The sequence below is a fragment of the Nannobrachium achirus genome (genome assembly GCF_963921795.1).
Source record: "Nannobrachium achirus genome assembly, chromosome: 15".
In the NCBI taxonomy this organism is placed as follows: Eukaryota; Metazoa; Chordata; class Actinopteri; order Myctophiformes; family Myctophidae; genus Nannobrachium; species Nannobrachium achirus.
The window spans coordinates 11,568,689-11,712,867 of NC_137822.1; the positions used below are offsets into that span (position 1 = coordinate 11,568,689).

At 42.3% G+C, this 144,179-nt stretch overlaps 1 protein-coding gene across 2 annotated transcripts; it reads left to right on the top strand.

The window, feature by feature from the left end:
* Positions 1-4,602: 4,602 nt before the first annotated feature.
* On the top strand, positions 4,603-120,384 carry sfswap (splicing factor SWAP). Of its 2 annotated transcripts, XM_080743833.1 has the most exons (19): positions 4,603-4,973; positions 7,317-7,480; positions 12,860-12,985; positions 17,554-17,642; positions 24,195-24,417; positions 25,336-25,436; positions 26,652-26,808; positions 34,818-35,121; positions 35,355-35,510; positions 36,503-36,596; positions 53,665-53,743; positions 54,338-54,444; positions 54,737-54,866; positions 62,522-62,694; positions 98,575-98,861; positions 104,611-104,739; positions 109,139-109,267; positions 111,014-111,086; positions 119,528-120,384. In XM_080743833.1, exons 1-19 carry the CDS (start codon positions 4,771-4,773, stop codon positions 119,591-119,593), a joined length of 2,790 nt encoding a protein of 929 aa, XP_080599959.1. In that variant the 5' UTR covers positions 4,603-4,770; the 3' UTR covers positions 119,594-120,384. The 2 variants fall into 2 exon arrangements, with proteins under 2 accessions (XP_080599959.1, XP_080599960.1); XM_080743834.1 differs by having other exon boundaries at positions 4,830-7,480; positions 12,862-12,985.
* The last annotated feature ends 23,795 nt before the right edge of the window (positions 120,385-144,179 follow it).

Consider the following 144,179-nt stretch of genomic DNA (forward strand, 5'->3'; position numbering starts at 1 on the left):
AATTGTACTTAAGTACAGTACTTCAGTAAATGTACTTCGTTACTTTACACCACTGTTCACAGTTCACACCATGACTACAGCGTGGTTCTGAAAATAATTAAAAGTGATTGTGCAGCTGATGAATTATCATCCATGTAGCTTTCAATGGCAAAATACAGACAATGATTAAGTACCGTGGCAATGATTAACTAAAGCAACCCATGCATAACGTCAGCCAGCGGCGGCCCCTCTCCTTGCATCCACCACACTCATGCAAACACACCATGAACTTGAACGGCTAAAAATATGTTTTGTGGTAAAGCAGACTCTCAACTTCAGGTTTTGATGGAGGATTGATTTTTTTTTTTTTTTTGAGCGGTGCTAACCGCTCCTATAGACCGCTTTTTTTACCAAAACTATGATGTCACAAATGATGATGACATGAGTTCGCTAGACCAATGAAACACTTCGATTCTGTTGATCTGTCCATGATGTCATAGTCACAGAGGCACCCGATTGGTTAACCCTGATTTAGAACGCGTTTAGGCCGCGTAAAATACGTCATAACGCGTTTAGGCCGCGTAAAATACGTCATAAAAGATTATTGAGCGGTGCTAACCTTGAATTTCAAAATTGTATTAGATGAATATCACTTATAAGCGATAAAATAACCACACTTTTAGACAGACTGTGGAAAATCTTACAGGTTATAAATGATAGGCAGCTAATACAAGTTTAAAATACAAATGAACAGACTTTGAAAAACTAAAATATTCATCTTCTCGCCTCTCTGGAGGCCTCTCTGGAGGTAAATAAGGTCACTTATCATTACACTACGACACTCTTACAAGTTACAATCTGTAGCTTGGTCAACTAACTGATGAGAAATGACGATAAAGACTTATATAGTCTGAGCAGACCTCTAGACTGACATCATACACAACAAAAACAATATTGCCATGCATGCCTATCAACACTGATTCGCGCAGAATTAGTTTGCACCGCTCACTTCGCACGGGTGCGATTTTTTGTATTGTAAATCACACCGGTGTGATGTCATCTCAGTGGGATTTACAATACAAACCCCAAAATCAATCCTCCAGTTCTGGGCAACACAGAAGGGAGGAAAGTTCGGCCTTAGGGAGATACCGGTAGAATGATAATTTCGTGCTAATCTAAAAGTACCACATTTTGCACAGATGTAGCCTAGAACAAGCTCTGATGATTTAGCCTGAGCCCGAGTCGGCGACCTTCAGGGTCGCCACTCGCCACAGTGGCCAAATCAAGTTGGGCTCCCATCGACTTTCTACACTGTACTAGGAGGAAAAAAATCAGCTTTAAGTAGCATGTGAGGGGTCTAACTAGGGGTTTGTCATGATTCTGAATCCATTGCAAGCATTTGTTTTTCACAAAACACTTTCCTTGGGCAGAAAATGGCCCCATAAAACTATGGTTTAGTGATGATAACTGAAGAGTCATCACTTTTCACAGTTTTGTGGGTGTTTTGTAGAGCCATTTTTAGCCCAAGGAATGTTTTTGGTGCAAAACAAATGCTGGCAATGGATTCAGAATCATGACAAACCCCTTAGTTAGACCCCTCAGATTGTATTGTACTTTTTACCCCATTACAATTATTTGACAGATTTAGTTACTTTGCTGATTTGGAATATTAAGACAAAACATACATTAACCAAATAAGCCCTATTCAGCGATTTTCAATAGATTGGTTTACATTTTGATACCTGAAATGGGACTATGCATAACAAGTACCTTGACTTTGAGTACAATTTGATGCCAATACTTTAGTACTTTTATGCAATTAAAATGTTGATTACAGAACCTTTACTTTCTTTACTTTACTATTGGTACTTCTTCCACACTTATTTGCTTCTTCCTTATTTTCTGCTGTCATCCTCATGCATCCGTCTATGTGACAGGTGTGCTTTAAGTGTTTTTGTCACATCCCTTGTGATCTCTCTCTATCATATTAACCTATTCTTACTTTCTCTCTCTACTCTCCTTTCGTCTACTTCCAGTCTATTTATAGGGTTGATACATCTTTCCCTGGTCTTTCCTCTGAGCCATGTCTGCCGGCTGTAGTCTTCTCAGACCTCCTGTCAACTAAATGATATGTTATGCAGCTCACTGTGACTTCTGCTTTCTATGACAGCATAGAATGTTAAGTTTAATGAGGGACCTATTCTCAGTCTTGACGGGGGATTTCCCATCCTGGTATAATAATAATAAACTAATACCAGTAAGACTCCCTAATCGGGCAAAAGTTTGTTTTTCCAAAATCTTCCTGATCCATGTTGATGACATGAGTGTAGACATGCTGTGTAGTGATTTTCGTGATTTTAGGGCAAAATCTGTAGGAGCAGTGTCCAAAAATGTGTTTTTAAAAATCGGCCTGAAGGTGGCGCTATATGGGACAGATTCATGTTGATGGGATGAGTGTAGACATACTGTGTAGCGATTTGCGTGATTTTAGGGCAAAGACTGTAGGAGCAGTGTCCAAAAATGTGTTTTAAAAATCGGCCTGAAGGTGGCGCTAGAAGAGGGCCATGTGAGAAATGAGGGGTGGGGTCTCCGCGTTGCCTTGGCGGACGAATAGGTACCGGCCCCGGCTCTCCCGGACGCTCCTAGCCCGAGTTACGGCATTTTATGTGAGCTGCAGTGGAGGGGGTCCTCCACTGGGGGCGCCACCACTTTTGCATCCGTTCTGGAGCACCAGGAGTGGGTGGTCCCCAGGAATTCCCCGTGAGCAGCCCCGTTGGGGTGGTCATTTGGTCATTTTTGCACATTTGGTCATTTTTTACACCTGGGGGTCCCCCAGGGACCTGGGGGTCCCTGAAGCTCCGGGGGTCCTTGGAGGTTGTAGTTTGGCAGGTAAGGAGTGTGTGTGCAAAATTTGGCATGGATGGGGGCAACGGTTGTGGAGATATGAGCAGGGCAAAAGTGTGACGTGTGACGGACGGAGAGACAGACAGACAGCCGGTGGAGGTTTTGGTAGTAAATGCGACCTACGGTCGCAATAAATACTTTTTGGTACTTTGAGAGACACATCTGTATTTCTATAGTACCTTTTTTCCCTCAATGTACTTTAAAATGTGTGATACATCCACCAATTCACTCATGTACTCACACACCGATGGTGGAGGCTGCAACCTGCTTATTGGGAGCATTTAGGGGTACAGTGAATTGCTCAAGGACAATTTGAAACAAAGCCAAGAGGAGGTGGGATTGAACTGGGCACCTTCAGGCTCATATATGGCCAGTCTGCAGTACCGTATGAATCCTCACCTGTAAAACACTTGATTTTGTTGTTTAAAAAAAAGAAAAAAGAAAAATGCTGAAATAGTCAGCAACTAAACTCCTTATTGAAAACAAAACAATCATAATATTTTCTGTCTTCCTTCCAGGTCTCGCTTCTAATAACAAAGCAACAAATATTATACCATATTAGTCCAGTAAAAATAAGGCTGAGGTTGGACAAAATTTTATTATTTAGTTTTTCAACTGATTCTGACAGGAAATTAGGTCTACTAGCCAGGATAAAAAAAATCTACCATAATCTGCTCACTGCAAATACCCACAGTGGCCAAATCAAGTTGGGCTCCCATCGACTTTCTATACAGGAGGAAAATACCCAGAAAACAAATCTGTTTTAAGTAGGATGTGAGGGGTCTAACTAGGGGTTTGTCATGATGCTGAATCCATTGCAAGCATTTGTTTTGCACAAAAAACATTCATTGGCCCCAGAAAACGCCCACAAAACTGATGAAAAGTGATGACTCATCACTTTTCATCACTAAACCATCATTTTCTGGGGCCATTTTTAGCCCAAGAATGTTTTTTGTGCAAAACAAATGCTTGCAATGGATTCAGCATCATGACAAACCCCTAATTAGACCCCTCACATCCTACTTAAAGCAGATTTTTTCTGGGTATTTTCCTCCTGTATAGAAAGTCGATGGGAGCCCAACTTGATTTGGCCACTGTGGGTATTTGCAGTGAGCAGATTATGGTAGATTTTTTATCCTGGCTAGTAGACCTAATTTCCTGTCAGAATCAGTTGAAAAACTAAATAATAAAATGTTGTCCAACCTGAGTGTATTTTTTCCCTAGATTTACTAGACTATATGGGCTTTTGGACAATCTAGGCCAAGGGTAGGCTACTATTAGAGATTATTTGACAAAATAATTTCAAAATATGGAGATCACTCTTGTCTGTCCCCAAACACAAGATTTGTGAAAAAAAAAAAAAAAAAAAAAAAAAAGATCAAAAGTGAGCTGCGTGTGCGTGGTTCTTTTCCACTTGTTTTCGGATACCTGATCGCTTGCTTCTCTTGCCAAATCTGGCAACGCATCAGCCGTGTAGTCTCACTCCTGCGGGGTTCAGAACAGCACATTCGACAAAATCTCAAAACACCTCTGTGGACAAAACTTCGCCTTCTGTACCATCAAATAAAAAAGAAGCCGACGCATTTATAGTGATTAAATACAACGTATTTTTTATGGGAGAAAACAACCCTGAAAACAACTCATAATGATCATAAATGATATCGCGTAACTGCGTATTCGAATCGACAGCACACTTACTTGCTTTTCCAACATGGCTGCCAGTGTTGGCTAGGAATTTTGCTTTGCCAAGGAATATTACGGATTTCTGAGCCTTTTTTGGATGTCTAACGTGCTGTATTCTCCAGAGGAAATATCTCCCCTTTCTGTCGGCGTGCTAATTCGTCAAGTGAGTTTATTTTGTTCCCCCCACACGCCAAACAAGTCGGGATGCATCGCCGCGGAGCGGGAAAGAGCAGGGACCACAACAACAAACCGGCCAAGAAGGACGTGAGCGACAGTGATAAATATGCCGACCTCTTGGTGTTCGGCTACGCCTGCAAGGTGTTCAGAGACAACGAAAAGGCCCTTTTCCACGAACAGGGCAAACATCTCATCCCATGGATGGGGGACAAGAACATCATGATTGATAGGTCGGTTGAACAAACTTAAAAGGAATCGTTATCTTAACCCCAAGTTCAGTTGTTGCCTTTTTTTTTTTAAAGTGATCCAAAAGAAAATTCCACGCCACGAGTTATACTTTCGCAGAAGGAGAAACAAACAATAAAGGCCTAATTTTGCTGGCCGACGGCGAATATCTTTTCCATGTTATAGCCAACACTAACATGTCCTTGGATGTCGTCATGAACATGAATGACAAACACATTCCGTAGCTAATAGAACTCAGACCAGCATGCTAAGATGCACATTCCTGATAACTCCAGACATTTTGGCTATGGTGGTGGCGGTGCAATACAGTGTTTCTCAAACTTTCACATTTCAAGGTCTCCCTGACGGGTTCATTTGGTTCCATTTCCACACCGTCAGAGTTACAGACTTGTATGGGTCAATTTAGGCCCCCTAAAGCAGGGGTCTTCAACGTTTTCAGGCCAAGGACCCCTTAGTTGAGAGAGAGATGAAGCAGGGACCCCCACAACCTTTCCATAGATTCCATATAGTTTCATCATTTGACAGTCACAGCACAATCATCAGTCTATTTTGGATTCACGTCAATTTGTGTTTTCAGATATTTACTTATTCACTTGAACTGTCAATACTTAATAAACTAAGAAAATAGCCGATCTACAAGCTCTGCGAGGCGTTGTGAGCTTGTAGATCTGCTATTTTTGGCTACAGTTCTCAGAACATGGACGCTTGGGTTCAGGTGGTTAATGTAAAAAAGGTTTCTATCACTCAAAGATTTGGAGGACCCCCTGTAGTAACTCTGAGGACCCCCTAGGGGTCCCGGACCCCCTGTTGAAGACCCCTGCCCTAAAGGAACCCACAGAGTCCCTGGAATCAACTTTGAGAAACACTGGTGTAATATGATCTGACTGCCCATGCAGTGCCACCCGACCCAAGTGTCAGTTCAACTTCAGACTAGAAATGGGCATATATTAATTAGTTTCTTCTTCTGTTCCTTAATGTGCTGTCAATGTTTTAGCCTTGAAAAGGGGACTTGCATCTTGGCATGGCGTCTTGGAAGAATTTCCTCTGGAATCTTTCAGCCCTTAACATTACAGAAGCATTGTTAATACAAAAGCAACTCCAATAAAGACCAGAGCAAATTCTCTCTATAACCTTAAAGCCTCTCTATGTAACTTTTTTTCTTAAATGAATAAAATGTAATTTTGTCCAATCTGTATCTGGTAGAGTATATTTTGTCTCCCTGCTTTAGTCTTCTGAGAAACTTTAGATGGTGTCAACGGTTAGACGTACCTAGACACAATGACAGGAGGATCTGACCCCAAAATATGTACCTGGTGGTCAAAGAATTAAATGTATCCCCAGATTAAGCATGTCGGCTCTATTAGCTCAATGGTAAAGATATGAATTCAGCACTTGCGCAGGAAACCGGGTTCAAATCCGGGTACAGGGTAGAAGAAGAAAGTTACATAGTGCTGCTTTTAAGTCTTGATGCAGATAAGGTGGCTTAGTGTGAGAGCTGTATTGAAAGCATCTGCTGTCAGCTCCCTCTAGGTATCGGTGTAGTGCCCTGTTGCCACATGAGCAATAGAAAATAGCTGACTAGCTACTTGTTGGAAAAGCTCAATTTCTAATTCCACTCTACTGGAGGGATTGGCTCCTTCAAAGCCAATTTGCTGAGCCACCTGCATCTGCATTGACCTGACTCCTGTTTTGTTTGTGCAGCTTATGTATCTGTGTCTCTTATCACATAACCCAGTTCTTTCCCCAGCAAAGGTAGGCTAAGGGGTCCTGACAGACCCCGAATGCCAAACCCAGCACCCCCAATTCTTTCTCTCCATGAAGAAAGTGGGACGGAAAAGGTGGCGTAGAGGAACGAACGCAGGAAAATGTCGTCCGTTTGGGTTCTTACGGATAGGTATTTATGTGCTCGGGTTTGTGTGAATGTAACTCTTTTTGCAGATGTAGAAGTAATGATGGGTGTTTTTGGGGGGCAATTGAACCCTGTAAGGTAAGAGGCGAGTTGCTTTCTTTTTTTGCCTTTTTGTCGATTTTAGGGTTCTCAATTTGTTAGGAACTCGTGAGAAAAAGAATGAAACAGCACCAGTAATCAATCTAGGCAACATTGTATTTTTTTATTAGGCCTGTTCAGGTAATTGTTATGCTGCCAGTGTCTTTTTACTTTATGTCTAACTTTCCCGCATGGCAGAAACATGCCACAGTGGTAGAACGTTTTGCTGATGTTTAAAAACTCTTGGTTTTAGGTTTCTCCCTCAATGTGGTAAGTAGGTCCTTGTTGTGTTGAACGCTCTGTCAGCTTCCAGTGTCTAATCCTGCTGTTCATCCAACAGATACGATGGCCGTGGTCACTTACATGACCTCTCAGATTATGACAGTGGGTCATGGAACACATCATACCAGCTGTCAGAAGAGGAGGACAGGATCGAGGCACTTTGTGATGAGGAGAGATACCTGGCCATGCACGCTGACCTTTTGGATGAAGAGGCCAGACAAGGTTGGCGGGCTGTTTAATCAGACACACTGAGTAGATCCTTAGTTAATTTGTGTGCTGCACAGAGCAAAAATGATTTATGTTATTTGATAAATATTTTACATATTTTGTCCAGGGGAGAACCTTCAGAAGCTGTTGTAGGTTTGTCCCATGAGATTTGGGGAAACTGAAATTGTGGTTTGGCTCAAAAGAATGATCACATTACCTGAAAAAACTAAAAAGCTAAATTTAAGGTCTTTTAACTCATACCCTGCCAAAAAATATGTTTCTATGATAAAAACGTCTTTAAAACGTATTTTTCACTATGGACCTCCCTGCCAGACGTCTTCTGAACGTCTTTTTTTTTTTAAATAATAAAAAAAAAAAATTTGAAAAAAAAATTTTTTGGACCTCCAACAGTGTACTAGGCATGATCGCGATCGCGAAATTGCATGTTTAACCCCCATACCAACCCCATCTTTCAAACATGGCAGCCATGTTTGTTTACATTTGAAGAAAACATAAGGGCTCCTTTCTCCTGAATGCCTGAACGGATTTCCAAGCGGATTTTTTTGTTTGAAAGCTGTGAAAAGCATGCACATGCATAGTGCATGATCTGTGCATGAATGTGTGCACCAGCGTGCACACTATTTTCTTAACCCTTTGTTGGCGAACCGGCAATATAAGAGGTCATCCCACTTTAAATATGGCACCGACTGAGTTAAGGAAAGGCATGCTGTGCATGTCATTGGAATTAGCAAAACCCTATTTGTGTAACTCACAAAACAAAACGTCTGCCTCTGTTAACATAACATAACATAACATAACATGTCCATGCTTAGCAATTTCATTTTTGAGGCAGCTAGTTGACTGAATTTGCAAAAGTTATGCTAAATTGCTATAGTTACTTTGATCGCATCCTGGGAATTCTATTGGCATTCAAATCAGACAGTCTTGGTTGCAGTGTAAAAAAAAGGTAATAATGATGGAGAGTACTACTGGGTAATGTAATGTACTCACTTAGCATTTTTTCCAACCCCCAATGCCTTGCCTTTGTTGTCTTCAAACCCGATGGGAAGCAGACGCAAAATCACAAAGAAGGCATATACACTCTCTAAAAGCCTTAAGCTGCTTGTTTTTGGCAGAGCCGAGGACATCCAAAGGTTTAGAAAAGTTAAACTCCAAACTTTTGGATTTGCTCTTTTTGCCAACCTCCACTGTTAGTTTGGGGAGGGCGTATTGTGTAGACAACCACAGTGTCTCCGATAGACTTGACATATGACAGTGTGGAATCCCCACAGTGATGGGTCGTTGTTGGGGAAATTAAATGTGCATCGTAGTAACTTCTTTTTGAACCTATCCACCTCTCACTGCGCAACATTTTGTTTGTGTGTCTGTTATGTGTAGTACACTCCGCATGCACACTGGATGCAAAAGCATGCTTTTTTCTATCTCTATTTGATATATGCGCAGTGCACTGTTTGCATTTTTCATTAAACTGCAGAAATATACTGGTTATTTTCTCTCTACACAGTCAAAGCCTTAGTGTTCATTTAACTCTGTTATTAAGAGTGTACATATGGACCGATGTTCCTTTGGTTCCATTTGTACACCCTTCACAGTTAAATGAACACCAAGGATTTTGCTGTGTAACGGCTGCTCAACATCCGTATAATAGGCATATTTCTAGTTAGGGGTCATACAGTACATGAAAAAAGTAAACCCAGCTTGTTTATTCAGGCATGGTCTTCTGAATTGGAATAATTTGTTTTGCCAAGTAGCTATTTGCTCATACAAGGGATTTGACTTGGTGTGGTTTGTGCATTTAAAAGACAGACCACAACAAATGATATAAAAAAAGTTTACTCTAAGTTGTCTGACTATAAAGATACAGGATAGAAAATGAAAAACAAACAAATTAAAAAACTCAAAGTGCACTCTTCAGAGCGCAGATCTCTGCCAGGAGGTGGGAGTAGCCAACATGTTGCCTACACAGGACTGTGTCAGTGGTTGGGTGCTGCCGTCAGGACATGAGGAAGCTGCAGGGAGTCTTGGACAAACAGTTTATAAGACAGAAGTGAAAAATCAATTTGGGGATGAATCGGATGATTAGATGTTGCGTTACATTAAAGTATGTCGTTTTAACGAGGTAGGGTCCGGCCGCAGTTTTGTAAATCTAAATACTGGCAAATGAGATGGAGTATGAAGAGCTTGTCGTTGTCACATGATGCACGAGAGTATTTGGGCCTAATCTGGTGAACAAAATCATGTTTCTGCTACAACAAACAGTGATTTGTATTTTGTAGCATGGAAGTAAAGTTGCTCTGCATTGTTTAGACTTTAGAAGCGCCACATTGGGTCTGTGTTGTTTAGATTCCCCTTAACGTGTGATTACAATTTGGGGCAGATCAAATCAGCTCACGATTGGTTTATTTTGTAAAACGGACCCGGCACAAACTTTGGAAGTCAGTCATAGCCAATTGGAATGTAATCAGAAAAATTTGAGATCCATAATGTGTACTGTCTTGCCGGTTTTGGACAAAATCAGAATTTTCATCTTCCTGTATTTTATACATGGCATTATTTGCCTTGTTTATATTGCACATAAGGTAATATAGCAGTGGTGCAGGAATATCCGTGCATCTCCATGGGAGATGTCTTAAATATAGATACAAATCAAAATATTGTGAAATCAATGTAACACAACTGAAATCTGTCCACCACACTACAGAACATGCTCCACCAGCACATTCTCACGCATTCTGAGAATGTAATTGTTATTCATATCAGACATGGTTACAGTGAGAAATCTGAGAATTCTGACTTAAGTTAGAGCAAAAAAATGATGATGATGGAGAGTACTCACACATAGCATGTTTTCTCAACCAACACTGCCTTTATTACTCTCAAACCCGATGGGGGGCAGCCGCAAATCACAAAGAAGCCATATACGCCCTCTAAAAAGCCTTGAGCTGCTTTTTCTTTGGCAGAGTGGAACGCTTCCAAGAGTTGAGAAAAGTTCAACTTTATTTTTTATTTTTACAGTTTTTGTTGTTCTCTCCACTTTAGTGGCAATGCCAATTCCCCCCAGTGTGTATATAGTCCCTGTCACTGCCAACACCACCCACTGTTGGTCCGGGGAGGGTGTAGAAATGTGCATTGTGCATAACTACCCTTTTAACCTATCCACTATCTGCACCCGCAAAACTTTTTGTGTGTGTGTAGTTAGTAGTATATACACTAAAAAATCGAACCTCTGTTCGAAGTGGAGCTGTGTGTGTGTGTGTGTGTGTGTGTGTGTGTGTGTGTGTGTGTGTGTGTGTGTGTGTGTATTGCAGTTGATGCTCAGGGCAGGCTAGACTCAACAGCACCTCTCTGGTCACCCAGGATCATGTGTACCGATTTTTGTGACATTTGAAGAAAATATGTAGGAAAAGGAGCAAAAAGTGTGTTTTGGAGAAAATTCAAGATGGCGGAAAATCTATCCTGGCGCAAATGGGCGTGGCCTATATGGGGAGATGCGTCTTGACCCAAGGAATCCAGGGAAAAAAGAATTTAAATTTTCCGATCTACGGCTCAAGAGTTACGGGGCAAAACGCAAAGTGAGCCGTTATAGCGCCACCATGAGGCCGAGTGATGTAATTATTTTTCGATTAATTCTTAAAATCATTATGAATCTCCTCTCCGAGGTTTGAAACTGTAGCTCCTATGCTTTGCGAGAGAAAAATACTTGAATGTGATGTCTTGCATTGTCCCATTATAAGTCAATGGGGACAATTCAGCGTCGTTTTTTGCCGATTATGTCGCCATTGTAAGGCGGAAAGAAAGTTACTAGCACACCATTCCCGGCCGAGCCGCACGTTTTGATGTATATATTGCGGGGGTGGCGTAAATGGTGCGGGACTAGTAGCGTGCCGAAGTTTAGGCTACATACAGACACGGACGGACGGACGGACGGACGGACGGACGGACGGACGGAGACCCACACACACGGCCACGTATAGGGAGCTTGTGTTCCACACAGCTCCAAAAAGACTGTTAATCATATTATGTTGGTGTTGGTATGCAAACTGGATGTCGAGGGTTCAGAGTTGGACGTTTTTTAGAACATGGAACTGCACTGTAGAAATACACTGGTTATTTCCTCTCTTTCACGTACCAAGTTGATGCTGAGGGAATGATCAGAACAGATTCCCACCCTATCGGTATGCAATGGGGATGCCGCTGAGTCAGTAGAAGCAGGCAACTCGCCTTGCCAATCACTCAGCTTCTGCCTGCTCGGGTGCGCCTCACAGGGCTTAAACCCACTTCTGGCAGCACGACTGCCAATGTCAATGTTTCAACGTAACTTACAAATGTAAATATGGCTCTGTGAATTCCTGGATGACTGTCAGAGTCCCGGCTGGAAGGACAGAACTTGTTTTGTGATGTCGTTTTCAATTATTCCATCATCATCATGCATGCGTTTAATCAACTACGCACATTGATGTTGAACATGCAGACGTGTGAAGTTGGAACTCGCACTCATTTTGGTCACATTCTGGATGCAGAAGGATGCAGTGATGTTCAGCCAAAGCAGACAGCGGCAACCTGCAACTGACAGGAGACATCGATAAAGAAATGGGAAAAATGTATGAAAGTACTCATTTGGTAGCCGACCTGGCAAGTCTATAGTAGAGTAGACAGACACATTTAATTTGCCCATACTTCTTTTTTCATGCCTAGGCCATCGGGCAATCCTTTATTGCGGGACGTATAAAGTGGCCGAGTGGGAAATGGAAAGTCTCCAGTTTGGTGCCGAATGCCGCTAGGTCACTGCCCACTGCTCTTAATAGTTAGTTTGGGTCAATTGCAGTGAACTAAAAAGCAATCCCGTATTGGGCCTCTAAGTACAATTGATGAGTGAGAGGGTGTCTTGTGATTTGTATTGTGTGTATCAGTATCACACACACGCACGCTACATTCAGCCCCAACCTGGTTTGCCCTTGAATTTGGTGGCTTGACCCCATTCACTCAGGCTATTACCCATCTGTCCATTGGAGGGGACAGCAGAGAAACATTAGAAATATTAATGGAGCTTGGCCGAATTTTGCCCTTGCTTGATAGTTTGTCATGAATTTCAATTGAAAGGGGGTTGTCAGAAGAAAAGCAGCCGTTATGTGTCTGTTGTCCTCATATTTAGTGTCTGTCCAACTTATAGAATAGATCCAGAGTTATATGCAAAGAATGTATTGTATGATCTCTAATTCTAATGAATCTGAATTAACATTGATGACTGATACAGTAGATGAGAAGGTTTTCAGGGGCTAGCTGTATTATTTGAATGATGCTGAACTAAATGTGTGTTAAACAAAATGATGACTGATGTTGAGGTTAATCATTTTTCTTTCCGTTTCACATCAGAGGAGGAGTACAAGCGCCTCAGTGAAGCTCTAGCTGATGAAGGCACCTATAACGCAGTGGCCTTCAAATACAGCGCTGAATATTATGACCCAACCCAGCCCACTGAGGATGAGGACAGGGAGCATGGTAAGAGAACGCACTCACTCACTCACTCACTTCACTCACTCACTCACTTCACTCACTCACTCACTCACTCACTCACTCACTCACTCACTCACTCACTCACTCACTCACTCACTTCACTCACTCACTTCACTCACTCAAACTGCAGAGTCGGTACCTGAAGAAGGCCGTATCAGATCAAAACGTTCTTTTGACTTGTTTGGGAGTATTCAAAGAGTGTGATGATGTGGGAATATAAATCATTTTAAAAGTGCAGATTGTGACACCCTTGCTGACTGTTACAGCTCACAAGGCCAGGTCTTAATAACAAATTGAAAAGAGAAGGCAAAGGCCGCAACATTAATAAAGCGTACAATCAAGATTCGCCACCAAATAATTTATTACAAACAAAATAAAACACAATATAAACTATAACCAGAGGGTTGGATTACAAAAGAAATGCCCTCCATGTCTGTCTGGGGCATGTGATGTGATGGGAGAGGTGGGTAGGGAAGGGACATAATAAAGGACTTTCTCCATGCAGGGACAGGTCAGCTCAACTCGATTATAGTAAGCGGTCTGAGGGGGTTCCGGGTGCAGATTCAAAGTATAATCAAGTGAAAAGTTATAATCCGCACTCATAATGTCAGGTATAGGAGTCATCAGTGTTAACACTGATGACAGCCTAGCCGAAACGCGTCTGTTTGTATGCCTGCTGCTGCTGCTATTTTCATAAAAAAAATACTCCTATACCTGACATTATGAGTGTGGATTATAACTTTTCACATAATAAAGGACTGTCATTACCATCATTATGGTGCGTCCACTGTGACAGGCTGTATGGAGAGATTGGAGACAAATCTTTTGACCTGACCAATCACCAATGCCAGATTTCTGGGTCAGATTTGGGAGATTCTTAGCCCACCCATTATTACTGATGTGAGTGATATTTTGTAAAAAAAAGTGCAGCATTTTCTTTTTTTTTCTTCTTTTTTATAATGTGTAGAATAATGGAGTATCATGACATGACTAACTTCTTATGGGGACATGTTACCAGTTCTTATTACTGAATAATTGGAAATTACAATGTTCACACAAATACAGTATATTAGGATAAATTATGACTTTGGCTTTGTTTTGTTTATAGCTATTAAAACATTTGGAGTTGGAACACAGTGGCTGCCTAACTGCTCAGCATCTTTATGTCAAATAATTGCCGATAGGACTATACTTTGCATAGTGCACACATCTAAAATAGGTCTGGCTGTCAAGAAGTGTACCTGGTAGATCCTGCACATAACTGAAATTGCCTGTGTTCTGTGTAATCTGCAAAATGTGATTTTTAATTCCTTGTGTCAGTGTGTTTTTATTACCAGTGATATGTCAGGTTTTCACTGCCCCTCATTTGCTTCGCAAATACTCCGCAAGAGAACGTTTCTACCATGTTACAAGCAGTTGGACGTTGCTATGCGTTGACCTCTAACCACCATTGAACTCTGAATTTGGTTCATAGATAGACACTACTGAGTTCCTGTTTGTACACACAGTCAGATACACATGCATACTCATTTGACTTTGTGTAGAATTTTGGAATAACCTTGTTAACTGGCTGGGGACTGCCAAACTGGCATCAATATTCAATTAAGGAGGGCGGGTATGTTTAATGATGAGCCAGTGTAATGCTGGTGGCTGTTAAATAAGGAACTAAAAGCATAATTGGTATAAATATTGGCTTACCAGCCGAAAGAATACACCACCAAGCCAAGGCTTACTGCTCCAGCTGGCGCTGCTAGAAAGCAGGGAACAATTCAAAATTCATATTAGAGAAAGTTATATATCACTAGCCTACTTTCCCAATTCTTGGTAGGATAATAGTCTTATGCAACAGAGTGTGCCATAAAGGGGCATGAGCACTAAAACCACTTTGTTTTTAGATTTGAATAGATATAGATTTGTTGCTAGTGATAGGGAACAATAATACAAGACAATGTCCTTATAGTTTTATGCATCGGTAGTTTGCTGCTATTTTGGGAGCTAAATATGTGGTTTTCCTGTTCCTTGGTTGAAAAGGAATATTTGGCACAGCTCCTTTGCGCTGGGTACATTTGCTCCGTCGTGATGTTGGCAGTTTTTGTTGCCCACTGGGCTTGGCCGGATCACGCATGTCGGAACGATGCAAGTCGGTTACGCAATACCCGTTGTACGTGTCTGTGTACAATTTTAATATACGTAGGATTCGCATAAAATAGGGACACCAGCGTTAGTATATCCCTACCGGTGATGACAATAAATGACCATGATGGAGGATATTAACTCATACTACTCAATCAAACTACTAACAAACTTTCACATTTTTGGCTGGGAATGAGTTAAAAGCAGAGGCATGAATTCCCATCCCCCCAGCAAATCTAACCCTGGACATGTAAGTTGCACTGGAAAGACAAGCAGCCCTGGTCTTGTCTCCTGGAGGGAGTCTTGTCTGTTTCAGTTCAGATATTATATGGTTCATCAGATTTTATGATCTAAACACCATGTTAGGACAGCATCATGCTGTCATGAATTATTTATTGACACTTGTCCTTGTTCTTTTGGGACTTTGAGGGGTCTGTAGAGCTTTCAGACCTCTGCTATCTTGCCATAAGTGAAGCATATTTATGGAATAGTTACTGTATACTCCTTCTCGATGATAACATGGGCGTAACGCTTGGATCACTGGTTGTATGTAAATCATGGTACTGTATTGTCTTGCCCGGTATCTCCATCTCTTGCTCTGTAGGGTTTTCATTGCTCATTATGGTCCTATAATTTATCACAGACATCGGGGTGCTGACATAGCCACAGGACCAGGCCCATATATCAGAGCAGTCACTGCAACTGCCAAAACTGCATGTTTGTCCATGTCCCATGTCACTACTTCTCTCAGACTAGCCAAGCCGTCCTTTGCTCAGCCCGCCAGCTTCTCGACTAGCCAGCATGTGCACACATTGTCAGCTGGAGCTTTAAATTATAGATGAGGACACTCGGTCTCATTGGTGGCAATGCTTTGTTACAGCCAGCGCTCAGGTAGCTATGAGTAGGTGTCTCTAGGATAGGTCCAATGCTGGTTGCACACTGCACTGTGTTTTTTCGTTGGGTTTTGGAAATCCTAGATCCGGAGGCCAGAGAGAGAGGAAAGAAAGAGAGAGCAACAGTTGTGAAAATCTAAAAGAAAAAAAAAAATCAACCCTGGTCCGAAAATAAATACAAAACGGCAGTGTGCAAACGTGATTGACATAAGGTGAGGTTCATTTTTGTATTTACGTGCTCCGAAACTTGCTCCGATATTCGGCCCGAAAAAACGCAGCAGTGTGCAAAGACCTTAACAGTGAGAAGACTTCAATTCATTTTAAGAGAAGTTCAGTATGTTTTCTCACCTGACTGAGCTTCAGTATGGTTCAGCTGTAAAGAATAAAATGGTAAATAAAAATGCCACTAGATAGATACTGTAAATTTTTTTGTGATTGCAAGATTTTAGTCTTTCTAGCTGTACACTAGAGTTTAGTGTATACACGTACACACTGTGAGAAATGGACAGACCACAAATAAACCACATCACAGAACCAAGACCAGACAAAATCTAAGAAAATAGCGAAATGTCCTTTGAGGGAAAATTCATAGGAACACTGTCAGTCAGTCCAAATATCAAGAGACCAACAGTACAATATAGCAAGATAATAACAAAACAACAACACAGTACACACAAGTACAGGTAAGACTAAAGGGCAGGTACGGTACGATCATCCTCTTAAGACCGGTATGATATATTTAGCAGCAGTGTCATAATGTGCAAGAATCATGAGGCATATACAGTATGCCTTATGATCATCAAAATCATTATCCTTTTTTAAAAACGTCTCTAATTGAGCAAGTAACGGTTTAATCTCTCCGGATTCTTACAGTTGTTCTGTTTTTGTACTTATTTGTTCTTTAGTTTCCAGGGCTCTGCCGGGAAAACAAAACAATATGTCAATAGGTTCCTCCTCCTGGTCTAGATGGAAAGCCTAGATGAAACGGGTCGTTTTCTTTTCCTCACTAGGAGCCTTATTCGATTGATGGATCTACAGAATGACCTGGCCACATGTCAGGCACCAGATTAAAGTAGCGTAATGAAACTGCATCCATTAAGCTTAATGAGGGCGCAACGGAAATGGCAGCTTTGCTCCATAGCTGGCATATTGTATGTGCGATAAATGGGTGTGCCTCCTGAATCTGTTTGCAGACCTCCACCACAGCGATACCCTGAAATAAATGTTAGCCTCGTCCCGGTTGACCTTTCACACATACAGATGTTGGATGAAGGAAAATAAACTGTACGTTTTGTACTGCACATATACAGTATATTATGTTATGTGAACAACTAGGCTATGTTACTGACTGACTCCTCTTGGAAAAAAAACTAAAAGTGAAACTTTTTGAACGCTGCTGGCTGTTTGGCCGGAACAGCTGGTGATCACAGGGAGTTTGTTTGTTTGCCATGTTATGAACAACTGCAGGGTGAATTTCACACTTTTGTTCTCTTCCATTCTTTCCCTCCGCTATCACCAAATGCACAGCAGAAGAAGAGGGAGCAGAGCAGGGGGACGGTGCTGAGGAACCCTATGTAGCACCGCCAGGACTGGCCATTCCTCCTGACGTTGAACTGGTGAGTGTTCTCATCCTATTGGTGTCTGGCTTTTTATTTATCTGCATTTTCCCCACTTATGCTGCTGTGGAGGCCCAACTGGTCTGCAGCTTGCAAGACTCACAATTAAAGTGTGCAACAAACATGAAGCAGTTGCCTGGCGTTGCCAGCCTCTATCACACACTTCGTTTTGGGAAGAGAGTCTGGGATTTCAGGAAGAGCTTTCATTTCTGGGGTTTGCCCCAAACCACGTGCCCCAAGCTTACAGACACCACGTGCCCCAAGCATACAACCCTGATTGGCAAACCCTTGAAGCTGTTTAAGGAAATAGAATCTCAATGGATCGGTGCCAGACCGTACTACAACACCACTACCGTGGTTTATTAACCAGGCAAATGAAGCAGAGCTTCAATGGGTGCTTCCAACACACTTGGACAATCCCATAGAATTTGTTTATATACGAATTATGAACAAGAAATACTTTACTATCCCATACCAGGTAATACCACGGCTGTGAGATGTTTATACATTGCCTATAATATCCACATAGTTGAAATATATAAAAGAATACAATTGGGACTACAGAATCAGGAATGTATACTTGTGTTCCATACATCCATACAACTGTTTGTATTGTTTGTGTAATGTGTAGCTTTATCATTTAAAAACACTGTGAAGGGGGTGATATACAGTACAATAGGATAATATAAATGGCATGTAAATGGCTTTGGTGGGTAGTGAAATGTTAAACATCTGCAGTATTTATAGGTATCTAGTGGTGTTACTACCGATGCTGTTTCACCATTCATGTATGAACTGACAGCTTGTAGATTTGCTCTAAATGAAAAAGCACAACGTGTGCTAGCATAGAGATTGCCCCTCTCTAGTAGAATCATCCTATTTTTTTTTTATTGAAAGCAGTTTAGCTGTCTAATCCAGTTTGATACATCTAGGAGGGTTATTCTTTTCTCTCCCAAAGGAATCTGGTTATATTTGCACAACACTTAGTTACATTTTGTGGTAAATCTATATACGAATGCCCTCTGTGTAATGCAAAAGTGACAAGATTGGAAAATGTGAATGTAATTGCTCCTGCAATATGTTTCTTTACTACAAAAAATTGAAACGGCACCAGAAATTAGACTATCAATTATTCATCAGCAGCAGATGGCATATGCAAAGTAACAAGTATGTGATAAATATACGTCTTCTGTACGTTTTTTTCCTATTGCCCTGCAATTCTGCTTCCTAGATTTAAAAGTAATTTGAAAATGCATCAAACCTGTCACAGGTTATTATTAAGGCTATTGCAGTTTTTCAGCGAGCAGTTAGTTTGTGTGCAGTGGAGCCACAGGCCTTGTATCAAACAATCGTCCCTCTAGACTGTCTAGAGATGATAGCCCCTGTCTGACCGTGTCCTTCACTTTCATATGCCTACTGCATGCATGAGAAGAAGCCATACTCATATATTTTTTGCAGGTTATTAAATATTTAAGATGGAATGGAGATGGGATGTCTTTATGTTATTTAATATGAAATACCTTCATAAATAATATGCATGCTACTCACCTCTTGTTGTATAATGTCAGAATAATAATATTATCATTTAGTCTTGTAGTATTTTCGTTCACCCAGCCTAAATTAACATGGGTGCAATTAGCCAAATCTAGTTAGCTTGGATTGATGCCCCACACTGCTGCAAACTCTCTTATGCAGGTGAATGAAAGAGGTGTAATAAATCACACACAAAGTATGACAATTATGCACGTATAATGTGATTTAGCGGATGCTATAGGGTCTCATTGGCAAATACCTCGACTATTGTCGACAATTTGATAATAATTTGGCGATGACTATCGGTGCTTTCAGAATACATTTCTACTCTGTTTTGCATATTTATTTTACAGCAGCAACAATCATCCCCACAATAGTCACAATGTCAGTATCAGCTCTGTATTTTGTCAAATAGTCTGGTTGCCCTGCAGGGGCAACCACACTAATTAGACTAGTTTGAATTTATTCCATCCATCCATCCATCCATCCATCCATCGTTTTGGTGGCGCACTTGGGCCATATGTCAAATGATGATAAATGATGAATACATTTTCTCCATTGACTTTAAATTAAAAATTCAACTTTTCCCAAATATGGAGATGGCTGACATCATAGATGTCTGACATCATAGACCACATGAGACTGACACAGTATGTCCATATATGGGCTTTCCAAGATATGGGCTTAACTTCTTGCCTGCTGGTCGACTTTCAGAACGACTAGGAGACTCTCTGCCGAGCGACTTTTAAGTCGATCGGCAATTTTTAAGCAATTTATTGGATATTTTTTGATGAATAAATGGTATTGCCTACCTTTTTGGACCCAATTAAATCTAGTAAACATGATTTCAATCGCGATTTTGCATGTTCCACCCCCCATACAACCCCATCTTTCAAACATGGCAGCCATTTTTGTTTACATCTGAAGAAAACATTATGGCTGATAAATCATGAATGCCTGAACGGATTTCCAATCTTTTTTTTTTGTTTGAAAGCTGTGAACAGCCTGCACAAACATGGTGCATGATCTGTGCATGGGCGTGCATGATCTGTGCACTATAAATTACATGGGAGTCTATGGAGGCTTCTGGCACTAGTGCCACTCGAGGGGCATTTTAAATTGGCAGTAAGTGAGTTAAAGGGGAAGAGGAAATAAAGAGACCAAAGAATCTACATGTACACTTTTCTACAGTGCATCTTTTACTCGTATTTGCCCCCATAATAGATGTGTGAACTGGAAAGACGATTTACAAACTCTGCGCGCGCGATTACAACATGCTGTAAATATTTATTTTCAATCCAAAGTAAAAGAGAATTTGTTGGAAGTAATTCAAATGTTTTTATAATCAGACTCGTCTATTTGTAAATCCCCCCCAGCCCCATTGTTTTTCATCATAATTGCTAGCAATCCCAAAACAATTATTGTCATCAGTTTGGATAGTTGTAATATTGCTTCGGGAGGTGGGGGGGAGATGGAGAGTGTGTGTGTGTGTGTGTGTGTGTGTGTGTGTGTGTGTGTGTGTGTGTGTGTGTGTGTGTGTGTGTGTGTGTGTGTGTGTGTGTGTGTGTGTGTGTGTGTGTGTGTGTGTGTGTGTGTGTGTGTGTGTGTGTGTGTGTGTGTGTGTGTGTGTGTGTGTGTGTGTGTGTGTGAGAGAAAGCTGCTTTCAGGCACTCTACGAATGTGCTTGTTTTTTACAAGCACATTCTCTATGGACTCTATTTACTCTATGGAATGCACTCGTTTCTGATGAATGGATTGATAAGATGCAGACCTCCTTTTAGTTGTAATAGTGGATACAGTTCCTGTTGTGAGTTTTGTCCCCATATGATATGGTGCATTTGTGATATCGAATGTGACACACCAGGGGGTAAGAAAAAAAAAGAAGAAAAAAAAGCCTGCATACTTTTTCCTCTTCCAACATAAATGATTGATTAGACAATGTAAAACAGTTGTTAAAGCAAATATGGAGTCTGTGTTTGCCCTAGGCGTCCTATGTAATAGGGGCTCAGCTCAGCTTGAAACACACGTCCAAATGAAATCAACCATCTCCACCATAGAATAGAGAGGGACAGAATACCCCTTTTGCCGAGAGGTATGAGGGAGAGCACACAGCAGTTAACACACCCCAATTAACAATCACTCTGACAAAACACTCAGTTAGACCGACTCTTAGAAATCCAATACACACGATGACACTCTTTCAAATCAAACGTCAACATTTTTAGCAAGTATTGGTCTCTTGCCCCTGCATTCATAACCAGTTCAGAAGCAGCTTCTGTAAAGGATATTATCTATTATTCATCATGGGTTTTTCATCTTGGTGAGAAATGTGCATTATTTTGAGTGTTGCTCCTCCTTCTCAAGGTATTTAATGTAAGGCACACAGCGGGAGAAATAATGAATAATGGATTGGATCATTTCTGGTTCTGCTGATTTCCATCCCATGTGTGTGTTTTTTTTTAAGTGATTTCAACATTGTGAACATTAGTGCCCCACATGGGAGTGCTTTTCACACACAATTATTTTTCAAGCTTGGCGAAGAAGACAGGACACTCTGTATAATTCTGAGCTGTAAATTGTATGTATTATGTGAATATAAACATGCTGCAAGGGTAAAATGGTGTCTTATAAACCCATGAGGGTTGGGCACTTAAAATAATAAATAACCAATACAAAATAAATACTGTATATACTTACGGCCTTATTGTGAGATGGCTGCTGTTCTTAGACATATCTAGCTCTTGTACGAAGAAGTTTTTCCTGAGCATCCCTTTCACACTGACAATCAACAGCAACCTGGCCTAGTTGTGTGCTAATTATATTATATATATTTTTTTTCCTCCAGTGTTGTGCCTTGAGCCTTTTCGTTGAACCGTTGCAAAGCGTCAGTGCAAAGCTATTGTAAATCCCTCCCTGTTTGTCAGTCTGTGTATGCAGTGTGTATGTCACTCTGTCTGCTAATGTTTTCACCAGGGGTGCTGTAAAAGCCACAACAATGTGTAGCTGAACACAGACAGCCTTGGCTCAACTATGCACATCTGTAGGTTGCATAACTGTACAGAGACAATGTTCTGCAGACCCACTAGGTCCACTAGGAATACATATTTTATCATATGAAGCGAAGGTCAGAATACAGCTACATTTTATGAATATTAAAATGAGCTTTAACCTTTAATCTTCTTCAGTCTCTACAGTCTCAGGGCTGCATTTGATTGTCTTAAGTACCAGCTCTTATGCCTTAACTTAAAGGCCTGTCCATACTGTCTTCGACCACACACTTTTCGTCTGAGAGTTCCGACGTGCAGCTTTCCAAACTCTAATTCGGCGTAATGCTTTTCAGAAGATGTGAGTGAAGTCATTTTGTAGTTGTACCGGATCTTTATGACGAAAGGTTTGGTGGTCGGAGCCTCGGAGTTAGTATGGACAGGCCTTTAAGTTAAGGCATAAGAGCTGGTACTAATAGAGCCCTCAATCTTTAATCATTGTATATATCAGAGTGCATACATGTATCCTCCCTCCTTTAAAACGTTTGCATTCTTGATAAAACCCAGTGGCTCAGTAAAATCAGGAGTATTAATTCAATTTGAATTAGTCCAGGCAGCTAAAAAAAAAATGCTTTGCACAACTGTAAGTCCAGCCCTACGCCAAGCTTACGCAACTGACAACATAGTCCTGTTGGCAGTGCTACAGCAACCATCTAAAGTTTGAAACTTTACATGGCTTTACAATTCATACCAAATCAATACTGAAATGAAGGTCTAAGGTAGCGGATTTTGCTGGGGAACCCCTCTCAAGGAAGGACCCTTGAGGGGGGTTCCCCAGCAAAATTGGTTTATAGCATCAAAACTGGTGTAACCCTTTTTATACCTACATACAGTACATCTGTTTTGAAACCCTAGGACAAAATGTTTTCAGATGAGGGTCCGTGGACAAATACATATTTATCTGGAGTTCCTTGACCTTGACTTGAAGAAATTTGAGAACAACTGGTCTTGAACAGCTCTGACAGCTGGTTACCCACAGTCTTTACATACTGTTTGATATGTCACTGAACACCTACAACAGCATTGAAGCATTTTACAGCCTTCATGAATTAAATTAATGCAATTTCAAATGAAACATATCCCACTGTGCTCTCATTTTGTACATTCATTAGAATGTATAAGACACTCTTGATGAAGGTCTGGTGGGACCGAAACGTCTGTCGATTTATATAAAAGCAGAGGCTGCTGAGCAAGAGCAGTGTGCAGGATCTATTGTTCATGAAATATCTTTTTCATGTTTACTGCTGTACATTCATTAGAGCCATCGCCACGATTATATTTCCGCAGGAATACTTAATATCCACTGGTGGCCTAATCAGTCTTGTGTATATTATTGAGAAACATGTTATTTCTCCAGCTAGCTATGGTGATCCAAGTGTTTGTTGAAACGGTATGACTCGAGTTCATCCCCTGTCAGTAAGATCGAGCTGCGCAAATGTCCTATTCTCTCACCACCTTCTGAACATTGTATAAAAACTATTAAGGCAGTCCTGGTTTATGTTACTCTACCGGTAACACTCCTGAGGTGGCACTCTCTGTGTCTCCTGGATACATTGTCAGGACAGCGCTTGGCTTCAGTATTTTGTTAACTCATTTACTGCCCAAGCCTGAGTTTCCAGAGTTATTCTCATCAATGTCTTTGCATGCCAGGCCTGAGTTTCCCAAGCTATTAATCAATTAGATTTGATTAAAAACACAATGGACACTCATGTGCCCATGTTAAAATGTAAGAAAATCGCGGCATATAGCGCATATTTACAGTAGGACTCGACTCACTTCTGCACATTGGCTATAATTTACCACTGAACGTGTAAAAATGGACCTGGGATGGTGGCTGTTTTGCTACCCTGTCCTATTCCCGTTGGATATTATTATAACCCTATTTCTCTCAAATGAGGTATATAACAGAAAGAATCAGAGTATGAATTATTATTTTTAAACTATTCTCTGCTTTTTATTCTTGTCTCTTCTTCAGCCTGCAACCACAAAGACCCATGCGATCATTGAGAGGACAGCCAATTTCGTGTCTCAGCAGGGGGCGCAGTTTGAAATAGTGTTAAAAGCCAAGCAGTCTGGCAACTCCCAGTTTGACTTCCTAAGCTTTGACCATTACCTAAATCCTTACTACAAGCACATCTTGAAGTCCATGAAGGAAGGTCGATACAACCCTGTCCCTGACAAGAAAGAGCAGTCACAGGGTGAGTATTAAAAAAACGGTCACTGAATCGACATTTGATTGTAAATGTTTTGGCCCATGTCTTTTACATTTCTATTTGTCTGTTTTAACTTTCTTTTCTAACTCACAAACAATAACATAAGATGTGTATAAAAGCCCCTCTAGCCTCTGGAGTCACATACTGCAACACTGAACTAGAACATGGCCTATGGGTGGCACTAGAAGAAAGGCCATAGGGTCACCAAAGTCAATCCTATCGGCCTAATAAATGATGAGATGGTATATTGTGTGAAGAGTTTATACTTTGGTCTGAGGGTGAAGGAAAGATCACTGGGTCACTCAAATAGTTTGGTTCCTCTTCCAGGGTGCATGAATGCCCTCAATGAGTTTCATTTGATGTTTGTGATGTCATGCAAGTGCAAAATTTGGCCTGAATGTGGTACTGTATGAAATGCCATGGTCACACCTAAAATCAGTAATCGGCGGACCATGAAGGTGCTCAACAAATCTATGGCAATCCAGCAAGTACTGTAATTATCAAGATAACTTGTTTGGAAGCAAAGTGGTGAATGACAGACAGAGCAACCAACCAAAAGACATAGGCATTCCACCTCTAGTGGGGCTAAAATGTGTCTTTCTTAATGTTGGTGTTTTATAATCACGGTTTGCTTGGCAAGCCGTGCCCGTGATTAGACCATTTAGAACCATTTATGAGTGAGGGTTCATCCCAATGTTCCAAAGGCTTAGGTTGAATAACAATCAATGTATGAATGTGTGACTACAGTATATCATGCACTTAAAACATACATATCAGAGACTAGTAAATGAACTGTACTACAGAACATAACAATTGACTAAACTATGTTGTGGGTCATTAACTTGACTCCTGATTATTAAAGGCTCCTTTATTTCTTTCCTCCTTTGCTGTCTCTCCCGGTAGAATCACAGTCTGATGATTCAGATGACGACGGTGACGGCAACTACCTTCATCCCAGCCTGTTTGCTCAGAAAAAGTGTTCCCGTCTGGAGGAGCTGATGAAGGTAAAGCAGCAGGATATGAACATCTCTCCGAGGACATTTAATGTTATTACTTTCAGTAAGCCTGCTCTTCTACTGAGCACAGCCTGAAAATCCCTGACTTATATCTTGCCGACTGTGGTGAGAGCATTGTTATGAAATGGAGGCAGTGCAGTCTCCATCCCATTACTACAGTCTATTATTACTACATTCCATTTCTGCTCCCACCTGCCCTGTCAGAAAAGCCATTTATCTTTGCCAGAGCAGGAAGAAAGGAGTCCTGGAGTCTTTGTAGAGAAATGTAATGCACTCATCTAAAGGCAGAGCCGTATAACAATTATCCGCCATCTATGGAGACTATTCAGGCCAACCACACTAATTTTCTATTAAGAATTCATATTGCGTCTTTTATTGGGTTTAAGTACTCTCTAAATGTATCTATGGATCTCTCTTCCATAGCGTTTAAAGTAATTGCTAGCAAATCTGTGTCTGCATTTACGTACATACAGTACGTACAGTGATGATGCGGTCTGATTTGACGTGTTTCTAATATTTTTCTTTAATTGATTAAACTACCCTGCTAATTATAGTTAAATCACTTTTGATACCGAGTGAGCTGGTACGACTAAAACATACCAGCTATGTAAAATTCTTTGTAATAAGCCGATATATTATACGACTGTAAAAGCCAGTTCTTTTATTTGATAGGATAGTAGACTGACAGGAAATGGGGAGAGAGATGGGGAATGACATGTGGCAAAGTCGTCCGGATCAGGAATCGAACCAGTGACGCCAGCAGGCATCATAGCCTAGTATGTGGTATGCGCCTTGACCACTAGGCCAGCGGGCGCCCAGCCAGTTCTTTTTTACCTACAACTTGCCCATAGCACTTTAAAGACATACAATTTCAACTTGTTTCATGCAATTCAATTTAGTTTTTGAGAATTCTATTTGCACAAAACGCTTATGTCAAAAGTCTACTTTGAACTGAACAGAGCTGCCTTGGATCCTTTCTAAGTTCCCCACCTCATCTTTGCACATTGTTTGGTTACAATGGAATGGAACTAGATTTTTTGTCCTAATATCTATATACCCTCTCCTGTCTACAGTTTATTGTATTATTCACGGACCCACGCAGTGTTTCTTCTATTTGTATTCTATTTGTACATTTATGTTGAATAATGAAGGAAGAACATTCATCTGTAAGTTCCAACCAACCACTATTTGTGTTTGTTGTAGCCTCTTCAAGTCATGGACCCAGACCATCCACTGGCTGCGCTTGTACGTAAAGCCCAACAGGAAAGGAATGGTTCTCCTTCTCCTACCATAGTGCCCACACCGGTGGAAGTGGCAGAGCCAATTGTATCCAGTGAGCCAGTACAATACACGGCTGACGGTGAGTACAGTTTTTCATTTTCAAGCAGTCAGAGCAGCTGGGTAGTCTCTCAATACCTTAGGGATATATTATTTATATGATGGCATTGAAGTGGCCTTATTCATCTGCGTTTAGTTCTGGTCCGTTTCATTTTGTTCCTTCGTATTCCCTTTCAGAGGAGGAGATTGGCTTAACTGGTGGTGGTTGCTACCAACCAAAGAACACATTAGTTGTAGAAATAAAAGGTGACATCTTGTGTTCACCAACTGGCCTTAGGTTGGGCCCTTTTTTTTAGGTTGGGCCCTTTTTTAATAACCAGCGTTGGTTCATTGTTTAGTCCTATTTGATGTTGATCAGTAATTCAGTATATGCATCTGTTCCCATCTGGTCCCAAACAACATATCTCAAAACTGTACTGTATTCACATGGACCCTGTGGCCTTTCTTTAGTGTTAAAAAACTCCTAGTCGGTACAAAACCGTCTGGAGATGACGGATGAGTAGAAAAGTCTTTTTGTTTACTGGGAGCAGATTCAGGTAAATATCAGGAAGAAAGTCATGTTTTGACTGACGCTGAGGAAGGCCACAGGCCGAAACCGGTCCATCTTACCATCTTCTACACTGGTGAGACTGCTGTTGTGCTTTAAAGAAATAAAAATAGGAAACAAGAAACTACTGCAGAGAGTGCGGATATTCCCTTTCTTTCTTTAGTGTTTCCATTTGGCTAAAATGTCCTATTTTACACAAGATATCTCAAAATGTAGTGGCTGGATTGCCATGAAACTTTTTTTCAACCTCAAAACTAGTTTGTTCTTATTGGCGAAGTATTCAGTGGCTTGACCACTGAACACCTTTGAGATTTGTGAGGCTTTAGTTTGTCTCACACATCGGCACACACAGTAATTGACTATTGAAAACTAGATATTGGACAGGGAGTCACACCGCTATTAGACTTCATCATGTGAAATTATGATGATTTATACAATTTAATGTTAAAGTCTTTGTTGTTGTTTACAATGTGTTGATTCTAATGTGATTATACAAGACACACACACACACACACACACACACACACACACACACACACACACACACACACACTTGTCTTTATTTTTAAATGTAGAAAGAATGGTAATGTCGGTCAGTTCAAAGTTCAAACCACTTACGTCTGGTTTGGTGTAGCTAGCACCAGACATTAGTCTTGTTGTCCAATGTTTCCAATTTTGGGGGGCTATCAATGCATCCATCAATTCCAATCCATCCATCTTCGTTCACTTATCCGGAATTGCAGTTTCAGCAGCAAATCTCAGACTTTCCTTTCCTTGGCCACATTTGGCAGCTCAATCTGGGGGATCCCAAGGCGTTCCCAGGCCAGCATGGAGATATAATCCCCCCTCCCAAACTCCTTAGTCTGTCCCGTCGTCTCTTCTCAGTGGGGCGTGCCTTGAAATCCTACTAGATGCCTGAACCAAATCAACAAACTCCTATCTATGCCAAGGAGCAGCGGCTCTACCCTGAGTCTCTCTGTATCAAGTGACCATATGTTCCTATACCTCGCATCTTGCAAGAAAGAACCACTGACACTGAATCGAAATGCAATTTCTGGTTCAGGTTCAATCAATGACATTGATACCAATTACAATGTGAAGTTTTGGAGGATGAATGTGTTTGCTTTGCTGTGATATGGAGGGCTTGGCATCTGGATGTCCTTTATTGATATTTTGAACACTTTGGAGCATATTTCTTAAAGGTCAACGCTGTCCTGTCTCTGTTGTTTGTCTCCTCTCTAAAATGAGAAAATGAACATCGGTGAGAGCCTGAGCTGAGTTGGCTGTTTTGTCTTAATTGGCAACATCTGAAGAAGTCTTGCTTTTTACTTTGTTAGATTAGAGGGGATGCTACTATATGCTGTTAAAATGGCCAGTGCTTGTCATTGTCAACAGCAGGCACAGACATGGATTTTAGTGCAGTAGATTATACCAACAATGTAATCTCTTTGCTCCTTAAGATCAGACTTTGATTGTTTTTTGTGGCAAAAGTTCCCTGTAAAACCCTGACTTATTTGCATCAAAGACTCCCTTGGCAGACGGCTCAGTGGGATTACACAATCTAAAAGTGTGGCTTCTTTTGACTAGGAATTGCCAAGCATCAAGATGTTTTCAATGTGACACTTAATGTAGTTCCTATTAGCTTTACAGCTCTTTATCAAGAAGACTTTCCCAAAGTCATCTAAACAGGCTTTATCCCATTCCCTTACATGGTATTAATCTGTCTGCTCATAGTTGTCAGATGCTGCGACTACCCAATTAGAGTACTTTCTTAATAACGGATGCATTTGTAAGGAGTTGTAAGGAGATGGATGTTGTTTGACAAAGGTTCATGGCTGGCGCTTACTCCAGTGTTGCACTCAAAGTCGCCCTTTACTAAATAGTAAATTGGATAGTTTTATATGAATTTTCTCTCTTCACTTCCATCATAATTGATGTTGTTCTCAAGGTTGTTAGAACTGGCTCTGGTGATAACTGAATTACTAGTACTGTATTGCAGTATTTCAAGACTTACGATGAGGTGTGGTTCACTATAAATGGTAATACCATTTTCTTTTTTGTTTGTGGCTTTCTATTAGTCTTGCTCTCGTTGCAAATTTAACTTGGCCCAATGCTACCAAATAATATAAATCAACAGTGGTTGTTTAATGTTTTATGACCACGTAGTAACACTGGACAACAGTATGACACACTGCAAAGCTGATTTACTGCTCCAGAGTGCTGGCCACTGTGGCCAGTCTTTTGACTTACCCAATATGATAGATTTATTTTAATGAACTACATGGAGAGAGGAAGAAAAATATGAAAGATTTCGACAATTCAAGAGAACATATTGCATACTCATTTCTCATTACTCATTGTTCTGTCTGTACAGGGCTCACATTTCACACTATGCCATGAACATAAATTGATACTGTACATGCGTCAAGACAACGTTTTGGTGTGGTTCTATGTACACTACAGTGTATATTTCAAGGAAACGGGACCATCAAGATCAGGAGTGACATTTTTAATTGATTCATTGATTAATCGATTACAAAAAGAAATTGTGAAAATAGCTCAAGTTGTGAAAAAATAGTGCAAATAGCTGATCTACATGCTCACCACGTGTTGCAACACGTGTTGCAGATCAGCTATTTGCACTATTTTTTCACAACACTTGAATGACAAAGTATAAAATAACACTTAAGTGGTTAATCGATTCATTGATATAAAAAATTATTCTCGATTGTTAGATTAACCAAAAAAGTAATCGATAGAATAATTTCTATAATTGATAGTTGCAGCCCTAATCAAGATACAGTATACATTATATGCTGTAAGATTTAGTACTGTACCGTGCAGTTCCACTTGAGATACTATAAACATTGGATTGTGTCCAGTTGCAAAACTGGAGATGAATATCTATTGGCGAGTTGTGGCCGAAGATTTCATTTTGACATTGAACCAAACCTCATGGAAGATCCATCCAATTTAGACGAAGAAATTGCACATCATGTTTCTGACCAAACGCAATGTGCAATGACATTGCAACTTTATTTCATCTCTCTATTCACTAAATCTTGGTTATTATATCAAGATGCACACTTTGGCAGCCTAACAACAGTTGATCCTCCAATGCATTTATTTCTTAAAAATCAAAGCAGGATGATTTGATACACTTGAGTCTTCAAATGCTATTGCCTGAGGGACCCTCTCAAAAGAAGAGCTTCTTCCAGGAATTTGAAATATAGTTTTTATCCTCTGCTATAACTGTATTCTTCAAGGATACCTTGCATGGGGTCTTTTGAGGACCTTAAGTTGGCTACCCTGCCTTCATGTCCTGTAAAAGATTCAATCACTAAATGGCTTTCTTTACCGTAATTGAATTATTCAGTAAAATAATTGCCTCCATGGTGTCTTTTTTCCCCCCCAGACTTGAGTAAAAAGAATTGTCTCAGTTGAATTCAAGAGTATATGGCTTGCAAGTTCCTATATATGATATTTATGAGTCAAATCCACTCCCACTCGGTTTCTCAATGCTCTTCTGCTAAAGCAATGTGTCCATTTGTCTGATCGACCTCTGTTGAAACAATTGTTCAAATGAACCCACCGCCATTCAACCCCTGTTGACCTGTGAGTGCTTATGTCTCCATTGCTGTGATTCATTTAATCCAGAGACATTTATGGAGGCTGTCCTCTGACCTCTGCTGGGCTTGTCAAAGGCAAAGTGTTGCTACCATTAAAATCTCCTGGTCGAGAGTAGAGAGTCATGTATGCGAAAAGTCTAGCCTGATTTCAGACTCAGCTCACGCTTTAGTCTGAAACTGCCCTATTCTGAACGATTTCTGAGGGATGGACTTTTGTGCGGGCGTGCACGCACGCTGCCGCGCGCGAGTGATAGCGACGCACGGTCGCGGCGTGCGTGTGTGTTTGTGTGTGTCTCTCTGTCTGTGCCAGTGACTGCTTCCACACAGAAGTGTGACCAGAAACATGTAATCAACATTAACAGCTTGGTGAAATCAGCGCGTGTGTGTGTGCCTGCCTGTCTGGTGGTGTGTGAACTTCGTTTGAATCGTTTCAATGGCTGCGTGGATTGGATATTCGTTAGACCCACCCCCAGTCCCCCACCCCCTGCGCTCATTGGAGCAGCCGCGATTTTTGGTTGGGAACGGCCGATTCATGTACTCAGCTCCAGACCAGAGAAACAGTCCACTCTGAGAGTGGGCGGGGTCTATGGTCTGGAAGCAGACTACGAAAAGTCAGCTGTTAATTTACCCTTTCGTCCCCCACATGGGAAAAGCATCATCTTTTAAACTTCCTCCCAGTGCCACAATGTACGTTTTGTGAACAGAAGAACATTGATGGGGTTGGAAGTAGTTATATTACCTGCTCTTAGTTTAATTAGTTCTGTGAGTTTACTGGCCTCACCTGGCATTAACGGATACTATAGGGACAGAGGGCCATAAGGCATATCATCCCTAGAGCTGATACAGTTGTAGCTGACCAATCAGTGCCAGTTAAAGTTCCACCACGTACTAATGACGATTAGACCTATTTCCTCCTGCAGGGGAACATCAGCTGTTGTTGCCCACAGAGGAGCGCAGTGGGGGGTTTGTGAAAACAAGACAAATGCGATAAAAGCTTTATCACCCAGTAACTGACGTTGGGCAACACGTCAAGACTCAAATGTATGTAGATAGTGCTGATTGATTACCATCTGCAGTGGTGGATAAAAAAGTGATAGTCTCTCAAGACAGACTTTTTTTTTTTTGCTCAAATGCTTCCGACTAACAGTCTGTACGTGTGAAGTGTTGAAAATGGTAGATGTCCTGCCCCCCCCCCCCTACTTTTTTTCGCCTGTGCAGTCGCGTAAATAACTACTGCTGGAAACCAATTTAGTCTACGCCTAAATCTAACTAGCTGCTTAGCAGAATTGGACATTTAAAAAAATATATATGTTTGGAGATATTTTAAAATATACTTTCATGAACTCTAATGACAAACAGATCAGGGCTTACTTTCACAACTTTTACAGACTCTGCCGCATTTGAAGATTGTTGACAGGTTGTTTGGCTTGAGAGACAAGAGTGATGTTTTTTTAGCTGATATGGTTCTTTCTGGCATTTGAGAAACACAGCTTTCTGTGAAACGCATTTATCGTTTTTTTTGGCTGAGCCGCGCAATGTGCTTTTTGATGTAAGAAGGAAAAGGTTGAGGTTAAACGGGATTCAGCTTTCACTGCAACAGCTCATGCTTAATCCCCCTCCAAGAACTCTCCAGTCAACTGCGGCACCACACTAACACACAACAACCTCCCCGTGTTTACTTTATTTCGTTTCTCTCTGCCCTGCTATTCTCATTTTCTCCACTCTCTTCTATTTTTTGGGGGGGTTATCATCTAGGTTTCATCTCCACTATGGGCACGCAGTTGCGGAGGTTTTGCCAAAATGCAGTAATGCAGTAAAGTCATTGAAGGGAGCTACAGTGTTTTTGTGTGCACTTTTATTTTTCTTTGAACCGTGGAAAAGATTAACATCTGTCACTGAGCCCTAATCTCTGGCTCGGCAGCACAGAGGAGCTGAACGGGGAACAAATGAATCAAGTTTGGAAATGAGGGTCTTTCTGCAAATTCCCACTTCAGTGGCTAGAGGAGATAGGAAGTGTCATTACAGTCAACCGTATGTGCTAATATCCCACAGACACACTGACCTCAGTCTTTACCACTTAAGCCCTGTATACTTCATTGACCGGAGTCCCCCAGGGGTCTGTGCTAGGAGGCCTTCTCATTTTTTTCCTCTAGTCTACACCAAATCTCTTTGCAGGAAATAGCCAATCTACCACCTCCATCTTGTAGGGACCTTAACACAATTAGTGCCTCTTAATCTGAAGGTTGCTTGGTGCCTCGGTGCCACGCCGTTTCCTCCATAGGCCGCCGCTATTATTTTGAAGGGCTGGAAGGGGGTTGTTTTTGTTTTTTTGGATTATCACTTGACGGCAACGATTACGTCATCTAGTCACATGACAGTGTGGGTCCAGAAGGGAAACATGGCTGCGCGCATCCCGTGTCTAGAGTGTGCAGAGTGGAGCCCCCTTTTTGTATACAAATGTCTTTTATGAGTTATTGAAGTTTCTTTATGGGCCTCTCAATGGATTTACTATGGAGGAGCTTCACTTCGCGTGCACGCCCGACGTGCGTTGTAAACAAATCGCGGACATTGCCGATGCGGGCGGGACCGGAGCGACGTACAGTAAGTGATAATATCTTTACTGTATATACAGTAAGATTCACAGTCCTCACCGTCAACGGCGCCATGGTATTAACCCTTTCAATGACGGTGAGGACTGTCAACGGCAGCAGAACAGTTAAGGTTCATTTGGCTAATATGTGTAAAGTTAGCCTGATACTTCAGTCCGCACATCACCACCCCCTGCTGGTGGGTGGTGTGTAGTGTGGACTGAACCCGGAGATATTTTATTTTATTTCAAGCGCGCCCAAAGAGCGGGCGCATTGAATGGGCCAATCAGGGTTGTATGCTTGGGGCACGTGGTTTGGCTGTTCCGGTCCCAGCCCCCTCCAAACAGAGCTCTTCTGCCCACGTCAGAGCAGTGTAGGCCCACGTGAGACTCACTCGTGGACTCTGATTGGTGTCCTCTGCCCACGTGAGAGTCTAGTGGACTCTGATTGGTCCGTGAAAACTGTCATGGCGGAGTCAGACTCGACTCGTATTATTTTAATAAACTCTACAATAGTGCCGTTTCATCACGTTTTAATACCATTTTGCACTAACGTAAACATGCAGTCATATAATATGTTATGAGAAATAACATATTTTTGCAATGTCACGCCACGTCGCCGTCACGTGTGTGTGTGTGTGTATGTGTGTGAGTGTGTGACGTCAATAGGCTTTAGCCCGCCCCCGCTGAAATAGAATGTCTGCTCGAAATCTCTGACTCTCTCCCCCCACGTAGTGTGGTGTGTTGAGTCGGACGCTTGCAGTCAGGCAAGTGTAAAGTGGCCATATAGAACATTGCAATTGCTGTAGAATACAAGTCATATAGACATAAGAAGAACACTTTCCGAGGAGTATTTGTAATGTAGTAATGTAGACTCGCATTTATTTTTTCTTACTTTGCTTTGAAAATGCCATTTATTTATTGATTCACACCGCATTAGTGTCCAGTAGTGTGTTCTATTTAAACATGAATACAAGTTGTTGTAAGTGTTCTTGCATGGTCAAGATAAGAACACTTACTTTCGGTTCATTGTTCAGTCCTATTTGATGTTGATCAATACATCCATCATGCAAAATATTAAATAATATATAAATGTAAACATACCACCCACTGTCATTGGTGGTTCGCAGACATCTAAATACTTTGATATAATATATATATTCTACCTTATTTCTAAATTACAATATGTTGTTGTAGAATGACAAACTGTCCTGAGAAAGTAAAATCAACAATTTTCATGACATTTCATTGAATACATCTGTCTCCAGATATCCGGGCGACGGCGACTGTGTCTGCGCCGGCGATGTACTACGGCTACTACATGCTTCCCGATGGGTCGTACTGCTTAGCGCCGCCTCCCCCAGGGATCGACGCCAACTCCTACTACAACTCCATACCCGCCGGAGTGATGCCGCCTCCTGCTTCGTCTGTAGCCATGCCTCCTGCTGGCACCACCCCTCCACCTCATCCAGACCCTGTTGCTATGGCAGCAGCAGCAGCAGCAACATCTTCCTCCATCTCCTCCTCACAGGTCACTGTCTCGGCCTCCCCTGCAATCGTACCAGAAACCAGGTACTAACTAATGGACGTCCTCATTCATTAATATGTGTTCTTTTTATGTATTTATTTATTTTGTCTGGAAAGCCCTTTGTTTCTCAAGTACAATCAACCTCTGTGAATACATTTTTATTTCACAATCTTCTCTGTGTGGGAATATAGCCCGCCTTTTCCATTTGAAAGACGCTTCTCAGCATTAAGCATTGATCTGTCTCCTCAGTAATTCTCATAACTTTATTTCCAAACAGTTCCAGGCCCCCGGGTCCTGTTGCTGCCGTGCCAACAGCGGCAGCCATCATACCCCCACCGCCAGACATTCAGCCGGTCATAGATAAGCTGGCTGAATATGTGGCCAGAAATGGTGTCAAGTTTGAAACCAGCGTCCGTGCCAAGAATGACCCACGGTACGTAGTGTGAACATCAACAGTCAGTCGGTTCAGATCTCCTCCTTATTGAGGAGGCAGTGGTGGACAGTAACTAAGAGGCATTAAGTACTGTACTTTTTTTGAGCATTTGCTTTACTTGCAAGCTCATCACTTTCACTCAGAACTATTTTGTTTGAGCTCTACTACATTTCTAGGAAGGGACTCTTGGGATCCAAATTAAAAATATATTATGAATTTAATCATCACTTACCGTACCTTTAAATAGGGCATAAGTGATTCTTATGCCCTATTTAAAGGTACGGTAAGTGATTTCCTTTCATGTAGTTGACAGGCTGGGGCCTTCCTCCAATCATGATGATAAGGCCCGCCCCCTTTCAGCCATGATTGGAGGAAGGCTTGTCTCCTCCACCAAAACTGAAACTGTTTTTTGGAGCTGTGTGGAACACAAGCTCCCTATACGTGGCCGTGTGTGTAGGTATGTATGTTTGTATGTGGGTCTGTCTGTATGTAGCCTCAAGCCTGTGGTGTAGTACCTTTTATGACCACACATGTTAAGGGAGGGGCGCTGTTTTCAACTGCAATACACACACACACACACACACACACACACACACACACACACACACAGCTCCACTTCGAACAGAGGTTCGATTTTTTCTCCTCACACAGGTTAAGGCTGAAATCCAAATATGGACCAAACTCTCTATAGTAACTAGTATCAAAACATAAGCCCATTTAGTTATTATTTAAATGAAATCACTTCTCCGACCTTTTAAAATTTGTGAAAATAGCCAATCTACAAGCTCACAATGCTTCACAGTGCGGCACGGTGTTGGCTTAAAGATCTGCTATTTTTAACTCGTTCAACAATGTGTTCAAATTGTTGTGAAATGTTCAAAATGGCAATACAGCAATATATTGATATCAAAAAGAAAATGTACCTTTGTATTTTTGGATGCTTGAGTTTATACTGGCTAAACCTTCCTGTATACCTTTGTTCTTCACTGTAGGTTTGACTTCCTGCAGTCCTGGCACCAGTACAACACCTATTATGAGTTTAAGAAAAACTACTTCATGCAGAAAGAAGGAATACGCTTACCAGAGGTACTGTGTGTGTGTGTGTGTGTGTGTGTGTGTGTGTGTGTGTGTGTGTGTGTGTGTGTGTGTGTGTGTGTGTGTGTGTGTGTGTGTGTGTGTGTGTGTGTGTGTGTGTGTGTGTGTGTGTGTGTGTGCACAGTAACATTTTCATTGTCAATTCATCCATCTTGTAACTCCAAATATGTACATTATGTAAGGGTCCACTTGGTTACATGAGTAGACTCTGAGTTAAACGAACACTCAGGATTTTAGAGCGTAGAGAAACCCACTCCTTCCTTATCCAAAGCCCTTTCCTGTCCATTGGGTAGTTGGATGGCTCAGGCTAAGACCTTTTACAGATGAGAAGAAAAATATAACTGAAAATGCATCACAGGATTAGAGTTGACACAATGGTGGCACTGGTGAATTCTTGACTCTGTCCGTGTGTCCATTAATCCTTCTGTTCCCCGCATCTGTCTGTTCCTTGTAGCTCCAGTTTTTCTGATGCTATATAAATAGTATTTTTTTGCAAAGTTATCTGGTTATACAAGGTTCTACCATGTTCCTGTGTTGTTAATATACTCAGAGGAATTGATATGGGCCTTGTATTAAAAATCCAATATTGGAATGTCCGTATTGACAAGGCAGATAGAGATGTGCATACTGTACATGCACTGATTCATTCGATCATTATATTAAATATAAGGTTCATGTTGTGGCAAGCAGGAGGGTGGTCTCTGGTGTGCGTGCAAATATGGAAATATTCATAAGTTAATGATTACATTTATTCTGATTGATTGATTACTATTCATGACACACACAGGCTATAATTATATATATATAATTAAGCTGACAGCAGAACAAAATATAAAGTTATAGTTAAAGTTATAAAATATAAAGACACCAGCTATTTCCATAGCTGGCGCTGCTAATGCCTCTTGAGGGTGTTTTGAACATATCTTTGCGTTTCAATTATAGGTGTCTATCACCTGTTTAACTAGATTTTTATGTAATTAGGCAAGGTTGGTATCTATAATTGATTTAACTTGAGAACTAACCTTTTTAAATTGGAAACTTGATCTCTATTATAGCAGTGCCAAAGTGTGGAATATGAGGACAAATAGGCACTTTGGTTAATTGGACATTAATAATTAGAGACTTGGCTTGAATTAAAGTTATATTTGTGTGCTGTACAATATACTGTTTGCCAGCACCAGTGATATCCTGTTTAGACTGAATGCAATCTGTCTTGAGAGATTAGACCGGACTCAATAATTATGTATATATTTATGTATGTGTCTGTCTGCAAATTAATGTAAATGTTCCCAAATCCTTGGACTCAGCTTGAACCTACACTATTCCCTGTATACATTTTTAATTGTGAATGCTGCAGCTAACTACCGTAGTTAAGTAACTGATTCATCCGTGTAAATGGTAAATGTGAATGGTGCCTTTATATAGCTATATATATATATATATATATATATATATATATATATATATATATATATATATATATATATATATATATATATATATATATATATATATATGTGTGTGTCTGTCACCTACTGTATAAGTGCAAAAAATTGTTGGTTTAACTAAGAGATTATCTGAAAAGAATGTGGTTTTACATGCGTAGATTATCAACTACAATCATGCAACTGTCACGTAGACTCACTGTGATGCTTCTGTTTTGTGATATCATGAACCGTGTTTAGTCCACTTTTGTGGTTACATGTAAAGTACATGAACACTTACATAAAGACAAACCATATACTACACTTCACCCATACTGTAAAGGATTCTCTGTCTTTGACACATTGGTCGGGTATGCTAGCTAGCAAACCAAACTCAAAAGGATTTTTGTACCTGTTTTATGCGGAGCCCTCTTCCCCCGCTCTGGTCCTCTTCTGACATCTTTGTCTACCAATATCATGCATGTTCAGTGTTCCAATCATTTTGAAGACTTTTGGAAGACACAAAACTGTCAATTGCTCATCATCTTCTCTAGACGTCTCGTATCTATTAGTGGCGTTGTTCCAAACTGACTGGTTGCTAGATGATGCTTGGCAACGTCCCAGGTAATCATTTATTTATAATGATTCCAATAGTTGTTGCAGGTCTACTACCTAATCTATTGAGGCACAGTAATGGTATGGGAGAAACTACTTTACGTGACACTAGGTAATGATATGCAGCAACACCTTTGAATTGAAGCAAGGCAAGTGCCTTCTCGTCAGACAGGGTGTGTCCACTTCGTCGCTGGAGAACCTTCGTCTATAAGAGAACCTTTTGTTTTCCTTCTTATCAGCAACATTCTAGGTGGCTGAATTTTAATACCTCTTAATGTACCCACCCTCGCTGTCCCCCATCATCGACCCCACTTGCTCCGTATTTTCTATACAGCTCATTTCCATTTTGCCACTGCTAAAGTTCAGGTGGGGATGAGTGTCAAGTGTCATCTTTTTACTCTGAAAGACCTTTCTTTAAGGACTTTACACATTGAAGATTTTACTTTGTCCCCTCACGTTGAAAGTAGCCGAACACAGACCCCAAAAGGCTGAAATGTAGAACGGCGAGAGAGAGAATGAGGGAAAATAAGGTAATACGGTTGGGAGAGTTAAATTAGGATAAATGCACCTTTCTAAGCATGAAACCGAGCAATACTGGCCTATTAGCCACGTCTATCTGTATTCTAGACCAGGGGATTGATTTCTCTATCAGGGGACTGTGTGTATCTCCTTCTACCAGCCAGCCAGTGTTCATCACCTGTCCTCTCTCTTGCTCTCTATAGTCTAATCAGAACAATTTGCTAATCCAATCAAGGTTTATCAAACCCTTAATGAGGCTTCCAGCCTTGTGCACTGTTGCCCTCCAGTTCCCCTTGGTTAAGATCAGTGTGATCTGTGTTGCTGCTGGTGTTTCACAGCAGCCGGTGAATAGTGAATTATCCAGTATTTTTTTAAATAGTATAATGAATGAATTAGGGATGGGACGATAAGCGATATTATCGTTTATCGTGATAAAAAACACTCGATAATCGTATTGTGGAGATTTAATTTATCGTGATATCGTCCTCCGTCATGCACTGGCATCAATTCACCTTTTATTTGCCGAGCTGCATATCTGGTACCACTTAAACCCTCTATAATGGGTAAAAGGTATATACATCTTTTTTTCACTCTCTAACAAGCCTTTGCCAAAAAATAGCCGATCTACAAGCTCACAACACGACGGGTTGTGAGCTTGTAGATCAGCAAATGTTCTGCAAATGCCCCAGGATAATGGATTTTGATTATCGCGTTAAGATCGTAAATCGCAATTTCTTTTGTCACAATAATTGTGATATGAAATTTTCATATCGTCCCATCCCTAGAATGAATACATAAATACTGTATGCTAGTCTGCGAACCTCACAGCAGCTAATCTCTCAGCTCATTAACTCAAAGCTAAAAATGTGGTTATAGAGACCTTTCCCAAAAGGAAAGTATAATGTTCATTGCTACAGTATGACTTTCCAACACAACAGCCTGTGGATCCATCATGCAAAGACTTTGTTCAGACTACAGGCAAATATGATTCTCGTTCTCACTGCCGTCAGAAGTGTGCTTGAGCCCTACGAAGCACCCCCGAGCGAGAATCCTCAGCAGCAGCAGTCGCATATGTCGTGAAATCGTAGTGATCCCTGCTTCAGACCCCCATTCAATTCCACCACAGATATTTCATTCGCAAATACACTGTGATAGACCTCATATGGCACGCACAAACGTGCATGCTTATGGACTTATCTTCTTTGAAGCACGGCGTGTTTTCTTACCAAGGCGCCTTCAGAATGTGATCTGGTCATATTTAACACAAATTGGCCAGAGATATTATAGGCAATTCACCTGGGGTACAGTATCTCTGATGGGTTCTTTGAAATGGCAATATTAGGCAGTTTGAAATGCAGTGTGGGTTCAGGGAGAGGACAGAGGACAATTGTGGGATTGACTGTTGTTTTGGGATAATACCCAACTCCACCTTGGTGTGAGGCTGTGAGCATCATTAACATTATAGCTAATGTCCTGTAATATCTTGAGAACGCACTTAGGAAATGTAATACTGGTACTGAAACCAAAGGCATCTTTTTTTTTTTTTTTTTTTTGCCCTTTAGAATTCCGCTGTAATTTTTCCTAACTTCTATATTTAATTATTCTCATCCCAATTTGTGGATGTGAGTAAGACTCATTTGGGATTGGGACACATGTCAAAAACCTCTTTTTATGAGACGTGTCCATGCACAATTTTACCGGTTAGGTAGTTTGAGTGCTGTTAACCTGCTGCAGATTTTAGTTGTTTGTTCTGTGTTTGCAAGTATGATACAAATTCACAGGGGGAGGAAAACATGGCCCTCCTATTTCAGGCAGATAGTTTGCCCCATTCGAAGAAACCAAAACACTTCAATATTTCCAGCTGTTTCTGTGTACTTTGTGTACAAGGGCTTCATGTAACTGTCAGCAAAAGAGATAGATAACATTTCCACTGTTAGGCTGTGTGTCCAATGGAGGCCTGTTGACAAAGTGCCAACTCCTATTTAGCGCCAGTTGTGGACTTAACGTCAAGTTGAGACATTAGCTTTAGCATCAGGCTCCATAATGTTTAGACACAAAGGCTGTTGATGCTTTTCTCTGGTCCTGCCTCTGCTTCTCTCCTATTGGTTGGCTGGGCTCTGAAGTGACATCGATTAGTTCTGCATTCATAAGTTGAAATTGAATTTGAAAGCGTTTCAACTTCAGAGCAGGAAGAGGCCAGGATCCCCTAGTTTGTGTTATGAGCAGTGAAAGTGCTACATCATAGGAAACTAGAAAGATGCAGTTGGAAATTGTGGTTGCCTTGACGCGAGTCACACTTTCAAATATCTCTGTATCTGTCAGTCCCTGTCCCTATTTGAGCGGTGCTAACCATTCCGTCCTTGTCCCTTTTATGCCCATGTATGGACTATGGAGATCCCTGATGTCATCAATATTAACTCATTCTGTGCCAATGACTGCTTATGACGTTTTTTTTCCAATAGCCCTGTGTGCCAATGACGGCTTATGACGGTTTTTGTGTTTTTTACATAGAAAAAAAAAAAAAACATTTTTTCTTTTTTTTTTAAAAAGATGTAAAAATGACCTGAGATCAGAGAGATGCTTTTCTCTGTTTGTGTGTTCGCTCCCTCGTTTAGCTGATTGAGAAAATGTGTGAAAATGTGTGTCCATTCTAGTGGATGGACACTTTTTTTGATTCAAACAGCTCTATCTCTGGAACCATTTGTCCGATTGACAAAATTCTTTTTGCCACTGAATCACAACAACTGTGTCTGTTTCTGTGGGAAAAAAAAAAAAAAAAAAACATTTTTTTTCATTGCATAGTAAAGAAAAACATACAAAACCGTGGCACAGCTACCTTGGAGGCATTTTGGCCTGTGGCACAGAATGAGTTAAGCCCATATCTTGGAATGCCCATGTATGTACATAGTGTGTCAGTCTCATGATGTCAGACATCTATGAGATCAGTCGTCTCCATATTTGGTTAACATTTTAATTAAAGTCAATGGAGAAAATTAATTAATGAATGAATGTATATAAATTAAACTATGTAACCTGGCTATCTCTTAGCAAAATGCAAGGAATCGATTGCCGATTTGACATAATATGGTCCAAGTGTGTGCAACCAAAACTGTGGGAGGAGTAGCGCGGCAAAAAAAGTTTATCTAGAGGGGGAAAGAAAGCTGGAAAGATAGATGGATGGAATAAAGTCGGACAAGTACTACATATAGTGTGGTTGCCCTGCAGGGGCAACCACACTAATGAAGGACAAAACGGCACCCGTGCTGTTTTTAGAGGATCATGTGGACACTGACCTGAGAGCAGTTTGTCATCTGATGACTGAGTCAAATCCATTAGCTTGTCAGTGTGCAGAGGAGTGTGGCCCATTACACTACAGCCCTTCCTAAACCAACAGGGCGCTTAGCTTTTCCATCAAGAAGACACTGCCGTCTGTGATTTGCGTTACTTCTAATAGGATGCATATACTTCAGCTCTGCAGTCCGTACCATTATTTAGACGTTTATAGTTAATGAAGAAAGCCAGATGAGGGCTTTAAAAATCTGTCAAAGGAAACGGCAGCAGGCGGGTTTGGGCTGGCTGTGGACCAGTGTGCGTTCTTTTAATTATTATTTTTTTGTTGAGAGTCTCAAGGCAGAAAGCCAAGAAAATCCTTGTTCCACCACTGTATGAAAAGGCCATCAGGGAAAGGACGTCTGCATTATGATGCGAACGCTGATGATTGAAGACAAAATCTGTCCAGAAACTAATTTCACTTATCTTGCATTGTTCAGCTCAATCAATGTTTATAAGCATTAACAACTCTCAGAAGACTGGAAACTAAAGGAGCCAAGATTCCAATCTGTCATAATGAAACATGAACCTAAAGATGGTTCACTTGGCGTCGGTTGGAAACAGACTGTAAAGTTTCACATTCATAATACTTGCAGTGATCATGAATACTATATAAACCTATATGAAATCACTCTTCTATAGATATCGCTGTCAGCGGAGCATACATTATATCCATGAGATGTCATCCTGGTGGCTCAATCAGGCAGTTGGATTGATTTGTCCCAGTCTCCTTGCTTTGGGTCTTAGGGTCCTTACACACCGGGGGCACTTTATTCATATTTTCCACACACAGAACGTGAATATTGCGCAGCAATAAAGCAGCGTAATTGTTATTCGGATTGAGGCCGATATTTTACCATGAATAATTGCATACCTGTATGAGTCATTGAGTCAACCATGTGAATTATAATTTGATGCAAAATATTTGCCAGTATATTTTCATATTGTTTATTTGTCACGCTCCTGGTGTGTAACTCTGGATCACCAGTGTTGTGTGCTTCCCCTCTCCCTCTGCATGCTCTTTCTTGTCTCACCCTCCTTTGTATCTAGCGAAGCAGAATATGCCTGCAAATTATCTTGGATAAAGAAAAGAAAATCTTTAGCTCGATAAGCATTGGAAACATATGTACAGTATATCAATGGTATGATAATTATGAGAGCTGTTCAAGTTGTTTACATTCAGGCGATGCAATTTGTGTATTATTTTTCGTTGCTATGGATGTAGTGATGTACTGTACAGTACGTGTTTTCATGTGGGTTTCAGTGGTTTCTTAAGTCACAGCTGCATCACAGGACGTTTGTCTTTTCTTGCCACTTGATGTTGATTCTCTGCAGTGTAATATCACTGGCACACGTCTTCTGCCATAAATCACAGATATTGTTTCATTTTGTGTCCTTGTAATCTTGTGTGTGTTCTTGAGATGGTATGAACGTCGTCTGATATGTGGTGGTGGTGAAACAAAACGTATTTGTATTAAAACATAATGAATGGCCCATCACATTACTTTTAGGATGTTAGGGTGTCAGTCCTTTTAATGTGTTCAGTAAGAAATAAATAGCTTTGTGTTGTCTTGTTAATATAAACTAAAATAGACTATGAATAAATTATTATTCTCTCCTGCCATAACCAACATTTGGTACAAAACGCCAATCTCTAATGTCTTTTTGTAACTTGGAAAATTAAACCTCCAATTTGAAGAGCTGTTATTTATTTATTTTTAAATCCTTTGCCCGACGGCATGGTTGCCAGATTCTCCTCACAGTCCAAATTACATTTAGTGCAGCTGTACTTTTCTTTTCTTTCAGTTCTTCTTTTGTTTCTTTTGCACAGAATGAGGCTGAACACATCGCATGACTTGGGTTGCATGTTCCTTTATACATGACCACAAACAGAATCGTGCACATATTACTAGTAGGGATGGGACGATATGAAAATGTCATATCACGATTATTGTGACAAAAGAAATCGCGATTTACGATATTATCACGATAATAAAAATCATTATCCTGGGGCGGAACATTTGCCAAAAAATAGCAGATCTACAAGCTCACAACGTGACGCGGTTGTGAGCTTGTAGATCTGCTTTGTGAAAGACATTTGATAGAGAGTGGAAAAAAGACTATCAAGTATGTATATTATAAGTACCTTTTACCAGAGGGTTTAAATTGTACCGGATATGCAGCTCAGCAAATAAAAGTTGAATTGATCCCAGTGCATGACGGAGGACGATATCACAATAAGTTAAATATCCACGATACGATTATCGTGAGTGTTTTTTATCATGATAAACGATAATATTAGCGTATCGTCCCATCCCTAATTTCTAGATACTCCACATGTTAGAGCTCCCCCCCACACACACACACAGATACCCTTGTGTTAACATTTTATTTTATATTACAAATATGTGTAAACAAAAAATGCAATATATTAGGTGCACGACCATGGGCATGATTCCAGTTCCAGCCCCTAAACCTACCCTCTAACTACATAAATCCTAACACCAACCGTAATCCTTTCCTAATTGTAAACCGTACTCTAAAAATCCATTCAATCATAAAAACAGCAATTTCACTTGTAAGGACCAGGAAAATTGTCCTCACAGTCACAATGTCCGTTTCTCAAATTCTTCTATTCTTTGAGGCCATGTGGGACATTTGGCACGCACACACACACACACACACACACACACACACACACACACACACACACACACACACACACACACACACACACACACACACGATAATTGAGTTCAGAGTTTGTAATTATTAGTGGAATGTTACTGTTTTATCTGACAGTTGGGTGATCGAGGGCAGACAATGTAACAACCAGATACACCAGTTGGGACTGAGGCACACAGCTCTGGCCTCAGGCCAGAAGCTAAGCTCCTATAAATGCAATTAATTGGATGAATCAACGCAGAGAAATGTCACCCTAAAACACCCATCTAATGAAACACTCTCATGGTGATGTCATTGTTGGATATTCCCCAGTCAGATTTGATTGAGAATTATTTTTTTTGGACAAGCTTGTTAAATGGAAACCATCATTTTGCAATGAATTTGTTTGCCAGAGAATAGCATATAATGTACATATTCATCTGCTGCTTTTTGTTTGAGCCATAATGCCATGCGGTGCAAACCAAATGCTACCTTTGGACTGCATTTCTAATAATGCATTTATTACTGCATCTCACCTGCTCTCACCTGACCTCCACCCACGTCTTTAGCGTCGTATTCTTTTTTAATATCGAAACGGTCGGTAGGAAGGGGTGGATTACAAATAATCTAACAGTAATAAATAATACAAGAATATATTGAAATATACTGTATTTTAAACACCTCAAGGTATCCAAAGACTGAGGGCACTCTCTCTCTCTCTCTCTCTCTCTCTCTCTCGCTCTCTCTCTCTCTCTCTCTCTCTCTCTTTTTTTCTCTCTCTCTCTCTCTCTCTCTCTCTCTCTCTCTCTCTCTCTCTCTCTCGCTCGCTCGCTCTCCAATGCACACACGCAGTACATTCTCTCATCCTCTGTCTCTCTCAACACAAACACTATTTTTATATAGACACATAGCAGCAGTAGAGTTTGCATACTTCACAGCTAGCCTGCAGGTATCTTCCCAGGGAGACTACACTGTAAATTCTTGAGTGCTAATTGAACTCTTAAGAGTTCAACCTCGGGTCCATTTGGCTCCATTTGTCTATACTCTCGCAGTCAGAGTTAAAAATGCTGAGGACTTCACTGTGTATTTGACTATGGCTGTTTCAAGTTTAAAGCTTTTATATAAAAGCTTTCCCCTCTGTCTACTTTCTCCCTCTATCCACATACACACATAGTCTCTCCCTCTCTCTCTCTCTCTCTCTCACACACACACACACACACACACACACACACACACACACACACACACACACACACACACACACACACACACACACACACACACACAGCAGGTGGTCTTTCCCCATTAACAACAAAAAGGCTGATTTACCCACAATTAGCCCCACTGCGATGTTTGGGCTGGATTTTATGCAGTCGAGGCTGAAGGTTGGCTCTAATTATCCTGTGATGGAAATAGGTGCCAAACTTGAGAGTTCTGAGCAGTCAGGGCTTTTAAATGTTTCTGTTTGTTTTTTAGTTTTTTTTACAATCTGGTTGAGGTCGGCTAGTGTTTATTACATTTAACCAGTTAAACCCTGTATACTTCTATATGTATAACAGCCCCCACCTCCCCCTGGCCTTGAGACTACCTTCACATTCCAGTTACAACTTATCTCTCCTATATATTTACACCACCATGTCTATCGATTTGGTTCCTTCCACGGTGATCAATTCGTCATTTTATCTTTAGGCCATCTATCCGGCCTGCATGCCAGCCTCACTGTGAGGCCCCATTAGCTGCAAGGCAAAAGTCCCTATTCTTGATTTGTGTTACTCCAGCTTGGTGCTACTGTAGTGTTGTCTGCTTGTATCGCACTCGTGCAAACCTTTATGTGCGCGCACCTGTGCACGGAAGGAGGTAGCCAAATGGGGAAATACCCCCACAGCCAAATGAACAATTTTTTTTTTCATTTCTGAAAGGAAAACCTCTCAGTATCCACATTTCCATGTATAAGAATCTCTGAAAGATCATAGGACTATGCCCTTTTCTTTGTTCTACACTTAAAGAAATGTATACTTTTCGTTTATTACTTTTCAACAATAGTACTATGCAATAAATGCCAAATACATTATTTAAAAAAAAAAGAAAATACATAAATGCATCCTCTCTTCCCTTCATCCACTAAGCCATCCACCCACTCACTCTTGACATATCCTTTGCAACACATGCAACCACCCACCTTACATTTAGTAAATAGGCAATTGGATTGACGTAGACATGAAACATTTTGCTGCACTTGTTCTGTCTGGAGTGGTATACCACTGGAGAGGATCTTCATTAGAATTGTTTTTACCTGAGTAGGCCAATTCTGAAGGTCAGAATTATGCTGCTCTTCATTTAATCATTGCTCATAACCTTTATAATACTCAAAGGGAAGTCAAGGATAAGATTTTAGAAACATGTTTTTTTTTTCCTTCTCTCTTTTCTTCTTTTTTTTAAACTTTAATCCTTGGTGAAATTCGGCCATCACCACCCAGACCAGGACCCATTAAATTAATTGAATTATGAAAAAAAAAAAAAAAAAAAGAGCGAGACGCCAGAGGGGGTCTTAATTTCAGGCTTGTCCTGACTGCTGGTCCACAATCACCATTGGAAATCCGTTTTTTGCTCTAGAACCAGAACAAGACAGCCTAACGATGGCGTGGCCACTCTGTCCAGTAGCTAGTGAAATTTAGTTGGGTAAGAACTAAGTAACTAGGTGAACACTTTGGTAATTGGCCATGTAGTTTGAGAATGAAGCCACTCTATACAAAATCGAATAGTATTTTAGCTGAGCAGCCAGGGCTTTCTTTTTTTGCCTAAAAACATTCTACTCAATCAGTTGCTTCCCAGCTGCTGTTCGACAGCCAGCTAGACAGCCCAGTACATTTCTGGGATATAAACAGCAGTATTTCTTGATAAGATATTGATAAACGGCAGTATTTCTTGATAAGATATTGATGTGTTGTTTTTTCTTTTCAATTTTTTCCCCCAAACAATACAGTACATTGATAAAATATGTTGTGATTGCCTTTTGGTACAACCGTGCACCAACTTTGGAAAGACATCCCTAAGGGCCATGGGTATATAGCAGTTGCGTGGGTTACAGATAAAAAATGAGAACAATGTGTGCAAGGTGTGCTGTATGCATACTGTATAGACACGAGTGGCTGCATAATCAGTACAGTATTGTGAAAAATAATATGGTGCTACTCGGCTGTGTCTAACATTTTTGCACAGTTCCTCCCTACATCACAGCCAGCCAGTTTGACAATGTGGTGTCCATTCCATCCAAAGTATCCCTTTGTGTCTTCACAATGAACACATTTTTGCAGCTTCATTTACAAGCTACATACCTAATAACCTATTATTGATAGCTAAATATTAAAGGGCCAGTTCACCTCTGGGACATGCAGCATGAAGACTCATATGATGCAAAATGCATCATCATTCACACTGAAATACTAAAATATCTCAAAACACAGATTGAACACAAAGAATTACTCAGGATTATGTTGATCTTCTCCCAAACAACAATAAAATAAGATCTGGTTGTCCCAGAGGTGAACTGGCCCTTTAATAACTATATCCACACGGGGACTGCCCCATAGGTCGAACTCCTGTTGGGTCGAACAGCGTCGGCAGGTTAGATAATCACCCGCGACCGTCGGCAGGTTAAATAATCACCCGCGTCACGGCTACTGAGGTTAGGTTTAGGTTTAGGGTTAGAGGGGTGCATCCCGCCACTCCGACATGTCTCCTTTCCGACATGTCTCCATTCCAACACTAACCCTATCTCTAACCCTAACCCTAAACTTAACCCCTATGGGAGTGTCGCCACTCCGACAATTAGAAGTCAATTTCGGAGTGGCGACATGTCAGAATGGAGAGCGACTCCCGGGTTAGAGTTAGGCATAGTTTTACTGAGGTTAGGATTAGGGTTTGGGTTAGAGTTTGGTGGTCGATCCAAAGGGTGTTCGACCTAATGACATGTCCTGTAAACAGTTGCCCCATCATGGATATTGAGAACCTGTGACTGTTGTATGCTCTGTTGCACAGAGACGGATAAGGAAAGACAGAAGGGCATGGGTTCAAGACAAGAGGTCCTGGAACACATTTAAAACTCTTTTTCTTTTTTTTTTAAACAATATGTTTATTTTCTTTTTTTCTTTTTTTTTTAGAGGCACACAACAAATACAGATACATGACAATGAAAATGAAAATACAAACTGCAATAAAATAACTTGAACATTTAAAACTCTTAATCATATTTTCTATTAACTCATTCGTAGTTTACGGCCGTAAAGCCCGTTAATTTCTCTATGTCTTTCACTGCCGGCTTCTCCAAGTCCTACCTGTTAACGTGGGCGCTCGTCCAGTTCCCATCGTGCGTGATCGGACACTGCTCGTGTGTTCGCGTATTCCATCAGCTTCTCAAATCCGTTGAAACTTTTTCAATTGATCAATAACTTCTCCATCTGTAAGCCGCGGAGCTCAGACAGTAAGCTGGGCCAAAATAGAGGACGGACTTCCGCTTCCGGTTCAGGGACTCCAATGTTAAAGTGGTCCGCTCAATAATGTGTCCGTGTAGAAACCGATCACGGAGCATTAGTTCCGGCCTATTTTAGTTGCGCTTCGATAAAAAAATGTTTTTTAATTAATTTTTATTACATTTACGGGTTCTACGGGCATGGCAGAGAAGGGGTTGTACAAAGGGGTATTTTGATGGCAGAGTTTGTGTTAATAATAATCTCCTTGATGTTAAAAGATTAACAGTGGGTATTTACTGTATATTATGCGTATTATCATATTCTAATGCAATTTAATCTGACATGTTGAATGTGAGTGATATGTTGAACGTTGTGCCATTAATTCATTATTATGATTTTGATTGCAAGCACAGTGTACTCGTCTATCTGAATAATGCACTTTTTGCCAGACCCATGAAATGGGTAGGCCTACATAAGCAAATGTCGGTCTGTCCCTTTTCTATATAAAGGGTATATATGATGATGACATGCCTACAAAAGGCATGATGTCATAAATGATGATGACAGACAGGGGGTCTGGCACAACCAGGTTGACCTGGTCTAGTTAAATAGCAGAAAGGCTCCGTGCTGGACATAGACCAGATATGAGCTAAGGTGCCCCCACTTTCTGTATTTCCTCACTCCCCCTAATAGACAATTTTCCTAATAACACCTCATCTTAGGACCAATACCTTTGCTACTATGCATGACAACTGCATCTGTTGTTAAACAAGCAATGGCACTTGCACCGCGCTTTGCCCTGGACGTAAGATGAATGGTAAATGGAGCATTTATATAGCGCCTTTATTGAAGGCGCTTTACATAGATTGGGCATTACATTCACATATTCATAGACCGATGGCGGAGGAAAGTATGCAAGGCACCAACCTGCTCATCGACAGCAATTAGGGATTCAGCGTTCGAACTGGGAACCTTCCGGTTGTCAAGTGGCCACTCTACCCCTGCCGTAAGAGAGGGCCTAAGTATTGTTCGTAGTTGACATGCTGCCCTCTAGTGATTGCTTATATTGTGATGAAATCATTCCCTGGGGTTCTGTGAAATACTTTGAAAGTCAAAATAATCACTGTTCAGGGCTGCATCACTCATGTGGGCTTGCTATGGTGAAGTTACTACAGAGAGAGGTACTGGGTATCTGGCCGTGGCAGATACAGGATTTTCAGCCGTATGTAAACCACTTATATGGCCAATGTGAAGATGTCCTGTTGATCTTTGGTGATAGAACACTTGCTTACCCTTTGCTGTCTGTGCAGTTTGCCAGTTGACCAAGCAAACTGTCTGCCATGCACTGTCAGTGATAAAGCATAATTAAATTGCTGTGGAAATGGGGCAGCTATATTTCATGGGTAATTCTCCACGCTGTGTGTGTGTGTGTGTGTGTGTGTGTGTGTGTGTGTGTGTGTGTGTGTGTGTGTGTGTGTGTGTGTGTGTGTGTGTGTGTGTGTGTGTGTGTGTGTGTGTGTGTGTGTGTGTGTGTGTGTGTGTGTGTGTGTGTGTGTGTGTGTGTGTGTGTGTGTGTGTTGGAGGTCCTTGGTAAAAGAAATCTAGCTGTAGCAGACATCCAGTGCAATGCTATCCCACGTGTCTACATTGAACACATTAGAATCAAACCGATTTGATAGCTAGAATGTAAGTGCACAATTATGTTATATTACAAATATGACATGTATGATTCATCTCTGACAGTGTCATTAATAGAAAAGAGGGGAGGGACTTCAGACAATCTTAACCACTTAAACCCTGTACTTAGTTGACCGGAGTCCCCAGAGGCCTCTATACAAGGCTCTCCTGTTATTGCTTTACACTAAATGTCTTCATTTAAAATACAAGCTCACAGCGCATTGCGTTGGCCAAGGATTCCCAAACCTTTCTGGTTGCGACCCCCTTATTAATTGAACTGTGGATCCCCCACCCTGGCACTTGGATTTGTAGGCATTACATTCCACAGATAAATATTGTGAAACTACAAGCTACAATTTAATTACTTTTAAGACCTTTTTAACACATTTTGTGCCTTTTTTATTTTGAAGTGATCCCAGCAATAGATTGCCACGATTTCTTCCCATAGGCGGGCACTTTTATTTTGAAGAGCCAAAGTGAAAACGTGCACGCTTGGTGCGACTTTACACTGGTGACCTGACGGTTGCTTATCTCCCGATTAGGGAGTCTTACTCGTATGTTTAATGATAAAACAACGACAAATGTATCTGAATGTGCTGCTCCGTAAAGCTTTAAACCAAGTTAAGTTTAGTTTTTTTTACTGTTATTGAATAGAAAACAGGCTATTTACTTTTATTTTCAACATATTGACATAATGTCATAATGACTTTTGATCAGTATTTTCTATTCAAAATGTTGTCGATTAAAGGGGTACTTGGATTCATATGATCAGGAAAAAGTGTACTGAAGCCCAACAAATTTGAGAACCACTGGATTAGATCTAAAACATAGCATAGTAGATCACTAAAGTAGAATACCTACCATCACAAGGGCATGGCAGTGGATCATGACAATGCTAATGGACTGAATCATTAGTACCAAAATATACATTGAGAAAATATACTAATGTTTGTTGGAATACAACTTGTTGGGACTAAACTGTTTCCGTCACATCCCTGAATAGCCTTTTTCTGCTCATAGATTTGACTTTGCTGTATGTGAGCATTTGTGTGTTTTTGTATACACACACCCTGTCAGGAGCCAAATAACCTGTCAGACATCAGACTACATTATGTTTCTTGTGTGTATTAATATTGAGTTCTCGTACCCAGGTCACATCTGCGCCAACTGTTAGCTGTGTGTGAAAGGGTGGGGGAGCAGCATTCCCAGTGCCACTTTAATTGTGTGTGTGTTGAACAGAGAAGACATTATGTATTATTATGTATGCATAACATGGCCTGTCCCCCCAATGTGGATGTGGTCTGCTCTTGCCTGAAAGATGCATTCCGCATGTCAATAAGACCTGAGATGCAGAGAAAGAGACGATAGGGTTGTGTCTGTGTGCGTGCGTGCGTGCGTGCGTGTGTGTGTGTGTGCGTGTGTGTGTGTGTGCGCGTGCGTGCGTGCGTTTCTGTCTGTCTGTGTGACAGTGCCCTGTCTAAACAGCCCTACCATTGCATTTCTCCCTCAATGAAAACGCTCATAGTAGAAATTCAAGTAGGCCCCCATAGTGTCTAGAAACCAGCTTGTTCCCAAGCACTACAGTATGTCTTCTGAAACCTAATGGTTCGCTAATTGATAATGTAGAATAGACAGTGACTGAAATGTAAACCAGACAAATCTGCTATTGCCAAAAAAAAGAAAAATGCCCTCAGCTGATTTGGTCTGGCACCGCTCAGTTGTGATTGGATTTCACTCCTTCCGAAGTAGTGAGGGGCCAATCAGGGCCCAGTATGCAAATGTTTATCACTTGAGGCCTTTTTTTTATTTGGACTTTGGAAATGCAGGTTTCCACACAGAGTTTCTAGACTAATGTCTATGCAGTGATATTTGTCTGGCCATGCCAGGCTAACTGAAATCAACATCAGTAAAAAAAGTAATTTGGGTCTACTGAGCTACAGCCCTGATCTCCAGCTCCAGGCTAAATCATTTCTAGTGGACGACACATAAATATCTTCACTCTCGGGCAGAAACCTCGTATCTTCAAGTTTCACATTACTGTATGTTTTATTTAGTAAATTAAAGCCCTACATCGTACAAAAGAATCGCACAAAAGTAGTAAGAATAGCAGATCTACAAGCACACAATGCTTCGCATTGCGAGGCGTTGTGTGCTTGTAGTTCGGCAATTTTCACTATTTTAAATCGTTTTTAGAATAATAACAAAAAAGGACATACATTTTGGACATACAGGGTTTCCTCCCGACAACGACGATATGTTACTATTTATCTATCTGTCTCATGTCAGGTGCTAAGAACCCTCCCTTACTGACCTTGTGTTTTTTTCTCTTTTTGTCCATTTTTATTGTATTCCTCCATTCAGAGAGAGACTCATGACGGTTCAGGCGATGCTGAGAAAGAACCGTTAGACGCGGATGTAAAGGATGCCAAGATAATGAAAGGTATGCCTCGTGGTTTAGTGGTCGATAATCCAATGATTTGTTTGCATGTTTGTTTTTGTCTCCACCAGCCGAAGGCTGAGGGAGAGTATGTTTTCCCCTCCGTCCGTCCGTCCGTCCGTCCGTCCGTCCGTCCGTCCGTCCGTGCGTCCTTGCGTGCGTCCGTGCGTCCTCGCAGTTTGTGAGCAGCTAATCTCAGTCACCGTTGGCCCGATCGCTGCCAAACTGAGCACACACACTCCCTGGATGCCAATCTAGAACCTCTGCCCCACATTTTTCAAATCAGCCTCATGGTGGCGCTATAACAGGCCGATTTGTGTGGCCTGGTTGTTACCAGCTAATCTCCGGCGCCGTTGGCCCGATCGCTGCCAAACTGAGCACACACACTCCCTGGATGCTAATTCAGAACCTCTGCCCCACATTTTTTAAATCAGCCTCATGGTGGCGCTATAACAGGCCGATTTGTGTGGCCTGGTGGAGACCTGTGCTCGGAAGAGCACTGCTTCTAGTTTCCTATGTTTTCTCCGATTTTTGTCCTTTTTTTCTGTCTTGTCTCTCTCCCTATTCAATTATGTCCTTCTCTTTCTGTCTCTCCAGCCGTCTTTGCTCCAATCTGTTTCGCTATAAAGGCTAAAGAAAACGACATGTTGCCTCTGGAGAGGAACAATCGAGTTCGATTGGATGATGACTCGGATGAAGACAAGGTTTGGTTTATTTCCTTTAACTTTCATGAGTGCTTTAACGATTTTCCGCTTTCATTTTGCTTGAACCTTTTGTTTACGTTTCCCCCCATTGCCATTTGTTTATACGTGACATTCAGACCCGTATTGGGCATTAAACTATAAAATGAATGTAATTAGCCATTGCTACCTTTTGAAAGTTTCGGTGCCCCACAAATCTTACTTTTGCCTTTCCTGAACAGAGATGTCCTTTGTATAGTATCAATGACTATCTTTAAATGCCCTAAAATGACTAACATTAATGTTTTACATGAAGCTGTTAGGTGAGGAAGGACTGGAGGCTATCATTGGCGGGGCTCAGATGATTGACAAGGAGTCTTTTACAATCCCGGCGCCAGAAGAGAAGAAACCCACCCTCAGTCTGGAGGAGTTGGAGGCAAAACAAGGTAACGCCACAGTTGTTGTGATTAATCATTTGTAGTCACTATTGTGAATTGACACCAGCAGGGTTTGCACGGCAATGGACAGTCATCATTGGCACATTTTCTCCTTATGTTTAGGCTATACATGTGGAATGAATTCTTACTAGACAAATCTGCCAATCATAGTACTTAGCTATGTTTATCCGTATTAGGTTATTGTAGTGTCAAACCCCTTTCCCACATGGAATCCATAACGTTGCTGGAAAAATGGAGAGGTTCTGTCTGATCCCACATTACATGACTCTAAAGGATACAGTGCGAGAGAGTTCTAAAAAAATATAAAACTAGGCATTTGGGAATGATAATTTGGGACAAATATAAATCGCAGTTGGGACGAAGAGGGTGTTTTATTTTTCTTCTACCGCATGGAAAATCTCAGATACACATATTCCCGTAACCGAGAACACAACATCATCATGTTATGGAAATCGGAAATTGATTCACACACTAATCAAGTGATTAAATGGTGCTAGATCGAGTAGTGAGTACATTTACAAAACAAAGTTTTACGGAAATCGACATTGGCTCGTGTCCCCCCCACATTACGCCAATATGGAACATTGCCAGTGGATTAATGGCTTTATGTGCAAGTGGGAAAGGGGCTTGAGTCTCCCATCCACAGTAGGTCTCACTACTGCCATCTGTGTGTTAAAATGGTCAGACTCCTGTGTGTCTGTAATGTCTGTGATCCAATAGCTCTTCCCCCTGTCTCACTGTCCTCACTGTCTCCATTTCCCCTCTCCTTTCATCTATCTGCCTACCTACCCAACAGGCGTGTTCTATAATTAAAGGGACCTTTCAGTATCTAAGTACAGCCGCTGGGAGACAAGCGTGCACGCTTGCTTGCACGCACGCATGCACGCACACACATACACATCTCAATCAAATCATCTGGCATGGCCTTCCTTTACAGGAAGCCAGGAGTTGGGGGGAGGGGGGAAAGCGAGGGGACGGATAAGTCCAATGGGCACAAATTGTAAATCATCCCGGCAGGAGGGTGTAAATTCCCGGAAGGACAAAGTGTTGTAGAACAGTAAGCGGCAGTCATATTTCTCTCAGAGACCTCATAGAGATGCATGCTTTTATTCTCTCTCTCTGTCTCTGTCTGTCTGTCTGTCTGTCTGTCTGTCTGTCTGTCTGTCTGTCTGTCTCTCTCTCTCTGTCACTCACGCACACACGCAGAACCCCGCTGCTTCTTGGTGGTAGAGTGATAAATGTATTCATGGACACCAGGCACTCGTTCATAATATTTAGCATGCATATAGGCTTGCGCGCAAGGCGGGGAAAGTAATACACTTAGGGATTCATACATAACGCAATTGTGATGCTGTTACAGTGCAACACTTTCCTCAGCCACTTGGTTGCAAAGCTCTAGCTGCCACCGTTGATGTGGGGGAAAAGGATTTTTCAGCAAGAAATGCAGAGAAGAGTGTGTACGCACACACATACACACTCACATACAGAGTGTCTACACGTTCCAAGTAGCATTATACCACACTATAAAAGACACACACTTAATTTCTTTAACCACATAAGCCCTGGCATTTTATTGTCTTGGTCTATAGGTTAGAATATGATTAATTGACATATTTAGATTAATAGCCCGTCAATTAACTCAGTCGGTGCCATATTTAAAGTGGGATGACCTCTTATATTGCCGGTTCGCCAACAAAGGGTTAAAAAAATAGTGTGCACGCTGGTGCACACATTCGTGCACAGATCATGCACTATGCATGTGCATGCTTTTCACAGCTTTCAAACAAAAAAATCCGCTTGGAAATCCGTTCAGGCATTCAGGAGAAAGGAGCCCTTATGTTTTCTTCAAATGTAAACAAACATGGCTGCCATGTTTGAAAGATGGGGTTGGTATGGGGGTTAAACATGCAATTTCGCGATCGCGATCATGCCTAGTACACTGTTGGAGGTCCAAAAAAAATTTTTTCAAAAAAAATGTTTTCAATTTTTTTTTTTTTTTTTTTTTTATTTTTTTTTTTTAAAAGACGTTCAGAAGACGTCTGGCAGGGAGGTCCATAGTGAAAAAGACGTTTTAAAGACGTTTTTATCATAGAAACATATTTTTTGGCAGGGTATGAGTTAAATTACTGCACATGCAAACGAGATGTTTTATTTTATAGATTTTATTTTTAACATTGCTGGAGGTTCAGACAAGCATGTGTGCTGCAAGGCGTTGAATATGACAAATTAGCAATTCTATCACACGTTCACAATCAGTATTAAATATTTTCCTTGTAAAATGAATAATTTTCCTCTGTTGTCAGATGTAATCTTTTTTAATACAATAACAAATACATATACAATTTTAAGGCGGTCGATTGGCTCATTTAAGATGTATTATTTCTGTCACGTCCACATAATTGTCTGTAACATTACAAGTAACTGATCCTGTATTGTCACACAGATTATGCAGATACTGTAGACAGGCTCATCATTTGTACGGTAGTGTTTCCTCACGGCCAACAGAAGACACTAGTAGTGTAATGATAGCCCTCGGAGAAGACAGGCAAACACTGGGCCAGTCTAATGAATATGTGAATGAATTGGCTGTCAGTCAGCAGGCTGCTACTTGGTTAGGTTGCAGGGAATCAATGGAAGACGGAACAAAGCTAATGTGTATTGATGGACTGGAGAAGGATCGCACACACACTCACTGGTCGGTCACTTACTGTGGTCACTCACTGGCCAAATCCACACTGTGTGTGTGTGTGTGTGTGTGTGTGTGTGTGTGTGTGTGTGTGTGTGTGTGTGTGTGTGTGTGTGTGTGTGTGTGTGTGTGTGTGTGTGTGTGTGTGTGAGTTAACTGAAACTTAATGTGAGAAAAATCGATGAATCAAATCAATTCGCTAATTAAAAAATCACACTTGTGTGAACTGAGCGGTGGAGTCTGTGCGTGTGTGTGTGTGCGTGCGTGCGTGCGTGTGTGAGTGTGCCTTGCCTGTTCTGGCCTGGCCTGAACAACAGCGCCCCTCCCTTAACATGTGTGGTCATAAAAGGTACTGTAGGCTACATACAGACAGACACGGACGGAGACAGACAGACCCACACACACGGCCACGTATAGGAGCGTTGTGACCACCGCTCAATAAAAGTAAAACTTCAGTATGTGTGAGGAAAAAAAAACTACAATATTGGCTTTAAAATGTATTGGAAATTTTTAAGCAAAACTATACATTATTTTAGTTTTTACTTTTACTCAATCAATCCTGGCCATGGAAATAATTTAGAACACCTAGCCCCGGTGCTGGCAGTTCATTGCAATTGCCTTTACATTATTTTGGATTAAGTGGCTAAGGAAAGTGTTCCTTCTGGCCATGCTTTTGCAAAGATTTATTTGAAGAGAAAAAAAGATAATTTTCAGTTGTATGCCTCTGCCAACCAGTTGCACTTAAGATCCATGTCTGTCCAGAGTTATATGATACAGTATATAGGGAAGACTTTAAAGGCAGTGGCGTCAGTTCAGCAAAAGCTAAGGTATGGCAACAGGCATGATGAATTCATTTTAAGAAGTGTATATCAAACATATAATTTTCCAAATGTCGGTCTGTCTGAGTGTCTGTCTGTCTGTCTGTCTGTCTGTCTGAGTGAGTGTCTGTCACAGCGTTTCTCCTCAGTGGCTGGAGCAATTGATCTGAAATCGCATTACCATTAGCATATGAACACACCTAACATAACTGTGAAGCCCGTTTGTCACTTTCACAAATCATATGCTGTATATTAGCATTTTTATGGTGTATCTATATCTATTCTGCATCTAGCTTGAGGCATATCTATTCTGCATCTAGCATGAGGCAACATGTTTAACCTGTGTGTGTGTGTGTGTGTGTGTGTGTGTGTGTGTGTGTGTGTGTGTGTGTGTGTGTGTGTGTGTGTGTGTGTGTGTGTGTGTGTGTGTGTGTGTGTGTGTGTGTGTGTGTGTGTGTGCAGGCGGGGGGGGGGGGTCTGTTGTCTGGCCCTGTTACAGATTTTGTCCAAAAATCATGCAGATCGGTACACAGTATCTCTGTAGCCATTAAACGAAACGGGTATTTCTTACATTGATGCTCCTACATATTATCATGCAAGCACCAGTTAAAGTTACTTTCCATCCCTCATATACTGTGTGCACAGTGCACATCCCATAACCCACACACTGCACATCATTTCAGAGCTCATATCTTTGAACGGGTAAGGACTAGTATATATTATTTTCCTTGTAGCCAAGGTATGTCAGCTGCTATACCTTGCCATACCCAATTGACACCTCTGTTTAAAGGATTTTAACACAACGGAAGCCAAGGTTTCTAACATTTCTAGCTGTTGCTGCTGCCGCCGTTCACTTACGCTTTATTTTGAAGAGCCTCGGAAGCTTCGTGCGTGTGCACGTGAGTGTCCACTGACGATTGAGGAAGATAATCCATTTGTTTACAAACGCTCGCGAAACTAAAATCCAAACCGCGGCCGACCATCGCGGTAAAGTGTCGCCGTGAAAACAGGCAGATCTCTGCTTCCCTGGCGTTCTTTGCACCTTATTCAGAGATAAAGCCCTTTTTATGTTTCAGCATAGAATAGAAATCAATGCAGCCTAGATGCTCCATTTCGCTTCTGTGCGTGTCATGTTATGACATATGCACCAGCGTCTCTAACAGGATACACAGGATGGATGCAGCTGCATGTTAACAAAGTTAACCCTTTGTCTCGTTGAGAGAGACGAGACAACTGAGTTTTGGCACAGCGACCTCCAGTGGCCGTATCTCGTTACTGAACGAGTTTTGCCCCCAAGTTGTTAATAAAAGGTGTTACAGTACAATAGGTGTATCACTAAGTTATCACTATATTGGCATGTATGACATGTTTTGTGGTGTCACAGTGACCTTTGACCATTGCTTTACAAATTATAATCAGTTCATCCCTGGATGGAATGGAGGTTGTGTTCTTGGGATTCAGAATGGGGCGGATGGAAAGGTGAACAACCGGGCATACAGGTGGACAGCCTCTGGCTGCGGCTGTCGCTGACATTTGCATGGAAATAAAACTAATTTTAATTGGCGTCCAAAAATGTAATGAAAATTACCAACAACTTACAAATGAAACTGTAAAAGAAAGAAAATCATTATTTGCATATGATTCATTCAAATAATCACACTGTTCACACACCAGCATGCAAATAATATATTTGTACGGTATGTTGGAACATGCTACTATAGTGTCATTCAGCTGTGGTTCTCCAGATAAAATATTAAATAACAACAAATATGATGGTCATCAGCCTCATAGTTTTGCAAGATTAGCTGCAGACACACACACACACACACACACACACACACTAGGGCATTCACGAATAGTGATTTTTTTTTAGTATTCGAATTATTCGACCTCAAAGTATTCGAATAGTCGAATATTCTACAGGACTGGCCAAACTGTCAAATATTAAGTAAGCAAGAGGCGAACATTGTGAAAATAGCAGATCTACATCTACATGCTCACAACGCCTCGCAACGTTTATCTACGGAACTGAGTCACATTAAATGTAATAACTACAATCTCAAGTGCTTGTCAGGGTCCCCAGTTCAAATATGTTTATTTTGGGGGTCACGGCCTAAAAAGTTTTGAGAACCCCTGGTATAGAGCATTAACAAATTCATCCACCAGGGACATTTACAACTCATTCTTATGACTTCCTATCTAGCCAAGCTTTATAAACTTTTTAAATTAAAAATTTTAAAGAGAAAACAATAAAAACATTAAAATAACCGAATATTCGACTTCGGTGAACAACGTCGAATAGTGACTTTGATATTCGAATGTTCGAATATTCGAATATTTGGTGAATGCCCTAACACACACACACACACACACACACACACACACACACACACACACACACACACGAAAGTATGATCTCCTGGCGAAGATAATTACATCTGACACATGGTGCACTTTGGTGGTCAAAGCTCAGTGCTGTTGATTGGCTGCATGGCTCAACTATGCACACCCTTAAATGTGTTTGTTGCCAGCATCATGTTACCCATGATGCTGTCACCCGGAACTGGCATTGTGCCATGAATTGTGGTGATTTGTGCCCCGCTCTGCCTTCATTGTTCATGACTCGAATATGATTCGCTTCACCAGGCAGCCCTATTTTTAACCCAGGAGGGAAAGCTGTGTGTGTGCACACACACACACACACACACACACACACACACACACACACACACACACACACACACACACACACACACACACACACACACACACACACGCACCAATAACTTTAATGACTTGTTTTCTCTCATGTGTTGTCTCATTGCCTCTTTCCTTCTTTGTCTGGCTTCCCTCTCTGTGTTTTGTTCTTCTTTCTTTTCTCTCCATCCTGCCTTTCTCTCTCCCCCTGTCTCCCACCTACGATAATACGTATTTATCATTTATACATGGTTGCGTGCTGTGTCGGACACCGGAAATGTCAGATCTAAGCTCACCAATGCATTTTGCTGCGCATTGTGACCTTTTAGCCTATTTTTGGCGCGTGACACCGGCATGCAATTAAGTACCAATCACCCTTGACAAATCTCTCACTTTTGCTCCATCTTAATCTACCTCTTGACATTTTCCTCCTTTTATATTGTTCACTCCCCCACACCCTGTCCGTCAGTGGTCCTTCCTCTACCTGTCGTCGCCGCGTGTTCCATCATCATTTCCTCCTCCTCTTCTGTCCTTGTCTTCCCTCCAGTAGAAAAAAATAAAACACCCCGAGAAAGTTAGAGCTCATCATAAACTCAACCGCGTAACACAGAACTTACTCGAACCTCTGAAGCCGAGCTGTTTCCCTCTCACATACCGGTAACTGTCAAAATAATGGACACGCTCTTCCCCTGCTTCTCGCCCAGCCAAGCAGAAAGTAGATGAACGTGTAGGTGTTGCTTAACCCATTTTAGGCCTAGGATTATTGAATGCTTTAACCAGTGAAAAATAGCAGATATACAAGCTCACAACGCGGCACCGAGTGCCGCGCTGCGAGCTTGTAGATCTGCTATTTTTGAAAAAGTCGTGAAGATGTGTGCAAATCTTTGACTTGTATGTATTTTTTAAAGCGAACATTTGTAACGCAAATTTTGCTTCTGGGTGGTCCCTGGAAATAAATATTTTGAGATGCGGGTCCGTGGCCAAATAAATATCATTTTTTGGGGGTCCTTCACTTGAAAAGCTTTGAGAACCACTGACATAGTAGTGTCTCAAGAACAGACTAACTGAGCTCCAGTTAAGTGAAAAGGACCTTTTCTTTGACGATGGCTGGCCAGATTGCTGACATAGAAACATAGGTTTTTCAAAAAACCTTAGAAGGATTCAAAAGACACTTATAGAATCGGGTCAAAATTCTAATTTTCAAGATTTTTCAAAAATAACAGATCTACAAGCTCGCAGTGCGGCACTCGGTGCAGCGCTGTGAGCTTGTATATCTGCTATTTTTCAATAGTTAAAGCATAAAATAATACTGTGTACCCATTCTAAATGGGTTAAAAGAAAAAGAAAAAAACAGGAGAAGAAGAAGTCGCCGAGGCTGTGTGGAGAGAAGACAGCCAGCCTTCCTCTTTTTTTCTAACCATGTTTTTTCATTGTCTTCCCAGCCAAGCAGAAGCTGGAGGACCGTCTGGCTGCCGCGGCGAGGGAGAAACTGGCCCAGGCCTCCAAGGAATCCAAGGAGAAACAGCTGCAGGCTGAGAGGAAGAGGAAGGCCGCTCTGTTCCTCCAGAACCTCCGTGGCCCCCTCACTGGAGAGCCCGAAGCCAAGAGAGCAGAGGTACAGTAGACACCACATCACACCGCACGTGGAGTGGTTGGATGGCTGTGGGGGTTGTTTTCATAATCGGTACACGGTGGCCATAAACGAGAATTATGTGGAAAAACCAGGGACATGCTGGGCCCCTGATTCAGCCCGGGAAAAAGAGTTGGAGAGGCCCTCATTGCACGCTATATAGAGAGAGATCTCTCTCTATAGCACTGCTGCGACTCAAAGATTTGCCATTTCAGATCATGACAAGTGACAAGCCAGTGGGCCAATTACATGAGTTATATTTCGTTGTTGTCGGGTGGAAACCTTGTATGTCCAAAACCGTTTGTTTTGTATTTATCATTTTAAAAATGATTTAAACTAGTGAAAACAGCCAATCTACAAGCACACAACGCCTCGAGTTGCAAGGCGTTGTGTGCTTGTAGATCTGCTGTTTTCACTACTTTTGTGCAAACAGTTTAATTTTTACTTTTGTGCAAACAGTTTACTTTTTTCCTAATTTCCCGGCCTGGACCGGCCGTTCGGGAGTTGTCACGCTTTTCCCAATGGCCAGCACGTCCCTGGGAAAAACTCAAATTGAACCACATGAGCTCTGGTCTGGTGTTCCTACTCTAGGCATGTCATAAAATGGGCAAGAATAGCTGTGCTGCGACATGTTTGTAGTTTGTAGATTGGCCATTTCCGGCAAAGAGATGTACAGGGAAAAAAGGAGGGGGACAAGTGTATACAGTAGGGTTTAAGACAAGTGCATAAAGCTGTGAACTCTGTATCTTTCATGTCCTACCCCGTATTCGAACCCGGGTCTGTATTGATTGAAGTGTTGATTACGTTTTTACCACTGAGCTAATAGAGCCTGCCTGCCATGTGTTCTTGGTCAAAACATGCCCCTTTCCGCGGATCATAACTAAAGCACGGGTGATCGGAGTTATAATTTTTTCCCCCCCGGTGAACGAAAAGACGATTGGCTGACAATTATTTTCACACCATTGCCATACTTGTTTCCATGTTAAAAGGTTTTCACACATTTTCAAATACCGTTATTACATTTGTAATCGTGACAGCCCTAGACATGACATGACTGTATAAAGGGCTCTTCTGCAGCGTGTCAGCATGTTGTTGGTGCTTTTCCCCCGAGCCTGCACGCCTCCACGCTGCCTGAAGTTGGTGGGTGGATGTTTGGATGACTTTCCTTGTCTTCCTGTGTCTTTGCCTGTGTGCTGCTATTGCATGATGCACCCCACAAAGTGACTCCAGGAAATAACTTATTGTGGTCGCTGGCAGTCATGTATTTCTGCTGTCCATTGAATTTTCAGCTGATATTATTTCGTCAAAATTAATAAAGAGCGGGTATACACGCTCACAACGCGTCTAGTCACGACACGCTATGAACTTGCAAAAATATATTGAAAAATGACACGTTTTAGAAAAAGCTTGATTTATTTATTTTTTGTTTTGCATGTGCCCAAAATAGGGATGCCAGGGTTCGTGTGGTTAAACAGAGTTTCCTTTCCCCCTCATTTAACATTTTGACAATTTAAAAAAGCCGACTGCAGCTGATCTTTTGGGCAAAATTTGTCAATCAGTTGTCATTTTCTCCTGCTGTTATATCTGCCTTTTATCATTGCACTGCTACCGGAGCGACTGCTAGCAGTTAATTAGCTCAAATCATCCATCAGACAGTGAACACAGAGTTGGAGCTGTCACTTTTTTCCCTTTCTTTCTTCCTTTTCAAAATTCAGATTTATTTTATTTTCTCTTGACAGCTGATATCCGATGATGGAAAGTCTGAAATTATAGTGGAATTTCTCTGTCACACTGATATAGTCAGATTCCCTGCTTGTGTGTGTGTCTGTACTGTGCGAATGTGCAGATAGACCTATACAACAGACAGACGGCAAACAAACTTTATTCCTTTTCGGTTTCAGACCGCGTGGGCGCTTGGGTAGCGCAGGGGTAAACTACCTGTCTATGCTGTACAAACACAATTGGATATGTTTGGGAGGAGGTAGCGACTCGGGCTTGGGCGACACTTGTCAGTGAGTGTTGTTGAATGGGAATTGTTGCACAGGGGGCACTACTTCCTCCCGGTGGGGGCTCCTCACTGGCAGGTGAGGCAATAGTGTACAATAGCAATGGCAAACCACAGATGTGTGGGCAGGGTTAATTGGCAGCATAGTGACTGAATTGGGAGGGGGTGGGGAAAGGGTAAAATAATTGCCTACTCTATTTAAAAATAAATAACTGCATCCATGGCGCTAATAAGTCGTTCTGACAAATTTTCAAGTGCAAACCGAGAACTGGTCAAACCTTATCAGGGATTATGTTTGTTACCTCGTTAAAAAAATGTTTTTTCTTCACTGATCCTCTCTGCGCTCTGAGGTTCTCGCGTGCACCTGGCACCTGTACGTATGCGTGTGCTTGCTTGCAATGCATGCTTGTGCACGTTTGAATGTCTGGCCGTATTGATAGTAGCTTTCCTGGTGAGTTTCCCTGCAATGCATTAGGAGATTAAGGCATGAATGTCTGGTCCCCCGAGAAACACTCTTCATCTTCATCAGCCTACCGAGAGAAACGGACCTTAATTGGTGTCGCTGACACTAATGCACACTTGCTGGAGCTTCCCCTGTGTGTGTGTGTGTGTGTGTGTGTGTGCGCGTGCGTGCGCAGATGTCTGTCACATTATGGGGATATCCAACCAGTACGGTATACTATAGGACCCCTGAGGCCCAGCCCCATAGGCTCTGTGATGAGAAAGCAATGCTTTGACGGAGTGTATTCACAATGTGGCGCGCACGTGCATGAATGGCTGTATGCCTGTATGCAGTTGTATACCGTCGCTGTTGGATGGAAACCTTGTGTCCAAAACCGTTACTTTTTGAACCTGTGCTCCAGTGGATCCAATGTACCGGTAGTTTTTTAAACCCCACTGACAGACTTTAAAATATAGACGATCTGTAAGCTTGTGAACTTGTAGATGGGCTATTTATACAAATAGGCTATTTATTTAATTTACGAAAAAAGCAACCTAGTGCGGATATGTTGGGTTCCGCTGCATCTTTTACCTGTCTCTTAATGAGCCAGGCTGGCTGACTGACTGGGTCTCTGCATATCTGTGTGTATTTGCAAGTTGCATTCAACCAAAAAACGTAAGTTCTATCCCTAAAGCCTGAAGTTTTATCCCCTAATGATTGCCTCTTCGCCTTACATAAAGTTACATAAAACTATTTTTCTGTATCCTTATCTTGCAGCTAAGGGAACATCCTCATATCATAACATCAGCATTTTCTATTGCGAGAAAGTAAAAATCTGTTATGTTTGAGATACTGCCACAAGCTTTCTCCAGGCAGTGCCACTGAATGGAGCTGAAAGCCCGTTTTACCCAAATAAGTCATGACTTGGTTTTGACAGACTGCCGACTGGACCCATGCGGCTTTGCGTCATGAAACTGGTCCAGAGCATTATTTTAAAGATGCACTGCCTGTTCACTGACACATCGTTCATCTAGAGCAGGGGTCTTCAACGTTTTCTGGCCAAGGACCCCTTAGTTTAGAGAGAGATAAAGCAGGGACCCCCACAACCTTTTCATAGATTCCATATACTGTAGTTTCATTGTTTGACAGCACGATCATCAGTGTATTTTGGATTCATGTCAATTTGTGTTTTAAGATATTTAACCACTTGAACCGTCAATACTTAATAAACTTGACCTTTCACTCTGTAATTAGTCTGCTCTTTTTCCCCAATACACCAAACTTTTTTGTCAAAAATAGCCGATCTACAAGATCACGAGGCGTTGTGAGCTTGTAGATCTGCTATTTTTCTCTAAAGTTCTCAGAATATGGACACTAGGGTTCAAGTGGTTAATATAAAAAAGAAAAAGAAAAAAAGCTTCTATCCCACAAAGATTTGGAGGACCCCCTGCAGTAACTCTGAGGACCCCCTGTTGAAGACCGATGATCTAGAGAACTTGTAGAATGGGCCATATATTGGACGTGTAACTTCCAATATTTTGAAATCTATTTAATTGCGTTATGCCCAAACATCACATCCTTTTCTGCATACATTTTGCAGGCCGGCAGAAGGTTATACACACTTTGACTCATTTTGGCCATCTTACTTAACATACACTGCATGCCAGCATAGTGTCTACAAGAGACTACATTGGATTGTAGCCCAGCATTTCTGACATTGCCAAAGCTTTGTCCAAGCCTAGGGACTCCATGGATTGGCCCGTAGATGGCCATCCCTTGCCCTGTATCTATCACACTGAAAGATATAAGCCAGCAAACCATTGTTCACGAGGAACAATTTTGTCTGGGATGGCCTTAAGACAGCCAAACTCACATGCAGACAACTGAACACATTGTTTCTCCCCTCCTTCATATGTCTCATTCACTCACGAGCACACACACACACACACACACACACACACACACACACACACACACACACACACACGCACAGTCTCACATTATCGCTTAAAATGTTTTGCTTAATGTTTTAGTGGACTCAGTGCTTCTGTCTCGTTGTATTGCTTCTAGGCCTGGATACTGCTCGGCTTCTCTCTTATCCCCAATAGGCTGAGAAGAGAGATTTACACAGGCGTCAGGGAAATAATGATGGCCTTTTACCGAACCCCATTCTACTGTAGGAGATGCATTTCTCTACATCCTCTCCCTGCGTCACATTCTCTGTGTAACTCCCCCTCACTCCCCTTCAAGGCATTCTATAGCTGCTCATGTACCTTCCTCTTTTTTTCATCTCATTTGCTTTGCAACGTTTAAGTGTTTTTAATATTTATATATCCATTCGTCCATAAATATTTCTCAGACATAGGCGAAGGATTGGCAGCATTTATCCTCCCTTTTAAGGATGTATTGCCCTAATTTCCTCCCAACAGAGTGGTTTTAGACTCGTTTGAAGGTTCACTCAAGTAAACCGTCATCTCGAACAATCATCTAAAATGTACAGTAACTATGTTGTGTTGTTTATACTCATTGATTGTACCCCATAGTTTGGTTTGATTACACTGAGTATAGCTGTTTCCTACAGTTATTACCTACAGTACTGTACATCAAATGGTTGATGTTGACAATTAAGTCTTTCTTCCCCCAGTAAAAGACAAATGCAAGGGCTCTCTCTCCAGCAGCTATCGTTTTCTAACAATTATGTCTCGTGTGATGGCCACCTACAAAGCTCTTGTCTCCTGTAGTGCTTGTCGCTGGTTACAGTTGTCTCCTGCAGTGGCTGTCATACACAACAGCGGTCTTAAGTTGTTGTTTTTTAGTCCCATTTTGACTGTCTCCAATATTTCCTGCTGCATACAATGGCAGTCTTCTGTCGTTGTTGGCGTTGCCACTGCCACAAAACCTGGAGACGGCACAACCAACATCTTGTCCTTGTCCTGCGGTAAATAAAGGATGTTTATTCTCCCCCATCAAAGCGCATTATACAGTGCCCAGAGACAGGCTTATTCTTTTTACTGAAAAAGGTTTTACAACAGGGAGTGGCACTGCCTGTACATACATACAATGAAACTTATATAGGCACTGAGCAAATAATTTCCCGCTTGCAGCTTGCAGAGCTTTGAATCTCCCATGACTTCCTCTAACAGTTGTAATAATGGTTGTTTCCCAAAATGCTACTGCGGACGAGATGTTTTGCTGCTGTAAATTGTTTTCTTAAGTCACCCCTCCAAGATAACACACATTACATGTTTAATTTTCAAAAGTTGGATGTGTTGGTGCTTACTCATCCACAGCCACCTAGCCATACTCTGTACGTCTCTTTTTTGTGTACATTCTGTTGATGTTGATTCATTGCATGTTCGCGAATGTTTTACTGCTTACAGGGAGGGGTCTGAAGGTTCATTCTATCTCAGTTCATCCTCATAAAAAAGAGTTTTGAACAAACGCCATTAAGGAGTTTCACGTCATGGTTCTTATGTCATACTAACTACTCAGGGGAAACGGCATGACAAATGTTCCAATGCTGTGAATGCATCAGAGAGCTGCTCCTTTGAACAGAGACTATTGATGATGATATTCACATAGCTCTTACGTCATACTACTCAGGGGAAACTCCATGACAATTTTCCCAATGCTGGTAAAGCATCCAAGAGCTGCACCAATAGGTCTGTGTAGGCTCCATTCATTTTTCAAAATGCACTCAACCACTGATTGGGTCTCATATTTTAATTATTAAATGTGGATACAAATAAATAGCCTTGATTATTTATCTATCATCAGATTAATGCAAACTATGTGCAAGATAGCAGTGGGCTCTGATTACGCCAGGCCACAGATGATGAGCGTTAAATAGGCGCAAGATTTGATATTTAGACAATAGGGGCGCATCATGCGCAAGAGCTAAATAATGAGAACTACACCATTTAGAAGATACGATTGCCCTGCATTGCACCAGGCGGAAGACCCTATGAGGTGATGCACCTACATAAAAGACGATTGGTTCGATTCAAGATGGGGATATCCAACCAGTACGGTATACTATAGGACCCCTGAGGCACAGCCCCATCATTATCCATGTAATATGACAACAAGATCAAAGGCGCCGTCCCAGACACAAGATGCAGTCCAGAGGCACGTTGGCAAAATGACCTCTGTGTGAATATGGTCAATCAAGTAACGAGGCCCCAAATAATCAAGCAATTAGTTTCAAATCTAACATCAATACACTATTCCCTTTCATCCACGTCTCTTACAGATGTAATGTAAATATCTCTCCTAACTCTATGATGTAAACGCTGCAACAAACTACCGATAAAGGCTCCTCTTTTTCGGAATCACAAATGGATGGACAAGGCAGGAGTCCTTTGTAGTGTAAATGAGGTTCGGTCAAGGACCTTTGATGTAAACCGGGGCTCTCTTCATGATGAATGCAGTGTGTCAGTTTCTTCTCATGTGGGACCAGTGACTGAGGGGGGAGCAGGAAGTTCACCTGTTCCACCAGGTGGTGGTGGGTGGGGTCAGGTCGCCATGGCATCGGTTATATCACTGTCCTCCAGCGGTTCTGTGACATCTGCCATGGCCTTCTGGGTGTACTCGTTCTGGACGTGTGTTTTACAAAGTTAGCATAGAGCTTTTATTTCTAGTTTGCGTGAACTGTGTGTGCCTGAGCAGCCAGGCAGCATTGGTAGGTATGTCTCTTGCTAGGTTAAATACAAAGTCTGTAGGTCAAGTTGCTGTTTCTTTGTCTGCTTTATTTTAGGCTAGCAGTGCTTAAAGGAGTAGTTCACCACTTTTCAACCTGTCTTCATATAATAGGTCCTCACTAATGTTCATGATAAAATAGCACCATTTTTTTCTACTGAGTCCAAGTCTCCTAGGAGAGCTGTGGGAAGTTCAGAATCCATCGTCTTGTGACATCATCATTTTCCCCCCCAAAAAATTAATCAATATTTTTGAAAAAAATATTTAGATTTTTATTATCGCGAGAACAATGGCTTCCACTTTAAAATTGCAACTTTTCATGAATAGAAAGCCTGCAGTTTCTATAAGCTGGATTGGCAATCGATGATGTCTCAAGACGATGGGTTTCTGACCTGCCCACAGCCCTCCTCTGAGAAAAAAAAAAGAAAAGCTTTTTTTGAGTGAGGACCAATTATATGAACATAGGTTGAAAAGTGGTGGAGTGCCCCTTTAAGTAACAATTTTATTCAACCACATGAACCCTAGTGTCCCTACTAGGGTGAACATCCTGCAAAAATAACAACCAATCTACAAGCTCACAGCACAGCCATTTAAGCTGAACTAATTTACTGTCTTTCAAAACATCGACTGAAGGGGTTAACCGCCACGTTGTCCTTACCTTTTAACGCGGGCGCGTGCGTGCACAGATCATGTACCAGGCGTGTCTACACCCGATCACAGCTTTCAAATAAAAAAATCCCATTGAAAAAATACGCTTCCATCGCTGAGCTCTGTCTGCTACTGTTTACATGATGGCTAAACGGTAGCTGCGCCATGATCCTGCCCCTGACCGGATACGGAAACCAATCAAAGAGGATACGGAAATGCGACTGGAAGCACTTCTCCGAGGGTGATTAGAGACTGATTCGCGATAAACAGTGATTATACTTTTAAATGTTTTATAGCGATTAAAGCATATTAAAGTCTCGGGATTATTGGGCCCGGCGGAGAGGAACATAGGATTTTCTCGAGACTATCGGGTGAGGCGGTAAATGAGTTGAGTACCGGTAGTTAAAGGTTCTGTACATTTTGGGGTCTGGGGATTTGGACAGGTATGAAATTGCACTAGAGTGCTACTGCTGTGTCTTGGCTTTTTTGTGCCTCTCGTGCTTTCCAAAGTGGTGACCGTTTTGTTGAAGAAGGGAACATTATGTAAGCTGTCAGGAGTAAACAGCGTGTGCTGAATGAGCACTTATATGGCTTGCCTACTTGTTGTTGCCCTTCGTTCACTCACGCTGTGCATGTTACTGTAACTTGTCACCAAGACCCACACAAGGTGACACAGGGCCGTGTATGGCTTTGAGGAGGCATCGGTATGGCATCGTGTGCTCTCCAGAATCTGTCTGGCACCGCACAAGACCACTGGCTGCTCTCCAGGAACATTGTCAGCAGACTGAAAAGAGGATTTAACTTTTCCTTTGTTTAGACTGACATGGTGAAAGTTCATCATAAAGCCAGAGGCTCATCTCTGACCGGCTTTAGCAGTGAGCAGTAGGGATGGGACGATAAGCGATGTTATCGTTTATCGTGATAGAAAATACTCACGATAATCGTATCGTGGAGATTACATTTATCGTGAGATCGTCCTCCGTCATGCACTGGGATCAATTTACCTTTTATTTGCCGAGCTGCATATCCGGTACCATTTAAACCCTCTATAATTGGTAAAAGGTACTTATAATATACGTACTTGATACAGTCTTTTTTTCACTCTCTTTCAAATGTCTTTGCCAAAAAATAGCCGATCTACAAGCTCACAGCGCGTTGCATTGCGACACGTTGTGAGCTTGTAGATCTGCTATTTTTTGGGCAAATGTTCCGCCACAGGATAATGGATTTTGATTATCGCGATAATATCGTAAATCACAATTTCTTTTGTTACAATAATCGAGATATGACATTTTCATATCGTCCCATCCCTAGTGAGCAGCACATTACAGTATGTCCAGGGTAAAACAAAAACTACTGTATGTTATGTTTTCTAAGAATGGTCAGATGCGTAGCTAGGGATCCTTTAACAGCTGTAAGCACTTGTGGTTGTCAGTAATGACCCACCACTCATTTGTGTTTTGTTTGTCAGTCACAGTCTTTTAAGACCTTTTAAGTTATGTGTTATTGTTACAGTACATCACCTTGTGTTTATTCAGTGTTATCTGTGTTCTTGTCCGTGTCGCTGTTTTGAATTTGTGTTCATTTGCGATTTGACTTTTGTTGTTAATCATTTTGGTAACCATTATTCTGCCTAATTAGTTCATACATAATACATTTGTTTTCCATCTCAAATTGAAGTAGTGAGAGGAGGGAACTGGTTGAAGATGGTCTGGAAAGGTGGAGGCATGCACTTGAGAGAAGAGAAATTAAAGTCAGCCAGAGTAAAGAAATAATGTGTGCGTGAACGAGAGAGAGAACAGTGGTGGATGAGTAGAGGTGGCGAAGGTGAAGGAGTTTAAATACCTGGGATCAACTATCCAAAGTAATTTGTGGAAGAGAGGTGAAAAAGAGTGCAGGCAGGGTGAAACAGATGGCGGTAAGTGTCGGTAGTGATTTGTGACAGAAGGCGACCAGTGAGAGGGAAGATGTGTAAGACTACCGTCTTATTCTGCACGGCTTGCAAACGGTAGCGCTGGCAAAAATACAGGAGGCGTGATGTTTGCAGAAATAAAGATGCTACGATTCTCCCATTAGGAGTGACACGATCAGAAGGGACTACATTAGAGGATCAGCCCAGGTTAGAATGCTGGGGGATAAAATGAGAGGCAGGGAGAGGAGGGATGCTGAAGATGGAGCTGCCAGGCAAGAGGAGGATGAGAAAGGCCAAAGAGGAGGTTTACGGATGCGGTGAGAAAGGACCTGCAGTCGGCTGGAGTGACTGAGGACCATGCAGAGAACAGAAGCAGATGAAAACGGATGATCCGCTCAATCCACTGTGGTGACCCCTGATGGGAATCTTCCGTCAATTTGTAACTTCATGTCACCGGCTTCCATTGGAAATGGCTTGTAGCCTGTTGCTTTGTCACCGATAGTGTCTGTGTGCACAGCATTAGGGATGTGTGCTGCTAGTCAGCTAGTCTCTTCAATGGTACTAAAAACGATTATGTACTAAATACTAGTCGTTTAAACAATTAATTCAAGATCAAAATTGGCTATTTTCAATACTTTGGAAATAGTATGGAAATGTTTTGTAAAGGTGCCAGGTTGAAAGTGGTTAATTTATAGTTTGACCGGGAGAGCGACTCCAGGTCAAATGCTTTTGCTGAATGACCTGACACTCCTGACAGTCTTCTCCACTTTGACAGTTTTGAGCTGCTGCAGATAATAGGATAGCAGAATGTATATTATATTAAAAAAAGAAGAAGAAGAACTTTGTGTGTAGACTATCAAGTATGTGCATTAAGGATTCTCTTGATGTCTGAATTCAAACATTGATTTGTAAACTCTACAAGCTGTGCCTTTTTTAAGCTTTGTAGTCTAAGAACCGCTATAGGCCACTTTTTGCTACAACTTCATTGATCCATGTAGCAACTGAAATTTATCATTTTCCTATCACCATGAGAGCCAGCCTATCTTATACTATTATCTAATGTATTTTCCCAGTGTTGTACTTGACCCCTGAGTTTGTCTCCTATTGATCTACCAGCCTTTAGTTTGGCTCTGTGAAAAGAAGAAAATAGTTATGTGGTTGCTATAGCAAAGACGTTAGAGAAGACAAGAAGCCTTCTGGTTGCAGAGTGAAGTGGGAATAACATGAAGCAGACCAGGCAGCTGATTTCAGAATGATATACTATTGATGTAAATGGGAGATTCATCAGATGCCGGCAACCACATAACTTAACCTTATTAGGATTTTCAAGAAGATAAGGTCGTCCAATCATCTTGACGTGAAATTCTAAATAATAGTGATTACTTATTTCGTTTGTGCAGGTTGCATTCCCCAGGTTGTTGTGACCTAAGCTAGCCTACACATGCACAGTAAAATGTCTTTTATATGGATCATCTTGTCTTTCTCAACCATGGTTTGTTTTTCTTTTTCTTTCTTCCGCCTTCCCTCTATGTAATTGTATGTCATGCTCTTTGCCAGAGATCAAGCTGTTTTCTGGTTACAGTCAGTGTTCCTATCTCTTTCTGTTTTTAAGGCCCAGTTAAAGCTGAGATCTTACAATAAGCTTAGCAAGGAGGCTTGAGAAACTTGTTCAGCAGCGTGTACGGCTTACAGTTAGAATGGCAAGCACTAGAACAGGCAGCATGCCTTCCTGACTTGATTTCAAGGCCTTTATCCATGCTCCAGTCCTGCCACAGTACTATCCCCAGCCAAGAGGAAGGGACCAGAAACACTACGTTTCAGTGAAAGAAATACTTCTTCAGGCACCACCACTAAGTGATAGCTGATAAAGTACCGTGATTCCTCTCCTTCCCTCTCCTTCTCAAAGTGTTTTATTGTCTTTTTGAGAATAAGCTTTTACAATATGGATCAGAGGCTAATTAATGAAAGCCAACCAGAGAGGGGAGAGGGAGCTGAAGAGAGCAGAGAAATGCACACGTCTGTTTTGTGCTAGTTTTATTACCTTCCCTTGTTTCCTCCCTCTCTCCCTATTTCTCTTGCATTCAGGGAAACGAAATGGAATGAAGCTTGTAAATGATGTGAGGAATCGATAGAACTGTAGGGAAGGAGGTTATGGGAGGCTGTGTTTTGCACTAATTCACGACCCCAGCCACCACAGCCCTTTAATTAGTTTATTCATATCTAAATTCAGGCTGAGAGATTTAAGAGCACTCTCTCTGCCTGCTTGTCTGACCTAAATGGAATAAAGGAAAGAATGGGGATTAGTTCTGTGCATAACTCTTAGCTTGGAACCTCAGCAAATCAAAACGGTGCACTCAGTGAGAAGTGATTCCTCCCGTGGGACCGGTGTTGAGCTATAAAGGCAGCAAAATGTCTTTGAACGGCTTCACGTGTTTTGATTTTCGTCACCTTTAAAGGTTAACAATGGAACTTTCTGACTTTCCAGTAGCTAACTTTTACTTTATTTTGGGGTTTTGCAAATATAAAACCCATCCTCATACTTTATTTCTCCCTCCTGTTCTGCCTACTGAAGGGGGTGCCGATTCACTGATATTGGTAACCTATCCATATTTATTGAGCTAGCTAGAGAATTTCCATCAAGGGTAATGTAACATGAATAACTGATTCAGAGTGAGTTGTGCAACTGTGGGCGAAACTCTTTTTGTTTTGTTGAGATTTTTCAGCCTTCGGTTTTGTTTTAATTAATTCACTACCGTATTCTGTGTGCATCTCAATTCATTATTTGTCTGCTTGCGTGCATGCATACATTATGCATTTATTTGTATGCACGTGTGCGTACATTTTCATATATGCATGCATGTGGTGCTTGTGAGTTAGCATGTATTAGTTGGTGAATGTGTGTGTCTATGCATTTATTATGTATGTTGGGGTCTGTGTGTGTGTGTGTGTGTGTGTGTGTGTGTGTGTGTGTGTGTGTGTGTGTGCGTGTGCGTGCGTGCGCGCGCGTGCGTGCGTGCGTGCGTGCGTGCGTGCGTGCGTGCGTGCGTGCACTCCAGCTGTCGCTGTATTTACACTGATGAATAGAGCCACAGATCGTTTGCAGCCTCAACCCCTCTCCTCCCCTCCACCTACTGTCTGCATTGATTTATTCAGAGAATCCATCTTAAGGATTGACTCCATGCATATTGATGGCACTCAGTCTCATCTCCTGATTGACTTTTACGGTCTACATCCCAAGTCACATACTGTGTTGTGTCTTCCAGCGCACACTACACGGTGAGCTGTCTGCCACACTGCGAAATCCTTCTTGTTAATTTAACACTGTGCTGGAGATGTGAAATCGTGCTTTATGAAAGAGAGCTGTAGAGGTCCTGGCTGTCCTCTTTTGTTTATTTGATCACCAGAACGTGAACCAAGAGGCTGCTGCCAACAGTTTTGGAGTCTCGGGCGAATTATTTCAGTGCAAAAAAAAAACTAGTTCAAATCTTCCCTGCTGTTCTCTTAAAAATGTAGGTCCTTGTGACTGCCCCCCCACCCCCGCATTTGTTTCCATTGGACGTTCCAAAACATAATGTATGCGCGGCACACGCCTATAAAACAGGTGTAACAGTGCAGACAATAAGATATAGGTGATGGAGAGAGCGAGAATAAACTGAAAAGGCCCTCACACAGTGTGCAGGCCTTTTCTGTTTATTCGGGACTTTTATGCTGGCATCTCGCACCTGCCTCTATCTTTGGTAGGCCTTGAGTCAACTTTTCTTTATTGTCTGTGTGAGACTACCCATGACTTGAGCCTACTTGATGTGTGTCACTATAGAGTAACAAAGTCATGGCGTCCCTCGCTCATCCCCCGGTTCACGGAAGTAATTTCTCTATGGAGAATAACTCCGCGATATTGTCGGGGAGGTGGCTCTCTATGGTTTATGATTGATGTCATCATGAGTGATGTCAGTCACTCATATTTGATACAGTCTATTCCTAACGAAACTGTAACTAATTCGACGACAATAACATTAGCGCTTTCTCACCATCAGTTGATTCTTCATCAATCAAACCGAGTCAAACCACTGAGATCATTTGTTTATGTTTGGAACACAGTTTTTATATGAAAAAAGTCTATGGGAATTCAGAATGGGGGGCAAAAGAAACGTGACCCAGGTAGGATGTGTAAATGACGTCACACTTTGTTGCTCTATACAGCGAAATCCATGGTGTGAATTTAAATGTTGGAGTGTCTAACTTTCTGTTTAGCTCCCCTGTCCTGTGGTGGGGCTCTAATGTGAGCAGTGCTGGCTGTCTAATTGATTAGACTGTGTGTCTGCCATGCATGCATGCTGTGTTGAACAGACACAAGGGGCCCAGGTCTTTGGAGAGCCTGTCATTCCTTAGCTGGCAGCTCACTAACCAAAGTCTCAGAGACTTGGAGCAGCCTGGTTTAATCACTTTCAACCTGGCATCCCTGTTTTCAGTGGAGAAAAGCTCTGTTTTGTATGGAGTTAACATCCCATCCCATCCCATCCCATCCCAACAACTAATTGAAGCAGAGGCCGATGGGCCCCGAATCGCATGACAGGGGTCTCACAGCGCATGGTTGGTCCTACAGACTCCAACTTTTGCACACATAGCTCAGATTCTTGCCTTCACTGTACTTGCATGATGTACAGTTGTACAAAACAACATTTTTCAGTAGAACCGCCGATACAACCAATATGCCCATAAAAGGGGACAAGGACTGAGAGATACAGAGATCTCCATATATAGGCACATATCCGTTTTACATCACACTGACACGCATGGACTTGGTCCTACTGATGACGTCAGTGTTCTCCATATACATGGATCTCCATATATGGGTATCAGAGATCTCCATATATGGGTATAAAAGGGACAAGGAGAATTACATTTGCAAGTGTGACTATTGATGACATCAGGTATCTCCATATATGGGCATAAAGGGGATTGTATGATGTCAGACGTCATAGACGTTTCACATAAATGGCCGTTTATGATCGAATCTACTATCATATGAACATCACGAGTCGAGCACAATTACCATCAATAAGGGTCAGGGCCAAGAGAATGAACAAACTTCTAGTTACTCTAATAGACCCCCAGGTGTGGTTATAATTTGCAAATATGTCTTCCCTGTGTATTTTTGGTTTCTTCCTGAAAGTTGAAAGCCTCCGAGTCAAAAGGCCCAATCGAAATGCACGGCTTTAGTGTCACTCTAAAATCCTCCCCTCCCCTTATTATCATACGACAACAGCTGTGGGTGTGGCTAACTTCAGGTGGGTGGTGCTACGGTAAAAACCAGGTATACTTACCTGGTTTCTTACTTATACTTGATTATACAACTTTCTGTACACTTTTTTTAAAATAATCTTCCTCCTTGTATAATCATAATACCTGATGATTATGTTTTAGGGGGGGGGGGGGGGGGGCGTAACTCTTTCCGTCTCTGTCTAGTATTGCCCTCATTTAAACAACTACAAACTCTCGTCTTCTCTGTCTCATCTGGTTAGTCTTAAAAGGCTGAATAGATTATTTAATGGTAATGTAATGGATAAAGTGGATCTATGGGGCTGTCTCTTCTCAGGAAAAACAAAACAAAACATCAGACCAGTAAGCAGTGGCGCAAACGTCTGTACTGGTCTTTGCTCTGTAAAATATTATATGCAGTAAAACATAATTTTAAAACGGCAGATGTCCCTTAGGTAATATAATGGTTTAGATACAAGCTCGGACCTGTCCTGAGAACATCGCTCCGAGCAACATGCTGTGTTGGAACTATCTTTACCTTGACATAAAACGGGAAATTATAATCAGACCAATCTACTGCATACAGTCATACTCAATGTTTAAAGTAAGGGTACATGACATAAGGAGGAAGTTTAACCATAAGGGACAATCCAGACTTGAGTTTTACATAGTGTTGTATGTTGTGTGTAACTGTCATCCGCCATCATTACCAAAATGGATCGCCCATTTCAGCTTGACCTAATGTAATCATTTTGAATCAACTGTTGTGGTTAATGCTCTATCGCTCCCATCTCACTGTCCCCTATGTCTCCTATATATGTTCATTACGCTCTCTGTCCATTATACTTTATCTCTCCACCTCCCTCTTGCTTGTCATTTTCTTACACCCACATTAAGTCAACCACCAAGGTCAGCTGGGCTATTAGCCAACCATATGGATGGATATGGGAGGAACAGTTTAATCATGCAGACTTTGCAGAGTGACTGCCAGATAGCAGGAGAAAGAGAGGAGAGAGGCAAGCCTCCTAGAATCATAGGACTTGGTTATCTTCATACCTATGCAGTAAAGAAAGTTACTGCATAGGTAAGAAATTGATAGATGAACTCTGAGGATAACTCTGACTATTATATGGACCCCATGGCCTCTTATCATCTCCATCCTTTGCCTTTCCTGACGGTAACTGAGCTAAATATAGGCCAGGGCCCTGTAGGAACATTTGTGTTCTTGGTCGTGAGCCCTTTTCAAAGGCACTTAAGTGTTATTGACAATCCGGGCTGTGAATTCATTTTACTGTGTATGTTTTATAGTTCCTTGTGAGATGAATGACAGTTGATTAAATGAATATATGCTGCCACAGTGGAAACGCATACTTTCCTTAACTTTCAAATACCTGGAACGCGCTCGAGTCGCGTTGGATTTTAACCACTTTAACCATTGTTGTATGCTTTAACCTTAGAAAAATAGCAGATATACAAGCTCACAGCGCGGCACCGAGTGCCGCGCTGCGAGCTTGTAGATCTGCTATTTTTGAAAAATCGTGAAAATGTGTGCAAGTCTATGAATATCTTTGACCCGATCTTTGACCCGATCTTTGACCCGACTTCTAAATCCTTCCTCTAAATCAGTGGTTCTCAAACTTTTTCATGTCAAGGACCCCCAAAATTACAGGTATTTAGCCACGGACCCCCATCTCAAAATATGTTGTTCCAGGGACCCCCCAGAAGCAAATATTTGAGTTACAAATGTTCGCTTTTAAATAGATATATTCAAAGACTTGCAAAGAAAAATCATGATTTTTCAAAAATAGCAGATATACAAGCTGCGAGCTTGTAGATCTGCTATTTTTCAATGGTTAAAGTAGTCAATAATCCTAGGCCTAAATGGGTTAACTTTTCATAGTGCTCACTGTGAGTCAACTCTGGTTCATGGCAGCATGTAACTGTCAAAATAACTGCCATGGTGATGTTAAAAGCTCTTTCACACTGATGCAGTAGTTACATTTCATTGGCCAAAAGACATAATGATAAATGAAAGAAGTAGAAAAACCAGGTCCTCGGCTTGGTTTTGCAGCTATGGAACTGAACTTTGTTAATTTGAGAGAAAGCCCATATCATGTTCAGGAGTATAATGATTTTCCTTTTGGTACTGGTCTGCTCATCTAAGGGTGTTTCAGACTTTTCTTTTTACACTACGGACTACAATACTTGCTAAGCAGAACAGACACCATGTGTGAGCAAACGGCTCCCTCATTGCTCAGAATCTTTGTGTAGTAATTCTTGACTGATTCAGGGCAAAGCAAAACAGGAAGACGGTAAACATCCTCAGTGTTAATTTAATTTAATGCATCCAAGATTCTGTGCCAATGTTTTGAACTTTAAGTAGTTAAGAAGTTAATTTAACAGAGGCTTTTACTGTGCATGCCATCTAACATGATGCGTAGGCAACAGATGTCTGACTCTGCAGTATATCCATCACTGCCTTTGCTGTTCTCTGGTTTTTCTATCACTCTGAAAATTCTTCTCATTCAGGACAATATGAATCTAAACCTGTAGTTTGACCATGAAGCAAGTTTGAGCCTTGAAAACAGTATCTTGCTGCTTTTTATTTGGCGAAGGCGTGCTTTATTCAGACAGCTCTGTAGAAAAGTGATGACCTGTTAACCCACCTTTTCTTTTACTTACGGCACACCATATCCAGAATGTGTCAATTTGAGTCTTTTGGGTCAGCATTGCAGCATTCTGACTGCAAAGGAACCAATCAGTTGTCAGACTAGTATCACGGATTCTAGACTCGCTTTTGTGAAAATTGCCAGAGCAATAGTTCATAGCTAATATACTTTTGGCAGCCCTTTATACAGTTTTTGTTGGGTGGTCTTTTGGTTTGTTTTTTTGCACATCTTTTAGCATCATCCCACACACACAAATCCACACACAAAAATGTACACTTTATTCACACTTTGTAACCACTTTGACACATTATACACACTTCGTAATCACTTAAGCCTTATACTTAATCTCACAAGGAATAGTGAAAATTGTCGATCTACAAGCTCAAAACCTGTCGCTTTGTTAGGTTTTTATCTGCTATTTCGCTTTTTTTTTTCTTGTTCGTTTGTTTTTAAATTCTTTGACATTTTTGAAGTCTAAGAGGTTTTCGCCTATGACATGACCAAAATAGGGATGGCAGGTTGAAAGTGTTTAGCAAGAACACACACCAGGATGCTGCACTGTGCCCTGTGATACAGTACCCTCAGCATCGGACAGCTCCAGCCTCCTAATCTACTGTAGCAAGGCTATTATTGTTCCAGCCAGTCCCCCTGATATCAGCACTGTAGTAGTGCCAGTACAGAGTCACAACACAACGATGGCCCCCTTTATTGATTAGAAGGTTAGAACATGGCCTTCAGATGCAGTGGATTTACTTGAAAACCGATTGGGTCTGTCAAACTCGGTTAATTTATAGCATTAAAATGTGCATTGGCCGTGCTTTGCAAGCCACCAATGAGGTGTTCCCTGCTGGATTTTCAGCACTTGAAGTTGGCGCAGAATGTGTTGTTGTGTCGGAGAGAGTGTGAGGCAGCGTGCCGAATAATAACAGCATCTGTTTGCCCATGTGTGCGTGCAGCAGCACTTGCTTGCGCGGGTCTGTCCGCTGGTCTTGGGTGTATTATGTATATTCCAGGACCAGCAGGTGGTTAAGAGCCCAGATGGAAATGTATAATTGAGAGACTTATTCAGACACTGCAAGTATTAGAATCCAGAATCACTGCGGTCGACGAGAGCAGTCATTTCACATGAATTAGACCTGGCGACAGTGTTCCAGACGCGAAACATGACATGTATAAAAACAAGATCATACAGCAGTATTAGTTGACTTAGAGCAGCGAGGCCGCTCAATAACAATTTGTGTAGTGACCCTCTCTTCTTTGCGAATACTCCCAATTACATTGACACACACACACACACACAGTACTGTATGTACATAATAGTATACTGCCCATACAGTATATGGACTGGTTATGCTCAAGGTCATTGCGAATCGGCTTGGTAGACAGCAAACAACATCAGCTCAAATAGATATTGTTAGGCAAAATTGTTATGTTTGCGATCAGACCAGGGCTCGATCAGCGAGAGACTGATAGAAGGAGAGCTCGTTTGGCAGAGAGAAGAAGAGAGAGCCTACCAACCTCACCAGATTAACTCAAAACTGTTAAATGTGACTGTGCCACGGTCAGGTCACAGTCACCACACAAGGTCACTCAACGCAGTTTATTTGACGAAAGAAGAGCTGTGGATTCTGGCAGCTCTACATCCCCTCTCCCCTTCCTGACACCACGGATGGTTTTATGATTTACTATGTACTTTACCTCTCTCTCTCTCTCTCTCTCTCTCTCTCCTTGTCGCCCACTTTCTCCTCTTTTTGCCCTCTCCTTTCCTCTATAAGTACTCCTCTCTAATGTTCTCTCCTCACCTCTCCCCTGTGTCTCCTGTTTATGACCGCTGTGACTGATCTGTCGCCTCTGAGACTAGACTGCTTTGCAAGTCCTAACTTAAATCTAATCCCCCCACTTGCAGAGTTGCCGTCTCTTTCATCAATGATCTGTCCCTAGGCCAGATTACTAGCTATTGTAATGCACAAACTGGAAGGGGACTGCCTTGTATGGCAAATGTACACTTTATACTCTAGCTAGCCTGACACTTCCACATTGGGTCCTATTGTCTGATGCTTTTCTTAATTCTTAGTTTTGCTTCTTCTCTTTCAACTTCTTAGTCTAATGACCTTCTCCTGTCTGTTCTGCCAGTTTTACTATTCTTCCATTCATCTCCCTTTTACTTGCCTCCTCTTTCATCATCCTCCATTCTCGTTTATATTTATCCCCCACTCCACCTCTAAATCCAGCCCCTCCGACTTCCATGTTGAAACAAACTAACTAACATGGGGAATTGGGGAGACAAAAGCGCATGTTTCCTGTCTTTGAATTGAACTGGGACGGCTTTATTCATTTTGGCAGTATACGTTGTGTACCTGTTAAGTCAAAGCTCCTGAGTGTTCCTCATTTCTCTCTCCCCCTCCCTCTCTCCAGACACAAACCTTTATTCCCTTCATACATATAATAGTATCTGCTGGTACCGTACGTTTCCTTGCATTCCTACGCAGACTTGCACAATGACTCCCAAGGTCATGACGCAACACGTTAAAATACTCAGCTTTAATTTAATCCTGTGTTAAGTCAAATTCATAACGAACATTTTACTGTGTACAATCAGTAACAAACCGTGGCCCACTGACCGCCCTTTGGCTTAGCTTGCTGTGTCCCCTCTGCATAGGTCATCTACAACAATTCCAACTCTGAAACAAGAAATAAGACGCTAATCCACCCTTACAGGAGCAGTGCCATGAGCAAAACAGCACGGAGAGAGTGAGAGTTATCTTAGAAAACAAACAAACAGATACTCTTAAGCATTAATGCAAATCCTTCCAAATAATCACATCATCGCACCAGCTGTGTGCGCGCTTCGGCAGAAACGGGGCTGAGGTGCAAAACGCACAAGAGCAGACAGCCACGCCACAAACCCAACAGGATTTCATATACAGTAAGCCAAACCAACATGACAGCGCACAGCCGTGCGATAAACCGCCGCTCACGGCTTTACATTACTTTTACATTTACTGTACGGCAAATGTGCTTAATCCCCAAAACCCTATTCTGGCCATGTCATAAGTCATAATAGACATTCGGCAAAATAGCAGATCTTGATCTCCTAAGTAATATTATATACTATTGTCTGGGGTCCTCCAGGGGTCTATACTTGGTCCCCTCCTTTTTTCATGTATATTTATAGTTTGATGTGGCTTTGTAGGTGCTTGTATTCAGACACAGTATGAATTTGTGTGTGTATGGATGAAGTTATGTATGTAAATATTGAATATTTTTGAGTGTTTGTTTATTACAAACAATGTAAACCATTAATGCAAATACAGATTATTTTTGAGTGTTCATTCACTATGAACTTTTTATTTTAAATGAAACTTATAATTGATATGTGTAAAGGATAGGCATAAATAAGCTTTGAGCTTCGGCGTATGCCTTTTTGATCAGCCAGAAATTGTTGGATTGCAGTGTGAAATGTTTTGTGATGAGGATTGAAATAAACTAAACTAAGTCTATAACAAAAACTCTTTTAACGCGTTGCCAAACAAGAATTGAAGGACTACAGAGTAGAAGCAACTCATGGAAGCCTGCTCTGGCAAATATAAGCCAGCAGCCTGGTTTGCTAAACATGAGCGGCTGCAGCCAAGCCAGGGTGGTGTGAACAGAAGACCTTCCAGTCTCTTATCTCGGAGGCTCCCTGTGCCATGACCAGATTTAGAGTATGGGCATAGCAGTGAATGAAGAGGGCTTGTGGAATGGTTTCTTTTGCTTTGGCTTGCACCCCGTTCAGACCAGATACCATAACGGCCGCCCCTTCTTCGCAGCACTGAGCAACCACTTTGTGTCAACACAGCCAAAACCGCAAGAACTCCAGCAGTCGTGTCGCCTCTGCTTGTCTGTCCTCTCTCTCTCACACCTTCATACTTGAAGAAGTGCTCACCCATCTTCAATGAAATATCAAAGTACATTATCGTCGCTCTTGGGCAGAAACTTTATATATTTCATCATATTTCATCTTTTTATCTCAGTTTTTCATTTCACCCATAAATCATAAATTAATGCCCTTTTTTAATTTGTAAAAGTAGTGAAAATACCAAATCTACAAGCTCACACTGCATCACTATTATGATGAGTTGAGAGCTTGTAGATCAGCTATATTTATGAAACATTTAGATTGTTTTTCTTTCTTTCTTTTCTCCCTATATTGACATGGCCAAACTAGGGATGCCAGTTTGAATGTGGTTCAGTCTCCGAATTGTATAAATATTTAACCAATGAAAAGTATTAAAAATAGTTGTGACTGAATAACTAGTGTACATTAGATCCATTGGATTTTTTTCCCTCCTTCCATTTCCTGAAAAGAACTTGTTTTGGTCATACAAGATGTACTCCCGTCCCGACAGTGACGATAATATTGTCCCCCACTATGACACCGGGCCACGTTGCTAATGTCTGTTTCATTCAACATGACAGCCACAAATGGTGCCTTCCACACTTCGCCCTTCATACTCTCGGTTTATGACATAGCAACAGCACAGCTCAGGCCATTCTATGAGGCCAGTAAGCCACTATTCTAGTATTCTGCCACTAAATCCAGCAATTCGTGGTAATTCTCCTTGTTTGCCTCTTCAGAAGGGCAACTCCTGTTTGCCCAGGAACACCATGCACTCAGTTAATGAGACGTTTCAAAATGTCCTAACTTCTCATTATAAGAAATGACATCCCGGCATCATTGCTCATTCAGCTGGAACTATATCCTACTGCCCCCAAATGTTTTAAGGTCAATAGTAGCTTTCAGATGACTTGAAGCGTTTTGACTGCGATGTTCTGACTTTGATAAACTTCCTAAATCAGAAAATCGATCTTTGGCCCAGTATCCACTTTCTCTACCAAAAAAAACAAACATTGGTCAATTTTATTTTCATCTCAAATTAGTCTCTCATTGAATTTCTATTACTCAGTCCTCTGTGACTTTCACAGAGGGCCTATAGCGGGACCACCAATCAAAGAGCTGCATAACATTTTCTTCTCAACAACTGCAGAGTCAGCAAAAGTCTGGTTCTAGGATTAGCTTTTGAGTAGAACGTCATTTTAAAAAGTATGCAAAAGTTTGAATTGAATTAGCATTTGAGTGGAATGTACCTTGCAAATGCAAATCATAAAAAAAGTTAGAGCGGTATTACTGTTTGCCTGAAATGTAATTATAAAAGCATTAATACATTAAATAGGAAAAGAGTTTGAGAGCATCTTGAGGAATTGAGCTGAAGGAGAAGAAAACAAGGAAAGAGTGAATAACTTAACAGAAGGCTGCGTACACCTCCTGTTAAAACTAAAGGCAGTTTAACATGCAAGGGAATGGAGTGTACTGTACACCCACTGAAACACAGAGAATGGTGTATTGTACACCCACTGAAACACAGAGAATGGTGTATTGTACACCCACTGAAACACAGCTGAGCATTTCTCCATTCCTTTCAAAGAAAGAGAAGTTACAAAAAAAGATCCTTGTTAACACCTTCTAAGCCAAGGGGGGCCCCTTAATGTTAAAACCGTACTATATCGCACATCCCCCCAGGGACTCTCAGCCAGGCCGTCTATTCCCGGACTTTGTCTTTAAAACCGGAATAAAAGCTTTTGATCCGAAAATCAGCGATCGTCTAACCTTCCCTAGTCACCACTCGTGCACTGATGGCTCATGCAGACCGTGCATGAAGCAGAGGTGACGTCAGCGCCTCTCCTTCTCCAAGGCACCTTCCACCCATCCGTTTACTGTCTACACACTCGAGCTCCTCCTGCAGCCATGCTTGGGGCTATGCTAGCGAAACTTTTCAGTTCTGTTCTTCAGTCACACATGGACTATTTGCGGGGACATTTACGTGAAAGGATCGCGCACGCGAAACGCACGGGGACATCGACGATCGGCCAAAACCCCCATTCTATCCCAACGGAGATCGAGAAAATCATGGTGAGTTACTGGCCTGGGGGGAAAAAAAAAAGAAAAAACAGCGGCGCTGTTCAAGATGGAGGGGCTGCGGGGTCATGTTTATAAACATAATATTATGTCTCAGATCACAATACAATAATAGAAATTTCACGGCTAATCTACCAACCACCAATGTTTACTGTCAATATTCCAGGATGACCTCCCACTTGGGTAATGACGCCCCCTGGCGATCATTCAGAGAAACTACTTCAGCTCCCGTACTAACGTAGGTAGGAAGGGCCTGTCACTCAAACCGGAGTGACCCGCCTCCAGGCTATATAAACCCCCGGAGGCGGAAGTAACATCCTCTTTTCACTCTCTGCGATATCACATTCAGATAAGTTGAAACTCAGCCTTTGTATTATTATTCTTCGCGCATTAGCCTAAAGCGGTGGCTTTGGAGTCGCCCACTGGCGAGTGTTGAATTAACCCGTACTTAAGAATACTTATTCTTGTTCCGTCCTAAATCGACGGTTATTTCCTTTTATAACAAAGGATTATTACTGCTTGTTCAGGCCTCCGCCGAAGCAAGCGTGGCATAGCATTAGCCGTTAGCTTGTTAGCTCGTCTGCTATTGTTAACGTTAGCTACACTGCTTACCGCTTGTTCAGGCCCTGCCCGAATCAAGCGTGGCCTAGCCTTAGCCGTTAGCTTGTTAGCTCGTCTGCTTCTGGTTAACTCTATCTACAGTGCTTCGCCATGGATCCTCTGGCCTTCCTGCCGAGGCAATGTCCAGGCTGTCCAGGACTCATCGACGGACAGGATCTTCACCATCTCTGTGTCGGCTGCATGGGCGTTGCACACGCCTTCTCTGCACTGAGTCCTCAGGGGAGAGCAGGACCTTTCTGTGACTGCTGCGTGGCCTACGACCACGATGTACTGATACACCGGTTCTACCTAGCCAGGGCAGGCCTCGGGGCCTGCGCTCCACCAGGTGGGTCCACTGCTCTCAACCCCACAGCCCAGTCTTTCCTTCCCCAGGCGGCCCGCACCGTTGGTCAAGGTGCGGCGCTGCCTTCCGGAGATCCGCTTGGCAATCAGCGCGCCATTCCAGGTCAAGATGGCGCCGTGCTACATGAGACACCGCCTGCCGCGCAACCGACCGCAGCTAGCTCCACTGTCACTGGAGCTGGCGGGTCTGGTGAAGTCGCCGCTAAGAAGGCGACCAAGAAGGCTAACATCCAGATGACGAAATCTCCGGTAGCCTTTTCCCCTTCGGGCGCGGTGCCCAAAAAGAAACGCTTGGATGTGACCGTCGGGGACGTCCCCCTCGACGTGAGCATCACCAAAACAGTCCAGACCTTCAGGCGAGAGTCGGACCTGAGCTCCTGTCAGAGCGAGGGTTCTGGTTCTGAATACTCTGGATACACGGCCGAGGAGGAGGAGGACTCCGTCGAGGACGAGGGTTCTCGACTCACGGTCACTGTGAAAGGTAATGCCCCTGCGGCTCCAGCACGTCAACTGGACGCCGCAGGGAGCTCCCAGGCCTCCTCAGGCACCACTGCCCCTCCACCCGCCAGTCAAGCGAGTGAAGCGGGAGCAGAGGACGTCGATTCTGCAGCAGAAATGCTGGACCATCTCACAGTCTACATGAGAGCTCTGGCCAGAGTTGGAGAGGAGTTGCCACCTCCTCTCCCCTCTGAAGAGGCCGAGGATGATGACGAAATGCCCGGGCAGGAGCCTTCGGTTCCCGCCCCGTATGTCCTCTCCAGGCTGCCGCTGGTGAAAGGTTTCACCAAGGCCCTCCATTCCTCATGGAAGACACATAAAGACCCCAGGAAGCTGCCTTTTTCTGTGTTGGATTTGGTGGGCGGTGCGGAGGCAGGCATGTCCACCTGCCCTAACCTGGACCACCTGTTGGCACAATCTTTTCTGAGTTCCGTCAGACCCCAGTACAAAGATGTAGGCACAGCTAAAAACGGGCCGTTTGTTGGCCCCGTCGGCACCAACCCGCCGGGGTTCACTGTCCTGGAGGACAAGCTGCAGTCGGACAGGGCTCGTAACGCCTACCGGTCCGCTGCTCTGGCCGCTAAGGACCTGAATCTGATCCAGCTCTTGCTCGCTTCCACCAAGGACCTGGTCAAAGGTCTGCCCACGGGGGAGCACACAGCTGAACTGAACACTCTATTTGACATCATGCTGAAGGTCAATTGGCATGCGGTTAAGTGGATGGGCAGGTCCATGGACTACAACCTCCAGTCTGAGAGAGCCCGCTGGCTCGACTATGTCGACCTCGAGCCTAAGAGGGACGTGGGCGAGAAGCCTCTAGGTCCTCGCGGGGAGATGTACAAGTCTCTCATAAACATGGAGAACAGTCCCACCACCCTCATGGGTGGGGGCTTGGAGCTGCTGCAGGGTAGAGTTACCTTCTTCAAGGCGGCTAAGGACATCGTCGAGTCCACCACAGTGCCACAGGATGAACCGCAGCAAGCTAGGAGGACGTCCCGCTCCTCCCGCGCCAAGGAAAGGGGCCGCTCTGCTTCTTTTAAGAAGCACTCGTCTTCCTCCAGGGGAGCCTCTGCAGCCAGGGCGCCTGACAGGCCCCGCAGCAAGGCTGTGGTTCCCGAGCGCGCTCAGCCGCGCCGCCCGTCCAAGGATGGCAGGCAGCAGTCTTCATACCGCGGTGGCCGCGGTAGGGGACAGCGCAAATGACACTCTGAAGAGGGGAATTGTGCTGGGGCGGGGGTCCGAGGTGTTTCTCGGTCCCCCTCCCCCCAAACGAGGGCGTTTTTCGGTACCCCGTGTCGGGGAAATGAAAATGTTGATTTTGATGCCTCCTGTGTCGACAATAAACATGTTGAAAGAGCAAAGTCTGTCTCTGTCCAACTCTCTCGCACTAGCACAGACGACCCCATCGTGCATGCCTCCTGTAGTAATGATGAAGTCCTGTCAGGACTCGATAATCAATCACAGGTTTTATCAGAAACCAGTAATGTTAATGTCAAACAATTATGTGGTTCCTCAAGCGCGCGAGTGGGATATCCCTCGCGTCGACATTATGAATCCTTTATGCATGCCTCCTGTAAGAATGTTGGAGTCCCGTCAGGACTCTTTAATCAGTCAGAGGTTTTATCAGCAACCAGTAATGTTAACGTCAAACAATTATATGGTTCCTCATGCGCGCGAGTGGATTTTCCCTCGCGTGAGCGATGCTATGAATTTAACCTTGAGTCAGAAATTCTGTCGGCCTACTATGAGCCCGGGTCAAGGGACAAGCATAAAGGCCTTAGAGCAGGTATTAAACGTAAAAGTTCCTCTCCTGTCAGGGGAGAATGCTTTAGTTGTGGGCGAGTCTGTTTATCAGTCGAATCGCTTTGCTCTTCCTGTCGCTCTATCGAGCGAAAACCGAACGCTTCCGGTTTCACCGGATACGGATTCGCTAGCTCCCCGCTTCCGGTCCGGCCGCAAAAGAGCTCCGCTAGTCAAGCGGTGCAATCAGAAGGTGTTCCCACCTTGCGGCCTATTGAACCCCTGCGCTCCGCATCCGGGTGTTCCGGATACGGATACGCAGGTTCCCCACTTCCGGTCCCGCCGCAAAATAGCTCCGCTAGTCAAGCGGTGCAACCAGAAGGTGTTTCCGCCATGCGGCCTATTGAACCCTTGCGCTCCGCATCCGGTCGTTCCGGATACGGATACGCAGGTTCCCCACTTCCGGTCCGGCCGCCAAAAAGCTCCGCCGTCACGGAAGCACAGTGGTGGGGTTTCTCTCGCTCAAAACACGCTAGCACGCTGTGCGCGCCAGTGGAAGTTATGCAACCCGAGCCATTGGGTATTTCGAACGATAACCAGGGGTTACAGGTTACAGTTCGCAGATATACCCCCGCTTTCGAGCAGGGTTATTCATACCAGAGCACGTGGTTTAAAAGCAAGTCTTTTGAGAGAAGAGATCAGCTCATTGCTAAGCAAGGGTGCTATAGTGGAGCTGGACAGGACCCAATCCCGCATGGGATTTTGGAGCCGTTATTTCCTGGTGCCCAAAAAGGGGGGGGGGCTACGTCCCATCCTGGACCTAAAGGCACTAAACGTGTACCTGAAGAAGTACGTTTTCAGGATGCTAACAGTACCCACCATGTTACGGTCGGTCAGGCAAGGGGATTTCCACTGTTCAGTGGATCTGAAGGATGCTTATCAGCACGTCCAGATTTATCCCCCACACAGGAAATTCCTTCGGTTCGCCTTCGAGGGTCGCCTGTACGAGTATACAGTACTCCCTTTCGGTCTGTCACTGAGCCCGAGGGTTTTCGTGAAAGTGACCGAAGCAGCCATCGCCCCGCTGAGACAGCAGGGCGTCAGGTTGGCGACGTACATCGACGATTGGATGATTTCAGCGAGCTCCGCCCACGAAGTGGCGCGTCACACACAAGTGGTTTTGGCTCACCTGAAGGCCTTAGGTTTCATAGTCAACCACGGCAAGAGCATGCTGACTCCAGCAAGTCGTCTTACATTCATTGGGGTCCTTCTGGACTCATCCGACATGTCGGCCCGTCTCTCAGAGGAGAGGGTGGACAGGTTTCGGGAATGTCTCGACTCCTTTCAAGTGGGCCAGGAGGTCACTTACAGGAGTTGCATGGTACTGACGGGAATGATGGCTTCCGCAGTACATCTGTTGCGTTTGGGCAGGTTTCATATGAGACCTTTTCAAAGATGGATGTTATCCCTCGGGATCCCGCCCTCCTTGAAGTACAAGAAGGTTACGGTTTCCCCTTCCTGCGCGATCGCCCTGTCTCCGTGGCTGGTGGAGGGGTTCCTCACCAGCGGAGTCTCGATTGGCGAGGTGGTTTCCCACAAGTCGATCACGACAGACGCCAGTCTCAGTGGATGGGGAGCCACTTTCGAGGGGCGCACAGCGCAGGGGCTTTGGCCTCTGGAGATGAGGGGTCGTCACATCAACTATTTGGAGTTGATGGCTATACTCCTGGCGCTCAAGCATTTCGAGCCTTGGATTTTGCATTGTCACGTCCTGGTCAGGACAGACAATACGACGGCCATGTTTTATGTCAACAAACAGGGGGGCCTGTCGTCGTTGCCACTGGACCGTCTGGCTCGAGAATTGACGGTTTGGTGCTTGTCGCGCCTCAAGTCGATCAGGGCCTCACACGTCCCAGGTCTCCTCAACAGCGGAGCAGATCTCCTGTCCAGGGGAGGTCCTCGCTACGAGGATTGGTCTCTCCACCCCAGGGTGGTGAGCCAGATTTTTCGCAAGTTTGGTCAGCCAGTGGCGGACCTGTTTGCGTCAGCGGAGAATACGAAGTGTCCGTTGTTCTTCGCGGTGAAGGGCAGTCCTCCCTTGGGGTTGGACGCCTTAGCGCACACGTGGCCGAGAGGTCTACTGTACGCGTTTCCCCCCTTCGACTTAATCCGACCCACTCTGGAGAGAGTCAGGAGGTTCGGTCTGGAGATGCTCCTGGTGGCTCCCTACAAGGGCACGTGGAGATCGGCGATCGCCCCTCTCCTTTGCGAACCGGGTTGGCAGCTGCCTCAGTGCAGGGACCTGTTGAGTCAGGCCAGGGGGGAGATCTTCCACCAAGACCTGCAGGTCCTAGACCTGTGGGTTTGGCACGTGAAAGGTTAAACCTGCTGGCAGCCGGTTTTTCTTCTGAAGTGGTTGATACCATTCAGAGTGCTAAGGCGCCCTCTACGAGGGCGTCTTATGATGGAAGGTGGAATGCCTTTGAGGACTGGTGTGAGTCGCGTGTTCCACCTGTGGTGGCTCATGTGGCGTCAGCCCAGGAAATTCTGGAATTTATGCAGAACCGCTTGAGAAGTGGTCTAGCATTTTCTACCCTTAGGGGGTATTTGGCGGCTATTAATGCCTGTCACCTGGGGGTGGCGGGCAAGGCACCTTCTAAAGTCCCGGAGGTCATCAAGTTCATGCAAGGAGTTGAACGTTTGAGGCCGGTGACTAGGTCTTTGTTCCCAGTTTGGGATCTGCAAGTGGTTCTAGGGGGCCTATGTCGGGCTCCCTTTGAGCCGCTTGTAGGGATGCCTTTGAAACTTTTGAGTTTCAAGACGGCTCTTTTGCTGGCTTTGGCCACGGCTAAAAGAGTTGGTGACCTGCAAGCTCTCTCGGTGTCTGCGGAGTGCATGCAGTTTATGAACAATGATCTCAAGGTGTTGCTCAAGCCTCATCTTAAGTTTGTTCCTAAGAACATGGTGGTTCCTAAGGAGCCTGTTGTTCTTCTGGCTTTTCATCCTCCTCCGTTTGTCTCGGTGGAGGATGAACGGCTGAATTGCCTTTGTCCTGTCAGGGCATTGAAGGCCTACTGTGACAGGACTGCTGGTTCTAGAGCTTCTTCTCAGCTCTTTGTAGAAATGGGCAATGTTCTTGTCAGAAAGCCGGTGTCTAGACCCACTCTTTCGAGGTGGATTGTGGATGCTATTAGGCTGGCTTACTCTAGTGCGGGTGTGGAAGTGCCGGCGGCACTTAAAGCCCATAGCACTAGAGGTGTGGCTACTTCGTGGGCACTGGCAAAGGGAGTCTCCGTTCAGGAGATTTGTGTTTCGGCGAATTGGTCTTCGCCTTCTACCTTTGCAGCCTACTATCACCTGGATATCGAATCCTCTTCGCTAGCGCATTCGGTTCTGGGTGCAGTTGCCTCCTCTACGTCATAGAGGAGTCGGATCTTCCCCTCCCACAGGTGGGCATGTAGCCACCTGGGGTACTTTGGGGGGACCCTGTGTTTTCCTTATATAGTGTGTCTTACTTATAAGGCGGACTTGTCCTTTTCATTTAGTTGAATGAGGCGGACTTCGGTCTGTCAGGGTCTCTCTTTATTTTCTCATGCCTTCACACCCAGGTCCGGTGGGCCTGGGACCTTCTGGGTGATGGGTCACGCCCGTTGGGGCTGTGCTCACCCGTATGAGGGGTGTGTGGGGGTATGAGAGTAGGTTGTGGCTTAGAGGGGAGTTTAAGAATCCCAAGTGGGAGGTCATCCTGGAATATTGACAGTAAACGGTAGGTTCCGTACGGAACCATTGTTTACTTAGATATGGAAGGATGACCTCCCACGTAATGCCCCTCTGTTTCACTGAATGTGGCAGAGAGTGGTATTAAGAGGATGTTACTTCCGCCTCCGGGGGTTTATATAGCCTGGAGGCGGGTCACTCCGGTTTGAGTGACAGGCCCTTCCTACCTACGTTAGTACGGGAGCTGAAGTAGTTTCTCTGAATGATCGCCAGGGGGCGTCATTACCCAAGTGGGAGGTCATCCTTCCATATCTAAGTAAACAATGGTTCCGTACGGAACCTACCGTTCCCTCTAAGCTGCGCGCATGCGCGCCCGCGCACAACTCAGGACGCTGTCGCGCACGACAAATCTTTGTAGCGCACGGCAGATTAACACCAATAGATTTGTGAAACGCAGCAGTTGATTATTTTGTGTACTCAGACTCTGTCTGCCTGCATATGCTTAACATAGGCAGCGCTAGGTCTCTCTCTCTCTCTCTCTCTCTCTCTCTCTCTCTCTCTCTCTCTCTCTCTCTCCCCCTCTCTCTCTTTCGGTGCCTCGGCTGCCTCCCCCCTCTCGCCAAATTCTCTCGCTCTGTCTCCGTCTCGACTGGATTCTCGCTCGCCTCCCCCCCTCCTCTCTCTCTATCTCTCTCTCTCTCTCACACACACATGCACGCATGCAGGCACGTGTGGTAAACAGAGACTTCTTCGGACTAAATTGTTTTATTGCCGTCATAAAACCTTCTCAGTTACATCTATGTGTGCATTAACGTTAGCAACAGCGTGGCTGTAGGGAAGGCTACCAAAACAAAACAAACGCATGTGCTTTGCTTCGCGTATCAGAAGCTCAAAGGACCATGGTTGGTAATGTGCAGTTTCATAAAGAAATCCCCCGCCTGTGCACAGCAGAGATTAGACCTACAGTACACACTACTCCTCCATCCAGCATCCAGGTATGAACTATATAAACTGCAATGTTTCTCTGGAGCTGACGAGCTTGGCGTCTCACCTTCACGACGAGTTACAGTAACAAAAATAACTCCAGTCCTGTAATGCATTGGTCCCAAATTGGGTCTGGGGACCCCCGGATCTTGAGGTAGTTCCAGGGGTCACCAGCAAAAGTTAGGAACCAAATGGACCCTTATGTAACTCAGAGTGTACAAATGGAACCCCACAGAGTTAAATTAATTTGTTGATTTTATAAAAAAAATATAAATTGGGTTAGGGTTAGGGAGAGAGTCCACCTCTCTGTAAGGTTATGGGCTAGCTTAGGTCATATTATATGATTTAATTTTTGGGAAAGCAATCTACAAGGTCAAAAGCCAGTGTTCATTTAAATTGAGTGTGAAATGGTAGGCCTATACCAAATTTTCGCATGCATGCTTACATTGGCACTTTGGCACATACAGTAGTGCTTTTGGACTGTATTTTATTAATAATAATGACACTTCTTTAGATGTGTCAATGTCAATATGTCAATGTATTGTTATTTTTACTCATATTTAGGCCCATTGTTTGTATTGTATTTACACAACATGTTGTCATCATGTGTATACTGTATACTATATAAGATAGATAGATGTATTATCCCAAGGGGGGAAATCAGTCTGTAGGCCTAATACTGAATAATAATGGATATAAAACCCTTTTTCCCCTGTCTTTTTAAATTTAACTGTCCTATAGTAGCCCACAGTTTATTAACAGTAGTCGAACCGCTATTACTTATTCTGTAATTAAATTTGAATAAGCCATAACTTGACATGACTTGACGCACTGACGCAGTATACACTCGTGCACTCGACATATTTGCTCATCAGTGCTCAAGTTGTGCTCAGAAGGTTGGAGTGTTTGCTCAGACCGAAAAGAAATTAGAGGGAACATTGCCAACCACCATTCTATTTCGGACTGCAACGTGTTAAGCCTGACCAGGATACATGCCAGTGGGGATTATGTGTTGTTTGAATTATGACTAATGTACACTGTACAGAGCTACTGTATGTATGTACCATTCTAAGTAACATGGTGGTACTACAGTATCTGCTTGCACTTCATGAGTTTACACCATTGATCACATTTACATTGCATTACTAGCCATTAAGTTAAGCCTACTAGGAATGCACCCCCAAACCCTAGAACTGATTTTACCACAGTTTACCCATGGCAGCACACTAGAAATGCAACCGCTTTTTTTTTTTTTTTTTTAAGATTTGTTTTGGGGCTTTTATGCCTTTATTGATAGGACAGTAGACTGACAGGAAATGGGGGGGAGAGATGGGGAGTGACAAAGGTCGTCCGGATCGGGAATCGAATGTGGCAATGCCTAAGTGGTATGCGCCTAGACCAGTAGGCCAGCGGGCGCCCCAGAAATGCAACCGCTTTAACCCTAGTTGTTGATGTTAAAAGCTGTGCCTTTGCTGCTTTGGCATCGCCGATTCGCCATACGAAAATGTCATCTTCCAGCTTAATTTCTGCAAAAGCTAAACTGAGGTTGGTGTAAAAGCTCTCGTGCACAGTGCATGCGCTCCACATCCAGTGGAGATTCTGCCTAACCGTAGGAGCGTCTGGGCTCTACCCATAGAACGATGCTCTGTCTTTGAACTCAGAATCATTTATCTAACACTGTTAAAAGGAATGTATCTATTTGTCCCTAGAGCGGCCTTGTTTGCAAGTGGATGGCCCTGTATCACAAGCTCTGAATTGACCGATTAAAATATTTTCTCTGGGAATTCACAGGAAGGCAGGAATCTACTGAAACACGATCAATTACATAATTAACTAGAAGCAGTGCTCTTCCGAGCACAGGTCTCCACCAGGCCACACAAATCGGCCTGTTATAGCGCCACCATGAGGCTGATTTAAAAAATGTGGGGCAGAGGTTCTGAATTAGCATCCAGGGAGTGTGTGTGCTCAGTTTGGCAGCGATCGGGCCAACGGTGCCGGAGATTAGCTGGTAACAACCAGGCCACACAAATCGGCCTGTTATAGCGCCACCATGAGGCTGATTTGAAAAATGTGGGGCAGAGGTTCTAGATTGGCATCCAGGGAGTGTGTGTGCTCAGTTTGGCAGCGATCGGGCCAACGGTGACTGAGATTAGCTGCTCACAAACTGCGCGGACGGACGCACGGACGCACGGACGGACGGAGGGGAAAACATACTCTCCCTCAGCCTTCGGCTGGTGGAGACAACAACACTTTGCAGCCGACAGTAGCCAGGAGTCATTTATTATTTTGTGTGATGCCAAAAGGCTACGTTATGTTGTGTAACCTGTCCTGCACCATATTTTAATTAGCAACTTCTAATTAGTTTTTTTTATGCCGTGGCTCCTGTGTGTCCGGCTAATCTCGCAAACCACTGGTCCGTCAGCATGCACTACGAGTGCCGCGCTGCGAGCTTGTAGATCTGCTATTTTTGAAAAAATCGTGAAAATGAGTGCAAGTCTTTGAATATCTTTGACCCGATCTTTGACCCGACTTCTAAATCCTTCCTCTAAATCATGCTGTTCTCAAACCTTTTCATGTCAAGGACCCCCAAAATTACAGGTATTTGGCCACGGACCCCCCCATCTCAAAATATGTTGTCCCAGGGACCACCCAGAAGTAAATATTTGAGTTACAAATGTTCGCTTTTAAGTAGATATATTCAAAGACTTGCAAAAAAAAAAATCATGATTTTTCAAAAATAGCAGATCTAAAAGCTCGCAGTGTGAGCTTGTATATCTGCTATTTTTCAATAGTTAAAGCAGTCAATAATCCTAGGCCTAAATGGGTTAAATGACTATTTTTCACATCTTGTGTATCAGTATTCTCCAATGTCCTGCCACCCCACCCTTTTTCATCAATATGATTCCCTCAACATGATACCAGAGAGTTAAACTGCACTGTTAGAGCTCATCATGTTCTTTTTCCCCTTTTAGTGTTTTCCTTTAATCCTAGAAAGTGTGTGTGTGTTCGTTCATGTTGGGTTCGGTCAGGAGGTAATTATGGCCTGAGGGTAGAGCGGGGATCTGAGAAACCTTGACTTAGCATGACTCAATCTGCTCCTCCTCACGCACGCACGCACGCACGCACACACACACACACACACACACACACACACACACACACACACACACACACACACGGCGCTCAAGCGTGAAAACATCACTTGTTTCTTTCTTATCTCCGTCGTTTCGCAGCGTCAACATTTCGTGGAGTAATACACGGAAGACATTTTTATTTTTATATATTTATTGGCCATACCGTTATCAAGCTCCTCACATCGCCATTTAGGTTGTAAATCAGCAAAGTTTTCCCCTTTAAACGTTTTCCTTCACAGCATTGCCTCAAGCATGCAGACTTCTACGCAGTAAAATGTTAATTTAACCCTGAGAGTGTGCCAACCCTTACCGGTCCATTTGGTCACATATACACACTCTTTGAGTTACAAATGGATAAATTAACAGTGAGGGTTTTACTAGTGTATTGATTATCCAGTGATGCGCGGCGACATCACGGTATCGAGAATACCTCCAAAGTCCTTGTTGTAAAGCAGAGAGAGTGAGTGTGATTGTGTACTGTCAGTCGATGCACTCATTGATTTTTACTCTGTCTCTGTGTCTGGTTAACCAGAGAGGAGCAGGGGGTTACGATCATCCTGTCATTATTAAACCCATTCAGAATGGGTACACATCATTGCGTATTATTATTTTATGATTTAACTATTGAAAAATAGCAGATCTACAAGCTCACAGCGCGGCACCGAGTGCCGCGCTGCGAGCTTGTAGATCTGCTATTTTTGAAAAATCGTAAAATTTTTAATTTGGACCAGATTTTGACCTGATTCTATAAGTGTCTTTTGAATCCTTCTAAGGTTTTTTTTGAAAAAAACTACGTTTCTATGTCAGCAATCTGTCAAAGAAAAGGTCCTTTTCACTTAACTGGAGCTCAGTTAGTCTGTTCTTGAGAGACTACTATGTCAGTGGTTCTCAAACCTTTTCATGTGAAGGACCCCCAAAATGATATGTATTTGGCCACGGACCCTCATCTCAAAATATTTAGTTCCAGGGACCACCCAGAAGCAAAATTTGAGTTACAAACGAGTGCTTTAAAAATACATATATTCAAAGATTTGCACACATTTTCACGACGTTTTCAAAAATAGCAGATCTACAAGCTTGCAGAGCGGCACCGAGTGCCGCGCTGCGAGCTTGTAGATCTGCTATTTTTCAGTAGTTGAAGCATTCAATAATTCTAGGCCTAAATGGGTTAACGTAACCTCCACTTAAGTTTACCCTTTCTCTCCCTCTCCCTCTGTCTCTCCTCTCCATCTTTCTACAGGTGCAAGAGGCCGTTGGCCATATCTCGGAGCCCCCTCCTCCCTCTGTGTACTCTGTGCCATCAGCGTACCCCCAGGTGCAGAAACCCTGCGAGGAGAAGCTAGCGGCTCACAGGGGCAGGGAGCACCCCGCCTCCTCCTCCTCGTCCGCCTCCAGAGGCGCAGACCGAGGCAGGGACAAAGGCAGGGACAAAGACAAGAAGAAGAAGAAACACAAGAGGAGGTCGCGGTCGCGGTCAAAGAACAGACACTCTCTTCCCAGTGCTTACAGGAGAGCCCGCAGGTCCAGGTAGGACGCTAACGGACCAAGGTTTCTGTTTCTGTCGCGCAGAAAACCTTGTATCTCCAAGTTTCAAATGTGAAACTTGGAGATGTGTGTGTTTTTTCGTAAAGTAAAGCCCTGCTTCATCGCACAAAATCTTGTGAAAATAGCAGATCTACAAGCACACAACCCCAAAGTATATAGAGTCCGAACTAGTGCTAGTGGTTCCCCCTTAACTTTGAGAGTGTACAAATGGAGCCAAATGGACCTGTATACAGTAGGTCCATTCATACAGGTTGATTAAATAAATTGTTTTTTTATTGCGGCATAATCTTTGCATTCTGTGTGGATGTACTTATGACATAAACAGCAGTTTAAATTAAGGCAAATTCATCGCACAAAATAAAACACTCATGACTCATGACATGACTTCATAGCAGGAGGTGCAGTAGTAATGGAAAACTTTGAGAAAACTTCCATTTGAACATTTTTATTGTTGATCTGCTTTTTAGTGCTCTCAGTGAATTGCAACATAATCACTGAACAAATCTCAATCGGTAGTATTTTGTGATTTGGAAGGCTTAAAGAATTGAACTTTAACTTTAATTGAAAAGAATGGTGTATCGTGGGGGAAAAAAAACACCTTTAATTACATTTAACATCTACTGTAGTGCATCTAGCTTCTCTATTCTAGGCATCTCGTAATGGGCAAACATTTGCCAAAAAAAAGCAACAGTTATGAGCATGTAGATCGGCTACTTTCCTTCCGCAAAGACATTTATTGGGGGAGGGGTTAGAGGAGACCAACTATAGACCCCTGAGGAACCCCAAAGTATATAGAGTTTAAGAGGTGAGGTGTGTTAGGATTTCTCACTGGTAAATCCGTCACTTGTAGTTTTGCCCTGTTCCATGCTATAGCCCTATTCATTCTGTAACTTCTCCCCTTGGTAATCCAGACCAATGCTCATTATCAGTGGCTGGCGTTTTGGCGTCTGCAATTATGTCTGATTCATGGTGTCACTTTGACAAGCCCTAATGTGATTTCTGCAGATGGGGGCGTTTGAGCCCCAGGTTTTAAATCACTTGCTGTACAGCATGTGAATTAAAGAGCAGAGGTTTAAGAGAGAGGAGGAAGGGCTGTGTCAGATGATGTTGTGCTCTTCCTGATTAGTAGACAAGGAGCGTGTGCGTGGGGCCATGGCTGATATGTACATATCAGCCTGTTTCTTTTTTTCTTTTACAAATACCTCAATATAGAATATGTGTGTGTTCAGTGAAGACTGTGCCTACCACGTCTGTGTGTGTGTGTGTGTGTGTGTGTGTGTGTGTGTATCTCTGTCTGTCTGTCTGTCTGTCTGTCTGTCTGTCTGTCTGTCTCTCTCTGTGTCTCTCTCTCTCTCTCTCTCTCTCTCTCTCTCTCTCTCTCTGGTGTATGACATGTCTGTACATTTGCCTCCAAGTAAATCTTTGCATGCAGAAGAAGTGGATTGAGTTCGATCTCTTATTAAATCACGGAGGAGGTTGCCTGGCAGCGATATTGCCCTTGACGGGCCGATGTCGATCGACTGAATCAGCTTCATAATGGCTTTACTAAAGCTCCAATGCTTCAGGGACACAGCGAAATAGACAAGAGGAGCGAGAGAAACAGACTGCCATGTGGGGAGAGAGAGATAGACGTACTGTATAGGGCTGTCACGATTATGACATTTTACATGACGATTAATTTTCTCTCAAATCATTGCGATTAACGATTTAATTGTGTTCTTGTCGTTGACAATTACATTTCTGTTTGGCTTTGAAGTTGCACATGGTAGATAAAACACATAAGCTAAATATACAAAGAAATTACTGACATATTTGACAACTTTATACTTAGAAAAGAACATTGATAGTGGAAATAGCCGATCTACAAGCTCACAACGCGTCGCATCGCGACGCGTTGTGAGCTTGTAGATCTGCTATTTCCGCTATTTTTGACATGGAAACGACTATGACGATTATGAAAAATAATCACGATTATGTCAAATAATCGCGATTAGACGATTATGTAATAATTGTGACAGCCCTAACTGTATGGACAGGGGTTAAAGTTCTCAGTCCTCCTGGGGACTGATTACAGTCTTGAGGATTCCATAGGGTCTGTTTCTGAGATCAGTGCAGATCTGCAAAAACACAAATAAATAAAATAAGGGGGAGGTGTAGCGATGGCCACGGTGTGAATGACAAAGTTGTCAAAAAGTCTAGTGATCTCCAATCTAAAAAGCAGTTATAATTTCAAGATATGAGTATTTGAATTGGCCAGACAAGCAATAGAAGACAACAGAACTTCAGAAGATATTTCTATAAAATAAAGCATAGATTGGCACACATACATTCAGTGAAAGCAGTTCAGAACTTCAGGAGAAAAATAATAATAATATAATTTAAAACAAAGTGTGCGCTGCACATGCCATGTTTCAAGAAATCACATATTGGGACATGGTCTGAAAATAATTTCAGTCTTGTGATTCTTTTTGGCTTTAACCCCTGTGTATGGAGGAGGCGCTGGTGAGAGACAGTTGGTGGGTGTGAGGGAGAGAGAACGCGTTGATGGAAAGAGACTGGGAAAGACAAAGTGATGGGAAATGTGTGAGAGATGGAGGGGTACAGTAGAGAGAGAGAGACAAGGTGATGAGGTAGAGATGGATAGAGATTAGGGATGGGACGATTTGACATTTTCATATCACGATTATTGTGACCAAAGAAATTGCGGAACATTTGCCAAAAAATAGCTGATCTACAGGAGCTTGTAGATCGGCTATTTTTGGGCAAAGAGATTTTGTAGAGTGTGAATAAAATGTAACCACCGTCTAAACTTGACCTTTCACTATGTACATAGTCTGCTCTTTTTCCCCTCTACACCAAACCTCTTTGGAGAAAAAAAGGTTTCTACTACTATCAAACCTACTACTATCAAACAAAGATTTGGAGGACCCCCTGTAGTAACTCTGAGGACCCCCTACGGGTCCCGGACCCCCTATTGAAGACCCCTGCACCGGACCAATTATCACCACATTTCTTGTGCATTCAGCCAGTAGGCCACAGAAGTGTAATTTGGATTAAATTAGCAGTTATAGGTGTGAATGTAATCACCGCGGCCTATTTCTTACCTAAATTGTTCACAAACCAGCTGACTGAGATGAGCCTGTACTTCTCCCTCCCTCCCGCCTGCCTGCCTGTCAGCTCCCCAACCAGGCGCAGCTGCTGGCTTTGATCCGCTCTAAGCAGCCGAGCTCTTTCTGGACCACGACTTGCTTATTTACGAGGGTGTCACTCGTACCTCGGACACGCACGTTTTATTGCATTTCAGTGCATGTCCGCACTATGGACATGTGCTCACAGCTGCTGTGAATGCGGCGTGAGATAGATGGGGGCGTTGAGAGAGTCGAAGTGATGGGAGAAGTGAGACGGATGTGGGGTTTAAAGAGGGGGAAAAGTGAAGCACATACTCTGAGCACTCTTATTCCTTGACTACTTACCCTTTTGTTTGTTTACAAATGTCCATGTGTCTTGCATGACTGTCACTTTTTCAAGACGGGACGATGTAGGTCAGAGAAAGAGAGAATACAGATATTATAATTGGGCACGGGGAGAAAGGTTAAAAGATGAAGACACCGTCGTAGATGAAGACAAAGGCGGAATGGAAGGCAGGATAAGAAGTAGACAGGCGGTAGACGGAGAGAGAGAGTGTAGGGTTATAGAGTTGACTGCTCTGTATGCGCCATTCGTCTCTCAGGTTAATGTGAACAGTATCGACCTCAGAGCCACGCTCTGACATTAGTGCTTTACTGCCTAGCCTTTAAAGAGGAAGGATGCCTTCCTCTTTTACCTATTCCATTTAAATAAGACCTTTGTGTCCCTGACTGAAAGGATGGGTTTGTACAAACCCACACTTGCCAGTGGGATTAAATTAATTCTGCTCAAAGAAAATTGGGCTACAATTTAAGATCGTCATCAAAGCCACGCATATTTAATATAAAATTCCTCCCAGGGAGATTTTCAGAAGGGGGAAAAAAAGTTTACAAATTGATAACCTGTTATTTGATTGTCGTTAATTAAACCTGTCTCTGCAATGGTTGTGTGGATTTTAGATGATCTCTTTGAAAAGGCACTATTCCACTGCGTAAGCAAAACAAGACTATTTAAATTGTACACAATGCTTATCTATGCTTCATTGAAACTAGACCAGATTTAACAAGACATATTAGTCTAATAACAGCGTGGCCTCCCTGAATAATCCTTAAATGGTATATGGTGCATTTATATAGCGCCTTATTCCAAAGCGCTTTACAATGATTGTGCATTACATTCACCTACACATTCATACACCGATGGCGGAGGAAACCATGCAAGGCACCAACCTGCACATTGGGAGCAAGTTAGGGGTTCAGTGTCTTGCTCAAGGACACTTTTACTGTACATTGGCTCTGAGGGGAGCCCGGGATCGAACTGGGAACCTTGCACTTCTCCATCCAGCCACTCTACCAGACACTCTACCCCTGAGCCACTGCCAACTCAATCCTTAGCTATGTCTTCAGTCAATGAAGCCACACAATTCAGTGTGCTGCACTTGCAGGCTGCCTGCTTGTGTGGTGATGGTGCTGTGTATGCCACAGGTTTTCAAAGTGGGGGCTGTGGTCCCTATGGGAGGATTAGATAGAGAGACAAAGGCATGTATATACATTATGCGAGTGTGTGTATGTATTCCAAAATAGGGCTTAAGTGGTTAGTGGCTTTCCAACTCAATCTATATGGTAATGATGGTTGATGATGATAATTATTATTAGCTAGATAATGGTCACACATCTGGAAGCTGTGTCCTTGCTAAAACTATATTGTGTCATTAACCTCAAGTGACCTTCAGGAGAACAGCTTACCAAACTGGTTATTGTCCCAAAACTCTGTCCTTTAGAACAATCCCCTCGTAATTTACATACTTATGAGGCAATGGTTTTTAGTTTTTGCTCATGTCCTTGTGTTTTAACTTTTACTTAACGTAGTGGCATGAGCTGTTGGTCCCTGTTCAGAGACATAGTCATTCACTACAGTGCCCCTTTACAGAAAAAGCATGAAAGCTATAGCCAGATGTAGAAAAGATCTAACTGAAAGGAAATTCATTTGTTACACTGTGGCCACATAGTAGGTAAACCTGTTGTGTGTGCGTGCATGTAGGATATACTTGTGGATGTGTGTAAATTAAGTTTTTTCCCTTCAATGTTCCTGACTCACCACCACCATCATGTTGCATACAGCTCTCAGAAAAGCAACGTGCCTCTTGATTTTACATAATCTTTATTTTAGACAGAATGTCTTTTGTTTCCTCACTTCCCTCATTTGTCGTAACTCTGTTTTAAAAAGTGCTATACAAAGTTAATTTGTTTTCTCCTGAATAAACTGCCTTCTTTCATTTCTCCTGCCAAATTTCCAATCTGTGCCCTGTCTACATTTATGGCTCCATATTAATTATCTTTCTGTGTTTTTCTTTCTTTTGCTTCTTTTCCTTTTCTGTCTTGATTTCCATCTTTCTCTCTCTCTCTCTTGCTCTCTCTCTTTCTCTGTCTCCATCTCCCTCCCTCTCTCTCTTGCTCTCTCTCTTTCTCTGTATCCATCTCCCTCCCTCTCTCTCCCTCTCTCTCTCTCTTTCTCTCTCTCTTTCCATCTCTCTCTCTCTCTCTCTCTCTCTCTCTCTCTCTCTCTCTCTCTCTCTCTCTCTCTCTCTCTCTCTCTGTGTGGACAGGTCACGGTCACGTTCTCCATCCAGGAAGGACAGGGCAGCGGCGGCGGCGGCAGAGAGGAGGCATGAAGACAGAGACAGGGAGCGCCATCGTCTAGGCAGCAGCACAGAGCAGCACAGAAGACGATCCAGGTAATCTTAAGAACTCAACCGCCGGGTAAACTTGGTTTACTCCCCCCAGTGGGGGCTCCTCACTGGCAGCTGAGCCGGTAGGATACAACGGCAGTGGCAACACAGACATGTGTGGGGAAGATTAAATGTCATAACTGAATTGGGAGAAAGAAAACAAAGAAAACATGTTCCAGGCAGGCAGGAAATGTAGACACCACCACCCCCAATTTTGGTAACAGGTAAACTTCTGAATAATTGTGCTGGGGAAAAGGAAAAAGAAAAAAACTGTTGCTGTTGACTTTTAATTAGAATGGCCTGCAATGAGAGCCGAGTCAACAAGTAATTTGTCATTTGAGTGTTGAGTTGGTGTACTGCACACCATATTAAAAGGTATTTTTCATACAGAGTAGTACTGTATGTGTACCGTTGGCAAACGGTCTTAACATTATTGTTATTATACAGTTAACTATGAAAACTGGCACATCTTGTCCGCATATCAGCGTGTCTCTGTAGGTCACGCCTGACGCTGTGGTTCCCCTGACACATCTATGGGTTTGTCACTATGACTTCATGCTCTGACATCTGAGTACACATGTTTGGGCTCGATTTAAGAAGAAACTTAGGCCACAGAGCTGATCTCCATATACAGTACATGGATCTCCATATATGAGTACCAGGGGTCTCCGTAACTGGTCCGATATACATCACTGGCCAGATGGCAAAGAATTGGCGCAGGGCGAGGTGGCATGTCTCCCTGAGGCGTCTTACTAGTATTATCATAAGATTAAGATGTCATTGCAGTTCTACCATTAGTTGGATGTTAACTTCAGAGCTGACGTTTCCCAGCTAACTTGATCTTGACTCAGGTCAAGTTGTTAAAGTGATCCCTTTGCCCAAACATCGTTCTGATTTAGTCAACTAACCAATGATTTAGCAAATGCTGACTGCAGTAGAGGTGTCAATGTAATTCCTGATATTTTTCGTTTAGTGTAAGCATTTTTCTCATAGTCCTAAAAACAACTTGAGGTAAATGTAAGCGATAGCTTGGCTAGTCTAATTGGCTGTAAATACCATGCATCATTCTATGAGGAGAATGCATGTACGAGCAGCAGAGCAGAGAGACGAGAGAGACGGGTAGGGCTGCAGGGTGTGAGGTCTTCTAATGGATTAATCTGTTAAGACCGGAAACGCATTATTATGCAGTATTACTATAACCATTATCTTATGCTTTAACTATTAAAAAAGTCTTTGAATATGTTTGACCCGATTGTAAATCCTTCTTCTAAATCAGTGGTTCTCAAACCTTTTCATGTCAAGGACCCCAAAAATGACATGTATTTGGCCACGGACCACCATCTCAAAATATGTTGTTCCAGAGACCCCCCAGAAAAAATATTTGTGTTAGAAATGTTTAAAAAATATATATATTCAAATATTTGCAAAATAAATCACGATTTTCCCAAAAAAAGCAGATCTACAAGCTTGCAGCACGGCACTCGGTGCCGCGCTGTGAGCTTGTAGATCTGCTATTTTTTTCAATGGTTAGAGCATAAAATAATGGTTAAAGTGGTTCTAGGTCTTAATGGGTTAATGAGTTTATGTTTTAGTTTTAAAATGGGCTGTTTTGATGTTAATGCGTCAGTACATGCATTGTTGCTGTCGGATGGAAGCGAAAGTTTAAAATAGGCAGTTTTCTGCCCGTCGGCAACGATGTATATTTTAGGAGCAGGAAGACAGACAGCAGCGGAATGAGGACATGAGGGAGAAACAGGGGTGTCAGATGAGGTCTTACAATGGCTTAGTGATGATATTTTCCATCATGGAGGTTTGGTAGTGTGTGATGCAAGTGCAAATTGGTTGCACCTAAAGGTGTCCCCCCCCCCCCCCCCCGCACCAAACTGACGCCGGCCGCGATAAGTGTTGAAAAGCGGCTGTTGCCGAAAATCTTTGGTCGAAGAATAGGCAGTGTGCTGTCGGGTTGAAAGTTGTAGGGAGGTGTTGAAAGCCGACACTGACCCGTTTAACCCATTCAGAACGGGTACACATTATTGTGTATCATTATTTTATGCTTTAACTATTGAAAAAATAGCAGATATACAAGCTCACAGCGCGGCACCGAGTGCCGCGCTGCGAGCTTGTAGATCTGCTATTTTTGAAAAATCGTGAAAATTAGAATTTTGACCCGATTGTCTTTTGAAGTGTCTTTTGAATCCTTCTAAGGTTTTTTGAAAAACCCTATGTTTCTATGTCAGCAATCTGGCTAGCCATCGTCAAAGAAAAGGTCCTTTTCACTTAACTGGAGGTCAGTTAGTCTGTTCTTGAGAGACTACTATGTCAGTGGTTCTCAAACCTTTTCATGTGAAGGACCCCCAAAATTATATTTATTTGGCCACGGACACCCATCTCAAAGTATTTAGTTCCAGGGACCACTCAGAAGCAAAACTTGAGTTACAAATGTTCGCTTTGAAATTCATATATTCAAAGATTTGCACACATTTTCACAACTTTTTCAAAAATAGCAGATCTACAAGCTCGCAGCTTGTAGAGCTTGTATATCTGCCTCTAGGCCTAAAAGCTCTCTGGTTGGCTGCTTAGCCTTGCTAAGAGGGGTAGTGGGGACGCTTTCTCAAATGCATTACAGAGGTAGTTATCGCTGCTCATGGTACATTCATTTTGTCTGAGCACAGCACATATCCAAGCCAAGGTATAAATATTGCTACAGCTGCATGTGTGCTCAGACGCAAAGCGTGGGACGTACTGTGTGCGTGCGCAAAGGTGTGTGCCTGGTCTCACTCCAACACCAGCTGTCAGATGTTCTCTGAAACAAAACTTAGGGCCCGTTTACACTGCGTTTTTACAACGAGAATTCTGCAAAATGAAAAGTCAGATATGCCTTCCGTTCAGACGACAACGGCATTTTCGGGGACTCTCCCCTCGTGTCACCGTGTGAACAACAAACGCAAATAAACAACAACACATGTGGGCAAGCAAGCCCCACCCTGCCAGCGTGTGATTGGCTGAAAGATTTGCATGCAGCAGTCCAACGCACTACAGTCCTGAACGCAGAATCAAAATGTGGTAAATGCCCAAATTGTAAATTGTGGTTGAGTGCAGTACTGACACATTTGTTGTGGAATTACGATACGTTTGAGGTTTTTCTCTGTTTAAATTATAGCAATGTATTGTTAGTGCGTTAACTTCATGCAGAAGCCAGGAGGTCATGATGGCCACAACAAAGAATCTGACAATATTACAACACAACAGCAGTATCAGTATGCTATATTTATATGTCCACACAGCTGCACAGTGGAGTACTGCACATCACTATTATGTAATACTTTTACCACCGGAGCAGACCCAGTACTCACTCGGAGGACAGGCACATTGTGAGTGTAACAGTGTATAAGAATATAAGTCTGCACACCAGTATCGTTTCTCCCAAATGCAATTTTACTTCGTAAAGGCTCTTCCTCAGACCTGGTGGCTCGAAACGTTACAAAGTAAAATTGCATTTGGGAGCAGCAATACTGTTTATTCTTACAGTATACACTGTTTAACCTGTTTTGATCCTGCACCCAGCCTAGTAGCTCTGGGATGTGTCTGTGTGTTGTCTTTTTAGCTGTTTATCAGCTTCTCTCTCAACTTAGTGAATGTAAACCTGACCGAATTAAAGAGGAAATAGGTGTGTTAATTTGGCATTCAGCTGAATCAAATGAAAGTATAAACGCAGGCCAGATGGAACAGTCGTCTACCTGCTATCCTAGTTAATTTGTATACTAGTATGTTATTCTTTTTTTGTCACTCTGTTGCCGTTTTACTTGCCATTTTTATGCCATTTACTCTGATTGTGTGCTTACTCTAGATAACAGTGCCTCCTAATAAATGCCTAAATTGTAATTGTGTACGTACTGTAAATATACTAATTATAATGTATTATATGAATTCATAACTCCTGTTATACTGGCTTTTAGAAGTGATCACATCGTCTGATCATATCATATATAAAATGTCTCTCCTAGTTTGTGGTGTGACACTTAGGGCTGTCACGATATGACATTTTACATGACGATTAATTGTCACTCAAATAATTGGCGATTAACGATTTAATTGTGTTTTGTCCTTGACAATTACATTTCTGTTTGGCTTGTAGGCTTTGAAGTTGCACATGGCAGATATGACACATAACCTTAAATATACCATGAAATTACTGACATATTTGACAACTTTATACTTAAAAAATAACATTGATAGTGGAAATAGCCGATCTACAAGCTCACAACTGTGAGCTTGTAGATCTGCTATTTCCACTATTTTTGACATGGAAACGATTATGACGATTATGAAAAATAATCACGATTAGACGATTATATAATAATTGTGACAGCCCTAGTGACACTGACTGTGCACTGTTTTCTCTCAGGTCTCCCCATAAGAGGCAGAGCTCCTTGCTGTCCTCAGGGCAGCTCCAGCCTGCGGGGTCCCCTCTGTCCCTCTCCTCGTCACCTGCCAGAGCCCTGTCTGCCAGCCCCGCCTCCAGTATGGGCTCCAGGTAAGCAGGCAGAACACATCGCTGTTGATTTTGACAGCATTTATTTAGATTTTTTTTAATATATATTAATTTGTATTAGATTTTTTTTTGAAAGACAAAACAATACAAACAAGCAAAAAACATTTTTTTTTTAATTTATCATAGTCTTACTCATAGTCATAGTCTTACTTTTAGTCTAATTTTAGTCATCTGAAAAGTTTAGTTTTAGTTGACTAAACATCATAAGATTTTAGTGGACTAAAGCTACAGTTGATTTTGTCGCCAAAAATGTATGGTTAAATATCTGAAAACACAAATTGACATGAATCCAAAATACACTGATGATTGTGTCGTCAAACGATGAAATTATATGGAATCTATGGGGGTCCCTGGTTCATCTCTCTCTCAACTATGGGGTCCTTGGCCTAAAAACGTTGAAGACCCCTGGTCTACGAAATCGACGCTACAGAACACATGTTGGTCCATTTGCACCGTGAGCCACAAACAAACACCTGTTCATCCAGATGACCCACACGTTCATCGACTCCTGCTGAAGTGTCATTGAGAAAGGTTGTTGCAACTGTGAGGCTGAAACATGGCACTGCCAGATAGAGGGCATGGGAGCCCTCTATAGACCAGTGTCAGGCTGTCAACAGACACACAGCTCCGCTGAACAGCCTTTGTTGTGAACATCAGAGATGCATTCAACAAGGCATTGTGTTTGAGAACATTTCCATACGTTTGCAAGCATTCGTAGGGAGAACGTGTTTGTTTTTGTTTGAGTTGGAAACTGGCACACTTGGCTGATAACCCCCCCAGCGAAGTGATACATGAATCCTGTATCACCATGCCATGATATATTATACCATGACGTATTCAGTCATGCACACAAACATATAGATTTACCAACTCACACAAAGATACACATGCATAATATATAACACCTTCAGACAGAAATTGAGCTGTGAAATGCCACAAAATGCTGTTTGTAAACGCCTAGATTCAAACCCAATTGTCCTACATCAGACCTGATGAAGAGCCGTTAGGCTAGAAACGTTACCACAAGTAAACTTAATAGAAACGTTACCACAAGTAAACTTAATGTTTAGGAGCAAAAATCGGTGTGCAGACTTTTATTCTTCTACCTGTATGCACTGTTTTAGTCTAGCACCCAGCCAACTGTGGCTTTAGATGTGCATGCCTTTTGGCTGCTTTGCGGTCACCTTGCTTACCTCTTCAACTCTTCTAAAGATAAATCATTCCATAGCTAAGGGACTACTCTGCTATATCAAACCCCCTTTGACACCCCACCACACCACAAACCCGATTCTGGATGAGATCCTAATTTAACCACTTGGATTCAAACCCGAGTCTAAAAGGAGCTCATCCAAGGTATATATAGGTTTATAGGTTTCAAGCAGGGATTTGCATCCTAATCCTATGTACTGTATGTGGACACAACAGCCTTCCTTTAAACATTTCACATATCAGTCCCAACAGGGCAAGATTATTATTGTATCGGCCTCTTTATGTGACAAGTCAAGTCCATTTGGATGAGCAGGGACAAACCTCTCCATTTAAATTGTGCTTTTAAACACACATTAATAAATTAGCCTGGCACCCGTATGCTTCCTCTATCGCTGTTGTCCCTGCCTCTTGTGTCTTCTCATAATAATGTACAGTCATAGCTGACCATGACTTAACGCTTTCATTTAATTTTTCTCTCTCCATGCCTCGATCTCTGGACTGTGTCTCGACTCTCCTCAGGGGTGGATCTCAGGAGAAAGACAAACCTGTGGCTTCAACGATAGTGTCCTCTGTGCAGACCAAAATCACTCAGGTATTACTCATTTATATCTGCACTCAGCAGCCCTCTACCTATTAGCTACAGCCTACCCACTACACAATGCTGTTGAATGGATGAACTGTGTTTGACCCACTGAATAGAAGAAGCTGTTACTTACTACAGCATAGGCTCTCTACATCTTTGGACTTTGTCCATTTGTTCAAGTCTAGCTGTGGCCTAGAACTGACTTTCAGTTTGAAGTATTAACTATGTTTTTAAAATGTTCTTTTATACAGTATATGGAGCCTCTGACTTCTTAAAGGTCTTATGACATCACATTTTCATTTAATTAATTCTTTTTCCTGACCTCAATTACACAAAAAAAAGGTCTCAGCGTAAGCATCATCATCGGGGGGAGGGTTATAGGGGGGAGGTTATATCACCTTTGCTGTTACTTTCCCACTGTGTTTGTGTCGTTCCAATGCACCATTTACCAGTTACTTTCCACTGTGTTTGTATCGTTCCAAACCACTATTCACCACTTTGGTTGTTGCATTCCAAAAGAGGCAACGATTATTACGACACCTGCAGGAATCTAGGTATATTATCTATCAGTCAACAGAACACAGAGAGAGAAAAAAACCTGCCATGGCTCACTGGAGTGGAGCTTTTAATTTTAACATTTTAATACACGTTTTAAGGACCAGGACAAAGATTATTATTATTGGTAAAGACAGCATGTCAAAATTGCTTTAAACTCTGTAAAAATGTTGAAAATACAATGTTGGCATCTTAAATATGCTGCTGTTTAGAATTGTGATCACATTGTTCTAGACTGTAGTATCCAGCTCAGAGCATTTTATATTTATATACTGTATCATATTTGGTCACAGTGTATTGTCCAGCACAGAGGTTTTTTACTTTGATCGTTGTTTTACATGGGGGCTAGTAGAATTTATGGTTGCAAACATGGACATTATATCCTATTTAAAATGAGCATGTATTGTACCCCAGTGGGGCTATCTTAGCTTTATGTGCAGTTGATCTGCATGCTGTAGACCAGCTAATCTCTGACCTAAAGTCACCTTCAAGCATTCTGCCTCTAACTAGTGGAACATTTGTGGCAGCTTAAGTGGTACAAGTATTATTACTCATCTGCATGTTGATGCTGTGCGTGCTTGTGTGTGTCCAAGCACACACGCGAGTGTATGTGGGGGCCATATTTATGGTGGGCGTATTTATGCTTTGGGGGTCTTTTGTGTGAACGTGTGCAAGACATGATTATTCTGTTAGGCATGCTTGTCTACTAGGTCAAGGGTCTTCAACAGGGGGGTCCGGGACCCCTAGGGGGTCCTCAGAGTTACTGCAGGAGGCCCTCCAAATCTTTGTGTGACAGCCAAGTGGCGGTGGTTAAATACAAAGTGCTTTCATCTCAGAGAGAGGGAGAGAACTATTAGTAGGAAATGAGAGAGCCAGACCAACGGAAACCAAAGTGATTCATTTTAGACGAATAGAGTGTGAGAGGAAAAGATGGAAAGGGCAGGGAGTCATTTAAAACTCACAGTTTAACATTAGTCCAGCTCTATACGCCTGGACCATAAATGTAAATATGCTTTTATGAAACCGTTGGGGCCTTTTACTTTCATATTTAAAACCACTGTTTTGAATAACGGACCACTTGGATGAGAATGTGAAACCTTTGGCCCACGTCCAATCTCTTCTCCTCAGAGAGAAGTCTGGTCATTTTTAGTTGCTTTAATTATTTAAGCATTATTTAACCCATTTAGAACGTGTACAGTATTGTGTATCATTATTTTATGCTTTAACTATTGAAAAATAGCAGATATACAAGCTCACAGCTGCGATCTGCTATTTTAGAAAAATCGTGAAAATTAGAATTTTGAACCGATTCTATAAGTGTTTTGAATCCTTCTAAGGTTTTTTGAAAAACCTATGTTTCTATGTCAGTAATCTGGCCAGCCATCGTCAAAGAAAAGGTCCTTTTCACTTAACTGGAGCTCAGTTAGTTATGTTCTTGAGAGACTACTATGTCAGTGGTTCTCAAACCTTTTCATGTGAAGGACCCCCAAACAGATATTTATTTGGCCACGGACCCGCATCTCAAAATATTTAGTTCCAGGGACCCCCCAGAAACAAAATTTGAGTTAAAAACGTTCGCTTTGAAAATATATATATTCAAAGATTTGCACACATTTTCACAACTTTTTCAAAAATAGCAGATCTACAAGCTCGCAGCTGTGAGCTTGTAGATCTGCTATTTTTCACTGGTTAAAGCATTCAATAATTCTAGGCCTAAATGGGTTAAACGCAAGAGGGTACGTGTTTTTTGCTGCGACTCAACGGCTGTGATTGCAGATCATGAGAGCCAGATGCAGTCACCCTTTCTCTCACGTAGCGACCTTTGACAGTTCACAGAATGGCTGCGTAATTGTGAGGCTGGCAGCCAGCATCCCCTGCCATGTTTTCAACCAAGATCCCTCCTCGTCGGAATCATCTGTATTGTCACATGAAAAGGTTTACAGGTGTGAAACAGTGGGTGAAATGTCATGTTTTGTGCAAGCTCCATAGTTTCTGATTGTTTCCAGAAAGAGAAGGAAAGGAAAGAAGAGTGGGGGCAAGAGAGGGGAAAAAATAAGGATTCAAGAATACAAAAAGCTATCTACATGTACTTACTAGGACTGCCAATGAATATTCCATATTTGAATATTCCTTCGAATATTAAAAAATAAAATAATATTCGACTATACAAAATTAAGTTTTGAATAAAATGTAAAAAGCTTGTAGATTAGCGGTGGTTTAGCGACACACTGACCGTCCCACTCGCAGACGGACACAAAGTGCCTCTGCGAGTCGGTAGGCTTAGACTTGCAGTTGCTCTGTATTAGAAAACACACACGTTTAATCACACAATGTAACTTAAATTGATTCAAAATGATAACGAGGCAAGCTGAAACGGGCGATTCATTTGGTAGTGAAGGCAGACTGTTTACTCACATGTCTCTCACATTTCTCTTGTGGCCTACCTTAATTTGATTTAAACAAAAAACAAATCACAGCACAATGAGCGCATTGTTGGAGCAATGAGTCCCCGTTCTCCAGATAAATCCGCACAGCTTAATTATAATTAGGCTATAGAATAAAATAAGGATGAATCATTAATTTGATCTAGCAAGAGATTGCATTTCTTAGCAGCATTTCTAGAGAAAGAAATAGACTTCTTTTATAGAAGTTTTACAGCATATAATATTTTATATATTAATATGCCAGCATTAATCAATATACATTCGAAATTCGATTTGAATGGATCGAATCCACGTGGTGTTTTAAAAGGAATATTCAAACATAATTTTTGGCCAATTCTGGCAGCACTATTATTTACACATGGCATATCACATGGCATATCCATCCAGCATAATATGTCCTTGTATATCCAAAATTATCGCTTTTCAGGAAATTAAAATAAGTAAGGAAAGAATAACCAGTGCATCCAATGTACTTTAGTTCATTTGTAACCAATGTAGCTCATTTAACACGCCTGTGTGAAATTAGCGGTACATAGAAAAGGACAACTTACAGTATATATACTATAATATAATATGGGTTTTCCTTCAATGTTTTGGACATCACAGGTTTAACTTAAAGTTAGACCATGTAACTTTTTTTATAAAACAAATCTTAAAATGGTCCTAGCTGTTAAATCGCTAAAGTTTTAGAACCCCCACTCCGTTATTTTCAGCTTCTAAAGCCTTCTCTTTATATGTTTTCTATGATCCCTGCCCGGGACCGGTTTTCGCGGAAAAATTGCGTCATCACACTACCGGCCAATCACAGTGAGGGTTATACACTGCCGGCCAATCACAGCGCAGAACATACACTGCCGGGCTCTCTGGTGGGTTTAGGAAACACGCCTTCAGGAAGTACACTGCAGTGTTTACACTGGAGGAGTCTAGCATGTAACTCCCCAACCGCTGCTCGTAGAAGGACACGGGAGACCTCATTGAAAGCGTCTCGGCGAGGCGAGGCGGACGCGGTGGTCTGACGGCCCGGTCCGCGAGCGAAAAACGGACGAAAAAAGCAAACGCGACCGCGGTTTGCTATACTGCTACAGACCACCAGTTGAGCAACTTACACAGTATAGCTTTAACTGTTTTACTCCTACTGACTTTTGTTCCATTTCTGGACCCTCTGAAGTTGCCTAGAGACCAGCATCTCCAATATGAAGGCCTACATAACCAGCTTTGTGACGTTAAATTAGCTGAATTTTAGTTTGTTTATAGTGTCAGAACTTTTTGAAGAGTGCGGCGTTACTGCAACTGCAAGTTCTTCATATAAGGTAACCCATATTTCAAATGCGTGGCATTGAAACGGCAAGTGTAAGTAAAGCCTAACATACTGTTGAACCCATGGGAATTTGTGCGTCTGTCTCACACACCTGCAACGATGATGGATGAACATCTCAAAGCTACGCGTGCTCAACAGACGTCTACCGACAAGTTGACCTAACCAATTTAGGAGTACCAATCTCTTCTCTCCTCCTTTCATGTCAGCCGTCTAGCTCTAGCACAGTCAACCCCAAACACAAAAGACTGACATTATCTGTGATGAGAACCAGATGAGGAATGAGACTAGGCAACTAGCTAAGGCTCAGGGCGACAGACAGAAACACTGGTGTAACTGAGGCCAGCCCTGGAGCAAGGCTGTGTTACAGTATGGTGGACACTGCAGCTAATCCAAGGCAATTGATGAATGAGTACACCGTGACCGTAAACTGTTTAGATCTGTTACTGAAATACTGTATAGACTATACAGCCTTGTTTGAAGGGAACGAAGGGGAACACCCATTGGTTTCATCTGAAGAACATTCAGAAATCATACTGTAAGTGGTTGTGAAACTGTCAAATGTGACATGTAGCTGCCTGGTAGGTGGATACTTTAGACTTGCGGTAGGCAACAGGCACCATACTGTAAGTATAAGCTCTCGTCGAAACATGATGACTTTATAATATGACATGCTGGCCGTTATTAGCTTCTTAAATAGCCATACTGGTTATGTGACGTGTTTGTTCATACGTGTGTCTGAGTGTGTGCTCGTAAAAGAGTAAAAGGCTGGCGCTAGAGTAAAGGTCTCTGGGTGGGTCAGTGTTATTGTAGTGTGGATAATAGTTAATGCTAGTTTTTCATTCAGACGTGTAGTGTTTAACACTCAAATACCTGGAACGCGCCCGAGTCGCGTTAGATTTTAACCACTTTAACCATTATTTTATGCTTTAACTTTAGAAAAATAGCAGATATACAAGCTCACAGCGCGGCACCGAGTGCCGCGCTGCGAGCTTGTAGATCTGCTATTTTTGAAAAATCGTGAAAATTAGTGCAAGTCTTTGAATATCTTTGACCCGACTACTAAATCCTTCCTCTAAATCAGTGGTTCTCAAACTTTTTCATGTCAAGGACCCCCAAAATTACAGGTATTTAGCCACGGACCCCCATCTCAAAATATGTTGTTCCAGGGACCCCCCAGAAGCAAATATTTGAGTTACAAATGTTCGCTTTTATATATTCAAAGACTTGCAAAGAAAAATCATGATTTTTCAAAAATAGCAGATCTACAAGCTCGCAGCGCGGCACTCGGTGCCGCGCTGTGAGCTTGTATATCTGCTATTTTTCAATGGTTAAAGTAGTCAATAAGCCTAAATGGGTTAACAACTTGAAGGATGTTACCAAATTGGGAAGGACCATGTTGTACTCGCTTACCCCATTATGTCTTTGTTCACTCAATAATGTAATCCGCCATGGAAACCCGAACTGTCGTTTGAAATTCAATAAAAATGTGAATATGCCCCATAGGCACTATCCATTTTCTCCTTTAGAAACACTCCATTGAGTCTCGCTAATAATGTCGCCGCCATACTGTTGTCGCTATTTGCTCTTCCCCGACAGGAAATAACTTTCCTCCCACATTACCGCTATTCTGCCCCCGATTCCACCTCACACTCCACGTGTGGCTTCATACCGGCCACCTCATAATCAATAATTCACCCAATTTTCATTCCACCCACCCCTTGCAGTGCAAGTGCCAAATGGACCCCTCTTTATTACCAATCTATCTCTGAATTACTCCGGTCTGCTTCCTCTCCACGCTCTTTTCAATTGTACCTCTACTCTACGCTTTCTCTCCTCTACCCTTGTGTTTCTCTCTCTGTGGTTCATACCAGGGCTGCAACTATCAATTTAATTCTTCAATTAATCAAATAATCAAGAGATTCATAAATTACTGCATACTGTATATTGTATATACGGTATAGTATAGTGACATTTCTTTCTTTGTTGTATCCCTATTTCATACTCTTGAGATGGAGCTCGTCAAGTCAGCCTAGCCTGCCCATCTTTCCATTGACTTTGATTCTTTTCATCATCTCTACCTGTCCCTCTCTCTCTCTCGGTGCTTAATTTATGTTCCGCCGTATGGTGGCGTTCAACAAAACGTTGCATTGTCACATGTTGTTAGCTTGTAGTTGTTTCTGTCGACAAGCAACACTTGTTGTGTGATGGAGTATAAATTGAGCTTTACCTTCTCTGATGTCTTTCGTGTCTCACTGATAGACGTCTTCAGGTTTCTTTTTGGAGCTGTGTGAAGCACAGGCTCCCTATACGTGGCCGTGTGGGTCTGTCTGTGTGTGTGTCTGTATGTAGCCTGAACTTCCTAAACTTCGGCACGTTACTAGTCCCACAGTTTTGCCACCACACACTCACGCCATATGTCAAATCGACCGGCTTACTCGGGAATCGTGGGCTAGTAACTTGCTAAGAGAAAGGTTCAATAGTTTAATTGATATTAATTTATTAGTGAATTAATTTTCCCCATTGACTTATAATGGGAATCGCAAAAACTCACATTCAATTATTTGTCTCTCGCAAACCATAGGGGCTAGAGTTTCAAGACTTGGAGAGGAGGTTCATAATGGTTTCAAGGATTAAATAAAAAATAATTGTGTCATTTGGCCGCATGGTGGCGCCATAACACCCCACTTTACGTTTTGGCCCGTAACTCTTGAACCGTAGGTCGGAAAATTAAAAATATTTTTTCCCTGGATTCCTTGGGTCATGACGCATCTCCCCATATAGGCCACGCCCATTTGCGCCATGATAGATTTTCCGCCATCTTGAATTTTCTCCAAAACACACTTTTTGCTCCTTTTCCTACATATTTTCTTCAAATGTCACAAAAATCGGTACACATGATCCACACACACACACACACACACATGATCCACACACACACACACACACACACACACACACACACACACACACACACAGCTCCACTTCACACGGGTGTGATTTTTTAGAAATCTCTCGGGATTTCCTCCTTTTTTCATCCTTCATGCAGCTGCTTTTCACATCTACCTCTCCTGTTTTTATTTTGTTTGTGTGAAACAGTTGAAGAAAACAGAGCAACCATGTTCATGTCAGACGTGACAATGACTGATTGATTATACTTAATGTGCCGGTGACACACACTGAAAATAGCCGATCTACAAGCTCACAACAGTTTTAGGGAGACAGTGACGCACAACTAATTATAAATCAGGCATAACAATGGCAGTATCTATATTCATTATGTTCATATTTTCTACAATGTTAAATCAAGGAGTCCTGTAATCCCAATCCCATGCATGACATTTTTTTTAATGAGGGTCTCCTTCATTACAAGGACACTATCAGTCACCAAATGATTATGAATTATCTAGATATTGAATAAAGCAAAACTGTCTTTGGGTACACACACAAGTAGACGCAAAAATTGCCAAATTGGTGTTTATATTTAAATTTCCCTTTGAGGATTTCTGTCTTTATTTCCAGAGCAGTTCTTTGCTGTATTTTTCAACTCGATTCGATGTGTCTAAAGTCAAGCCAAGAGAGCAAGATGATGAGGCATTGCTATTGGCATTATCTTTATCATTAGTTGGTCCCAGGGCAAAACCCACTGCTGGATTCCACATTTCAAATCTCCACTTGAAAGAGAAACGATGTGGGGGAAGATGAGAGAACAAAGTACAAAACAGACAGGCTGATTGCACGATGCTAGCGAGCAGCAGTAGTGGGGAGTAAAAATGATTACAGGGCTTCTAAACTGATACAGTAGATGCTTTATCAGCCTTGGTGCTCAGCAGGTAGAGCCGCCGCTTGGGAACCAGAAGGGTTCCCAGTTCGATCCGGGACTTCCCCAGAGTTGGTGTCGAAGTGTCCTTGAGCAGACACTTAATTGCTCACGATGAGCAGGCTTGTGCCTTGCATGGTTTCCTTTGCCATTGGTGTATGAATGTGTGAGTGAATGTAACGCAAAATCGTTGTAAATATGCCTTGGATAAAAGCGCTATATTAATGGACCATTTACCATTTTTACCCGTTTCTGTTCCCTGTTTCTGTTCATCTGATGGCGTCCCTTTGTCTCTCCTCTCTCTCTCTCTAAACAGGATCTGATGGCTAAAGTGCGGGCCATGCTCGCCACCTCCAAGACCTTCCAGCCTCCGACGTCCTGAAGAGAATGTGGCCATCGTCACCCCGCCAGGCAGACGGAGGGGTCCGCGGCTTTTCCCCCCTCTTCTTCTCTGCCTCGCCATGGTGACAAAGTCGAGCCCCCTGTACCTTCAGCCAATCAGCATGTGGCATTCTCCCCCTCCTTCCTGGAGCTGTAGTTGGCCTGGATGTGTTTTGAGCTTTCATCTCCCTGTTTGTCTTTAGTGTTGTGTCATCGTCCTTTGATGTGTACCTCCAGCATTGTAAGTGTGGATCGAGGAAGCTCTTGAACTACTTACTGTATAGTATCTGACTTTGTACCTGAGAAAACAAAACGTCTAGTGTCACCAGGGTGAAAAATGTGATGCAGTGTGTTATTATACTGTATATCACTATTGTCTTTTTTGGCACAGGAATTTTCAAAGCATGGTAAATGATTCATAGGCGTGTGTCTTGCATCGTGTCTGAAAAGAAAGGATTTTAATTTCCTCCCAAATTGTTGACGGAGACATTATTCGCTGCATAGCATAATTGTGCCGACCGACGCCAGAGGGGTTGTATTCCATCCTTCTGTGAAGGATTGCGTTGTTTTGTTCATTTTATTTCTCTCCTCCCCAATCCGTCCCTCTGTTGTTCGTTCTCTTCATTCTCTCTCCCATCTGTCTCTTTCCTCTCCACCTGGCCAGCTCACTTTAAAAATCCATTCTCTTTCTCGCTGTCGTCTCTCAGCTCCAACGTGTGGCCTTCTATTTTTTTTGTGTCAAGGTTCTACAGAATTCAAAGCAGAGCTGCTTTCTAATGCAAAATGTCAATAAATTTTGAAATAGAATTTCCCAGGAGCCTTGGCTTTATATATATATTTCTTCATCTTGAACGTGTGAGATTATAAAATGTCAATGACCGACTGATGGGATTTTGGTTTAATTCCCATATTTGTATATTCCTTTTCCAGAAGACGTTTCCACCCACAGAGTAAAACCACAGAGTCAATGAATATCCCATATTGATTTGAAGACACAATAAAGGGAGACCACACCGGGGAATATGCGTTTTTTGATAAGTTATATTGAAAATATAGTCAGAGTTCAAAGTACTGTACAGCAAGTACAGTAGAGCATTTTTCACCCATAGCTTCTCTGAGTACAAAGCATAATAATTTCACATATATAGTTGAGTGTACACAGCATAGAAGACTTTCATTGGCCAATAGAAAATAACAATGTAGAACATAACAATAGATATCAGATGTTTTCATGTTGTTGGCCCCAGTCGTAAGGGGCCAGATAGTATGTTTGGCATTTTGTTATCCTGTGTCCTGGGCAATCTGACATTTATTGAGATATCATTTCCCTGGTCAACATCTTTGTACAGACCTGGAGTGGAGACATCTCGTCACAATGGATTAGTTATCAGATCAAAACAAAATAACCTTGACACTTTTAAAACTGAAAGTGTTGTCTAACACTAAAATGTAATTTCATATTGATATCAATCAATCCTTATCCATCACCGACGCAACAAACAATTTAATACAAGTGTCGTGACCACTTTCCTGCTCTACCGCTGAAATATTGTCATAGAGAATTATGCGTATTGTCAGTGAGTAAGGCATCTCATCAACTGGATTGGATACCGTATGTGGCTGAATGTTTTAATCATGAAGTACAAGGTCAATGCATTATACTACCCCCAATGGAAATGATGTTTGCAAGGCCAGTACTGTCAATGGCACATCTCGTATTCAACAGTGAAAAGATAAAAACATGTTAACATTCACAATTAAATTACACTGTTTGCTGTGTCTAAGGCCAACAACAGATAAGCTGCCATTTGTAAAGGCCAATTCAACCAGTATCATCATCATACTTTGAGCGTAGGTGCACCTGTGGCACTCAATAATGGATATTTTGTTTTGGAGAAAAGCCTATTAACATTAATGTGAGAGAGCTTTACTACTACAAAAGGAAATGCGAGCACTCCTCACAAACAACAGTCTTAGCGGGTGCATGGTTCAAAAACAATTCAACTAAAACCAAGACCTCACCAACACACGAGTCCTTTTAGGATATTTTATTGCTTTTGCTTTATGGATGCTGCGGCTGTTAATCAGTACTGTGGCATTTTGTATACTGCTGAGGGGCCTATATGTGAAAAATTAATTTAAAAAAAAAGCTTGAATGAAGATATTTTATATTTTATTATCTGGCACTGACGTCCGTTGTGCTGCCCGTGCCAAATAATAAAATATATTTTTCGAAATGAGTGCTAGAGGTCTTTAGGTTTAGAGGCGTGTTATTCGCATACTGCAATGCTCGAGCCTAATTCGCTTTCATTGCATGCTGGTGTGTGGTGCGCATTGTGAGCTGTTGAATTTTTTGTCCACCGCGGCATCGAACAACAACAGTATAAATGAAGAATTTCTGACACGCTCATGCACAGACCTCGGAGCGGCCTTGTGTGAACCGGGCCGTATGGGTGCAAGCTACTGAAATCATTAGGAAGATATTAGTGTAGGACAGGTCAGGGCAGGAATTTCATGGAGGTCAGGAAGGCCATTTGCCAATGTGCCCTTTCAGTTTGGCCTTGATGCCCAACCCGCACTGCCCCGATACCCCAGCTGATTTAACAGTTTTCTCCCCTGTCGATATCTTTATAGACACTGTATCCTTTTTTTAAATTCTTAGGCAGCACCAAGAGAAGTAATATACGACTCGAGTAAAAATCCAATTTTCTTTTCCTACATAAAAAAAGAAATATTTCAAAATATTTTCCTCTCCCCCAAAAAACTTTTTTTTGAAATAATACAAAGAAACCAATCTAAGAAATTCCATACATAAAATTAAAAAAAGAAGTAGTGAAAATAGCTGATCTACAAGCTTACAACACGGCAAAAGAAGCTTCGCGTTGTAAGCTTGTAGGTCTGCCGTTTTCACTAGTTTGGGTCCTGGAAGCAGCTTGTAGATCTGCTGTTTTCACTAGTTTGGGTCCGGGGCAAACGTCTAATTTCTCTTTTTGGTCTTGAGCCTAAAGGTTTGCGAACCACCACTGCTGTAAAGAGTGCGGTAAAGAGTTCTGTAACCCAGTAGGAAACAAGGATGTGGTCTGCAGGGCACTGCTGTGTCTCCACTCTGCCTGTATGTGTACTGTATGTACTAGGGCATTCACCAAATATTCGAATATTCGAATATCAAAGTCACTATTCAACGTTGTTCACCGAAGTCGAATATTCGCTTATTTTATTTTATTTTTTATTGTTTTCTCTTTAAAAAATATATAGTTTATAAAGCTTGGCTAGAAAGGAAGTCATAAGAATGAGTTGTCAATGCCCCTGGTGGATGAATTTGTTAATGCTCTATACCAGGGGTTCTCAAACCGTTTTAGGCCGAGACCTCCAAAATAAACATATATGAACTGGGGACCCCCACCCTGACAAGCACTCGGTTCCGCAGATAAATATTGTGAAAATAGCAGATCGGCGTTGTGAGCATGTAGATCTGCTATTTTCACAATGTCCGCCTCTTGCTTACTTAATATTTGACAGTTTGGCCAGTCCTGTCGAATATTCGACTATTCGAATACTTTGAGGTTGAATAATTCGAATACTAAAAATCACTATTCGTGAATGCCCTAGTATGTACTATAACACTCCATAACGGTTTCTCATCTAAAATCTCCTGTTTTGCTTTGGTTATGCAGGAAAACTTCAGCATGGCTGATGAGAAAAGTTCTAAGGAGGTACAGGAGCATTGTCGTAAGTCGACAGTATTCCATATGGTGGCCTCTTTCTTCTTTTTTGCACTTGTTTATGGCAAATACTGATTGGACTTTTTCAGTAGACAGATATGGAACGCTGCTTCTTAATCCCTCTGAAATGGCTTAAACTGAAACTTTATCAAACCCACACAGGTCTTTTCAGTAGACAGATGCTCTTTTCAGTGTTTGTGTACACAGTATGTTTACTGGCAACACATTCTCAGTCGGGCTAATTGCTCAGATAAAAACATTTTCCACAGCTCAGCATCTGTCAGTGAAAATTGAAGGGAGCTTTAGAATGTCTTATTTGGATGTGCGCGATTGTACGCACACTACGCAGTCATCGAATTAAAGGCTCCATAATGGGTTATGAGCTGACAAAGACACCAAATCTTTGGTGCTCATTATTCCCATCTTGCCTCAGTACTGTTATGACACATGGGCCCAGGATCCGGCAGCTCGCCTGGCCAATCCCATGTATCTGAAGAGACTTTCATTTGATCATTATTCCCCTTTCTGTTCCTCCAGTGCGGCTGCACCGGCTTTGATAAGACAGGAGTGATGCCTTGTACAGCATTTTCACTGGGTAATTGTCCAGTGCTGCTGAGGAATGGATAAGTACCAAACAGAATGCAGCAGGAATACTTTCTCTGAAGAATGAGTCCGCATCCCTTTTCCCCAAAGAAGTTGTTCTTTTATGCATTCTAAGCATGTATAGGGTTTGTGTAACACTCAGCTGCTTTGGCTAATATTCCAGATGCCGGGGGGAGAGGTTGCCCTTGCAGAGGGGCTGACACAGTAGGCTGGTGTTTGCCTCAGCCTCGGACAGTAAGCACTCCATTACCTCGCTCAGTTACCCGTTGGACGTGTTGAACATCGTTGTTCGCTGATGACACGCTGCTGATTATGTCGTAATTGTGACTATAGCTCAGGGGCAATGGCCTCCTAAAGCTTCAACGGCCTGAGAAGAAATGTGCACAAACCCAAACCGAGTTAATTGCCTAATGGTGTCAAAGCGGCAGAAGCAAGAAAGTTGGTTTTAATAAGGCTCTGCCTGAGGATAATAGCACATAACTATACGTTAGTTTGGCTGTGCTGAGATGGCCTGTTATTTTGATTATTTTTTGACAGATTTCTTTCCACTGCTAGTGTATCGCAGAACGGATATACAGTATGAGAATGGGACAAAAGTTGGGCTGCAGTTGCTTTGTAAGCATACTAGCCTACTTAACCCACCATATATATATATGTTACAGGATGTTTGGGTAACCCAGGACGTTCATTGTAAGAGCGCTCGTTTTGTAGTTCACCACACACTAATCACCACCAGGTGGCGTACGACAGCCATTCACTCATACTCTATGCATTTACTAGTGAAGGCGCTGACGTCACTCGTTTGCGACTATATTTGCGACGTTGTTTACGTAGCCTAGCCTAGCCTAGCCTAGCCTAGCCTAGCCTAGCCTAGCCTAGCCATTATCGTGCGCTTGCCCAGGCCTTACGGCCTGGGCAAATATTAATATAACGATTGCGTCCACCACGGCTTCGTAACTCGCGCGGCGCTCCGCCGGCCGCGCGGCCCTGGCCCGCTCTTCGCGGCCACTCGCGCCTACGGCGCTCGGGGGCGAAGAGCAGGACCAAGGTCCGCTGGCCTTCGCGCCGCTTGGGGCTTCGTGGATACAGGGGGGCTTCGTAACTCGGTTGGGCTTCGTGTCTGGGGCTCCGCCAGGCTCCGCCTGGAACACGTTGCTGTGGGTGCCCCGGCGCCGCCCCGGCGCCGCCCCGGCACCGCACGGCGAACGCTCCGCGTCTTGAACGTGCTGGTTCTCTATTAGACTATGACATATATATGGGGACAGTTCCTATATGCCCTATGGCTCTTAAAGGGAGTCTTCGTGCCCCATCTCAAGATTAAATAACTCATTTGAATAACCCGTCTTGCCCGCTCATAACCCTTCCAATGGTGCCTGTAATAACCACGACGCCCCAACCACACATTAAATCACACTTTTATATGTAATCAAATGGGGCTCGTAACATCTGCGCTGATTGATACCAGACCAAATGGTTTCCTGGCACTCACAGTTTCATTGACTCCTACTGGCAGAGAGAATGTGCGAGGATGTGATGTGTGTGTGTATGCAGGGGCGTCACACCAAATTCTGGGCCCTGAGTACAAGGATTCACTGCGGGCCCCCCATGAATGTTAACCAATGAAAAATAGCAGATATACAAGCTCACAGCGCGGCACCGAGTGCCGCGCTGCGAGCTTGTAGATCTGCTATTTTTTTTAAATTGTGAAAATGTGTGCAAGAAACCTATGTTTCCATGTCAGTGGTGCTCAAACTTTTTCATGTCAAGGACCCCCAAGATGATATGTATTTGGCCACGGACCCCCCATCTCAAAATATTTAGTTCCAGGGACCCCCCAGAAGCAGATTTGAGTTACAAATGTTTGCTTAAAAATTACATACTCAAAGATTTGCACACATTTTCATGACTTTTCAAAAATAGCAGATCTACAAGCTCGCTGTGAGCTTCTATATCTGCTATTTTTCAATAGCTAAAGTTACCAGGGCCCCTCCACCTTGGGCCCTAGTAACTCAGTCCCACTTTCCCCCCCAGTGTGACGCCCCTGTGTATGTGTGTGTGGGTGTATGTACAGTACGTGCATGCGTGCCTTTGTACTTTTAGCCAGTGATAAATCATCCCCAGAACAATGCCAAATACCTTCCTCTTTTTTTTGGACACTTATTTTTCCCTTTGACACTTTTATTACAATTAATTAGTTATGGCTAGTATAATACTGTAGGCTGCGTGTGTATGTGTGTGCACATGTTCTGGGAAGTGCAACGCGACTCAGGAAGGTAATGAAACAGGGAGAGTGATTTGTTTATTTTATGAGGCGTCTTAAGAAATGCCTGGCAAAAATGCAAATAAGGGAGGTTTACAGTAACAAACAAGGGGAAAATCAATTTCTTTCTGAAATACATATTGCATATTTTATATTGTCCTTTGTTCCCCCTTTTTACATTTCTGTCAAAATTGTAATCTCATGGGAGAAATTCACCATAAGTAGGTTTCAAAAACTGACCATTATCCAAAAGTTTTAAGAAGCTTTAACCATTTAAACCCTATTACTTTGTTGACCAGGGTCCCCATGGGTGTGTAGTTGTCTCCTCCTTTTAACCCTGTTTTCCCCCCGAAAATAGTCTACAAGCTCTCACCACGTTGCAACACTTACTTAATTACTTAGGCCCATCGCTCCCAGTGGAGCATAGGCCATCTACGACTACGACTCTTCTCCATCCAACACGGCTTTGGGCTGTCCTTTCTGCCTCGGCCCAGCTGGCTCCCAGTCTCTTCAGCTCCGCCTCAGTGTCCCGCCTCCAGGTGTTCTTAGGCCGCCCTCTCTTCCTCTTCCCCTGGGGATTCCAAGTCAGGGCCTGGCGTGTAATGCTGGCGTGTAACGTTGCAACACAATGTGCCTTTTTTACTGAACGCTCACCTCGCCGAATGTTGATCGCCTATTATGGCATGCCCAGAATTTGGACACAAGGGCTCAAGTGGTTAATATGTGACTATCACGGACATGTGCTAGACAACACACTAAAATGCTCATCCTTAAATTCTGAGTGTGTACAAATGAAACCTAGTGGAACCCTAAGCATGCAGTGGGTTCCTTTTGTGCACTCACAGGGTTTGCATGCACGGAAAACTGAACTTAGTTCAGAGGCAGTTGGTGGCAATGATGCAAAGAAGTCTGGATTTGTCCTCATTGGTAAACTCTCTCTCTAGAGAACATTTACAACATTTATAATCCTTCCGTCTGCCTCCAGACTGTGTTTACCAGTAGCCAGACTGGGAACTCCCCTGGTCTAACCTCTGCCTCATTTTCCACAGTTCTTAATTAGACCACTTTGTCTGTGTCTGCTACCAACATGCCCTGACCGTCCTCACTCTATGCCGTTGTACCAGTTGATCTTTCAAAGCTCACTCCCACATGTCATGAACAGAGGAGACAATGTGATTCACGTCCCCTGGCGCACCCAAGATAATGTGATTACTATGTTAATCTACTGATCGTATTCCTATAGCCATACCTCAGCACTGCTAGATGTGTCCTGGCTATCCTTCAGATAGATGGAATTGAAAGGTCACTTTGCCACTTAAGTTGTGTTGCTGAACCGTATGCGGTCAATGTTTTCTAATCAATGTTTTTGTAATGAACTTTTTTCAGTTAAATAAACTGTCATAGGTCAATTTACAAGTGACTTGAAAGAGGTTTGTAAATTAATGAGAGCTTTGTTTTGACGTTCCTTTGGGCTTTTGAAAATAATTTGGCTGTAAAGCTCATCGAGTTGTTTTTGGTTTGCTTTTTATTCAGTAAAACATGTACAGTATGACAATGTCATTAGCAAATTCCTTCAGCGTGTCATTGCCAAAGTCACACAGTATGAGAATGTAATTGCCAAAGTCATGCAGTACAGATTAGTTCCATACTGTATGATTTAAATGTGTGACATAAGTGCCCAGCCAGCCTGGATTTGTCAAGGTTAATAGCAAAGTAGTGCTTGGAACCTGCTGTGCAAAACCTGTGACTGTTTGTATTTGAACACTTAATCTTTATTTGCACGTTGTCACACACCTCTTGAAAAGAATCGCTTGCTTATGAAAAATACAAGTATTCTTTATTTTTTGTATTAGCCTTAACAAATGTGTGGTCTGTCTGCTTGACATGTTTCCAAGAGATTTACCCAACCAAAATGGCATATTTTCTCAAGTGCTGTTTGACACGTTTTATTGTGCTTTTAAACGTGTATTTCTTTCTTATTGTGTTTTTATTTATTTTTTATTTTTCAAGGAAGAACCTCCAATGCAATTTGGTGGCACTATTACAGGCCACTTCACGTTTTGGCTTACAGTATACTGTAACTCTTGAATAACAGTAGTTTGTACTTTGTACAGTCAAAAAGTTTTTTTTAACACACTTTTTGCTACTACTCCTACTGATGTTGTGCAAAACTCATGCAAATCAGTGCACATTATCTCTTGCGTCATGTGATCAATACGTTGCTGTCAGATCTTGCATATTCCAAAATGTGTGGGAGAGACCCATTTTGCAAATAATGCCACAAATCAAGATGAACACTGAATCCGATTAGCGTGAAACCTTGTACGCACATTCCCTTTAGCCAAGATTTTCCCAATCTGTCTTATTGTGGAGCTATAACGGATCGCTTCATGATTTGTTCCATTTGTTTGTGGTCGGCGTCCGTTTTTTGCCAAAAATGCCACGAACTGATCCGATCTGCCCACATTTTCTATCACCCATGGATGGGCCAGAATATATCAAGCCAGGACCAAGCGTGGACAAGAGGGGTCACAGGTGCAGCACACAGCTGTAGCAGCTGGTGAGACGAAGGAGAGAGGCGTTTAGCCTTAGCCAGGAGGAGGAGATGGGCAGTGATTTGGCCACCACTGCCGACCCGCCATCCGGAGGGTGTAGCGGTCAGGGTCAAAGCACCTGATGAACAATGGTTACCGCCTGAAGACATCAACTTAATTGGCCTCTAAACAATGCAGAGACTAAAGCAATTTCACTTCCAGCCATAGGGAGCACCATCAATTCTACATATCGCTGTTTGTTGCATAAACTTTTGCAGATGGGATGGGAGTGATAGGGATGTGCATGAATGCTTTGCCCATTATCCATGCAAACTCTGGTATGTAACTATCACCCAATGGTCATAGCTTTAAGCTGGACATTGTTGGGTGCAACTGTACTTTGCCATACTTTGTATTCTAAGATAATATATGTACTGTATGTGAATAGGCTTGGTACTTAATGATGATGAATTGGAAACTATATCAAAAGTTGCAGCGGCTTGCCAGCTATGCAGAACCTCTACACCCAGTGGAGTACAGTGAAGATCCAGAGGATCATCAGGGAACCCAGTCACCCAGTGGACCGTTCACTCTGTTACCATCTGGCAAACACTACCAGAGTATTTGGTCTGGATCCAGCAGGCTCGGGGACAGTTCCTATCCCAGCCCAGCAGCAGGCCATAAGACTCTGTAAATCAAAACGGTGACGTTAAACTGTGCAGACTGTGACTTCCTTATACCCATACATCATCACACATACTGGCACACTGCGTACCTCCCCACTGTATTGAGTATGCACTCACTTTCCATTATTACTGCAGCCAGATATGTTCTCTAGGCTATGTATTTATAGCTACATACACTAGTCATATGGACAATATAGACTTTATAGAGTACAGTGTACATCACAATCTACTGTTGCTATATTGTATTTAATTTTACTGCAGTACTACTACTGTCAATAACTACTGTATGTGCTAAATGTAGCCTACACCAATTTTGATATTTTTCTTTGACTGTTGAAATACAAGAATTTCACTGCCTGCAGTGTTGTGACAGCTGTAGTTCTAAGTTCATGTTGTGACAATAGAAACGGTGAAACTTGGCAAAATGAACATTTGCTCCAATGATGGTGAATGATATTTTACCTTTTGGAGTTGTTTTAATTTGATTAAGTCAGTTCAGACACGTTGCCGCCCCCCACTGGTTGGGCCACACAGTAGGCCTAGACCTACAGGTGGCTCGAAACCCTGTTTAAGAGATGAGAGACACTGACCGCAGTGAACAAACTTTTTTTTTGCAAATTATAAACGCTGTGGAATTTGACTTGAAACGACAAGGCTGTTGTCTTGTCTCCATAACTTGTCTCCTGATGGACTAATGGTCACCTCTTCCATACTCTTCTACCTTGTCTCTTCCTGCAACAACAAAATGGCTTCTGACTTCTACCTGTAGGTCAACATATTAAGACAGTGGGGATATAGAACACCATTAAAAAACAAGCCAACGAAAAAAAAATGTAGCCTAAAAGTGTTACATACCTCCAATCCATCCAGCCAATTTTACCATTTCTCTTCCCAATTTTGGTTGTGACTTGCACAAAGGGGTTATATTCCTACATCCATGAGGGGATACACTGAGTAGCAAGGTATTGAGTGACATTTATAATCATATTTATCATATTAAACATTTCTATTTCAGACTGAAGAAAAACTGTATCCGTTTTCAAATCACAGGGTATGGTGCCAAAATATAACAGGTCGTATTATGGTTTAATGCGGCAGTGGCATCAAACCATAATACAAGACCTATAATATTTTCTATAAACAAATATTAAAGTACCATCATGCTGTAGAAAAATACAGTAACAAGAAAGAAAATTCAAGTTTATTCAATGCCTGTCTTAGAGACAACATGACTCGTTTCAATGGTCTTGTGGGCTTTGAGGTCCTGGAATAAATTAGTCTTGAAGAGAAGTAAGGATTGTTGTGGTCTCTTGTTTAATTCAGAGAGTTTGGTGTTGCTTGAAGAATATACATGTTTTTGTTTGGAGGTTGTGACAGCTGATGTCAGCCAGCCGACACTGAGTATTGTAGCATTCTGGGGTGTTCATTGGCCAGGGGAATGATGCCATGGGGCCGTCCTTGCTTTAGCATTGGAACTAGAGGTATTTTTGATGAGCCTCAGACCATAGGTGGATGGGCTGTACCAGGGGTCTTCAACTTTTTCAGACCAAGGACCCCTTAGTTGAGAGAGAGTTGAAGCAGGGACCCCTACAACCTTTTCATAGATTCCATATAGTTTCATTATTTGACAGCTCAATGATCATTGTATTTTGGATTCATGTCTATTTGTATTTTTCAGATATTTAACTACTTGAACCATCCATACTTAATAAACTTGACCTTTCACTCAGTAGTCTGCTCTTTTCCCCCTCTACACCAAACCTATTTGCGTTGTGAGCTTGTAGATCTGCTATTTTCGGCTATTGGCTATTTTTGGCTAAAGTTCCCAGAATATATCATATTATGCTTAGGGTTCAAGTGGTTAATATAAAAAAGGAGAGAAAAGTTTCTATCCCTCAAAGATTTACAGGACCCCCTGTAGTAACTCTGAGGACCCCCTAGGGGTCCCGGACCCCCTGTTGAAGACCGCTGGGCTATGCCACTCTTATGGGCGCTGATGACCACCTTGCCCAAGCAGCAGATTTCAAAGGAGCCCTGGCCAGTCTCTGAGAGGTGTTCCAGGCCATTTAGGCAGGCCTCTGTCTGTCATTACAGTATGACAGCCAATAGTTTTGAGAATGGCAAAACCCCCCTTGATGTTGTATGGATACTGATGTGAAATGTCAACTCATCTTGGATTTGGAAGATACTTGCCAGCACTGCCAGCGCTATTTCCAGAAGTTATATACTGTACCTCTGGCATTTTCTGCAAAAAAGTGCATGTGCGTGTGTGCCCTCACTGCGCTGTACAGTGTTACCCATATTGGTCCTTGACTGATGCTAGTTTCCTTAACAAATATACACAGCAGACGCACAGAACAATAAACAGACTGGCAGACAGACAGACAAAAATAGAAAATAACACAGCCTTTTTTGTACTCAAACAGCAGTGTATCTGGTTCTCATCACAAAACACTAACCCACGTACACTCACTCACACGTGCATGTGCGCGCGCACGCACGCACACACACACACACACACCCTACAAACCTTACAACCATTAGGGACATTGCATTGACTTGAATTCATTTCATCCCCCCCTTTCCCTAATCTTAGCCATAACCAATCAGTAAATAACCAATAACCCTAAAATATACAGTACATGCCTAACCTGATCACTTTCCCTAACCTTAACTCTATAAAATGTATGCCTGACATTAATATCTTCAAAGGCACAACGATACAATCCATGACTTATTCAAGCCAATCTGTATGGCACAGCCATAGTGGTTGGAGGTGGTCTCACTACTATTCTCTTCCATTGAGAAATGTAGACCTTGGTGTCGGGATGGACCCTGACTCGTTTAGACTACAGCGTCAGTAAATGTTATTTGAAGAAGACAATGCACTGGATTGGACACTCGATCTTTGACATCTTTATTGTAGTTTGAACATAATTACAGTTACTGTACCTATATCTCCATTATGTGGAGGGAGACAACAGACATAGAACTTAAGAATGGTAGCTTTAAACCTAACAGATACCTTAAACGACAACTCTGCCCTAAATCACTTCTAGGCTCTTTTTCCTACTTATATTGATCCAAAAAGACTGTCCATGGGGTCTATTAGGCACAAATGCTCCTGTTATCCAGTTTCCCCAGCAGAACGCAGCAGCTGTCATGGCATAGAGTGGAGTCTATAAGCCTATCACTTTTACACTATTTGTTGTGTTCAAAAGTGATTTTCCTTTTCATGAATGTGTTACTAGTTGTCATTACAAACACATCCATGCCTTGGTTGTCCCACACAAGCCACCACAGTCTCATAAATAATGTTTTGGGGTGAGCATTTGGCACAAGTGCCAATCAAAGTGACTGCACTGGCCAATCACAGGGCATCTTTTCCAGGACTTGGCAAAACACATAAAAGCATAACATCTATTTAGCAGAGTGTGATGGCTTGTGTGGGACAACAATGACATGGATGAGTTTGTAATGACAACTGGTACCACATTCATGAAAAATAAAAACACTTTTGACCACAACAAATAGTGTAAAAGTGATAGGCTTATAGGCTCCACTCTATGCTATGAGAGCTGCTGGGTTCTGCTGGGGAAACTGGACAACAGGAGAATTTCTGCCTAATAGACCCCGCATGGACAGTCTTTTTTGATCAATATAAGTAGGAAAATTTGCCTAGAAGTGATTTAGGGTGGAGTTGTCCTTTAACACCTGTTTCTTTCTTTCTTTCTTTCTTTCTCTCTCTCTTTCTTTCTCTCTCTCTTTCTCTCTTTCTTTCTCTTTCTTTCCTGTTGCAAAACTGATTGACCAATAAAAAAAATGCAGTTGGCTTTGTGCTTTACTTCCATAACCCTATAACAGATGCATGCTATATTTGCACAAGTCCTTGACAGCCAATGTAAAAGCCAATATCCTCCCTGATTTCAGATAGGACCCTGATTAATACCGTGCAGCAAGCCGCGCCATGCAGAGTGAGACCTACTTTCACCTTGTGATGAATGCCATTATGTTGGATTGTGACATTGTCATGTGGAGGGAGACAGAGACAGAGAGGGAAGACATATTGCAGAGAGAAGGCTGGAGAGAGATCTAATTTCCCCTCATGCTGAACAGCATTGTGCCATGACCATGATTTGTACCTTTTTTCATAGAGATAGATAGATATGGACAGAGCGGGAGAGAGGCACTGTACAGTGGGCAGAGAAAGCCTTTTAACAGGCCGAGGGCGGACAAAAGGAGAAGCACCCCACCGTTATGGGGAGAAAGAGAGAGGTAGAAATAGAGGGGTAGTGCAGGAGGAATGGAAGAAAGAAATGTGCATTCCTTCCATCGGGTTTAGTCCAAATGTCATCTTTGCTTCGTCATGTTTCTGACAGGGCGCTGAAGGTCACTGCAGCTGCATAGAACAGAGCCTTCAGACCATACTATAGACGTGTAATGGTGTCCATATGGCCAAAATAGCATCACAATCATCTAAATAATGCCAGGCAGTGGTGGAGAAAGTACTCAAATTTGATTGTACTTAAGTAAAAGTACCAATACTCCAATGTAGAAATACTCTGCTACAAGTAGAAGTTCGGAATTCAAAATCTACTTGAGTAATAACAAAAGTACTGGTCTCAAAATGTACTTAAAGTACCACAAGTAGAAAGTACTCATTATGCAGAATGTCTTATTTCACAGGGATTTCCATAATAAGATGTATAAAAAATCCTTTGAAAATAGCAGATCTACAAGCTCACAATGTGTCGCAATGTGATGAATTGTGAGCTTGTAGATCAGCTATTTTCAAATGGATGAAACGTGTATAGAGCTGAAGTGATTTATTGAAGTGAATATTTGCCTCTGAGATGTAGTGGAGTAGAAGAAAAAGTATTGGAAATTGGACATACTCAAATAAAGTAAAATACCTCAAAAAAAGTACAGTAAATGTACTTAGTTACTTTACACCACTAATGCCAGGATACTACATTCTTTAAGTATGACAGCATCACCCCCACCGTACTCACACAAATAGACTTACAAAGGCATCTCAAAGTGTTCTGTTACTGTGGTTTTCTCATTGTCGAACGGCCAAATCCAAAGAAACGTACTCTTGTGTACCAGTGTTATGAACTGTAACAAATAAAATCTTTAATCTAGAGCAAATTTTTATCACACAGCAGCACTCCAATATCACCTCTCATGCTTAATTAGTATCATTTACAATGTGTTTTTTTACACAGTTATTACCAACTTTCCGTCTTTCTCATGCTTCTGCTCTCTATCGGTTTTACTGTTTCACCATTTTCTATCCAAACCCCCTTCCTCTGTTCAGTTTAGTTATCCTTAACTCTCTTTTCCCTTCTCAGTTGACTGACTTTATGAACATTTCCCAGAAGAGTTAACATAACAAAGCGAGTGACAGAGAAGAGACAGATAGTGGACTGCTGTCTGAAGAGAGAGAGAGAATGTTTGAAGAAGTAATCCTCTCAGTTTAATTGGCCATTGTGTGTGTATGATTTGGATGGCTGTGGAGTTTGCTTGGGCACTGAACCTTTTTACATTCTATGACTATGCCGCATGTGATGCATTTCCTTTGTTTGGGCTATCTTTTTCTCTCCCATTGCCATATGCCAAGTACTCACATGTTTTACTTATGTAAAAGTATCAATACTGCACTGTAGATGTACTCCGTTACAAGTGAAAGTCCAGAATTCAAAATGTACTTGAGTAAAAGTATGAAAGTATTGGCATCAAAATGTACTTAAAGTACCAAAAGTAAAAGTATAAAATGTTTGAAAATAGCAGATGTACAAGCTCACAACGTGTTGCAGCCTAGGTATGAAATAGGGCTAAAGTGGTTTGTGTATGTTTTATAATATTATAATGTATGTCTGCAAAGTAACTAGTAACTAAAGTTTTCAAAAATAATTAGTGGAATAAAAGTACAATATTTGGATCTGAGATGTAGTGGAGTAGAAGTACTGAAAACTGGAAATACACAAGCAAAGTACAAATACCTCAAAATAGTAATTAAGTACAGTACTTAAGTAAACGTACTTAATTACTTTACACCACTGCTGCTCGAATGCCAGGGGATCCACTGGGGCTGAGCAGACAGTAGCAGAGGTATAGATGTCCCATCTCCTGGCATCTGCCAGTGTTGTCCAGTCTGTTCTCACAGACAACAGACAGCCCTGCCTCTCTGAACTCCAGCGTCGAGCAGCCAGGCTCAGACTGCATCCTCTCTGGATCCTTTAGGCCTAGAATTATTGAATGCTTTAACCAGTGAAAAATAGCAGATATACAAGCTCACAGTGCGGCACCGAGTGCCGCGCTGCGAGCTTGTAGATCCGCTATTTTTGAAAAAGTCGTGAAAATGTGTGCAAATCTTTGAATATATGTATTTTCAAAGCGAACGTTTGTAACTCAAATTTTGCTTCTGGGGGCGTCCCTGGAACTAAGTATTTTGAGATGGGGGTCCGTGGCCAAATACATATCATTTTGGGGGTCCTTCACGTGAAAAAGTTTGAGAACACTGACATAGAAACATAGGTATTTCAAAAAACCTTTGAAGGATTTGAAATATTCAAAGGCTTGCACACATTTTCACGATTTTTCAAAAATAGCAGATCTACAAGCTCGCAGCGCGGCACTCTGTGCCGCGCTGCGAGCTTGTATATCTGCTATTTTTCAATAGTTAAAGCACAAAATGTGAGTGAATCCTTGTACTCAGGGCCCAGAATTTGGTGCGACACCCCTGCCTGGCATCTGCCACTGTTGTCCAGTCTGTTCTCACAGACAACAGACAGCCCTGCTGCCTCTCTGAACTCGAGCGTCGAGCAGCCAGGCTCAGTCTGCATCCTCTCTGGATCCTTTAGGCCTGGAATTATTGAATGCTTTAACCAGTGAAAAATAGCAGATATACGTGCCGCGCTGCGATCTTGTAGATCTGCTATTTTTGAAAAAGTCGTGAAAATGTGTGCAAATCTTGGAATGTAGGCCTATGTATTTTTTAAGCGAACATTTGTAACTCAAATTTTGCTTCTGGGGGTGTCCCTGGAACTAAATATTTTGAGATGGGGGTCTGTGGACAAATACTTATCATGTTGGGGGTCTTTCATGTGAAAAGGTTTGAGAACACTGACATAGAAACATAGATATTTCAAAAAACCTTTGAAGGGTTTGAAATATTCAAAGACTTGCACACATTTTCACGATTTTTCAAAAATAGCAGATTGAGCTTGTATATCTGCTATTTTTCAATAGTTAAAGCACAAAATGTGAGTGAATGCTTGTACTCAGGGCCCAGAATTTGGTGTGACACCCCTGCCTGGCATCTGCCACTGTTGTCCAATGTCCAGTCTGTTCTCACAGACAACAGACAGCCCTGCCTCTCTGAACTCGAGCGTGGAGCAGCCAGGCTCAGTCTGCATCCTCTCTGGATCCTTAAACTCTGGAACATTGACAGAGCTTTCAATACGATGTCCCCCGAATGACGTGTCAGAGAGAATATACAGGCAGCCCGGTGGCGTTATTGAGTGGCTGTCATGGGCCTAGTATAGTCTGCTTGCCTGGACTGCAGAGCGGTTGCATTGTCTCGCTCTCTAAAGATCTTGTGTGTGTGGAGCCGATTCTGACTGATTCTCAAGTGCCTTATGTGTGCTATGTGTCAGCAGTCAAACGTAATAGGATTTGGGGTTTTGTGGGTTTCCAAGATAAAGGGAGGATGTTGTAGAGATGTCGACCGCGATGAGGAGATCAAGTTTAAAAGATTATGCAATCGCACTAATACTAGCCTCGATGCAATGCAAATGTATTCAAAAGAAACCATCTTTTCAACAAATAAAGTCTTCCTCGGGGTATGAAGAAAGGTTGGTCTTTTAAAATAAATCCACATTGCATGGAGGCTACGAGTGTGCGACTGCTTCATCTTTTATTGGTGTGCTTCCAAGACCTGGTGTTTGTGAGGACAAACAGGTCAGCCTGGTGCTCCATATTGGTCCATAAATAAATCATATAGAACGTTTAGAATGTTGCATATCTGTTCATATTCCATTACTTGGCCATATTGAGTTGTCGTGCGGATTTGGTATTACTGTAAATAATGTTTTTCTTTGTCCTTTCTCTCATGCTACACCCAACCCCTGGCATGCCGAGGCTGTTATATTATGGTCTGTTATCTTTGGATTCACATCACTGCAACAGCAATACCTCCACTCAATGAAGCATTCAGTCTATGCCTACCATGCACCCACCTGTTGGTATGCATTTCCATGCTTTTATCTGCTGAATGGCTGTGTTTAAGGGCGGTGTGCTGAGGTAATGCCTGTTCTGTGAAGGAAAACATCCAGTCAGCAGGAATCCTGTGCCTTCCCTGACCATTTACAGCCATCGGAGCCACATCTAATATTTACTGACACCGGCGGAGAGGGATGGGAGACGAAGGGATTTGCACTTAAAGAGTGGGGCCTGACCTGTCACTGCACCGAGACACAAGCCAAGCCATAGTAAAATACATTAGAGCCGCTCAGCTAGGGAATCTAATTTAAGGAAAGGATGGGTGAAGTGTGTGTGTGTGTGTGTGGGGGGGGGGGGGGGATAAGTTACTGGGGCCCATGGTGGAGGGGGCCTGAAATTATTTTATACTTTAGCTATTGAAAATAGCAGATCACAGTGCGGCACCGAGTGCCACGCTGTGAGCTTGTAGATCTGCTATTTTCCAAAAGTCGTAAAAAATGTGTTGAAATCTTTGACTATATGTATTTTTTAAGCGAACATTTGTAACTCAGATTTTGCCTCTGGGGGGTCCCTGGAACGAAATATTTTGAGATGGGGGGTCCGTGACCAAATACATATAATTTTGGGGGTCCTTGACGTGAAAAGGTTTGAGTACCACTGACATAGAAACATACTGTAGGTTTTTAAAAAAAACCTTAGAAGGATTTGAAATATTCAAAGGCTTGCACAAATTTTCACGATTTTTCAAAATAGCAGATCTACAAGCTCGCAGCTTGTGAGCTTGTATATCTGCTATTTTTCAATAGTTAAAGTACCCAGGGCCCAGAATTTGGTGCGACACCCCTGGGAATGGGAGGAGGGGCAGATCTAATTCATCTGTGGAGAGTTCAATTCAACACACGCGTATCATTCTACCGGGAGTGGAAAGACCCTCAATATGGTATGGATGTACTGTAGCCACTGTTCGATTTGTAAAAGAAAAAAAGAAAAAATATTTTCTTCACCACTCAAGCCCTATATAGGCTACTTCGTACGACAAATGACCAAAATAGCCGGTCTACAATCTCACGTGTCGCGATTCCTGAGTGAAAAAGAATGGACAGATTTGCCCAAAATACGGATGCTAGGGGTTTAATGTGGTTAACATACATTTTGAATACATTATGAATAAATTGTGAAAATACAGAAATATAAAACACATCAGACAGTCTATCCCCCAAGAAAATGCATGTACCGGTATAAGTATAGGGATAAAGCAGTGGTTCTCAAAGTGGATTCCAGGGACTCTGTGGGTTCCTTTTAAGGGGGTCTAATATTGAACCATACGAGTCTGTAACTCTGACATTGTACAACGGGTTCATTTGGTTCCATTTGTACACTGTCTTTTGGTTCCATTTTACACTGTCAGAGGGCGAGACCTTGAAACGTGAACGTTTGAGAAACAAATGGCATAAAGAACACAACCAAAGGCGATAAACATGAATGACCAGAGAGTGGATATCAAAAGCAGAGGCATGGACCCCCCCCCCCCCCCCCCCCCCCCCCATCGCCCCCAGCAATTTAACCCTGGTTAAACCATTAAGAAAGTGAATGGTGAAAGACCAACAGGTCAGGGTTTGCTGTTGATCTGAACCTACAGTATATCATGTGCCTGTCAGCCGCAATCTCTCAGACAGCTTTCAGCATCGGTGGAAAAAGTACTCACATTTTTTACTTAAGTAAAAGTATCAATACTCCAATGTAGAAATACTCTGTTAGGGTGCCCTCACACCAAAATACCTATGAGAGTGGAATCCGCGTTCTGCCAATGCATTTCAATGAGAAGGGAGCGGTTTCATGCCAGTAGAGGATTTCTGCAAAAACCGCTCCACTCTCATTGAAATGCATTGGCAGAACGCGGATTACACTCTCATAGGTATTTTGGTGTGAGGGCACCCTAAGAAGTAAATGCCCAGAATTAAAAATGTACTTGAGTAAAAGTATGAAAGTATTGTCATCAAAATGTAAAGTAAAAGTACAAAAATGTTTGAAAATAGCAGATCTACAAGCTCACAATTAGCTTGTAAATCGGCTATTTTCAAATATCCTAGGTATAAAATAGGGTTAAAGTGGTTAATATATATTTTATAATATTAAAATGTATATCTGCAAAGTAACTAGTAACAAAAGTTTTCAAATAATAAAAGTACAATATTTGGATCCAAGATGTAGTGGAGTAGACGTAAAAGTATTGGAAATTGGAAATACTCAAGTGGAGTACAAATACCTCAAAATTGATATGATATAGTACTTTATTGTCAGTTCACACTGAAATTTGTCTTGCGACACAGCAGCCATGTATGCGACACATAACATATATACAAACATTTTAACACATGTAACAAAAACAAGACAAGACAAGACAATTGTACTTAAGTGCAGTACTTAAGTAAATATACTTAGTTACATTACACCACTACACTGGCTTTCAGTCTGACAATCACCCTTCCTTCATCTTCCCACTGGGCCAGATAACAGATACTGTAAAAAAAAAAACTTTCTTCAGATATTTTTCCATTCAAAGTGGATGGTAGATACAGATAAAAAAAATATCTGCCACAGATATTTCTTTTATCTGTGGCAGATATATATTTTTTATCTCTATCTACCATCCACTTTGAATGGAAAAATATCTGGAGAAAGGTTTTTTTTTTATCTGTTATCTGGCCCAGTGGGAATGGGCCTTTATACTTATACAGCCGGGTGTTCATATTCCATCTGTTCCCCTGGGGCTTTGTTGCCCCACAGGAAACGGTGGAAAGCAGCAGTGACTCCCAAACAGCTCTGATAGTACGTCCCACACGGTCTTGACATTCAACAAATAATCAGTGGGGGCCACGACCTGTCTGGGTCTGATTCTGAATGACAGGCATGATATGATGATCACACCCGCAGGGTCTCCCCACGGAGACAGCAGGGGCAGGCTGCTCTTGATCTGGCCTTTGACAACGCAGAGCTGTCTAAGTCCATAAAAGTGTAACCTCAACCTCAACAGACACCGGCAGCAAACGGTAACGACCACACAGTAAAAATCCAGTGGTGGAAGAAGTAGGCCTACTCACTTTTTTTTTTTTTTCACTTGGGTAAAAGTATCAATGCCACAATGTAGAAAAGAAAGTAAAAGTCTGGTAGCCTATACTTCGGTAAAAGTACAAAGGTATTGGCATCAAAATATACATAAAGTACCAACATTAAAAGTACTCCTGTCCCATTTCAAGTTTTCAAAATGTATGAAAGCTTTGTGAGCTTGTAGATCTGTATATTTAATACAATATAATCAATATAATCAATCTCTGTAAAGCACCTTGGATAAAGGCACCATATAAATACACCATTTACCATAGAGTGTAATGGTTAATGTATGTTTAATGTTTAGTAATACAAATCTACAAAGTAACTAAAGTTTTCAAATAATTGTAGGAGTAAAAGTGCAATAGTAAATGTACTTAGTTACTTTACACCACTGGTTAATGACCATACTGTGAGACTGAGCTGCTGCTGGGGAGAGGAAACAAGTGCATTGTGTGTTTTTGGTTTAGTTTTACAGATAGATGGACTGACCCATTTCCCATTTTTGATCGATTCATGATGGTGCCCAGGGACGTGCTGGCCATTGGGAAAAGCGGGACAACAAGCACACAACGCCTCGCACTTTTCACTAGTTTAAATCATTTTTAAAATGATAAATACAAAACAAACGGTTTTACAAGTTTTTACGGACAGTCGGACATACAAGGTTTCCACCCGACAACAACGAAATATAACTCATGTAATTGGCCCACTGGCTTGTCACTTGTCATGATCTGAAATGGCAAATCTTTGAGATCTACATGGAAGCCACACCGTTATTTTACCCCATCTTATTATTCTTCCAGAAATGTGCCTTGGAAACAAATGGATTGTGGGGAACCACTGCTGTAGTACAGCCACTATACTGCTTGAACATGTCCATGAAAACGAATGAGATGTCTTGGTTCATAGACGTTATGAGCAAGTTAGAGAATAGAAAATGGCCCATTATTGTTTATAGCTGGCCTTCGTAAAAGCTCATGAGGCATAGGTATGCTTCATGACCGTGTACGATTATTTTTGCAATTGTATTATTTTATGCAGGCACTGGTTTCATACAGTGACTGATTCTGCAAGACAGGCGTATTGTAGTTTTCATTTTCAAATGTTTCACTTAAAATACTTTTTTTTTGGAAGATGGCAGACAATGCTAAACATTTTATTTGCACAATATATCGGGCAGAAACCTTGTATCTCCAAGTTTTTTCGCAAAGTAAAGCACTGCTTCATCATACAATGCCATCGCACAAAAGTAGTGAAAACAGCAGATCTACAAGCACACAACGCCTCGCATTTTTTAAATGACAAATACCTAACAAACGGTTTTGGACATGGTTGGACAAGGTTTCCACCCGACAATGACAATAAACAGTGTACAGTAATGTACGCTCCTCTGAATGCAGATCTCTGCCAGGCCGGGTTGCCTACCTAGGGCTGTCATCTTGATTGCATGCAAGAGAATGATTTCAGAGAGTTTGATTTGATAATTTGTGTTACTTTCTTATCTGATTAGCTGATCACAGACAAACGGACATCCATGGGTGAACGCATGATGATGATATGTCATATCACTCTCCTTGGCACTCCAGGTACACCTATTGTTGGTCTGAGTGGTTGAGGTTATGACCTTCCTGAGCCCTATGATGAGGTTGCCCCCAAAATAGCCATGTCTGCTGTCCAAGAGTCAGTAATTCACAATGTGAAACATTAAACGAATGCCATAAGAACGAGAATTATGGGTTGTATAATTCACCCAAGCTCTCTGACCATGATTAGCGAGTCCCAGCACTATGCTTTGGTCCATACTTTGGTAAATGAGTGTTTAGCATGAGTGACACCATGTCAACGCAATATACAGAGAGGATGGCACCGTTCATGTTAGTAATGCATTAGCGCTGCCATAATGTAATTGGACCTTCTCGCGAGGTCAGCTGGTGGTACGCCGAGATGTATACAATATTCATTTATGCTAATCAGAGAAGAGAGATTATGCAAATATTTTCACTGCCATTTGTAGAATGCTTTTTGCGCAAAGCACAGGGTCAGCGAAGGGCTGCCACTAAGGCCATGTCCACTAAGTGGAAAGCAGCCAGTCTGTCCCCTGCCGTCACAAGCAAGGCACATGAAACACATGCACAGTAAAATCCAGTTAAATGAACACAGAGGAGTTTACAGTGTGCTACAGTCATTGGCCCCACACTGTAAACTGAGTTTTAATTTAAAGGAGAATTTCAGCCAAAAGCTTATTTTACCTTTAGTCGGCGTTCTTCTCTCCCAAAAATAGAGTCCAGATGTTTTTTTTCCCCATAACAGTCAATCTTGTCCTTTCATGGCGTTTCGTCCTACCCGACCAGGCTCCAAACCGGAGTGATTGGGTGTTGTTAATATGCTTATTTCTCTCGCTCTATTTTTTATTTTATTTTGTATTATTATTTTTTGCTGTACATGTCTGCGGTACATAATGACTCTAGTCTCGTTTCGCATTGGGCGCGGCTATTATTGCCATTATCTGTATACAAGAGAAGCTGCACAGATGTGGGTGTGTGCACATCACACCCAATTGACACCAATAGGATTTCAGACTTCTCGCGAAACGAGATTCAGTCGTGCTAACGCCGTGAAAGGACATGATTGCCTGGACTACCTTTTTTGGGAAAGCCGACTAAAGGTAAAATAACCTTCTAGGCCGAAATTCTCCTTTAACCACTTAACCACCTAATTTTCCCAAAAGACAATGTTTTAAACTTTTTTGAAAATAGCAGCACCTACATGCTCACAACTTTCAAGTTTGTAGACTCGCTATTTTTGAAATAGGTTTTACTTTTTTGTAGTCAAGTGGTGACATCTGAGAGTGCATGGATGCAGTTACATTTGTACAATAACTATATCACTCAGGAGTTTACAGTGCACGAGGCAATAGTTATGTGCAATGGCCCATTGTTCTTCTTTCTTTGTCACGAACCCCCTTTCCAACATCCTTGTTTTGCCAGCTGCAGCCTGTCAGAGTTTGTCTGTGCAGTTCAATTTCAACTTCCCAGGCAAACAAAGACCTAAAAAAGACCAGCGCACCACCACTCATAAAACCTGACGCACAGGCTATAGCATGAATTTTAAGCTCACGGCCTTTCTTTATTCAGACCACCACAGCTCATACACAGGCTGTGTTGTGGGCCGTAAAAAACGAAACCATGCTGCGTAATCCATTATAAATGTATCAAAATAGGGCACCGAAAATGTCAGATCACGCCGAGCGAGATCATCAAAAGCAGCAGCCTTGGCTCTCAGAAGTTGCGTCATAAAGTTTTTTGACAGAAACGAAGGCATTTCATGTGGAACAAAGCCAAGAATACTTAAAAAATACAGCTCTTGGATTTAGTTTCTTCCTTTTCCATTTCGTCTTGTAAAGGTCACACCCTCTTTTTTTACAGTGCGCTGTGAAATCCTCGGT

Excerpts from the sequence above, each read along its gene's own strand:
- sfswap (XM_080743833.1), top strand. The coding sequence starts at position 4,771 with ATGCATCGCCGCGGAGCGGGAAAGAGCAGGGACCACAACAACAAACCG. Across the intron at positions 24,418-25,335 it reads CAAGAAAGAGCAGTCACAGG|AATCACAGTCTGATGATTCA; the intron begins GTGAGTATTAAA and ends CTCTCCCGGTAG. Across the intron at positions 53,744-54,337 it reads GGATGCCAAGATAATGAAAG|CCGTCTTTGCTCCAATCTGT; the intron begins GTATGCCTCGTG and ends CTGTCTCTCCAG.